Here is a 131,274-nt window from a genome sequence, read left to right as displayed (position 1 = left end):
CCCCACCCCCTGGTCTGTGTACTCTTTCCTCTGAACCCCACCCCCTGGGTCTGTGTACTCTTTCCTCTGAACCCCACCCCCTGGGTCTGTGTACTCTTTCCTCTGAACCCCACCCCCTGGGTCTGTGTACTCTTTCCTCTGAACCCCACCCCCTGGGTCTGTGTACTCTTTCCTCTGAACCCCACCCCCTGGGTCTGTGTACTCTTTCCTCTGAACCCCACCCCCTGGGTCTGTGTACTCTTTCCTCTGAACCCCACCCCCTGGGTCTGTGTACTCTTTCCTCTGAACCCCACCCCCTGGGTCTGTGTACTCTTTCCTCTGAACCCCACCCCCTGGGTCTGTGTACTCTTTCCTCTGAACCCCACCCCCTGGGTCTGTGTACTCTTTCCTCTGAACCCCACCCCCTGGGTCTGTGTACTCTTTCCTCTGAACCCCACCCCCTGGGTCTGTGTACTCTTTCCTCTGAACCCCACCCCCTGGGTCTGTGTACTCTTTCCTCTGAACCCCACCCCCTGGGTCTGTGTACTCTTTCCTCTGAACCCCCACCCCCTGGGTCTGTGTACTCTTTCCTCTGAACCCCACCCCCTGGGTCTGTGTACTCTTTCCTCTGAACCCCACCCCCTGGGTCTGTGTACTCTTTCCTCTGAACCCCCACCCCCTGGGTCTGTGTACTCTTTCCTCTGAACCCCACCCCCTGGGTCTGTGTACTCTTTCCTCTGAACCCCACCCCCTGGGTCTGTGTACTCTTTCCTCTGAACCCCACCCCCTGGGTCTGTGTACTCTTTCCTCTGAACCCCACCCCCTGGGTCTGTGTACTCTTTCCTCTGAACCCCACCCCCTGGGTCTGTGTACTCTTTCCTCTGAACCCCACCCCCTGGGTCTGTGTACTCTTTCCTCTGAACCCCACCCCCTGGGTCTGTGTACTCTTTCCTCTGAACCCCACCCCCTGGGTCTGTGTACTCTTTCCTCTGAACCCCACCCCCTGGGTCTGTGTACTCTTTCCTCTGAACCCCACCCCCTGGGTCTGTGTACTCTTTCCTCTGAACCCCACCCCCTGGGTCTGTGTACTCTTTCCTCTGAACCCCACCCCCTGGGTCTGTGTACTCTTTCCTCTGAACCCCACCCCCTGGGTCTGTGTACTCTTTCCTCTGAACCCCACCCCCTGGGTCTGTGTACTCTTTCCTCTGAACCCCACCCCCTGGGTCTGTGTACTCTTTCCTCTGAACCCCACCCCCTGGGTCTGTGTACTCTTTCCTCTGAACCCCACCCCCTGGGTCTGTGTACTCTTTCCTCTGAACCCCACCCCCTGGGTCTGTGTACTCTTTCCTCTGAACCCCACCCCCTGGGTCTGTGTACTCTTTCCTCTGAACCCCACCCCCTGGGTCTGTGTACTCTTTCCTCTGAACCCCACCCCCTGGGTCTGTGTACTCTTTCCTCTGAACCCCACCCCCTGGGTCTGTGTACTCTTTCCTCTGAACCCCACCCCCTGGGTCTGTGTACTCTTTCCTCTGAACCCCACCCCCTGGGTCTGTGTACTCTTTCCTCTGAACCCCACCCCCTGGGTCTGTGTACTCTTTCCTCTGAACCCCACCCCCTGGGTCTGTGTACTCTTTCCTCTGAACCCCACCCCCTGGGTCTGTGTACTCTTTCCTCTGAACCCCACCCCCTGGGTCTGTGTACTCTTTCCTCTGAACCCCACCCCCTGGGTCTGTGTACTCTTTCCTCTGAACCCCACCCCCTGGGTCTGTGTACTCTTTCCTCTGAACCCCACCCCCTGGGTCTGTGTACTCTTTCCTCTGAACCCCACCCCCTGGGTCTGTGTACTCTTTCCTCTGAACCCCACCCCCTGGGTCTGTGTACTCTTTCCTCTGAACCCCACCCCCTGGGTCTGTGTACTCTTTCCTCTGAACCCCACCCCCTGGGTCTGTGTACTCTTCCTCTGAACCCCACCCCCTGGGTCTGTGTACTCTTTCCTCTGAACCCCACCCCCTGGGTCTGTGTACTCTTTCCTCTGAACCCCCACCCCCTGGGTCTGTGTACTCTTTCCTCTGAACCCCACCCCCTGGGTCTGTGTACTCTTTCCTCTGAACCCCACCCCCTGGGTCTGTGTACTCTTTCCTCTGAACCCCACCCCCTGGGTCTGTGTACTCTTTCCTCTGAACCCCACCCCCTGGGTCTGTGTACTCTTTCCTCTGAACCCCACCCCCTGGGTCTGTGTACTCTTTCCTCTGAACCCCACCCCCTGGGTCTGTGTACTCTTTCCTCTGAACCCCACCCCCTGGGTCTGTGTACTCTTTCCTCTGAACCCCACCCCCTGGGTCTGTGTACTCTTTCCTCTGAACCCCACCCCCTGGGTCTGTGTACTCTTTCCTCTGAACCCCACCCCCTGGGTCTGTGTACTCTTTCCTCTGAACCCCACCCCCTGGGTCTGTGTACTCTTTCCTCTGAACCCCACCCCCTGGGTCTGTGTACTCTTTCCTCTGAACCCCACCCCCTGGGTCTGTGTACTCTTTCCTCTGAACCCCACCCCCTGGGTCTGTGTACTCTTTCCTCTGAACCCCCCCTGGTCTGTACCCCCTGGGTCTGTGTACTCTTTCCTCTGAACCCCACCCCCTGGGTCTGTGTACTCTTTCCTCTGAACCCCACCCCCTGGGTCTGTGTACTCTTTCCTCTGAACCCCACCCCCTGGGTCTGTGTACTCTTTCCTCTGAACCCCACCCCCTGGGTCTGTGTACTCTTTCCTCTGAACCCCACCCCCTGGGTCTGTGTACTCTTTCCTCTGAACCCCACCCCCTGGGTCTGTGTACTCTTTCCTCTGAACCCCACCCCCTGGGTCTGTGTACTCTTTCCTCTGAACCCCACCCCCTGGGTCTGTGTACTCTTTCCTCTGAACCCCACCCCCTGGGTCTGTGTACTCTTTCCTCTGAACCCCACCCCCTGGGTCTGTGTACTCTTTCCTCTGAACCCCACCCCCTGGGTCTGTGTACTCTTTCCTCTGAACCCCACCCCCTGGGTCTGTGTACTCTTTCCTCTGAACCCCACCCCCTGGGTCTGTGTACTCTTTCCTCTGAACCCCACCCCCTGGGTCTGTGTACTCTTTCCTCTGAACCCCACCCCCTGGGTCTGTGTACTCTTTCCTCTGAACCCCACCCCCTGGGTCTGTGTACTCTTTCCTCTGAACCCCACCCCCTGGGTCTGTGTACTCTTTCCTCTGAACCCCACCCCCTGGGTCTGTGTACTCTTTCCTCTGAACCCCACCCCCTGGGTCTGTGTACTCTTTCCTCTGAACCCCACCCCCTGGGTCTGTGTACTCTTTCCTCTGAACCCCACCCCCTGGGTCTGTGTACTCTTTCCTCTGAACCCCACCCCCTGGGTCTGTGTACTCTTTCCTCTGAACCCCACCCCCTGGGTCTGTGTACTCTTTCCTCTGAACCCCACCCCCTGGGTCTGTGTACTCTTTCCTCTGAACCCCACCCCCTGGGTCTGTGTACTCTTTCCTCTGAACCCCACCCCCTGGGTCTGTGTACTCTTTCCTCTGAACCCCACCCCCTGGGTCTGTGTACTCTTTCCTCTGAACCCCACCCCCTGGGTCTGTGTACTCTTTCCTCTGAACCCCACCCCCTGGGTCTGTGTACTCTTTCCTCTGAACCCCACCCCCTGGGTCTGTGTACTCTTTCCTCTGAACCCCACCCCCTGGGTCTGTGTACTCTTTCCTCTGAACCCCACCCCCTGGGTCTGTGTACTCTTTCCTCTGAACCCCACCCCCTGGGTCTGTGTACTCTTTCCTCTGAACCCCACCCCCTGGGTCTGTGTACTCTTTCCTCTGAACCCCACCCCCTGGGTCTGTGTACTCTTTCCTCTGAACCCCACCCCCTGGGTCTGTGTACTCTTTCCTCTGAACCCCACCCCCTGGGTCTGTGTACTCTTTCCTCTGAACCCCACCCCCTGGGTCTGTGTACTCTTTCCTCTGAACCCCACCCCCTGGGTCTGTGTACTCTTTCCTCTGAACCCCACCCCCTGGGTCTGTGTACTCTTTCCTCTGAACCCCACCCCCTGGGTCTGTGTACTCTTTCCTCTGAACCCCACCCCCTGGGTCTGTGTACTCTTTCCTCTGAACCCCACCCCCTGGGTCTGTGTACTCTTTCCTCTGAACCCCACCCCCTGGGTCTGTGTACTCTTTCCTCTGAACCCCACCCCCTGGGTCTGTGTACTCTTTCCTCTGAACCCCACCCCCTGGGTCTGTGTACTCTTTCCTCTGAACCCCACCCCCTGGGTCTGTGTACTCTTTCCTCTGAACCCCACCCCCTGGGTCTGTGTACTCTTTCCTCTGAACCCCACCCCCTGGGTCTGTGTACTCTTTCCTCTGAACCCCACCCCCTGGGTCTGTGTACTCTTTCCTCTGAACCCCACCCCCTGGGTCTGTGTACTCTTTCCTCTGAACCCCACCCCCTGGGTCTGTGTACTCTTTCCTCTGAACCCCACCCCCTGGGTCTGTGTACTCTTTCCTCTGAACCCCACCCCCTGGGTCTGTGTACTCTTTCCTCTGAACCCCACCCCCTGGGTCTGTGTACTCTTTCCTCTGAACCCCACCCCCTGGGTCTGTGTACTCTTTCCTCTGAACCCCACCCCCTGGGTCTGTGTACTCTTTCCTCTGAACCCCACCCCCTGGGTCTGTGTACTCTTTCCTCTGAACCCCACCCCCTGGGTCTGTGTACTCTTTCCTCTGAACCCCACCCCCTGGGTCTGTGTACTCTTTCCTCTGAACCCCACCCCCTGGGTCTGTGTACTCTTTCCTCTGAACCCCACCCCCTGGGTCTGTGTACTCTTTCCTCTGAACCCCACCCCCTGGGTCTGTGTACTCTTTCCTCTGAACCCCACCCCCTGGGTCTGTGTACTCTTTCCTCTGAACCCCACCCCCTGGGTCTGTGTACTCTTTCCTCTGAACCCCACCCCCTGGGTCTGTGTACTCTTTCCTCTGAACCCCACCCCCTGGGTCTGTGTACTCTTTCCTCTGAACCCCACCCCCTGGGTCTGTGTACTCTTTCCTCTGAACCCCACCCCCTGGGTCTGTGTACTCTTTCCTCTGAACCCCACCCCCTGGGTCTGTGTACTCTTTCCTCTGAACCCCACCCCCTGGGTCTGTGTACTCTTTCCTCTGAACCCCACCCCCTGGGTCTGTGTACTCTTTCCTCTGAACCCCACCCCCTGGGTCTGTGTACTCTTTCCTCTGTCGTACAAAATGATATAGAAAATATTAATTTCTTAAAAGACACAAACACTCGACCTGACATGACCCAGTATCAAAGAATGTGCGACAGTTAGTGGATGGGTTGTAAACAAGAGTATCTCTTGTTTAAACTCCACCCCCTGGATGTGGCACATGGCACATGGTCTTGTCCGGTCGAGTCTTTGTGTCTTTTAAGAAATTAATATTTTTCTATATCTTTTTGTATAGTCTTGTTTACTACGTGATATGGGACACGCCACGGAGTCACACCAACACACACTTTATTTTGAAATCACTTTGTATACTGTTATGTATACAATGTGAAGTGGATGTCACATTTCACACCTTTCACAACACTTCCGAAATTACAAGCCTGAATAAATGAATTTTATTTTCCATTTCATTTTGCATGCCAGAGTATGTAAGATAAATATGTCAAAAGTGCAGAGTGTACAGACCCCAGGGGGTGTGCTGTCACAGTGCCGACTGGATAGGCGCTGTGACAACACACCCCCTGGGGTCTGTACACTCTGTACTTTTGACATATTTCATCTTATATACTCTGCATACAAAATGAGATGGATGTCACATTTCAATCTGGGCACTCTGAAAATAAAGACAAACAAGTTCTGAATATATTTGTTAAAATTTTCATTCCGTAAATTTATTTCATCTTTATTGCAATCAACTGTACAAGATATCTACAAGAAGTCCACGAAGCAATCTGCATTTCCACTAAAGATTTGATGCTTGAGCAGGTCTTTGAGATTGAGCGATTTTCAAGTCTTGAGATGAAGCTGTCGTTATTAGAGGGTAAGTCATGTTATTCAGCTAACTGTCTCGAGGCAATGGTGAATACCGTTATAGGACATGCATCACAAAGCACGTCGCCAGCTATTTTGTTGGTTTCTTAGGAAGAGAATTAAAACCAAAAGAATATAGGGTCTAAATTCATTTATTGGAGAGCCTCCATTCAGTCATATGGTTTAAGATATTAGTAGATTTATATCGTCTGTCAGGAAATACCAAAATGGATTGTGGATCTGTCTAGATATTATCTAACCTTACTTGATTTACAAATGGTTTTTAACAGCAGTTCCACCAGAAAGTATATACAATTAAAAGCGAAACTTGTTCGTAGTCATTTGCCCTCTATAAGATCATTCAGATTCTATCATAAAGGAATAAAGTTATCTGGGATGAAGCAAAGAAACAGCCAGTCCCCAAAAAGACAGCCAAGTCATAGATGCATTACCCGGGATCGTAAAAGTCGTCCCCACCGTGCTGACCAATGTGAAGTGCGGGAGGGGAGGCCCCGGCCGTCGAAGATGGCTCTATAGTCAGCTCTAGTAATGGGTTGTTTGAGCGTGGATTAGTCTCGTTGGTTGTATGCCCCACTAAGGCAATGGGATGCTCGGCATTCTGGGTCGTGGACAAGTAACCTGTAGTAGAAGTATTATTAACTAGAGACATAAAAACATGATATCAATCATAAAATTTTCCGCAATCTACATCTCACTACACTGATCAGAATCGGTATTACTTTTCACTTGTTTTTTTAGTTTTACTTTTTCAAATAAAAAGAAAACCAAACGGAAGTCGAGGATATAGATGATACGGTGGCACATGGCATGAAGTAGCATAGCAATTTTCTGTAATTTCTGTCCCAAATATGGAATTCAAAAACCAAAGGCAATGAGAGCTTACAACCAATACATTATCACCGCTTAAAACCGTACTCTGCTAAATAAAATGATGTCCACTTGAGCTAACTGCTAGATTCTATAAATGGTTACGGAACCTGTACAAGAGATAAATAGAGATAAAAAGGCATACTGGACACGCCCTACACCGTAACACAAGCGACACAATATCGTGTATTGCAAGCATAGATTTAAAAGACACAGACTAAACTACTATGGCCCATTCGTGGCGGGTACAGGTGGACTGGTGTCTGCTGCCGGGGATGGCTCCGTGGTCCGTCCTGCAGGTCTCCGAGCTTGGATTGGTCTCACTGGCTGCACGTCCCCCATAAAGGCTGTTGGGACACTCGGCATGGTGGGCTTGTCCGACTAGCATTCACCTTTGATACGACAGGTATAAAAAGTATAAAGTAACCAGTTAATACAGTTTCCACACAAACAATGTTACATAACATAACATGTAAACATAAAAAAGCATTGGATGCACACAGTGTGTAGTTTTTTCCTCACTAAGACCATAGATCTATATGGTCTACAGATATTTCGTGAAGCAAATAAATAGATAGATAAAAGAAATAGAGTGCTAAATGTGTTTTACTTATATTTGCTTTGCATGCCGGTACAAAGGAGCCAAAGTAGACAGCTGCCCAACTCCTGGGAGAGCCTAATGTCCACGAAACGGCCGTGTGGTCCTCCCCGCTCCTCACCGGTATGATTTCGGATGCCTTGCTGCAGGGAAAAATGACTCGTTCCTCAGCATGCACGACTCCTCCATGTCGCATAGACTCTCCTCCAGCGATGATACAGGCTGGTCTCTATCCACGCTGCCCCCTTTAATACTTTTCACTGACTCTACCCCCTAGCCAATGACAGGAGTAAAAACTCTCTTTAACGCCCAAATGAGAAAATCCCTCGTTTTCATTGGTGCTCACAAAATCAGCAGTTTCTCAATATATCCTGTCACGCGACCCAAAGTGGGTGCGGTTAACATTCCTAGTCAAGGGATTCCAATCATAAGTCTAATTTTATTCAAATGCATGCGAATTCCCGCCAACTGATGTTATGTGGGGCAGACTATACTAGAAACAATACAAAAGGGGCAAAATGTCCATTGGCAAAATACTGTGTCTTCAATAGGCGTTTTCCCATCGAGATAGTTTTCGCGATTGCGAATTAGCGCGCTACTTCATTTCTTATTCACATCAGCCCGAAGAGAATTAGCCCGAATTTTTTTCGAGCTAATTCGACAGCTGAGTATGCGCAAACAGCATGTGTGTGCCCTCTCAAAAAGTCCTCATGATTTGTGTGCAGTTTGCCTCGATCGATCGGGTCACACACGCTAGGCATGATGGGATGCATCGCGCTAATTTCTCGAGTCGTTTTCACATTATCAAATAGCGCGCTATCCCGCTATTTCAGAAATTTCCCGAGTTGGACTCGAGAAATTTTCTCGATCAGAGCGATACAATTAGCGCGTTGATTTGTGTTCACATTAGGCGTTTTCACATCAGCCCGATAAAAATCCAAGCTCGAGATATTTTTTAACTTCCCAAGTCAGAAAATAGCGCGCTATTTCGAAACATCGGGCTGATGTGAAAACGCCTTCTATCAGATAGCGCGCTATTTCGCTATCGGGATAATTTCTCAAGTCAGAAAATAGTGCGCTATTTCGAAACATCGGGCTGATGTGAAAACGCCTATTGGTGCTACGAACAAAATCAGCTGTTTCTTAGGGTAGGCCTGGCCTATCACACGAACCAAACTGGGTGCGGTTAACATTCTTAGTCAAATGATTCCTTTCAAAAGCTGAAATATATTCGAATGCATGCGAATTCTCGCTAACTGATGCTGTGTGAGGCAAACTACTACGAACATCACAAAATAGGCAACATGACCACTCGATCGATGCCTTATCGAGAAAATGCCGTGCTTTCATTGGTGCCAACAAAGTCAGCAGTTTCTCAAAGTAGGCGTAGCCTATCACACGACCCAAACTTGGTACGGTTAACATTCTTAGTCAGTTGATTCCTTTCAAAACCTGAATCGTATTCAAATGCATGCAAACTCCCACCACCTGGTGCTATGTGAGGCAAGCTACTGCTAACATTACAAAAGGGGCAACGTGACCACTCCCTGCCACATTAACAATTGATACCGTGTCTTCATTGGTGCTATCGAAATCACGCAGTTTCTGAAAAAAAAAAAGTGGCACAAGGATCCAAACTGGAGGAGGTTAACATTAAAGGACAAGTTCACCTTCATAGACATGTGGGTTGAGTGAATGCAGCAATATAAGCCAGTTCGGAGTTTTATAGCTCATGGGCACATTGGTCCGAATGACCTTTCTTTTTTCTCAGTCGGTTAAGGGGCTCTTCACTCGTTTTCAGAGCGACATATAGCATAAGCTTTATGCAACGATTTATGGTATTCATCAATCCTGCTTAAACAAAGAATGAACTCACATAGACCAGATGGCCAGAATGATCCGTCAATTAACACTTGGGAAAGCATCCATTTCATTATCTTACATTGAATGAATAAGAACAACCTCTTCCTATCGATATTGCCAAATACCACTTTTGCTGTCAGGTGGATGTGCTGGCAAGCAGCATTTATAAGGATTATATGAATAATCATTATACATAATAATACATCATAGACGCTTATCCCAGTGACTTTAAAAACCAACGTGCCTGTTGGTCCGAATGACCTTTTTTCTGCTCATGTGCAGAGTGGAACTCCGAACTGGCTTATTAGTAGAACACATCAGTGAGAGTTTGGGCAAAATCGGACAATCCGTTACAAAGTTATGAATTTTTGAAGTTTCTGCTCAGTCACGGCTGGATGAAAAGACTACTATAGCTTGTGATGTCACATGAGTACAACGATATAAAGAAAGAAAAAAGAAAATTCAACATATTTCCATATTTCTCGCGTAACAAAAGAACACTCGACTTCTCTCTTTCAGAAGGCAGGGGGAATAATATTACCCTTAACATGCGTCAGTAGCAAGTCGAAGAAATGTGCACTTTATTCAAAAAGTAAAGTTTTGTGAAATTCTCTTTTTATTTTCCTTATATAGTTGTACGCATGTGACATCATACACTGTAGTAGTCTTCTCTTCCAGCAGTGACTGCGCAGATACTTATTTATATTCGTAACTTTTGAACGGATTGTCCAATTTTCCTCAAACTTTTACTGATGTGTTCTACTAATACTGCTGCATTCTCTCAATCCTTATGTATATGAAGGTGGACTTGTCCTTTAATGTGCTTGCTTTCAAAACATGAATCGTATTCAAATACATGCAAACTCCCGCCACCTGATGCTATGTGAGGCAGGCTCCTATCTCCGGACGGTACGAAGGGGCAACCTGATCACTCGCTACCCTAATGACAAAAAAATACCGTGTCTTCATTAGTGCTATCGAAATCAGCACTTTCTCAAAGTCACCCAAGTATCCAAACTGGGCGAGGTTATCATTTTTAGTCAAGTGTTTCCTTTCAAAATCTGAATCGTATTTAAATGCATGTAAACTCCCGCCACCTGATGCTATGTGAGGCAAGGCACTATGAACAATACAGAATGAACAAGATGTCCTCTGGGTGCCCTATATGGACAATTCCCCGTGTCTTCATTGGTGCGATCGAAATCGGCCGTTCCTGAAAGATGCCTATCACGACGTCCGTCTGAGAGATATTATTTAAACAATCTATCCTTTCTTTTTTATACCCCCAGATTGCTCCGTATCGCTCAGATGTTACACGCTCTATCGCAGGTTTTATACTGAATTGCTTTGACCATGAACATTCATCACCCGTTAATTACAGTTTCTGTCAAAAGCGTTACAATAATATTTTAAACATGCTTTCCTACTTGGATCCTATCATAACCGCCGACAGCCTACCTGAAGGAAAACAGGGAGGCGTTATAGAGTGGCTTGGAACATGAAACACCGAAGCCAGAAATAATGCTACTTTTTCAATTGTCATCCTACACAGGGCCTACGCATAAATTTGCAAAATCGCGAAGAGATGTTACTTCTTTTCTAGTAACCACCTGCCTGCGCCACCAAACTGAGTGCAGATAACATTTTCTAGTTAAGTGAATGCTTTCAAAAGCTGAATTTTATTCAAATGCATGCAAACTCTGACTGCCTGTTGCTATGTGAGGCAAGCAACGGTGAGCATTACAAAGGAGGAAAACAAGCAAACAAGTCTCTTCCTTCAAGACAAATTCCTTGTCGTCTCCAGTGCTAACAATCAGAGATTCAGCAGATTTCATACACTATATTACGCAATCAAAACAGCTTGTGCTTTACATGGGACCTGTCATATGAATCCTGCAAACTGTGAGAAATTGAATTCTATGATTACTCAAGCAGTTATTATCGGCGCCTGTTGCCTTTGAGACCAACTTCTGTAGACATAAGCAAAGGAGCAAGATGTGTAGACCTACTCCCTGCCCTCATGACGAAATCCTTTTCTTCACCAATGCAAATTGAATCAGCAGTCCCCCCCCCCCCAGCTCCTATTATTTTTTAAGTAATTAGTCGTAATACTGGTCTTAGCAGCCATATTGGAATTCAAAATGGCGGGCAAACCGTTCGTCAGACAGATCACATTATTCCATTTCCTAACCAAGCGTGTTATAATATTTATGTGCAACCAATATCAGCGACATTCGTCATTTAGAACTTAAGATAGGGATTTTCAACTTTTTGGTCGAGGCGGCATACTGAAATTCAAAATGGCGGCCATTCGATATGTTTGTCAGACATTTCAAATCCATCCGTCACATAAATTTGAATTTGGCATGTCCAAAAGCCCTTGTGTACGAAATGTTAATGCCACAAGTCATTTAGAAGCCAAGACAAGAATCTTTAAGCCCTAATTGTTTCTTCATGGCGGCCATGATATTGGAATTCAGGATGGCGGCCGACCCAGTAGTCATGTCTCTTTGATCCTGCATTTTTTGAAATCAGCGCCCCCAACATACCTCTAGAAACAAAATGTACTCATTAAGATGCACATAATCAGGTGTCGGCGACGATCTCATACATCGAAGAAAGACTGCAGTGAACAGTCCATACATATTAGGTCCATGGTATAGTTCAATTCAATTCAACTTTATTTTCACCTCCATCAAAATGAACAAAGAAATTATGTACATTGCATATGCACGGATATTTGTGATACAGAACAAAATTTGAAAAGGTACATAAGAAAATTATGAAAATGAGAAGTAGGTTAGATGCGATTACATCTTTGTTAAATACATAAAGCGTATAATACAAGTCAACTAAGGATGAGGATGGAAGTGGAGGGTCCCACTAAGAAGCAAAGCTTGTACGATATGGGACCCTCAGAAAATACACAAAACATCAATATAAAACACAATAAACGAACCGATGTCAACTGACATCAAGATGATTGGGAAGAGAAAAAGAGAGAAAAGGAAAGGAAAAAAAAAAGAGAAAAAAAAGAGAGAAAAAAAGGGAGAAAAAAGAGGGAACTACAGCATGTGCCATCCCGGACGCAAGCAATCTAGATTTCATAATGTAAAATAAGTGATAAAATACAAGCTGGATTGAATGTAATGCAAAACATTTTTTATACGTAGTTATGTTGGTAAGAATGCAGGAGAAAGAGAAAAACACATCGTTATATTTAGAACACAGACAGGGACATACTTAGGAGGACTTATGTAAAAAAAAAATGATGACTTGACTGAGATGATAAAGGGAAACTAACTCTGTTGGATGTTGTAAAATTTCAATAAAAATGATTTTAATTTATTCTTGAAGGAATTCAGACTAGTCTTGAAGGAATTCAGACTAGTAGGGCCAGCCTCCGGCAAGCTTTGCAACTTTTTTGAATCATAAGCATGCATGATATCTAATACATTACCTGTCTATTCATATCAACAAAGAAATAAAAACAGCGAACATTTATGCAGGAGAGGAATATGAGCTTTTACGGATTCATCATCTCATCTGATTTGTCTATGGTTGTTCATTATGACTTTGCTGGGAAATCATGAAAAAAAAAAGCCCTGTTTCCAGATTTTCCATAATTTAAAAAACATACAACGTGTTTGGTTGATGTCATTATTTTACTTATCAAAAGTCATGTTGAACAAAGACTCGATTTTCCTGTAAATAATGAACTATAGGGCCTATAATGCAAATGCATGTGGACTTTGCGTTGATTTATGATACCCTCGACGGCATGTGCAATGACCAAATGAATGTCTAAATACATGTCATAATTATGTTTCATAATAGTCTTCTATTATTTTTCTTATACGCCCATAAAAAAAACCCACTTCAAAACCAAGATCCTACCAGTGGCCTTAGTCAGTCAATTAGGTACTAATGATTAATGAAAGAAATTGGAATGCAGCTTTCCCTAGCCTAACTGTCATGCTTCCATGTTCAAAAGACATTGCAGTTGAACACCCAAGTTATGTCCACTATACTGTGAAGATGCATTCCAATGTCTTTTGTTAATCAAGTAGTTCCTGAATTTGGGAGCGTTGTGAATGTCAGGGGGGCTGAGAAAATAGAGGTACATTATACAACAGTTTCGTAATCAAAACGTCACTCTGTTATGGCGATCGCGTCTAAAATAACAGCTAATGCTATCCACTACTATACCCCCCCCCCAAAAAAAAAAAAAAAGTGTTGGAGAAGGAGTGGAGTCTCTTCGCAATTTGTGCGAATAGCATATGGGTTCTATAGCAAGACAAACCCTAACGCTTACCCTTAGCATTTCACTGGCTTTGATGTTCCATGCTCCACGCCGCTCTTCCATAGTGTTTGGATATGGAGACCAAAGAAGAGGTTCTTGATTTAAGGAATTTCGAACTGTATTTCAGAGGAAACTTTGAAATCTTGTATGCAACTTGGTGGTAATCGTGTATGGAATAATATTTTTTTTTCTTCTTCAAATCTCCTTGTTATTAATACCTCCGGACTGAATATTACTATCTCATAAAAAAGGTAATATTTAACAATCTTGCGCATATTTAGTGCATAATATTGTTTGCCGGGTTTAACACTCAATTATCAAATCTTTCGAATTTAGTATTTGGCAATTGCGTGTTTCTGCCTGTTTAGTCGCATTTTACAGTTAAAGAAGTACATATTTTACTACATTCCTTCGTGTGTCCTCATATTCTTTGCACATTGTACAATTGCTGCTGAAAATATTGGAGGGGCAGCGCATTGCTACTGGCTAGGATGTTGTATTTTAGGAATGATGCATACTTAAACAGAAGTGCTGTCTGAGGTGAAAGCAATTTATCAACACCTGCGGTAGAGTGCATAACTTCTCGGCGGCATGGAGCATGGGCAAAAGAAAAGATTCTCGTTTCTTCTCCTCTGACACCCCCATGCTACTGTCAATGACGGGTAATCCCGGCTCGTAAAGTAATGCGTAATTTGCCAAAGCGGGTAACGTTTCTTTATTCAAATGAAGCCTTTCGACCGTCGAATATCATGCAAATAATGCATGTAAAGCTCGGGGCTGACTTTTATTTTGAACATGTCAAAAAAAAACCCCCAAAACAACACCTGCTCCAGCTTATCTCTGCGAAACTAGCTGGAAATAAAGAATGTCAAACTTGGTTTATTGTTATGAACCATTCTTAAGCATTAGCAACGGATCTGAACGCATCTCCATTTTTTAAAATTCGTTTGGGCATTCGTTATCTCGATATGCCTTTAGAGAAGGAGCGAAATCTCTTCGCACTTTGTGCAATTTTTTCGTAGATTCATTGCATGACAATTCGTGAATGCATACAGACATTCCACTGTCTTTGACTGTGCTCTAAGCCGCTCTTTTACAGAGTTTGACTATATCATGGAGACCTCCGTTCAAAAGAAATGTGGAAATCCTGTGTGGGACTTGGGGGTAATATGGCAAGGAACAAATCCCTTCAGTTTTTCTTCATTAAAAAAAATCGATCAACTACCTTGCGCACAAAATGGCTTCGTTTGGGAAGTTCAGAACTTGAATGTGAAATCTTTCTGATTATGAAATGTAATTGGCTAAAGCATGACCCGATTTATGTGTATACTTAAGTATCATGTTACAGTTAACAATCCAAAGTATGCCTAAATTTTTTAAACTGATTTTTGTTCACGTGTCCTGTTCTCTATCCACATTGCTGCCGAAGGTATTGAAAGGGGCTTCGAACTGCTACTCGTTCGGTTTGCTGTGATTGAGGAACTATGCATATTTAAACAGGAACGCTGTGTTTCGTCGAAGCAAATCATCAACACCTGCGATAGATCTCATTAATTCTTCCCTGCACGGAGCGACATTCGTCAAATAGAACTTAAGATAGGGATTTTCAACTTTTCGTCGAGGCGGCATGCACACTGAAATTCAAAATGGCTGCCTTTCGATATGTTTGTCAGACATTTCAAATCCATCTGTCACATGAATTTGAAGTTAGCATGTCCAAAAGCCCTTGTGCATGAAATATTATTGCCACAAGTCATTTAGAAGCCAAGACAAAAAAAAATTAAGCCCTAATTGTTTCTTCATGGCGGCCATGATATTGGAATTCAGGATGGGGGCCGATCCAGTGGTCATGTCTCTTGGATCCGGCAATTTTTTTTTTCTTTAAATCAGCGCCCCTAAAATACCTCTAGAAACAAAATTTCATACTCTCCGCCGATGCAAGCATCTCGACCAATCTTTACAGCCACATATCTGCGCTACTACCAGTCTTATTATATACATACCAACAGCATGCATGAATTCCTGAATCTATAATGCCTAACAAACATGCTATGTTTGGTACTTTTCCAGACATAAAGAGTCTGCAATAAACATTTGAATCAAACACACCATTTCTAATTGTCCATTTTGCTACTCGTCCATTTATTTCCATTTGCTATTCGTCCATTTATACTATACAGTGTATAAGGGTTTGGAATGAATCGTCCCACAGTATATAAGTGACTACTTACTGTACTTGCTTCGTTCAAAAAGCTAACGAATCAGCGATTCCGTTAGATTTTCCATTTCTCAGCCTAAACAGCACGTATATGGTATAACAGGGAGGTATCACCTCCCTGTCCATATTCACAAACAACATTGTAAAGCCGAATGCCCCGTCCTACTAATTGACACAGACTAATGGAAACTGAGGCAAACTGATGCAAACTAATGCAAACTCAATGCAAACTACTAGTTAATGCAAACTAACGCAAATTACTATAATTAATGCAAACTAATACAAACCGTTAGCGGTGAAAATTAGGGAGAATTACAGCACCTGGACCTGGCTCTTTGTAGGCCACTTAGTCGTCTCGAAACAGATATCGATCAAGTAAATCCATCCTATCAACGAATGACTAACGTCACGTTTACTTCAGTTCTTCAAGCATCTCATCTCAACAGTCAACTAAAACGCGGAAAATCATTTGTATTGAAATATCAAGATATCTTTTGACCAAATAGATATCACGTAGATTCTATTTTGCTTTTAAAATGTGGAAAATGTAGAACAGAATGATTAATGATTACTTAGAAGGTCGAAATACTAATTAAAGCAAATTCAACACAAATTCCCAAGACACAACGCTATCCTATGTGAAAACCACGTAATATCGATTACAAATATCGAAAAATGACACCCCGAAATACTAATTAATGCAAACTCAACACAAACTCCAGGACACAACGCTATCCTATTGAAAACCACCTAAATCGATTCTAAATATCGGAAAATGACACCCCGAGGCCAAGAGACAACGTTATCCTATGTGAAACTGACCTAAATCGATTACAAATATCGGAAAATGACACCCGAAATCCTAATTAATGCAAACTCCAAGACACAACGTTACCCTATGTAAAAACGACCTGATTCGATTACAAATATCGGAAAATAACACCCCAAAATATTTTAAAAATCTAGATATTTGACAACCTAGGTTTCACGGAAAGTTGGTACAATCAAGCATCAAATCTCACTCTAGCTGAAGCAAAAGTTTAGTTAGCGCCAGATTAAATGAAAATTATAAGGAAGAGTGGCGCAGTGATGTATAGAAGACATTTTAATCCCCAATGTTTGCACTATCGAATTTTCAAGCAGGAGCTTCATTTCAAGAAATACATGTACCTCTAACACTGGAATAATTCGCAGGGAAATTTTCATGCAAATTTCGTTGTGCTAATCACAAATTCCCAGCAGTTTCTGGAAGATATTCAAATACTTTGAAATCAAAGATTGTGTGAATAAAAGTGGTGATGAATTCTATTACCTTTTCATTGCAGTCTCTGAATGAACAGCGAAAGAAATAGACCTGCTTAATAAGATAACACAGAAAAATACCCAAAACGAAGGGGGATCATTAAGTTAATTGTGAAAAGTATGAAAAAAGGGCAGTTCTTTCTAGTTAAACTAAGTTTTGTAGTTATAGATGACACATGTTAAGATGACTATATTTCGTCCTTTTCTTAGTTACTGCATAAGCCTTTTTTTTTTTTTTTTACAGATTGTGACTTATTTATCTGTAACGTGTCTTTTCACTCTCCCCCTCTTTCTCTTCATTTTTCTTCCTCTCTCTCTCTCTCTCTCGTCTTCATTTTTCCTTCATTCTTTGTTCACTTATCATATGCATATTGTAATCCGTACGTCTTTGGGGTTTTTTATTTTCCCTTTTCGTGACTCGCATTTCTTTCATTCTAAATTTGTACAGCTGTGCTCATGTCATCAGTTTTGGGTCCTTCTCACTCTTAGGAATTCCCCTTCCCCTCTTTTTCTCTCCCATCGCCTCTCTCTCTCTCTCCATATTTTCCTTCATTTTTTTATTTGTTCACGGGGTTGTGTATTATAATAGGCCTATATTACATAATTACTGTACATTTTCTTGGTTCTTTTCATCAATCGTGATTCACTCTGATTTATTTAATTACGCTTATTTTTTTATTTTTCAAAGTTACTTGCAACTCTGTTTGTATTATTGAATTGAAATATGACTTTACATTGGACTCCGATACCAAGAATATGGGTTATCATATTAGTGAAGGAAATAAGATTTTAACTTTCCACTAATCACAGTACTGCAAACTTGTGAAAGGAAGGTGTCTATCGATTAACAGGTTCTGAAATGCAAACTCCTTAGCGCAGTTGGTCGTAAAATGAATCTGTTGCCCCACAAATTACTGACAATTACTGTACCAAAACAATCAAAATCACATTGGCTATATTAATAGTTGCCTTTGTATGTTAGTACTTTTATCAATGTTTGTTCACAACATCAGGTTAAACAAAACCCCACATACAAAGAATATTCATATACTAACCAATTTATATTCAACTTTGACACATCGACAGTCTATCATTTATTTTAAGAGACAATTTAGGAACCAAATATCACAATGTTATGTTTGAAATGTTAAATCCTTCTGTTTGATATCAGCTCCCCTCTCCATCTCTTCTTTCCCTTCTAATCTCTTCGATCCTCAACTTCAGGTCTCTTACATATTCTGTTTTCTAGGAAATCTTGGGGGGAACGAGCTTTCGCTCACGCTGGACCAACACTGTGGAATTCACTTCCTCGTGAGCTGAAAGACTCAAGCTCTATAACATCTTTCAGGAGTAATTTAAAATCCTATCTGTTTAGCCGTGCATTTTGAAGACCAGTGTCTTTTGAAGACAGACTTTCATGTCTTTTTTTTCTGCTTCTTCATCCTTCTTCTATTACTGTGATGTACTAGTACTTGTATTTTCAATCTGTTTGCTTTGATGTACAATTGTAAAGCGCCTTGAGCATTTAATCAAAGTGGAGAACGGCGCTATAGAAATCGTATGTATCATTATTATCATTATTATTAATCTTAAGTTGTCTCATCTATTCCTTCTGTTTCGTATCCTTCCATCTCATTTTCTGTAATCATTGCGGGGCTTTAGTTTCAGTTGTTATAGTTATTGGCTTGTTTCTAAAGGTATGAATACTTTGCTGTTGTTGTTGTTGTTGTTTTGTGTAAATCACGGTTCTGTTATGATGGGATTTTTTTTTCGGGGGCCTATCTAATATACTGGCTGTGCTTTTGATTTAGACTCCTCCACTTAGGTTCTTCAACTAGTTATTTACGGTTAGTTGCAAGCGTCTATGTAATTTGAACATGTTTTGAGATTATTATGTTTTTTACATAAAAGATAGATTTTTCCTTTTTTTCATAATCATTGTCACTCATTTTTTCCTGTTTTTGTGAACACAAAGTGGAAATGAATTCAGATCAATTCAATCAAAGTAACGAAGTGATTTATTTATTTATTTTTTTTTTGGTGGGGGGGGGGGGGGGCGGTAATACAAGCTGCGTAGGCTCCTTTGACTACATAAATGCTCTTCTGTTGCAAAAGTTTCATGTGCTTTATCATTTTTTGTACGTCCAAAAAAAAAATGGACAAAAATGCTATTGTATAATCATTGTAAGTCAATTATGGTTGTTTTTGTGCTAGCGAACACAAAGTGGAAATAATTTCAAATCGAATTAATTAATCATTCATACAATCAATCAATCAATCAATCAATCAATCAATCAATCAATCAATCAATCAATCAAGCTAGCAATCTCCTAGACGGTGCATTTTGTTTTACCTATTGTTGTGAACAAGCATTCATGAAAGTATTAACATACAAATATAAGTCAATTATCAGTATTGATATTACCTATTATTCCATCGTTTCGGCACAGTAATTGGCAGCAATTTGGAGGAATCAGATACAGTATTATAAAGAAAATCGATCTAATGCGCTCGGGAGTTTGCGTTGAACGATCTGTTAATCGATCGACACCTTCCTTTCATGACGTGTTTGCGGGACTGTAGTCGAAAGTTGAAAGTTCATTTTACTCAACAACCCATATTCTGGCTATCGGAGTCCAATCTAAAATCATATTTCATGTTATTACTTCAATAATACAGAGTTGCACGTAACTTTAAGTCTATACAAACAACTATGATAAAGTAAATAAGAGTGAAATACGATTGATGAAAAGAAACAAAGAAGAATGTACAGAAACACATGCTTTATATAAACGATATAGTGAACAAAAAAGGAAGGAAAATATGACGACAGATGAGAGAGAGAGAGAGAGAGAGAGAGAGAGGATAAACAAATGAGTAAGAGGAAACAGTAAGAAGGACACAAAGCGGATGACAAATTTCTTGGACAAATTAACGAAAGAAATATGAGTAACATAATGATAAAAAACAACAACAAAAACAAAAGAAAATTAAAAAAAACGTAAAAACGTACAGAAATATAATATCATACCATGAATAAAGAATGTTAAATGTTTCTTAGGGGTAACATGTGTGGGTTCACATGTCTACGGGCAATAGTAAATAACTTCTGTGTCCCCTGACCCTCATTTTGGCTCCATTTATTTCATTTTTATTTTGTGTGACATATACAGTGTAGGCCTACAGTGCATTCCTTTGTAATGTTCATTCTGGTTTTGTTTCATGTTTGAAATGTTTATGATATGTAACCTTTACTTGGTCGAATAATTGCATGAAATATGGACACAAGAGCGAGAAGAGAAAGGAAGAGAATGAGGGGAGAGTGGGATACATGTTGCAGATAAGGCACAGGCTGTAAAAAGGGTTATGTAGGAATTAAGAAAAGGTCGAAAAATTATTAGTCATCTAAACATATTTCCTTATTAACTTTAAAACTTGGTTTAACTAGGAAGGACTGCCATCTTTCCACAATTGAATATGATCCACCTTCATTTTGGGTATTTCCTGTGATATCTGATTAAGTATTTCTTTCGCTGTTCATTTAAGAGGCTGCAATGAAAAATTAATCACCAATTTTATTCTTATTACAATGGGTACAAAATCTTTAATTTCTAGGAATGTGATTAAATATCTTCCAGAAACAATTGGCAATTTGGGATATGCCCGACGGAATTTGCTTAAAAATTTCTCTGCGAATCATTGGAGTGTTGGAAGTATTTCTTAAAATAAAGCTCCCGCTTGAAAATTCGAGAATTCTAACATTGGGAATTGAAATTTCCTCTACATCACTACCCCACTCATAATTGCTGGAAACTGTTATTCAGTCTAGGTGCTAATTAAATTTGCGCTTCTGCAAGAGTGAAAATTTGATACAGGAAAATAATAGTGTTTTGGAAGTATGGTTTTACATGTCCTATATATAATATCGTGTTTGTTTGTTTTTTAATATCGAGGTGTTATTTGCCGATATTTGTAATTGATGTAGGTAGTTTTCAGGTAGAAAACTTTTTGTTTTGGAATTTGCATTACTAAAGTGTTTCGATGTGTCATTTCCCGATATTTATGATCGATTTAGGTTATTTTAACATTGGAAAACGTTATGAGTTTGCATTTGTACATTGGGTGTCGTTTTCCGATATTTGTAATCGATATAGATGATTTTCACGTAGGATATAGCGTATTGTATCTTCGGGTTTGCATTAATATTAGTACTAGGTGTTACAAAAAAAAAAAAAAAAACATTTCCCACTCTTGATGCTTAATAGCTCGAAAACTATATATCAGATAAAACTGTCATTGATATGAGTAACAGCTGAATAGTGTACATTTTAGTTGGAGGTGATTTGAATATGAAAACCTATATCAGTTTCATGAAATCCATGATTAATTTCAAAGTTAGGTTCCAGATTTTGGTCAAATTTTAACCCTCTGTACAAAACCTGAACTTTACACAGGAACTAATGACGTGTATGTGAGTGTGTACATGCAATGACCCTGAACAATGGACCTGGATAACACCTGTTCAGAGCTCTGCTCCAAGGCACATGAATGCTTTATTAATTATTCATGATGGATTACCTGGGCACTGCTAGTTTAAATTCCTAGCAAAGGGTGAAATGCATGCACATGAAAAAAGTAAGTACATGTTTCCACGTGCTTGCATACACCACATTTCAGAATGAATAAAGACTAGCTGTGATAGTGGGATTTCTCATGAACAATGTAGCATTCAAATCCTGGTCATTGTCCAGGACCATTGATTGTCTGGGTGTCAACTACACACTTCCATCAAGGAGGTTTAATACATTGGAGTTCCAACTGGCTGTAATTATTCAAACAGTTGTCAGATTTCTATTGATGTACAAAAGAATTCCACAGGTGCACTTGTGCCTTTGATGATCGATGTTCCAAGCCGCCGTCTTGCTGAGCAATCTGAAGATTCATTTTGAACGTTATCATAATGTTGGCCATATTTTACTTATTTATTTATTAAATGAAATGAAATTTTACGTAATGATAAAGCCTGTAAAACAAAAGTCAATTCCGTCCAGAAATTTCCGCAAAAATGTAAATCAGAGCTGTATCATGTGAAAATGTTTAAAACTGTACCATCCTGGAAAGCTGCTTTTATCACTTTTCCGCTTAATTTCCACAAATGAAACTTATATGGAATAATCTTCAAGTATAATTCTTTATTGATAGATATATCAGATTAGTGCCCGGGTATGCCCAGTCGAGTAATTTTCATCTTTATTTCAGCATTTTTTGCTCAATTTCTATTCGCGCATCCTCGTGTCTGTACCACCTACCTTTTATAAGAAGGGATAGCGAAGAAATTTTACCATCACAAAATGCAATGAGACACGAGTCAAAAATTTTGTCTTCCTATCTGAGCGGCAGATCCAGTTTGCCACATGCTTCAAATATTTTTGAGCGGCGGTTTCGAACATCTAGCAAAGAAAATAAGACGGTTGTGACTCCATTTTCTAGAACCTCCTTGCTTCCATACACACCAATTGACATCTGTGCAAAGTTAAAGTTTTGTACAGAGGGTTGAAAATAGAGCAAAATCTGAAGCCTAGCTGAAAAATTAATGTTTAATTTAATGAAACTGAATTATGCTGTCATTTTGAAATTGCCTCCAACAAAATTGTAAACTATTTAGTTATTGCTCATATCATTGTCAGCGTTATCTGATATATAGTTTTTGAACTATTAAGGATCAAAAGTGGGAAATGTTTTTTGTAACACCTAATATTTAGGGTGTCATTCTCCAATATTTGTAATCGATATACGTGGTTTTTTACATAGGACAGCGTTGTGTCTTGGAGTTTGAGTTGAGTTTGCATTAATTAGTATTTCGGCCCTTAATGATCGATCATTAAAATCCGTATTTTTGTGCCTCATTCTGTTCTACATTTTCTGAATTTTGAAAGCAAAATAAAATGTAAACGACATCTGTTTGGTCAAAAAAAAATATGAATTCGATGATATTTCTATAAAATGGTTTTCCGAGTTTTTGCTGACTGTTGAGGTGAGATGCTTGAAGTAGCAAGTACTGAAGTAAACGTGACGTTAGTCATTCTTCGATAGGATGGATTTACTTGATCGATATCTGTTTCGAGACGACTAAGTGGCCCAGGAAGAGAAACAGGCCCCAGGTGCTGTAATTCACCCTAATTTTCACCGCTAACGGTTTGTATTAGTGTGCATTAGTTAGTATTTTGCGTTAGTTTGCATTAATTAGTAGTTCGCACTGAGTTTACATTGAGTTTGCAGTAGTTTGCATTAGTTTGCGTCAATTAGTAGGATCCGTTGAGGTGAGATGCTTGAAGTAGGCAAGTACACGAAACGTGAAGTTAGTCATTCTTCGATAGGACGGATTTACTTGATCGATATCTGTTTCGAGACGACTAACACTATTTGAAACAGGGTTAAGTGTCCTAGGAAGAGCCAGGTCCAGGTGCTGTAATTCACCCTAATTTTCACCGCTAACGGTTTGTATATAGTGTGCATTAATTAATATTTTGCGTTAGTTTTCATTAATTAGTAGTTAGCATAGAGTTTGCATTGCATTACTTGCATTAGGCTCGTTTGCGTCAATGTAGGATCCGAGCAAAGACGATCTTTGATCGGAGACTGTACGCATCTAGTATTAACAAGTTAGAGTTCTAACGTTAGTTATCTAAAGACGGACGACACGAGAGTTCCTTTTTCTTGAATTCTTTTTCCCCATGTGGTTCGTTCTAGACTCTGATTTGAATCTAACATTATTGAACACAATTTTTAAAGTGTTTGTTTGACTGTAGCGTAGGCCTAACCTGTGTTAGTCATAGGACCGCTCTTGTCTTGGAATGTTGTTTGTTCTTGTGTGTGGAATGAACTTACAAAGAATGATGCAAAACAGCTTGAATCGGTTAAACCGGTTCAGAGCTAACAACAGAGGAGATCGTCAAAGTTGGTATCTGAAGTGGACACTGTCATATTCTCAGAGAGTCAAGCCTCTAACATGTTAGATCTAGTTAAGTCTAACTTTTTGTTAACTGTTAGTTCGGGAATTCCTTCCCTCGAATATAATTGACGTGAACGTGCAGAAATGATTCAAATCTTCAAGATTGAGCATGAATGCATTGATATGGAAAATTTGGTAGCCTAATCATGTAGAAATGCACACCTACCGTTCGCTTCGCCGTTTGTCAATCAAATTTTGTGCAGCTCTTGGAGATGCTAAATTCAACCATATCAGAGAGTTTTCATAGAATTAGAAAGCCGAAAAGGGAAGAAAAATGAGAAATCGGAGTTGAAAAGTACGTCGGTCGCGATCATAGTTCCGACGTAGTAAGCAGTGCATCGATTTCACACAGAACGATGTCAACGATTATAATCGATTCTGGTAGTCTCTAATTAGCCGCTTACTAACAATATTAACACGACTTGTGCAATACGTGTGGGCCCTAGATCTATTTTCATTTTCGTATTTTTTCTCATTCTTTTCATTGCCACTATCATGATTATCACTACTTAAATTATTGATACAGATTATTCATACCAGGATTTAGACGTCCTTCCTTTAGAAATTGTGGCAAGTATTAATTTTATCATGACAAAAGTTAATGATTTAATTTGAATAATGTTGAAGGGAAAAGAATGAGGTGGAAGGAAAAGTGGAAGAAAAGAGTAAGGCTATTAGAAGGAGGGAGAGAGAGAAAGAGAGAGAAAAGAAGATGAGGAGGAAGTTGAATTCGAAGGGGATTTGTTGTTTGTTTCTGGTGATGGTAAATGGTATTAAATGTATGTTTTTAATTGATAAGTTCAATTTATAGTATAAATTATTGTGTTTATGATAGTAACGCTATTCATTATTCCATTTCATTTTATTAATTATGTATAATAATAATAATAATAGTGAGACTCTTGTAGAGCGCACATTTCTACCTAAAAAAGATACTCAAGGCGCTATAGAACAGAGTACATATTGTGTCACGTTACAACAGTATCACAGAAAATAATAAGACAATAAACCAACAAACAATATATACCTATACAAGAACTGCAACCCCAATATTTGCTTTTGTTTCCGTAGTAAGGTCCATTTTATTATCTTTTATTGTTTTGTACACACATTATCCTCCCATCATTCAGTCAGCAAAATAAGTTGACAGATACAATGTTTGTATACAGTCAAACGCAGCACGCAGGAGAAAATTAACTAAAACAACAAAAAACAGACGCATCGAAATCACTTTCTTTCTTAAACTTTTTACTGTTAAGCCGACGTAATTATTGTGGTTAAACACCAAACAAGCGGCTGTATCACAGACTATAACGATCGATCATCATCATTATATCGCTTTTCCCCATAATCGATCATCAATCATGCTACGCTGATACAGCCGTCGATCGGCGTACTTTTGAGTCAAAATTAGCTACTTTTCTTCTGTAATTGGCTATGAAATTTCATGAAACCATCAGATATGGTTCATCTTGACATTTCTGATTGCCACGAGAAGTTTTTATCGACAAATTAAGGAAGGAAATGGTAGGTGTGCATGGTGTGCATTTCTACATGATTACCGAAAATTTTGATCCAGTTCTCTTTCTTCAGTTAATGTTTCTAACTGTTTAAGTGTTAGTGTTAAGTTAGAGTTACAGGGAAGGTGCTGCACAAGTGAGATGTAAATCTAATTCCTATTAGCGGTTAGGCCTATGTAAAGAGGTTAAACTCTTTCAGTCAGAGAGCAGTGAATTGTTGGAATGGTCTTCGATAGTGTCGATACTGTCGAGGCAACATCACTTAACACTTTCAAGTCTAAACTAAATGACCACTGGATACAGCAGCTAGCATAATTAATTTGATCCAACACTGTGTTAGATTGCATAAATCAACCATCCTGGGCTGTGGAGCAAAGACAACATGCTGAGCTTGCCAAAATACCAGGCTTAATCTGTTGAGTGGCCTAAGTTCTGTAGCTCCACTCCAGGGTTTTTGTTTGTAGCGTTAGAATCTACAAATTGTAGCTCCATGGTTCTAACGGGTTAGCATACATTTAATTTGCTAGGCGTCCAGGCCGGCGTCTTCATAGGTAAATTCATGTAAATCATACTCAGTCAGACTGTCTTTTATCACTGGTCGGTTAAAACTTGGCAAGGATTTGGGGGTAGAATGTGGTTTAGGGTTGTCCCATTGAAGGATTTAATAACTGAACATTTAGAACTATAGTACGGTAGGCCCTAAATCTAGTTCATGATTGTTGGGTTTTATTTCCATAGCCAAGCAAAGGTTAGTTGAGAATAGAGGAATGGAACTAACTTTAGGGCCTACTGACTGTAAAGAACTCTTTCCCAGCACAGGATCTTGCCATTGGACTACCTCTTTCAAACCTATTGAGGGCGGGAACATGCTATTTCCCACTTGTATACTCGGGACTCATCCTCAACAGGTTGGAAGTTTGCTCTCTGAGTCTGATTTCAAACCTTTATACAGTGTATTTTCATTGTCAGTTGGCTGTCAATAGAAGAATTTAAATTTATATTTTCAAATAAAATCAATTTTCCTAGATTCCTATCTTTAAGAAACTTAAAACTCAAACTTGAATTAAACTTAACATTAGGCCTATAACCATTAGATCTAACGTTACTAGAAATAGTTGCAGAGTAGATAGAACACACTACACAGACTAGCTAGTTTATGTAGCAATTGTAGGAAAAGTCCTTTCATTTATTGACACTTTGTCAGCATTGTTTACTTGATCTCAATCTGTCTGAAAACGAGACTTTTTGAGTGCAGGGGAATGTCTGAATTCAAACACTGATGAATGACCACCTGACACAAGATATATTGGACCCCTTTTTTGTTAGAATCTTTCTGAGGACAATATGTCTCCTACTGCCAGCACAATTATCAATCAATCAATTTTTCTTTCTTTGATGTGTTTTTTCTTATTTTTTTTGTTACAAATATAGATCAAATAATTGCACACAAAATTATTTTGTATTTGTGATTTACCTTGTATATAACAAATAATAACTACAGTCCCTGCATGGTGCTAACTGTTAGTGGCAAGATTCTTGCCTTTGCATCTATCCATGGGTACGGTACTACTAGGCAATATCTAGTGCAGTGGCAGTAGCATCACAGTGAAGAGTCGCACCTGACTTTATGGCCACATTTTCACTCCATCCCACTAGAAAAAGATGTATTCAGTGATGGCAATGTCTTCATCTTTGATGCTTATGTTAACATCACAGGTAATATCCATACAACAGTCAGTGTATGTCTCAAATCATTTAATTTACATGTACTCTCTCCCTCCAGAACTTGGAAAGAGTCATCTGACAGGCCTATCGTCAAGCCCCTTTCATAGCATGATTGACAATGACTTTTGGGCCCGCATTGACAGTCTCACGGCAACTTTACGCAACGAGGACCGGGCCAGGAAGCTCCGGAACCAGGTCTATCAAACCGCGTGTGGGCTAGCCAGCAAAAAACAACCTGTGCGCAGTCAAGACATCAGCCAGTAAGCATCCTTTGAGTAAAGCCAAGATTTAGCTATCAAAATTGTAGAGGACAACAATGGGTACATTTTTACTGTTCTTTGTAGTTGTCAATTTTTTTGTTACAAACTTCTAGTACTGTTTGTATGTGTTTGTACCTGTGTCAGTAAGTGAGAAAGTGAATTTTAGTATTTGATATTCTTCCTTGTTTTGATCTTTATTGTTGTGAATATGTACTATTACACTCATAAGTAGATTTCATCACATGGGATTCAAGGAAAGTATTATAAATTGTAAATCACATAGTCATGCACAAAACAATTTGAAATAAATGATTACTTTTTGTGAACCAGCTACATAGATAACCAATAAAAGGAGTTTAATATTCGTGTTTTTCCAATTGAACAAAAGCATAATGTCAGAAGTGAAATGTTGAACTAATACAGCATGCACCATGCATAACATACATTTCATTACTAACTAGTATATGAATGTGAGGGAAAAGCAAAGTTTTGCAATATATCAGTATATCTATATTTTGCTAAGAGTAACAATGGATTTGAATATCAATGTAGCAGCATATTGCCTTGAACCATACAAATTTTATTTGCATTTTACTTTCTACTTATTCATTTTCATTCATACCAATCATTGGACATAATCCTTTGCAGAAGTGAGGTCTTGTCTCGCATTGAGAATGTAGTCGAGAGCGTTGTCACATCCATATCAAGTGGAAGAGCGCCATCACTCAGATACAGTCGCACAAACAGCTGGGAGTGTATTGAGTATGTTCCATTCTATTTTACTTTTGCCTGAGTGTTCTGGTATGTTAGGTCATTTTCTTATTGTAGTGAATTGTATGTATAGCATTATCCCAAATATTTCATGTAACCTGTATCACTCAAAAAGTTTCAGAAATAAGAAGCAAAATGTATGAAGCCCCTATATGTGCCCCAGTAATGTGAAGATGCAGTGCAGAAATAAAGAAATTTTTTGCAGTGTACAGCTTGTTGTGCAGAATAGTACCAAGGAGGTTTAAGAGTTGGAGTTCCAACTGGCTGTAATTATTCAAACAGTTGTCAGATTTCTATTGATGTACAAAAGAATTTCACAGGTGCATTTGTGACTTTGATGATCGATGTTCGAAGCCGCCGTCTTGCTGAGCAATCTGAAGATTCATTTTGAACATTAACATAATATTGGCCATATTTTGCTTATTTATTTATTAAATGAAATGAAATTTCACTTATTTATTTATCAAATGAAATGAAATTTCACTTAATGATAAAGCATGTAAAACAAAAATTAATCCCGTGCAGAAATTTGTGCAAAAGTGTGAATCAGAGCTGTATCATGTGAAAATGTTTAAAACTGTACCATCATGGAAAGCCGGTTTTATCACTTTTCCGCTTAATTCCGACAAATAAAACTGACCTGGAATAATCTTCAATTATAATTCTTTATTAATAGATATATCAGATTAGTGCCCGGGTATGCCCAGTCGGGTAATTTTGATCTTTATTTCAGCATTTTTTGCGCAATTTCTATTCGCACATCCTCGTGTCTGTACCACCTACCCTGTATAAGAAGGGATAGCGAAAAGTAATTGCCATCACAAAGACATATCTTCCTTTACGTGGCTGGTGATTATGCAATGAGATACGAGTCAATTGTCTTCATATCTGCGTGGCAGATCCTGTTTGGCACATGCTTCAAATATTTCTGAGCGGCGGCATCGAACATCTAGCAAAGGAAATAAGACAGTCGTGACTCCATTCTCTTGAACCTCCTTGATAGTACCTTACTTTGCAGGTGCTACAATGTATATGGGGGTTACCTCACAATGGCCCACTTTCCATTCATATTCCTAATTCTATTTTATTTTATAGACTTGGTTAGGCTTTGGTACTTGTGGCTTTTGACCAAACTACTTCAACTTAACATGCTGTTTGTTACATGAGCTGAGCATGCAGACTTTTGGTTTTAAAATTTGATGATATTGATGCCTGTAGTACACAAAAAAACCAACACAAGCATACATACATAAAATTTATTTTGTTCTTAAACAATCTTGGAAGCTAATTCAAGATGTAAACATGACATGACCAATTTACAAAGAAGATGTAAAATGACATGAAAGTGCTTCACTTTCCAAGATAGTTGCAATAAGAGTTAAAATTGTTGACGTAAATGCAAATAGAATATATTTAAAATTCAAATTATTTGTAAAGCATACGTGCAAATTTTTTCTCCTCATATGCATTCTTTTTTTCTCTCTTTCAAACTTTAAGTTTCAGTGAAGATGTTGGCCTTGAGATGAAGGATAATGGAAAGACTACTGAGGTTCGGTTTGATGTCTTTGCCTCTACCAACAAGTTTGGTACGTCTGCCTGGTTTCGGGTATTCCAGATTGTATTGAGAACAATTCATGTCAGTCCCTGCCATCAGTAGATAGATTAAATGCCAATGACACACAAACACTTGTACATAAAACAATATGTATTTCACATTAACAGAGACTCCAACCCAAAGCACCTTCTGATCTGGAGATTCTCCCGCCTGAAACCCCTAGCAAACGGGAGACTCCAAGTTGATGTGTGCGAAGCGCTAAGTTCCTAGGGTTCTAGATGCTCACTGGTGCTATCTAAGGCTTATTTTTTCAACTTACAATAGCAATAAGTAAGAAATCCTTTCCAACGGGAGACACAGAGCCAAGGCAGGAGAAATTAAATCTCAAGCAGGAGAACGGGAAATTTTGCAAAAATGGGTTTTTGGCGGGAGATCTCCCGTCGAAAACGGGAGAGTTGGAGTCTCTGCATTAACATTTTTTTTTTTTAAGATTTACAGTGCTTAACTGAAAATTGTGAAGTGTGGTATTGTACATTTACATCATTGGCATTATAAGTGCATGTGTTAGTAATCATTTGTTTAGTAATTGTACATTGTCCCTTCTCTTGATTCCTTTGTGGTCTCTCCATAGCCCTGATGTTGAAGGTTCTGGCAATGTGCTACAGACTGGTGCAAACCAACACATACTCCACAAAGAGGTAAGTGTATTCTTTACATGCTGTCTGTGAAAGAAGAATACATATAAATTCATAGCCACTTCCATTCAACATGACTTGATTTTCACATTCAAAGGTTATGTATGTATAGGAAAAAAAAGACAAGTGTAATGCTGCAAGAAAGCTTGTCAAGAAGTGAAAGATCTACAGTTGGAAAGTTTGTTGGGTAGCAGTTTGATACATGAACACCATAATGATAATAGTAATAATAATAGTGAGACTCTTATAAAGCGCTCATTTCTACCAAAAAAAAAAAGATACTCAAGGTGCTATTGAACAGAGTACATATTGTGTCACGTTACAACAGTATCACACCATATGCACTTCCTACTGGTTCGATCGGATGTCAGTAATGTTACATCTAAATGAAATCTTCTCCACCAGGTTAATACATGTAATAGACCTCTACTGCTGATTGTGACTGAGGGAAACGTGGCTCCCTAAAACTCAATTTGGCTCCCTAAAAAGGTCCCTGAGGAGCCCGGCTGGCTTCCTAGAAAAAAAAAGTTAAGGTCGAGCCCTGCAGTTTAAAAGGTTAATGCCACTATATATAGGAAACATTCAATATTTAACATGCACATCATTTTGTCAATTTAGTATCGGGGCATAAATCTTAACCACAAAGAGTTCATGCGGTAAAGGCAATTTGGCCATATATCTTACAATACAGGAATGTGTAACTATCTCATCTCTATATCTGTTTCCACATTTCTTTAATGTGCACATATCATTTTCACAAAGCAGAAAATTTATTGCATAGGTTTACTGTCATGCCATCCTTCAGTTCCAGCAGGCGAGTATAATCACCATTTGTCACAATAAGTTTAGTGAGCAGTTATTGATGTACTGTTGGTGTGAATGGACTTGTTTTCAATAATTCCACCACATTGAATTGAAAATGTCATAAAGCTGAAGCTCATTCAAAAAATATAACTCAAGATTGTTATTTTCCATATTGTAATGAATTGGAAATTGAAAACGGTACTTTTACAGCCTAATGTGTGCATGTAAAATTAACAAACAAAGAAATCCTATTGGGTATAATGTGTGCGTATCTTGGCAGGAAAACACATCTATATTCACTTCCAAAGTGTGCAAGAAGAATAAAGAAAAAAGTCTTATAGTGGCTAATTTCTATGGAAGATTGTACTAATTATCTTGTTACTGGCCATTTTATTAACATTTATTTATTATTTTCTCAGAGATTTGTACTACAGTGATGTAGGATCTTTCAGGAGCCAGTCCACAGTTGATGTCATATTGGATAACTTGAGCTGCATGCTGCAGGTACCGAGGAGATGCTTGCATGTGGTAAGAATATTTTTCCCCCACTTTCTAGCCCAGTTACCCAGAATGAACTCCTGTAATGGATCAGGATGGCCTGATAACACTATTTTTAGTTTCATGTTTGTCATTGTCTTGTTTACTAGGGGATGTAATGTTGCATCAGGGAGGTGGTTCTCTCTTCCACCTCACCGGTTGCATTAAGGAAATATTTGAAAGCTTATGGCGATTTGCATGCACTGGCAACATTAATCCGTTGAAGACGAGTCCAGAGTATGCTCGGGCAGGTGTCTATGGGAAACGTGTGTTGTAGCAAAATCAGCCCATCCTCAACAGGTTAAAATGCTTTCAAGAGATGTAAAAAAAGGACCAAAAAAAAAAACAATTGAAGTTTTTAAGCAAAACATAAAGTTCATCTACCAAGTCTCCGTTTAGTTCGTATGCTGATGAAAGTTGTTGTTTTTTTTTTTTGCTTTTAATTGTTTTTTTTTTTTGTAAACACATCTCTCAGCTTATGAATATTAACTAGGTAATAGAAAAGAATGACAATGCCCAAAATCTTATGTTTTTTAGGCTCTGATAGTGTTGAATAGCACACAAAAGGAGTGGCAAACTGTAATGCGGTTGAATACATGTGATAACATGCGCAGGTAAGATTGATAGGCAAATGCATATCACACAACCAGAATTCTGACAGATAAATCTGATCGTCGGGAGATGGATCTTCATCTGGTGATTTAACACTTATAAAATGTATGAATGGGTAAAGGCAAACAAATCTCATGCACCACACACAAAATGTCATTATTTTTTTCATTCACAGCTTGCAACACAGAAGGGCAGTCTGTTTGGTGATCTCAGATTTACAGATGGTGATGGGAATTTCATCGAATGTGGCTCAGCTACAACAGTGAGTTGAATCTGAGTGGCTTAATCATTTTTGTCAATTAAGTAAAGGCACAATAATAGATTATTATTCATTGTATCTTGGCACATGTCATTATAGATGGAGAAGACTTAAAGGACAAGTTCACCTTCATAAACATAAGGATTGAGAGAATGTAGCAATATTAGTAGAACACATCAGTGAAAGTTTGAGGAAAATCAGACAATCCGTTCCAAAGTTATGAATTTTTGAAGTTTTTGTGCAGTAACCGCTGGATGAGTAAGACTACTGCAGTGTATGTATAACTTAGATGTCACATGCGTACAACAATATAAGGAAAATATAAAGAGAATTTCACAAAATCCCATCTTTTGAAAGAAGTACACATTCCCCTGTCTCGTTACCGACAAATGTTATGGGTAATATTATTCCCCCCGCCTTTAGAAAGAGGCAAGTCAAGTGCTTTTTTTATTATGCGAAAAAAGTGAAAATATGTGGAATTTTCTTTTACATTTTCTTTATACTGTTGTACGCGTATGACTCACAAGCTGTAGTAGTCTCCTCATCCAGCGGTTCCAACACAAAAATTTTAAAAATTCATAACTTTTGCATCGATTGTCCAATTTTCCTCAAACTTTCACTGATGTGTTCTACTATTATTGTTGCATTCTCTCAATCCTTATGTTTATGAAGGTGAACTTGTCCTTTAACAAATTCTTTACAGTTAGTCCTCATTTATGAAATCAATTGCAACTGACATCTTTTCTTCGATTACATTCAATCAATGTCCCCTAAACATTACTAAAAATGTTTATGTCTTTTCCAGCTGTACATAGACATGAAGTCATTCTGTCATGATTTATTTTTACAATGTCATTTGCTCCACAGGGAACACCAGTGCCCAATCATGTGGACTGCATATCAAGTATCCTTTTCTTGTTTAGAATAATATACAGCATAATATTTTGCATAATAGATTTTGGTCATTTTCCATTGTGTTTTGCATGCTAAACACTGTTATTGCATTCTTTATCATTTGTCTACTTGCTTGTATTGTGGCTGCTTAAATGTGGAGTTGTTTTGTTCTTTTCTGGTCATATCATGCTTTCATTAACCCTATTTACATTCTGAATAAAAGTGTTCAACTGATCTCAAATGCTTTCATTAACCCTATTTACATTCTGAATAAAAGTGTTCAACTGATCTCAAATGCAGAGAGATTTGTACATCTTTAATTCTGCCGCAACTGACACAGAATTGCTAATCATGAATAAGTTCATATCTACTGAAGCTTTAAAGATACTGTGATTTATCAGGTAGCCTATGCATTTGCTTGGCGAATACGGGTTTTGCGCCAAGTTTCAACCGAACAATAACACTGTATTTTGGAACCAGTAACAGTTGTGCATTGAACGGGTGTGTGTGTGTGTGTGTGTGTGTGTGCGTGCATGCATGTGTGTATTGTGTATCCGTGAATGTATGTATGAGTGTATATTGCAAGTAACATTATAGGGGAACTGACAACCATGAGAATCACATAATTATGTAGTTTGGAAAAGTGTTTGTTTGTTTGTTTGTTTGTTACCCACGCCGATGAAAATCGGCAGGGGGTTATGTAAAGGGTTCCGTATGTTTGTTTGTTTGTTTGTTTGTTTTTTTGTTTTTTTGTTTGTTTGTTTGTTTGTTTGTTTGTTTGTTTGTGTACAAGATAACAAGAGAACGGGTAAACGGATTTGCACGAAATGTTCAGGGAATGTTTGGATAACGACAGGAAAGAATCGATTAGATTTTGGTGATAATCGGTTGACCCTTGCAAATTCTGTGTTACCTTGAAGTTTTGACCCCATGGTATAGACCGATTCAATTTCGAGGTCCTATTCACCTACTGCCGCTAGCGGCGCTATAGCGGTCGCCATAACTGGGGGCCAACAGCGAGCTAGCTACCCAGCGAGTTGCACTTGCAGCTCAGCGGCCTAGAGCGTATCCATCGCGCATAGTTAGCCGGGCGGCCCCCGTATAGCCGCTGCGCCGGCGGCCGCCGCTCTTATATTGTGATTGTTTACCTACTGTGCGAAAGTCTTTCAGCGGCTTTCCCTGCATTTCTTTTGAACAAATTAAATGATTCAGACATATTGATACACAATGAAAACTTCAAAGGGTCAGGAAAATATATTATACAGTTGTTGGGTGCACACACACACACAAAAAAAAAAAACAGAAAAAACGCAAATTTAAGGTGCATGGCAGTGTGTGAAATTCATTCACCACTGACGCCTGATAAATTAGACCTAGCTACATTAGAGACAAGTGAAATACAACAGTTACGGTATAAAAATGCACAGATTTCGAAACAGAGTTATAGGCCTATGCCTACTAGATGTTTTTATTATTTCATCAATGCTATCAATGCATATTCGTAAAATATGTTGTTCATTTTAGAAGACAAGTTAAGATTAATGCTTGGTGCACTACTTTCCAAAGTTTATTAGTGTCTATCATTAATATGACAAGCACTTTACAGTTAGCGACAACCGAAAATGATAAAGGATGTAGGCCCGGGGTTCTAGAAGTGAATAGGTCTATGTTGTTAGTCTGGACTCTTGCCTGGAATTCTAGACAAGATCTAACGTTAGACAGATTTTACCCGGCCCGCTGAGCAAGAGCCTAGAATTAGTAGAAATGTTTAGTTAACTGAAAAGTTGTAATCTATAGCGGCATATCTAGCTCAAAATTCTGATTCATCATAGAGTGTCTATGTATGTAATTATATCATTTAACTTCTCAACAGTCTAGGCTTAATACTCGCAAGACGTCTGCCTACGCCTAGCCATAGTTCTCCCCAGTGGTTTTCCTTCTCTCACACAAATGTGAATAAGCCTAGGCCTATGTATAAGAGGTTTTATAATACACGCGAGTAGGCCCTACCCATGTCATCGCCAAGAAGAGTCTGTATGCAGGATCGTACCGGATCGTACCGATATTTACCTTGAAATTCAAGTTTTGGCTACAGCTGTATGTCACCTACCCATACGCTCATGCTCGGTATAAGTTGTCTAATTTTCACGAATTTCGCTTATCACTGTTGGACCGCGGATTTTTAAATGAGCGAGGGGAAAAACTGCAGTTGTAACAAAGCCAGACGCGTCGACCGCTGCCAGAGATACAGTAGCTGGCCGGCTGGCGCCGGGTGGTAAAAGCACTGGCTGCCGCTGGCACCCTTGCAACGCACCCAGGGCGCTTGCCGACCCGGCCTGGTTGGCCCCCAGTTATGGCGTCGCCTTAAGAGGGCGCACTTCCATGAACAGTCGCTTGAATCGGTCTATAGTGACCATTCCGAAAATTTCCCGTTTCTCACTTTGCGATTTTCCGCTACCATACGAAGACATAAACTCCCCAACGATCCGACTTCGCTGCTCAAATGTTCGTAAGAATTCCGAAATTTACGTTTAGGCCTATTTGAGGGACTATGTCCTTCTAGATTTATGAAAGTTCGTTCTCCGTCATCACAAACTGGCCCGTATTTTGATGATTTTTCAAATTAACATTGATTGTTTTTTTCGTTGGAGGAGCATTTTGCTCGGTCGCAGTCACACTGCACGATATGCGTGCTCAATGTCAATGCGTGTGCAAGGCCGCTGAAAATGCATCGCGCTCTACACTGTTGGTGCAAAATTGCACCGGGGACGTTGCGGCGCTCGTTGGTGGCCGAATACTGGTGCAGTAGACATTTGCATTCAACCCTTGCATTGAATAATTCCCGTAGACACTAATCATAGGGGTAATTGCCTAGGGGGTACGTAAATTTTGTTTTTATTTTTTGCTTTTGTGGATACCATCAAAGATCGTACACTCATACGACCTTTGATATTTGATGATTTTTCAAATTAACATTGATTGTTTTTTTCGTTGGAGGAGCATTTTGCTCGGTCGCAGTCACACTGCACGATATGCGTGCTCAATGTCAATGCGTGTGCAAGGCCGCTGAAAATGCATCGCGCTCTACACTGTTGGTGCAAAATTGCACCGGGGACGTTGCGGCGCTCGTTGGTGGCCGAATACTGGTGCAGTAGACATTTGCATTCAACCCTTGCATTGAATAATTCCCGTAGACACTAATCATAGGGGTAATTGCCTAGGGGGTACGTAAATTTTGTTTTTCTTTTTTGCTTTTGTGGATACCATCAAAGATCGTACACTCATACGACCTTTGATATCATCACACTCTCGGCTTGCTATAATCAAAATATCCCGCAAGAAAACGGCGTATTTCTCGATTTTTAGCGCTTTTTCCGCGACCCGTCGCGTAGACAATACTCTTAAAACTGGACTCAATTCGCGCGCGCTTGGAAAAGTTCCGATTCTGCACTTTTGACGGTGGAATTTGGGATTTTCGATGGATTTTTGGAGGAGACTTAAGGACTTTCCTGTACGTGAATGAGTGTTAATACCGTATGTGTAATTATGTGATTTGCGTGTGATGTGACTGTAGAACCAAAGATCGTACACTTCAGTGTACGATCTTTGGTAGAACTCACTGGCTGGTGATAAAGCACACTGGCAATTAAGTGGCCGAATTCTGGTAGATGACCGAATGCACATTATGTTTACCCCGACTTTGTACTTAGGCGTGGGTCTGCCGCCTTTGACGGCCCCTCTCTAGTTTGTTAGTTTGTTTTGTATAGATGATTATGCAGTGTATATTATATTTTTAGAGGACATAAATCTTCAAGGCAATGAAAAACTTTTTCATCATTGTTTTCATTATATTCATGAAAGCTTATTCTTCCTATCATGCAACATTGAATTAGATGTTCAAAGCTCTGCAAGATTTGTGCTTGTAGTGGAGAAAGATGCAACATTTCAAAAGCTCATTGATGACAGGTTGATTGACAAGATTCCTCATTGCATCATAGTGACTGTAAGTAGACTTTGCTTCATTTTCATACAGTGTTGCATTTCCACTAATTGTAAATTGTCTGTATCCTGTAATGTGATGTGCCTCTTAAACTGTGACAATATTGGTACCACATCCTTTGGCAGTTGCTTGCATTTGTAAATTCTACCTATATAGATATAATATCAACCTTCTTTTGGATAACCTTTACTGGTTTGGAAAGAATGATTTTATTTTTACCAGGAGATATATTTTTACAATTTGCTTATAGGCAGAAAGTATATTTTTAAAGGATACTAGTGTAGTGAAGGTAGAAACACCATGGTTATGGGATTTACAAGATGATTTTTCAGCTATGAATGATTACTACAAGTAATTGATCTGTTTGTTTAGATTCCTTTCTCATCATCAAGCTTTTAAAATCATCATACATTGTGGTTGTGAGAAATTGTCAGGATTCCTGTCCATATAAGTTTATATGTGTGTATTCAGGGGAAGGGCTTTCCTGATGTCAACACTCGTCTGATGGTGCGTAAACTGTGGGATACTCTGTGCATTCCAGTCCTGGCTCTAGTAGATGCTGACCCTCATGGTAAGATGAACATTTTTGAGCCTTAAATCAAGTGTTGATTCTACTGCTTGACATCAAAGTGGAGTTTGAAAATACGTGTGTCCTACCTCATATTCATTGAAAATAGTTCATGACATCATAATCTTTACCAAAAATGTTCCTGTTTTTTGATTATATGAGTCTGTGTGGGAAAGGAATAATAACTCTACATTATCATTACAGGCTGGTTATCACAAAGCAAGACATACTATAAAATAAATAAGAGAGAACTGTCCAGATACACATCTATAGATTTGTCTCTAATTCTAAGAGAAAAATCTCATCTTTAAAATCTATAACATAAAAATTGTATGTTCCGACTCAAGTGAAGCAGGTAAAATAAAGTCCTCTTTGAATAGTAAATGGAAAATAATAACATCACATTAAAGAGCTCCAATTTATAGAAATATAAAGATTCTACATTCAACTTGATTCTATGCTTCTAGACTTCATAGTAACATGGAGGGATTGAATGATTGCCATTTCAAAAAAAAAAATGCTATGAAGACTATTGTCGCAAGAGGCGAACCTAAAAACCTAATAGATTTTGTGATGTAAAATCATAATTGTTCTTATTTCATATTGTATTCTGATTATTTTGTTCTTGTCTTGCAGGTCTTGAAATTCTCTTTGTCTACAAGTTTGGGTCACGGGTAGGTGAAATGACTCCATTGTATCTCTGAAAATTTATGAGAGGGTAAAGTCAATCTTAATGTTGCATTTAAAGATAACAGACATAGAACAGTGGTTTTGGTAAAAGTAAACTACAACAAAATGTGTTATCTATTTATATATTGGCGGGAATCAATGATTTAATGGTGACAGGAGACAAAGCTTCAAATTTAGAAAAAAAAATTAAACTTAAATGTTTTCAGGACATTAGTATCTCACAAGAAAAGCTTTGATATAACGAACAATAGTATAAAGCATCAAACATGTTAATAAATCTTCAGGGCCCCATTTCATAAGAGACATTAGGATAGCAAGTCTTGTAAGAATAGCAACTACCCATAGCAACAGCCAATCAAGAAGCTAGATTCTTGTCATTACCATGACATTTGCCACTCCAGCAAGAGTTGCTATTACATTGCAGTATTTTATGAAATGGGGCCCAGGTGCACCTATTTATCTTGGGAATACATTCATGCCCCTGCTTCTATACAAGCATGACACAAACACTGTATGCCCTCTCTGTCTCTGTAGTCCCTGAGCTGTGAGTCTCACAGCATGACGGTGCCATCCATGCTCTGGCTGGGGGTGCTGCCCTCAGACGTGAAGCGACTGCGCCTCCCAGAGGGCGCCCTTGTTCCACTCTCTCCGGCCGACCTGAAGAAAGCCGCAGAGCTGATGAGAAGGCCTTTTTACAAGGAGCTGCCACGCTGGATGTCAGAGGTAAGGTCCACTGTTATTCACTTGCATCTGTAAGTTCCCTAATGGTTGAAAAATCAGACTTATATGCTTGCATGCTTGTGTGTTTGTTTTATTTATTTCAATATGGTTTAAAAGAAAACACTATCAGCCTCAGTGCTTTTGTACAGTGAGTCCATTTATCGGTATGAAGCATAAAACAACATAATGTGATACGATACAAAAAATAACATTCACAACAAGACAAAGAACATATTGGCAAAAGAAGGAACAACAGGTTGACTAAAGTAAAAGAAGGTCGTATTGACAGAGAAAAAAAAAATGTGTGTGTGTGTGTTTTTGGAGAGAGGGTCTCAATGGTTCAACTTACTCCTGTGTTGACACCCAAGTGAGGCAAAAATTGTATGGAGAAGGGAGAGGATACTCATATATCTGAGCACAAAGTCTTTGGAGCTATGACCTTTCTGGATTAATGCCAAAACTCAGTATCCAATATCAAAACCTTATCCCGATGCATTTACATTGAGGCATGTTGTAGTTTTGCCTGCATTCAAATGTTATAAGCATCGTGTAGTTGATTGTGTGCCTTCATTTTCAAAGCAGTGAGCATGTTTACAGTACAATATGTAATACAAGCATTCTTCAATGCATACAATGACCCCGTACAAGGATTGTTCCATGATAACTGTGTGATGAATTTGTAGTGGGATCAGTTCCAATGTTTTGATACCTTGGTGAAGTAGAACAGACATTAAAAAAAAAAAAATCACACTTTACTCCTTTACATTACAATGAGTTGTTAAGTCTGACTTCTAAAAGAGTAAATTTGTAGTAAGAGTCATTTTCTCTACACTATATAAGTACTGTATACGCTGTTATTTTTGCGTACAGATATTTTTGCGAATGACAAGGTCATAGACATTTTCGCGAGATGTTGTTTTCGTGAATCGACGCCGACGCTTATGTTAATGCTCTTGGAACAAAGCGCGTGAGGACAATTTGCGTGTTGTTAAATTCGCGTTCCAATTGTGATTCGCGAAATTCGCAAAAATTAAACCCTCAAGAAAATAACAGCTTATACAATATAAAGTTGATTTTCTGTAGATGTATGTTTCATCTGAAAAAAAAAAGCTGTGTGTTTAAAGTACCTGAGGACTTGAATCATGATGATAAGTTTGTCATCAGCTGACCCATTGATTCCCTCTCTTACCAGTGTTTCATTGAGGATCAGTCAAATTGTGTTGTTACTGATTTTTGTTTATATTTTTTTTTCTCAGCTTCAAGAAATGATGCAAATGGGGCAGAAAGCAGAGATTCAAAGCCTTACTTCTGTCTCAGATAACTTCCTGACTGATGTCTACATCCCCAGCAAAATCAGATGCGGTGGCTGGATATGAGACTCTGAGAGAGATGATCTGCAACAACATGAGCAACGATTCCCAAATAATTAGTGACTGCGCCATCAAAACATTTACAGCTGTTGATAAAGGGGTGGCTATACAACAGCACTGGGTAACTGCAGGGGCGTAGATTTGCAGTTGGATATCACCATTCTACATGTTCATATTCTAGGGATGAGTGAGAGATGGGAACAATAACCATGACAGCAAATGGAATTTTGTTTTGAATCTTTGGTTTAAACATTCTTACAGGAATGTGAGGTGCAGTGAATGGTAAAGTATGGTTCATTTATTCACTCACTATTTAGTAAGCCTGGTGTGTGAAATGTTGACGACACAGCTACACATTTCAGGGCCACATTTGTTCAGGGGTAGAGTTAAAGTTAGAATGATTGAAATAGCATTCCACACATCCTTTGGACAGTGTACTGTATACCTCTATGTGGGTAGCTAGCAAGATACCTGTGTGAGGGGCTATCTTCTACCATACTACTTTACTTTATGTTTGTCTTTGGCATTCATCTTAACAGCTCCTTTTTAGGTTACCCTTTAGGTTTTGTGAGCAGAAGTAGATTCACATTTGAAAATATTTTCTATTCATTGGCCTATGTTATGCCTATGGCCTATGTTATATGGCAGCTCATTTCAAATTCTGATTACTTCACACATCAAATATGCATTCCAATGTGACTGTTCTATAAATAAATTTACCTGTTTTTAATGTTGTTTTCTTTTATGCTTCATGTTGCTTGTTTGCTAGCCATATGGACTGCCTCATGTTTAATTGGTCTGCCAATGGTTTCTGTCATTCTGTAGACCTATGTCTGCATGCTGATTCTATTGAGAGATGAGAAATCTATTTTGAGGACATATTTATTGAAACTTGAATTGCTCCAAAAGGGGAATGTATGGTATATCGAATACGAAGTACTCAGATATTTTTATGACATACTGCCATGTCTTGTATATTTCATATATCTATCTACATAGATTATATTCATTATGCTATTTAAAGTAGAATTCATCCAAGAGAGAAAGTTATTTTTAAATAAAAGTAGCAAAAGCGACAAGTGAATGAAAATATATGGCATAAGAAACGAAAACCAATGATTCTGATGTACATTAAAGCTTGTGTGGCATTTCACATTATTTTGCCTGATGAAAAGCTAAAGTGTTCATTTTTTTTTCAAAAGCAAGATTGTTTCAGTTCAATTAATCAGCTCATATATAGTAAAAGTGGTGAAGTTTACCTCTTTGCTTCTTCTCTTTTTGGGGGGATGTTTTCACAGTGGACAATTGCAAAAGTACACAGAGAAAAAAAAAGTGTTTTCATAACAATTGTCAATTTTCTCAAGGTGTCATTCAGTGGCCTAGAGATTGTGTTCTCAAAGATATAAATGAAGTCAATAAATCAAGTCAATCTCGCCTAAGTTGGCATCTCACCAGTCAAAAAATCGGGTAAGTCAAAAAAAAATTCGACCTGATATGGATAGATTTGTCAGAATTCATAGAAGTCCAAGGACATCCTCTGGTTTCTTTGATTCAACAGAGGCAAAGTTCACTGTATGTCATCAACAAGTTTGATAGGATGCTTTTACCACCTGAGCTGTTGCATGGTACTGAATTGAAGGGGCTTTGACTTGAAAACACAAAAAACTTGGGGGAAAAGTTTATCAATGTCTTAATGTACACATACTTTCTATCAATTATTAATTCTATGTGTATTTGAATCTTTATCCATTGTTTTAGACTTTTGTTCAGAGTGAAAAAGAATGTAATAACAGCTTGAAACCTAAAAGAAATTGTTGCAGAATTGCTTGATTTCATATACTCTTATATAGTGGTGTGAATATCTGCATTCATAGATGATTGATTCAGTTGTTTCTTGTGATTTTCAGTTTTTCTCCCAGTGTGTGTGTGTGTGTGTGTGTGTGTGACTTGTTTTGAGACTACATTTCTTAAATTATGGGACAAGGACTTTTGCTTCACGCTTTAAATCATCTAATATTACCATCCACCATCCAGATACATTATATACACACATACAGTGTACTCCCGTTATAACGAACACGGTTATAACGAAGTGAAAATTCAGGTCAATAAATTATCATCTGTATACATTTATGTACTGTACTGTTCGGTTATTTCTAAAATTTGATATAACGAAAGAACATCTCCGATCCAGGGGACTTCGTTATAACGGGAGTGCTCTGTATATGTAACTTGAAAAGATATGTGTTTGTTGTGAATTTTGCTACTGCTACACTTTGTATTCACACAGCTCAATACAGTGCATTGGCAACATGATGTTCTTACCTCTTTCGTATGTCAACTTTTAGACTGAAATGAAGTGCATAGAAACACACACACACACACACACACACACACACACACACACACACACAAAGGCATCAGTAACTTTACTCATGAAGATAATCAGTATGCCTCCTACCACCCCTGTTCTCTGTCGTCTCCTGTACCATTGACAGCATTTAATAATTTGCCTTACACGGAGAGTGAAGCTGGATTTTTTGTTTTTCAGTGTGTCGAGGATCCATCCTGCAACGTCCCCCCCCCCCCCCCCCCACACACACACACAGTACCACACACATGCACACACAGTTAACGTAGCAGACTTTTCCATCCCCGGTCTCCACCTAGAACATCCTGCATGAGCTATTATTAATAATTAACCACAGCTGCAGTACATGTACGTACATTAATTTATTTTCGTGCTAATGCTGTAAGCAAGACATGTACACTTGTAATTTCTCTCTTTTTTTCGGGGATCCGGCTTCTGTCTCTAAAAACCTCAAGGAATTTCATTTGTCTTAATGCCTACTGAGGTGATTGAATTCTACTGAACAGAATATATTATATTCTTTGCATGCATGATATTAATTCATGTCCGTGCATCATCAAGGAAATATCAGTCTGCTTTCTGTGTATGTATGGTTATCCATCAGGCGTGTTTAATGAGCAAACAAACAGTGGTTCTGTATGCATACACAGGCAGGTTTTATGAATCGCATACTTAATAATCTTAAACAAAGCACTGTGGGAGCAGGATTTTGGCGACAGGTGGTGGGTCGGCCGACGTCACATTATCTGAAATTTGCAGGCATATTCCTGAAACCAGATTGGAAATGGTTTGTAGTCGTTTCTCTGTGGCAAGATTACACTAATGTCATTCACTCCATACCAGACGATTGGAAAAAAAATTAAACTGTTCAATTAACGTTGGCAGTTAAAATCATGATTATGTGAAAGCCTCATGTCTTTCCATTTTACTTTTGATACAAAGACAAAGTAACAACGGAGAGGACAGCCACGCCATATATTACATGGTGTATACCAATTCATAATCGGAAACTCAATCAGATAATTACATTGCCAAACTCCATTGGAAATGTATTTGAATAATACTTTAAATGAATGGAGCGTGTCTGCTTACCTTGCAATCAAATGGCTCGGATTCAAGCAAGTCTCATTGAGTATACATGTATATCAAACGGTATCAACCAGACACATGTACCATATACCAAGAAGAAGAACAACAACTTATATGAATACATAAGTGACTTGAATGAGCGACAACAATGAATAGATTGATTAATCGAATAGAGCAATAACATAATAAAAAGATAAGAAAATGGAATACATTCTTCCTTCACTTATCATTCTTCTTGGTTATCAACGTTAGTGAATAAACAACCACACAGCTGTCACAAATGTATACAAGAAATATAAATATGTGCAGTTTAATACTCACTTAACATCTTCTTCAAAAGTTTGCTTATGATGATGGTCTCTTGCATTTCTGTTATTTTTAGAGTTGCTAATACATGAATGTCTTTTGGACGATATAGGTACATGTAATTCAATGTGAACATGACCAAAATAACACCTCGTCTTGATTTTTGTATATAGCAAGGAATAATGTACACAATAATCATTAAGTAACCTCTTAAATATTTTAACTGATAGATGAAAACAATACTCAAAAACTTTGTTCAGTTGACTTTGTGTTACATTAAATATACATGTACCATGCAGCTATGAACAAGAAATGCAGAATTAATGAAACCAATCAATCGATTAAAAACACTGACATGTCATTGCACGATCGCATAATGTGAACTCTCTTCCCGGCCCCTACACCCCACCCTAAAGTACCCATAACAATGTACTTTGGCAAAAGTTCTCAGTGTGCCTGTCAGAGCTGGGTCTTGATGATAGATTACCTATCACTCTCCACCATACCGATAGACGGTAAGAGCAGAGCAAACAGCAAATCGACGTGGTTCAAGTTTGCATGCAGACTGCAGTACACCTGTGTATAGATAGACCCGATGTTATAGTCGTACCAGATTATAACAACTATACTCTACTCTCCTGCTTTGCTTCAACTTGTTATGCTTGTTGGCATGTCAAAGCGTATCATGCAGTAAGGTGTATGTGTCGCGATGGGTGAGTATGTGAATATTATTGTTTTGCCCCATTTTCTCTGCTATTCAAATGCCTGTTCTGAGATCTTTGCTATTTTAGCACAAGAAGATATTGGAATTGTTAGATTGGGATCCATAGAGTTTACTGTGTAAAAGAAAGGGATGAATCATTTCTCGTAGTGTGCAGTATTGGTCCTCAAAATGTACGGAGCTAAACAATGTTTTAACGAAATACGGCCACTATTTATCTCTGCCATAATAAAGTTACCTGTATAATGCCCTGCATATTATTAATAATTTCAGGTCGCATTTGTCTGATGTGTATTCTTTTTGCCGATGTTGTTTCAGGTCGATTATAATGATCTCTTCGTATAGGGTTCGTAACGATATACACGTAACAGGTCAATCTTTTGTGGTTAGTTGTGGAAGTTATCAGTTCTCGATTTAAAAAGATTTTGGAGCATTGCAACACACCATTCGAGCATATAGATTTACACTAATATCGCCTGCAAGTTGACAGATTATCCGATGTTTTAATAAAGCACTATATCCCCTCTCTCCCCTATTATATCATGAAGGATCAGGATATCATAACTGTTGATATTGAGCATGAATAGATAAAGTAGATTTCTTGTATCATATTAGATAATTATTGACATTACAAAATAGACAAGCATTACAAAACGGTTTCTTATATGCGACATCGCATGGTATAGGCCCATCGGTCCTATACGATACGCGATGCGATATGAATGTAGTATACACCCGTCCTATAATGAGTCATAAGATATGGAGTTATCATTAGTCTGGTATCATTATTGAGTAGCGTGGTCTCTAATATTTTACATAACTACGTGTATATGACAATTTCTGAAATCATTTATCTAAAAGTTTTAATTATGTTACCATTGACTTTCACGACTTTAAACTGTGCTCTTCTCTCATACGACAATCTTGCATTTATTACGAAGCCTAATATATAGGCCTTGTTGAATGAATCACTGACAAAAAGAAGGATTTTACGATATTTTATATGAACAAACGAATAGAAGAATTTTGAGGCGGTAAAGTCATCCCCTTGTTTGAGTATATTTATAGGGAATTGATTTTAACTTCATTTTAATTTTCATTTTGCCGAATTGCGTCGGATCTAAATTTCATTGAATACGTGGAGTTATATCGTATTGTGGAGCTGTAAGTACCGTATCAAGAGGATCTTGATGTTTCCTTTAAAATAGGAATATACATGTCCCTCGTGATTGTTGTGGGAATGCAGCCATGTGTTTCGTCTATACCAGGTTGACCCAGTCGCTGCCGAGCAGATAAATACGAACCTAGTCTTGATAACATACATGATATATCAACATTTTATCTTGAACATGTAGCACACGTGCACTCGTATAAAGCGGAGTTCAGATTAACTGGGCTATACACTGCAAAAAGTCCGGTGTTAAATAGTGAACACCGAGATGGTGTTATTTTTTTTTTGAAGAGTTTCTTGGTAACTGCACTTCTTGTTGATTTTTAATGTAAACAAGACAATCAAGAATTTTACATTAAAATACTAGATTTTTGAAAAAATGTGAAAATAAATTTACACCACAGTAACACCAGCTGGTGTGGTCTCTTATTGAAGCTGGACGGGTGTTAAACCATTGATATTAACACCAACAAATATCAAATCAACACCATGTGGTGTCATTTTTGAATTAACACCAGTACAGTGTCAAAATAACACCAGGTACAGTGTCAAATTAACACCACGAAGTGTCAGGTGAACACTTTTCAACACCTGTGGGTGTGGTCCTCAATTGAAGTTTGATCGGTGTTAGATTTAACACCCATGGTGTTAAATCTAACACCGATGTTTTTACAGTGTATACAGTAACACGTTCTCATGTATAGTACACGTGAAATTATGTTATTCACTTTGCCTCATCGGCAGAATGGATCTTTGCTTGTAAAGGAAATAATCATACTTTTGATACTACATTTTCCCTTTAATCTAAATTACAGCCAGAATGATCATAAGGATTCGATACTGCTAAGAAGTACTGCGAAGCGTTAACGAGTCAAGTAAATTATATTAGGCCTAAATATCATATGCGTAGAGGTATATACAATTAAGAGATATTGGATAAAGATGATCACGTGACAATAACAAAATTGATTTTGTTTCGTAGAGTATTATGTTAAATAAAACATTTAAAGGAATCGATAAAACTAGACCGACATTTACAGTACAATCGACAACAAACTTTTTTTTTTAAATTTCTTTGCAATGCCACGTAAACACAAACGGATAACTTTGATATATTGCGACGCAAGTGGAATTGTGACGCGATAATAACGTGTTCAGATTCCCAGAGTGCTTGAAAACAACCCCTCTCAATACCTCAGGTTCGGTTGTCGAAGGTTTGTATTCTCTGAGTGTAAATAATTTCATTAACTTCAAAAGATAACTTGTGTTGTGAAACACATGAATGTTCAAACTTTGATTTTGAAACAAACCATTAAGCATTCCAAACCCTTTTGGATGAAACATTTTGTATACGGTCCCTAATATCATACTCCATCAGTCATTAATTTTGAATAATGAATGACAACCGTGTCTGTAATTATTATGTCCTTAGAATGTCCTTTTCCTGTGTGGCTCTTTAGCTCTTCTAAGTAATATTCTAAACGAGTTCATTCTTTCTTTGTCAAACAATATGTGATTTCTCATTGACAATATTTAGAAAGAAATGTCTAAAAAGTGTCATTATTTTTATTTTCTCGTGTCTCAGCAGGTTCTGAACTGTTTCGATGACCAACGAATATGTATCGGTTCACATTATACAGAAGATGAAACAGTAGCGAGTATAATGCGTGCTCACTGCTAGGGGTGACGGGACTCGTAACTCTGTTGTGAAAACTTCGACAGAAATTGCCGCCTCTCTGTGAAACACCCACAAGAAACTGAAAAGTCACCGAAATCACAAAGAACCATGGCACTTCATCATCTCCATCAGACAACGACTTATTGACAAGCTTCATCTTTTTCTCAAACTTATCAGAAGGGGAGGCATCAGCTCCGATCGAAGGCATGATACCTTTGATTAAATCGTAATTTAACTTCGGTACCTATAATGGTCATCAAAGATTACATCAAGTCAAGTTAGCACAAAGCAGGCGGGCGAGAGAAATACAGTGTTGAATATACAATATACCAAACAACTGTCGCTTTCGAGTATTTTCCATGTTCTGAGTTTAGCTTTGATCGTGCCTTAATTTCGTCAACATTATTATCTAAAAGATACAACCAGTGTCAGTATTCGAAATGGCAAACGACGGCCGAACTTTGTTGTCCCGTCATAACTATTCGATCAACTCTGACGATGGCGAGGAGGACGTACCCTGCAGAACCCCTCTGACCAACCGATGGTGTCTGCGCCTCTCATTCCTGCTCGCACTCTGCGCCATGATCATCCTCGTGGTCGGCTGTCTCGTTCCTCGCACTGTCGAGCTCGACGCACACCGTTTGACCGCCCGAGAGTACGAAGCGGCGGAGACGTATTATGCACGACGCGCAATCGCAATGGACGTTCTCCTCGTAGTCGGTCTCGCAGTGCTGTGCAGTGCGTGCCTGATACTGTCCGTGTCCCACATAGCGGCATACTTTCGAGAAGTCTACCTGGACCGAGATCGATCGGATCGGGAGACCCAGGTCCTGGCCTCCATGGTGCCAGTTTCTGGCTACGGCGGATTGATGTCTCCTTAAAAGTGTGGTCTCATATCAGCTTGACTGTTTGTGCCTTTAATGCTTGTTTGTTTGTTTGTTTGTTTGTTTGTTTGTTTTGTTCCGGTATGTCTCCGGATAGAAGAATGATTCTTTTAATTCGTTTATTATTTTCCTCCTTTTTTTTTTGTTTTACTCACCATCTTCAGTATACACTTGATATATTGAAGGGACCCATGATAACGAAACGGCTTTATTAGAAACAAAAACAAAAAACAAAACAAAGCAAAACAAAACAAAATCCAACATTATCATATTTACATTTGGCATATTCAAATGTCTCGTCACCACGCATGGAATGCTGTGACAGTGAAAAGCTGTTACTAAGGAAATGCCAGAATGGTATAAAATTCAAGGTAACGAATGTTATCCTTTGATTATTCAATACATTGTGTTGTGCTTTTTACATGATTCGCGATGATTTTGTTTGTTTGTTGTTTGATGTAAGGGCATAACTCTCCGTGAATACTCTTAATATTTTTCGATGACATTGGTGAAAATAAGGGATTGTAAATAGTGATGCTATGCCATACGGAGAATAAATAAGTATTTAAATCAAATCAAATAAAGAAATGAAGTGTAGAAATTTACACTTCAATCGTTATCGTTGTCGATATTCTATGCATGAGATTTGTAACTTTATGTATTTCATATAATTCAAGGGCAGTTGTATGAAGAAAATGATTTTCTTTGAAATACCGTGATATTCCAATGCTATTGAGTTTCTAAAAACGAGAAGTTGTCTGTAACTGATGATTGATATTTGTATGCAACACTTCTTTCTTTCAGTCATTAGCGAGTTTGTAACGTATTGTATTTTACATCATTTTGCATAAGTTTAATAATTTCATCGAACAGCTCTACATTCCTTTCTTCTCTTTTCGTTATGAAATTCGTGCATCATTATGAATTATTTTCATGTCTATTACATGCATTTCCGGGTATAAACGTTATGTTAGATCTGTCTTAAGTTTTAAAGTGCGTGCTGATCACACGAACACCATGCAGGACTAAAGTGTCTAAAGTATCTTCGGCCTGATTTGGGTGACCAGCCTGCCTTATGTGTATGTTTGATCTCTCAATGACGTATATGCCTCGATACATTCAATGTAAGATTTCGTGCTGACAGTACTGCCAGCTATTAACTTTTGATAGAACTGAGGTGGGGGAGGGGGGAGAGAGAGATTCATGCACCTTCATGATGTGAACACATTAATAATTTTACAATATAGTGTTATTGCTTGGGCGGGAATTGTGGCAGATGAAGGTCTTCTCCTGTAAGGATGGAGGTTTACTGAGAAGCATATCTGCTTTGCACCTTAGTACCTTAGTGCACGTCCATCACACCATCCTTACGGAATATGGCCTTAATAAATGGCCTTAATAAACAGATCGGTTACCAGTTCAGCTGATGGGGTTAGATCCACACAACCACACAAAGAAAAATTATGTATACATTAATGTAGAAAATTAAACTATTAAAAGAAAAAGGAGGGCCCCGTTTTCTACATGTACAATCAATCATTTTAAATTTCCCTTACCATACAGGCTGCCATAGACTTATGACAGAAATCAACCATATAATCGATTATAACTCTTCATAAAACAGGGCCAAGGTTGAGACTGTCAATGAGAAGAAATACATATATTCATTTTGAATGCAATCCTTAATCACATGATTATTGTCCGTCCATTTGCAACATTTATTGTTTCGAATTTCTTGTCGTCTCTGAATTTCTCGTCTTCGTGAAACTATATCGACGATGAACGTCTGTACAGAAATAAATTATGATGTCATGTACAAAAAATGAGCTGCATCAAAATAGGTTATGAAAAAGAGTATTTATACCCATATAGAATGACCTTATGTATACAAGTGCCCGCACGCACCATCGTAAATGCAGCAGGTATGTAATACTCCATGCCAAAACTGTTTTATTTTCTTATCTGAGGGCCGAAAGTGTGGGGCTGCGTGCAGCAACGCCCCCTCCTCTGTAAAGCCCCCATTCCATTATGCCGTTCTCGCTACGATTTGACAATTTTCTCAGGTCGGGAAGGATCGGGTAAAACCTGAGCCGATCTGGACACAGTACGATGTTAGAACGCTCTAAGTACGCTGCAGTTACGATTACCAAGTGCTTGCTACGCTCTTACTACGATGATCGGGAATGAGATATTACGATCTCTGCCGCTGCCGGTACGCTTTAGAACGATGTAGCGACGCTGCCAGTGCGATGTTGCCGATGTTATCCGATCGATGCACGCTGCATCTACGCTCCGAACGATCTATACGATCTTATCACGCTCTTACCCCGTTCAGAGAGCTGAAAAGTGCCCGATGTGCCCCGATATACCCCGATTCGACTGTCGGTCTGCAGTCAGTCAACTTTTATTAGCATGCAGAACCGAAGAAATATACTGTGGACCTCGAAGAGGCTCCTCAACTCACGGTTCTTTTGCAGCAATGCATTGTATAAACAAAGACGTGCTGATTTTTCCAAGGCTTTTTCTTGATGTCCTTGCTTTTATAGTCCGTCTTCCTCCAGTTGTAGATGATTTCATATTCTACAAAATTCCGCTATGTCCTCTTCCTCCTCTTTCAGCATCACGTGCAGTTTCTCTTTCTTCGCCTTTTGGGTAGCTGCTTCGCTGCTTTCTTCTCTTCTTTTTTTCATCTCTTCTTCTTCTTCGAAAATTACAGCTAAAAATTTTAATTACTTCCCGTTCTTGTGCCGATGTTACTACGCTCAGAAAGACCTTGTTACGCCCATCCCGCTGCATTTACGCCGTCACTACGCTCTCCCCGCTGCGTTTACGCTGTCACTACGCTCTCCCCGCCTGCCGTACGATTAAAAATATGTCAATTTTGATCGGGGAGATCGGGAAGAAATTTTGAACCGGTTCAAAATTTCTTCCCGATCTGAAAAAATGCCCGCTTCAACCCCGACCTCCACACGCTGCTGCTACGATGCTTCCGATCTCCGCACGCTCTTGCCGCTCTCTCCCGATCTGCTAGATCGGGACAGATCGGGGTCCAAATCGTGATAGTGGAACGGGGGCTTAATCGGTCTGCAACCCCCGAGGGGGGGGGGGGGTGTTTCATAAAGATGTTCTCAAAGTTGCGAACGACTTAAAGATAAAATGGAGTTCCTGTTAAGGTGCATTTCACCGAGTGAAACCATGATTCAAAGTATCAGGATATAACTGCTAGTCAGTATGATGCTTAGGGAGCATTATAACTCATGTTTGATTACTATAACGTCAATTTAGATGAGAACTGCAGTAGTGACTCTCGCAAAATAACGGCTCGTTTAAAACGGAAGGATTTGGTCTCGAGCGCATGATTCACAACGCCCCCTTGCGGTCCCGAGAAGAAAGTCGGTTTTCGGATACTACTGATACTATACTACTTACAGAAGTCTTGAGAGAGCTCTGTGATATACTACTGAAGTGTACTGTACACAAGCGCGACCGCATCCCAGAGGCTACGATCCGCGATCCGTTTATAGCAGAGCAAGCTGTCGACAACTGCGTACATTGTGTGTATAGCCACTGTGTGCGTTTTATGTCCGACGTCCAGTAGTGTACGATCGAACGATACCCCTGTGCGGTGTATGTTGTGTGTACGTATCATGGGGGCATGGATGGGCCAACCGTATACTGTGCACGTGGGTGGCCATGAGCATGCTATCTAGTACCCATATTGTACACATGCCCCACGCGCTTTCCCCACTCTTTGCCTTCCACCAGGGAGGTGAGACCTCCCTGCTTCCACCAAAAAGTCGATACTCTTTGCTAGTCATGCTTCCACCAAAGAGTGGATTCAGTCCACTGAACAATGTAGTCCGTGGCGATATCGTACTGGCTTCCGTTCGCTATGACAATGCCAATCACTGTACTAGTGGATGGTACATGCGTGGCCATGGCAAGCGAGCTGGCTTCGTTCGTTCGCCCCGTTGCAAGCTACTAACGTATTACACGTATTATGTACTTGGGTACTGTTAGTATTCATACGACCAGCTGCGAGCTGCGTGTTAGTGGACTGTTCTGCAGATCTATATAGAGGCGGTCCGAAATGCATGTTCAATTGCCATGTTTTCATGCTATAATAAACAATAAGATTCTCTCGCCATACTATGTGTTGACAAGAACAGATAAAATAACTGAAACAAACAATCAAAGGTAGCCCTCCCATTTTTCTTGTTTTTGTTATTCTGTCGATAAATGAGCTTCCAAGTAAAAAAAAAAAAAGAGTAAACAATAGTGGGCCTGTACGTTTTGTGAAGGACATGTTTGTTGTTCGTCGGGTGATTTGTTGACAGGCCATGGACCTAATATAGGCCTACTAGTACAAGGACATTCATCGTACACATTTTTGCACACGCATAATACCTTCCCTACAGGATATACCTGTCCTCTACGAATACCGATCCCTTTTTTTTTTCCTTCTTTTTTTTTGTGCTCTGGAATATGCTACGGAAAAGTGAAATATTGAGATCACAAGTGACAATCATTCTTCCATCATTTCTTTTAAAAACTGCCTGCTTTTCCCTAGCGAAAGTGTTTACTTTGAGGTATGATTTCCTAACATACACCTCGAGACTGCACATTCACTTCATTTGATTTTTCTGCGTTATTTTCTTCTGCGCATATAGTTTTAGATTTATCGAATCTCCATCTTGTTCTTCTCCCGGCTTGCTTGCGGTGACAATCATGGGATCAAAGCAGTACCCTAAAGCATGCTAAAACTGTCTTTGAGACGCTTTTGAGATGTAGGCCTACAGGTGGCCGTGCATGATTGACACAAAATTTCTCATGATCTCAGGTATTGCATGCTGCTCCTCATCATCTGTATCTATTCAAAGACATTTCTGTCTGAAAAAGGCACATCTGCAAAACAAGACTGAAATGAGGGAAACGATCCTTTTGTTAGTGACGATACATGATCACACAATCAAGTAAAGAAAAAATGCCAAGTAAACCTAAGAAAGAACAACAGCTCTCATGTATTTATTACTGATGATCATCTACACAGCCAAAGTTGCCATGCAGTCGGTAGATGTTGACGCTTCCGCACGTACCACTGTTCATTTCTAATCTTAATTTTTTTATTTAATTTTTTAGTTGCATAGGCCTGATTGTCAGAGAAAGACATAATCCGAAATCGAAAGGATTTTTGTTTTGCCTTTTTTCTGTTTGTTTTTTTTTTACTGATTGTTTGTAATTTTCAAATTAGTGGGGCCTATTGAGATACGTTTTGCGATTGTAGGACATGTTTGTTGTTGGTCAGGTGATTTGTCGAGAGAACTGACAACCAAATTTGCTAATCCTGTTTGTGTTATTGTCGTTTTAGGGTTTTCTTGTTTTGTTTTTTTTTTTATTTGTTTGTCCAGCATGGTAGGGCCTACCTGTGTTCAGTGCGTAGTTACTGCGGCCGGCGTGTAATGGCGACAGGGTCTTGTTCAATTTGCCATGGTTTTTACACTATATCATTTATGATGAAAGAAAAGCAATTCTCTCGCCGTAAGTGCTGACAAGCCAAATCAAAAAATCAATAACAATCTTTGCATCGTTTTTGCCAACTCTGTCCATAGCCTAAATGAGCAGTCCAATAAAAAAAATGCACTAAATATCGTCAACTAAACCTGCAGAAGTAAAAACAGCTTGATGATCTACACACGGTCAACGTTGCCATAGTTGACGCTTCAGCCTGTATATGCTGAGCATTTCTTTCTTAATTTCATTCCTTTTCTTCTTTTTTTCTCAGCGTACTTTTACTGATTGTTTTTCAAATTAGTTGGGCCTATATGCGTTTTATGGAAGACGTGTTTAATTGTGTTTTCGTTTTGTTTTGTTTTGTTTTGTCAGGCGATCTGTTGACAGAATAATATTGATGACCACTAATCCTGTTTTGATTACTATTAATATTATTTTGGGTTTTGTTGTTTGAAATCAAAAATTGTCTGCACTTTTTTTTTCCTTTTTTTGGCCGATTATGTCGATAAATCAGCTGTCAAGTAAAAAAAGAAAACAATCGCCGACTAAACCTAACTAAAACATCAACAACAATCCAACAACAACAAAAACAAACCCAGCTCGGTTGTTACTGATGATCGTCTATACACTATACGTTGCCAGAGTTGGTGCAGTACATGACGCTTGGCACGAAGCATTAATTTTATTCAAATTCATGAAATTCTTCCGTCGAGATGTTTTCATTGCAGCTGATTGACAAATTGCCCTACATCGACGTATATCAGTTGCAACGTAGCATTTATGCTTGACATTTTTCCATTTGTCCATTTTTTCTTAGCGTAAATAGCATAGGTCTGAGTGTCAAAGAATTATATGGATTCCGAAAGGTTCGGGTTATTTATTTTGTTGTTGTTGTTTTACAGATTTAGTAGGGCCTATATGCGTTTTGTGCAGAACGCGACAATGTTTTTTGTTTGAGCAGATGATTTGTCGACAGATTGTACAGAAATGCTAATCCTGTTTAGATCATTATTGTTTTCGGGTTTTTGTTTTCGTTTTTGTTTGTTTTTGCTTCATTGCTCCATTCACGTGGTACCTGTGTACTGTGTGCAGTCAAAGAGTGTGTAAGGGAACTGTGCTGCAAGATGGTATACATGTAGCGTTCTTCTAGAATAATGTTCAATTGCCATGTTTATATGCTTATCGAAGAAAAACACTTCTCTCGACATATGTGCTGTCAGGTCAAGATTTAAACAAAAAAATGAAAGAAATTATTTTTTTAAAAAGTCTTCACAGCCTTTTTTTTTTTTTTTTTTTTTGCTCATTCTGACAATGAATGGGCTGTCTAGTCAAAAAGAAAAAAAAAATCGCTAACTAACATAATATAGAAAATCCGATTGTTAATAACGATTATCTACATGGTCAACGTTGCCATCAGAGTAGGCATAGGCCTATCATGGATATTGACGCTTGGCATGTAGCATTTTATGCCGGACATTTTTTTCTTATTTTTTTTTTTCGTAGCGTAGTATGCGCAGGCCTGATTGACCAAGAAAGACGTATTCCGAAATGTTATGTTTTCTAGTTGTTTTACTGACTGTTTGTTTTTACAATTAGTAGGGCCTAATATGCGTTTTATGTATAACATGTTTGCTTGTTGTTTGGGCAGGTGATTTGATGGAATTGATTACCACAGTCATGTGCTGGTTCTGTTTGTATAATTTTTTGTTGTTGTTTTTGCTTAGCGGCCAATTTTGTGGAGAGAATTGACAGAAAAAAATTAATGTGAAGAGGACTGGTTTGTTTGCTTATCAGGTGATTCTGTGAGACAATTTTGTCAACAACAACAACAACAAAGCAAATCAAAGACCTCTTCCATCTGTGATTGTGCGACCGTCTTTTCCCTTTTTTCATGATGACAAATGTCATGACAAGAGCATAATCTTATGCAATCTCTTTCACATAACACAATCCCAATGGAGATCGAGGGGGCTTCGTGTTATAGTAAGCTATAATCAGTAGTGATCGAGGTGGCTTCGTGTTCGACCGGTATAACAAGCAACGGTGGACAGCTCTACACGTATGCCATCAGGTATGTATCACACGTATATATATATATATATATATATATATATATATATATATATAAGATATATATATTGCATCCTTTCTTTTTTATTTCTTTCTGGTGCCCCACTCGGGATTAATCGGCTGAATAGGAAAAAAAGGCTCCCCCATGCATTTTTTCCCCTTCAGTTTCTCGTGCCACCAATGCCCCCTCGTTACGGGGTTGTTTCCTTCCTAAAAACAAATATCAAAAAATAATATACCCGTGGTCACTGCAGAACCTTGATGATATACATTTTAAAAGAAAAGAGAACTAACTATACCCTATAGGGGGCATGGGGGCAGTTTTCTTTCGTTATAACGAAGTTTCGTTATAACCGAACAAATACAATATTACACGAAAACAAGGAAACCACGCATATAAATTATGATGTTCTGTTTGCTGAATACACTGGAAAGCTATGTAAAATGGAATGGGACCTTTTAAATTTCGTTTGAATATTACAATTAAAAGAGAGCATAAAGTTGTTTGTAATGTCCGAAGGTTCGTCGATCGGAAATTAAAATGATCAGGTTCGTCATTCCAAAGGTTTGTAATTTACTAACTGAGAAAGGATCACTATTCCGAAGGTTCGTTGTTGCGAAGGTTTTTTAATCCGAAAATGTAATAAAGTTTGTCATTCCGTGGAAGGTTTGTTAATTAAAAAAAAAAAAATGACACAGGTTACGTATTTCGAAGGTTCAGTTTTCTTATAAGACGATTATAAGGTTTGCAATTCCTAAGATTTGTTAGTGGACTTACCTTTTCTTTTCTGGATTAACGAAACGTTTTTTGTTTGTTTGTTTGTTTTGGGGGTTTTTTTTTTGTTTTGTTGTTGTTTTAGGTTGTTTTTTTTAATGTTCCAATTAATGAATGTTTGGAATTCCTATCATTTTCGGACAAACGCACCGTCGTAATAAGAACCATATTTTTATTTTTTTTTCGGAATAACGAATCTTTGGAATAACGCCAAAATGTTCGTGAACAAACACTGTTTCATTTCCGAACTAACGGACATTTAGGTGTATCAGAATCTTTGTGTTTTGTAATAAGGAACCTTACTCAATTTCAGATTATTGTCAGATTGTTTAACAATAATGCAAGTTCTCCTCGAAAACTTGTGCGTGACACACGGATCGAAAACGCAGTATTGTGAAGCATTCGCCCACGCAGAGACGCTATAAATGCTTGTTCCGCTACGTATTTTCGGAAGCGATCCGCATTTCGTTATAACAGAGCACATTTCTTTTGTTTTTCTTTGTCGGTGGCGCTCGGAAAAGACTTCGTTATAACGAAAATTTCGCTATAAACGTGTTCGTTATAAGCGAATCTTTTTAAACACAGACTTTAATGGCGAACATTTTGGGAACAGAAGTTTTGCTTCGTTATTACCGTGTTCGTTGTAACGGGAGTGCAATGTATTGCAAATAAGCCATAAACATCACATCTCATTATTATTGTCATAAATTATCAGAGGATTGTAATTTCCTGTGCACATATCGTTATGTATGTTTTTTATATTGTTTTTAACAGATTGAACAACGCTCCGTAAAAACATGACATGCTGTCCCTATATAGCACCAGTAAATGAACGTCACTGGAAACACGTCCTGATGAACTTCAAGATGATGTCAAGTCAAGTCGCATCAATGATCATTGATGTACCGCAAAAAATATGAATAACACATTATCCCTTCCCACACATTGTCATAATAGGAAATTAATCATGGTGACGTTATTTTGTTTTTCTTTAATCCGGAACAACAGAGAAAACGTAAACTTTTCACCTTTGTCACGCTGAGTGAAATAGGTCAGCTTCTAATTATTTTCAGCATCGAGAAATGTACGGTATGACATTAATTTTGGTGAATGTATGTTACTAAAATTTGTAGATTCTTTGCAAAATGGTAACATCAAGGCGATGGAAATGTCCGACCACTATACCCTTTATACCATTGGCTAATGTTTCTTTTGTGTCCATGAGTATACGTATGTATCAAAGAGAGGTCAGTCTTTATGCTCCACTGACATTAATTCGCTCCGCGAGAATGTGCTCCACAACATCACCCCAACGACATCTGCTCCGTCGACAATGATTGCTCCGCCGACGACTGAACCACCAACACTTGCTCCGGTGATGTTTCCTTCGAAGACATCACAATGAATTGTCCCGCGCCCCGGCGACATTTTACTCCAAGGATACGGCAATAACATTGATCTACCATTAGTTCCAGTGGAAATGGCTGCATTTCATTTACCCAAATTCTGCTGGCATGTCCTCATGAACGAGATCCGAAGATATTTTATGACATCTGCTGAACTCAGCTCAATATTGAAATTGTTCTTATAACTCACAATCTCATGTTCGCATTATATCTTGCCACATTCAAAAAATATGCAGGAATTGTTTTGCACAAGACATATAGTTGTTTCTTGAAATACTTGAGGGGTGCTGCCGATTATTTATAGGCAATTATTAATTCGTTTAAATGTTTTATTGGTTATTTAGAAGGCCTAGCTAGTATACATATGCTACGATTGTTTTGGTTTATAGGTAATGTTTAGGCACTAATCTTCAACATATATCCGAAGAGTGTTCTTCGTAAAATAGCATTGCGTAAGCTTGTGATTCTAATTCATCGGAGTATCAAGCCTTTGTACTTCATTGTCGGATATCACCTTCGGAATAAACATTCTACATCCGGCACTGGTGGATGTTTCAGAAAATTATTGTCAGACGGGAGGGGAAATCTTAAAAGCAAAAATGAATGTCATTCTTAGTTTGATATGTTTCCCCTTGGGCAGTGGGAGATATTTGATTGTCTGTTAATAAATGATTCACCGTAAAGTCCCAAGGTAACAATGATACATTTCAACTATAATAACATGGTATTATAACCAAAGGTAAACGTATGGATTGCCCTGCTCGCAACTCGGCATTCATGGTCGTGATGGTCTTCCGAGGAATCCAATTTGACATGAATAATAAAATTGATTGAAACTCCATTTAAAATGAAACTCTTATTATACGCACATAATCTACACATAACGAAATCATAATTATACAAAACAGTATTCGAATACCACCCACGAACAGCCCTCTTCATGTAACATAATCATTTACATTACGTCGGGATACCAGATCACATACATTTTCATAACATCCAGTGCAAAACATAATTATTAATTGCTTTCTTATATAGGAATTACACGATGGTGAGGGTGAGGATATCATCCAAGGTAACAGTATTGCATAGATGCCCCACGATAGGCGAACATGCGTTTATTCTGTTCTTGTTTATTTTGACGTTGTTCATTTCTTTTTCTTTTTCTTTATCGAGCAACGAGAGACAGACCTATACTTCCGAAGTAGGAGCCTTAGTATTGACGGAAGGGGGAATTGGCGGGAAACTAATCTCCCTTTTTGACATCGTTAATTTCTTTGCACGGTATCCATTACTTTGGGGGATAAGTACACGTCATGTATAAGGTTCGTCAATCCGGGTCCCCAAATTCCTGTTCCAGATCCATTTGTTGCTCCGAATATGAAGGCGTTAGTTATAATCCGAACATTTTTATTCTGAAAACGAATTAGGTCCTATACGTGGTACGAAATTTATTTCGTTTCAGGATGAACGAACACCCGTGTTCGAATCAAGGAACCATAAAAATAACGAAAGTGTTTCTCTCTCAGAACAACGAACTTGCAGAGTGACGAACAGTAACATGATTTTCCCTTTTTATAATCAAGCACCTCTGAGTCACCGTCAGAAAAGAAAGAATAATGATAGAGAATCTTCCCCCTTTGGAGGGCAGTGGGATATATTTCAGGAAAGATATAAAGAAAATAGAAAAAATGACATTATTTTACGTCAATTGATTGAAAGAAATGTAGAATCAGGTAACGATTGCAATCCTGCCAGTGGTCTTCCCCGGAGTCTTCGACTTGAGCTCGCTTCGAAACATCCTTTTCATTCCCGCAGGCCCCAGACTGTTTATGACCTCAGCAGGAATGCGCCACCGCGCGGATTTGTGGTTTACCCCCGCCCTCCCCCTCCCCCTCCCCCTCCCCCCCCCCCCCCCCCCCCCCCTCTTTGCCAAGTCTGTGGCACCTCGCTATCGTGGGATTTTGCTCTTTTCTCTTTTCTCCGCCAACGAAGTGGCCGGAGGCATTGTTTTCGGGGCGTCCGTCCGTCCGTACGTCCGTCCGTACGTCCGTCCCGTTTTGTTTTTGTCAATATCTCAAGAACCGTGAGGTGGTTTTGCATCAAACTTGGTATGAGGGTATATCCTGGGGGATAATACTTTGTTTGGATTTTAGGGTCACGGGGTCAAAGGTCAAAGGTCACAGGTTATTTTGTGAAAAAAGGTTGAAATTTCATGTTTTTCTCCATATCTCGCAAATGGTTCAAGGTATCTTCATGGAACTTAGTATATATATGAACCGATGGGCAGTGATTATCTAGGGAAGTTGGGGATCATGGGTCAAAGGTCAGGGGTCAAAGTTCAAGGTCAACTCCTCAAAATATCACTACTTTTCTATATTTATGCAATGCCTGGAGGATTTTTTTAACTTGATGTATGCATGTATAACCCAATATATATTCTGCGGGAAGTTTCGTGCCAAAAGGTCAAAGGTCAAGTGAAAGTGCTAAATTGCACTTCTTCCTCCATATCTCAAAAGTAACTCAAGGTATTATCATGAAACTTACATATTTATGCATGTTCTACCTAACAGTGATTCTCTTTGGAACTGTGAGGTCAAAGGTCAAAGGCCAGGTTTAGAAAATAATATTTTACCATTTGATACTGAATTTATATTTTTTCTCAATACCTTGAAAATTACTCAATGCATAAACTTATAAAAGGGTCAAAAGTCCAGTAAAAATCATCAGTTCCCCCAAATACCTGCACTCTGACGTTTTAATCATTCATCGAATTGATAGTTCTAGGAAAGTGAACATTCAGCACATTTGTGGCAAACCTGTCATTTTAATATCTTGCCAATTGTGTGAAACTGTCATCACACATGGTCAAGACATTGTACTATAGACCTGCATTATTGCGGAGGCATACACCTGTCGCCGTAGCGACATTTTTTATTTTTATTTTTTTTTATTTTTTTTTTAATGAAGATGTTCGCACGCAGTGTCTTTTCCCCGTACCACTGCGCGTTCTGTTTCAATTCGTTTGGGTTGTAGGTTTTTTTTTTCCTTGAATTTTCACTATGCCCTATAAACACGTGGAACACGCACCAGCCATACACCACAGGTAGCTCACCGCAATTTTTGCAGCCAAATACTCGACTTTGTCAACACGAAACCCCCTAAAACAATAAAGAGATGATGGAGTACCTTGTATCGATGCATAAACGAAATACCATTGATGGAGAATAAAATATTCTTTAAAAAAAAATGAAATAGAGTTCAGCCAACATATGAGTTTGTCGTCCCACAAGTTTTACACGTGTTTTTCACAAATTTGATAACACTTATATAGTTAGAACATGCATGTCGCCAATTCTCGAGGATGTCGCACACAATGTTGCAGGCTTCTGTTGTGTCGCACAATATTATTACAGCGACATGCTCATACCCGTGGCTACACTGGCGTCGTAAATAGGTAGTTCATAACTACAATCAAACTGAAGCTTACTAAAGTACTAGTATACCACCCACAAGATCTTGCGATATTCCTCTGAAACTCACAGAACTTGGATTTACTTATGTTACCTCAACCTCGGTATGCGCAGCTTGATTTTCCTCCCTTTGGAGTTGAATGTGGAGGTTTTGTGTTTCTCTGAAGGAAGAAGAGCGTGTTCGAAAGAAAAAAATAATCCGGTAAGTCCATTTTCCTTGAAAATCAATCGATTAATGATTTACACTGTCAATCTGAATATAATCTGTATGTAAAAATAAAAAATAAAAAAACAAACACGTAACTCGGATTATTTTCAGTCTAAAATCATGTTTTGGGGCCAATAGGCCACTTATCATAGGCCTACTATAATGCACCATCTGCATAATGAAAACACCAACGTAACTTTGAAATACAAAAAAAATAAAATAAAATAAATAAATGAATAAATTAGTGCAGGCCGAACTAAAGGCCAAAGAGTGACCTACATATCCTAAGCCCGCCGCACACTATTGGAATACGACTCACGACTATGACTGACCGACTTTGGATTTGAAAAAACAAAACAAAACAAAAAACAACTCGTTTATGCTGAAGCTGCTGTGACTTGTTCAGGATCCAAACTCTGTCAGTCCTATAGTCGTGAGTATGGGATGGGCTTTATTCCATCAAGGAGCTTCAAGCTCTGATTCCATCCTCGACTGTATCATGGAGCTACTGGCACTGTTCTCCACGATTGCGTCATAACGAGGCAGGTTTGTGAAAATGTGTCTTTCCCTCTTCCTCTCTCTCTCTCTCTCTCTCTCCCTGCAATCTGATCACTCCATCTCTGGCGTGGTTTCTTCTTCCTCTTTTTTTGTGAGTCTGACCCGACTCAAGGTCAATAAACGTTCGATCTATTTCTGTACCCGTGTCAAGACAGGTGGACTGGAACACTCCCTGGTGTCAGTGTGCTTGTGAGTATGTGTGTGTGTGTGTGTGTACTGTGTGTGTATGTGAGTGTGTGTATGTGAGTGTGTGTGTGTGTGTGTGTGTGTGTGTGTTGCTGTTCCAAACGTAAACCAGCGCGAGCGGGTATTGCATTCATGCATGCATCTGGTCGGGCTGGGAGCTGGTTGAGGTAATGTCTTCCTTCATGTACAGTACTGAATGAATAGAGAGTTCCCGTCTCCCCGGTAAACCACCTCCCTGGTAAAACGATCGACTGCTGAACAGGGCATGCTAAGGCTGCTTACAAGGTAGATGTCATCTATCTCATAGCAAGTCCGCGTGATAGTCTAGCACTGTGGTGGAGCCTCTAAAATCACGAGAGTTTACCAACATATGAATTCAGACAATATTAAAAATATCTAACTACATTAAGATATCATGTAGGAACTACTGTCTTATTTGGCAGCACAGCAAGTCACTTCTCACCACCGCAGTGTTGTCAAGTTGTGTGCGCGTACAATCTGTATGTATAATCCGTGCTTCGCTGCATAACGAGCCTCGATCTAACCAGGGTGGCCGGTGGTGAGTAAAACGCAGCGCCTAGTAGTATACAAAGTATACTGATGCATATCTGATCGCCTCAAAGTTGCCGCAGCTATACTCGTCTTTTTTTCCCCTCCGGCAGGATTGACCACTGTTTATGGTCTTCGTATTTGTTTTTGTTTCCCCTCCTGCAATGGCTGTTCTATGTCAAACCCGTCTTCGTGTACCATACTACTAGTCCTAGTCGTACATCCTCGCCTCATGTACCATAATCTGTGATCACGCATTGTCGGCACTGTACATACCGCTCGCATGCATGCACGCATTACCGCATCGCACAAACAGCTTCAGAGGAGTGTTAGCGCTGCGGCACTGCCCGGATAACTGACGGTCACAGAACTCTACACAAGTTCTGTGCTGGCGATCCGGTTCTCACGAGTTACACGCAGAATGATCGTTGAGGGAGCTATATAAAGATTCGAACGATTCGAACGAGCCGTTAGTATTTATTGACGTTGTACAGCGTCGATAATATCCGAAACCATTATTGCATGATTACTAAGATATGAGAGCACTTTGGGGCGAGTAAGTCTCACTGTGCTGGTTATATGAAAGGTACTTTAACCTGAAACACAAACTAAGACAAGGCAATCTCAGGGAAACTTTGTAAAGGTACCAAAACTTCATATTATCTTTAAGAACGACTGGAACACGATGTGCTATACGTACCAGAATTTCAATTAAATTGATTCAGCACAAGAACTGATCACCAGTCGTTCTTACGTCAGTCGTAACTTTAAGAACAGCTTTATGAAACACCCCCTGGAGAAGTTACTTATTGCATGCTGCGGGTTGTGAGTCGGAATGTTGGCGATTTGTAGATAGTGAATTTGATGTAGTTATCAGTTTTGCGCTTCATTAATGTGAATTTCTAAGTTATATTCTCCTATTAGGCATTTATGTGCATTCTTCATGGATAATGATACATTTTCTTCGAAATCATTTACCAATATATACATGTTTAAAATGTCATTATACATGTTTAAAATACCATGTTGTTTTAAATTAATTGTGTTTAAAATAAGATTGTAATCATGTCAAATAAATATAACTTCATATTTCACTTATCTGTCTGACCGTTCCTTGTCTGTTTGAATATATATACGTCCATCTATTGGGAGAAACGATCAAAGATGTATATGTTGAGTTTCTAATATTCACATGCGGTTAGCAACGTTTAGCCTTCGCTGGACTTTCGACTGCCTCAAAACTAAAACACGCGAACATAAACTACCCACCGCCACAAAAGCGTCACAATAACCGGCATTGAGAATGACATGCTTACATTACACAACATTCATTTTTATTGTTACACCCGAAAGCAAACATGCAATATAACGTTTAGACATATCACAGTGACCCTAAAAACGTACAATTTGAAAAAAAACAAAAAACAAAAACTATAGGCCCTACAAGGAAACACAAAGCATATCGTGATCTCTATTCTGTTGACATGATGATGAGGGTAAGAAAACACGATGCTATATATGAATAGAATAATAATGGTGCACTACATGTACTAAAATATGTAGGGCCTAGGCCTATTATAGTATACCGGAGTTATGATCGACCGTCAAAGTAAATGCACGTATACGTATACAAAATAGCAATCTATACGCATATTGGAAACTTGTTGTTGGGCTTTTTTTTTTTTATGCACTCTGTTTGCATGTACATTTATTGATGATAGATTACCATAGGTTCTCTTAGGGTGCAATGATACAATATGGACCTAGGAGCTCGGAGGCAGACTACAAAGCATAGGCCTAATATAATGTATGAGTAGGCCCAATCAAAGATATTTTTCACCACTTGCTGGGGATATTCAAAGCTCTGTACACATACTAGATAATCGTGCATTCATCTTGGACCTTCCGCAACTAAAGAGGGCGTTGTGTTTGAAAAGGAAAAATTACCGGCGCCCGGCCGGCGTGTTTTTTTTAGACGGCACAGATTGGGGAAACTAAAAATTTATCGGGGACCCTATCCCTAAACCTAACCCTAATCCTAATCCTAACCATAACCATCAAACCCTAACCCTAACCCTAACCCTAACCCTAACCCCAACCCTAACCCTAACCCTAACCCTAACCATAACCAAAAACCCTAACCCAACGTTTTTCCCATAGGTTTAACACGCGCCATGCCCCAATCTGTGCCGTCTTTAAAAAAAACGCCGCCCGGCCATATTGTAAGATCAAGCCAGCACGTTCGCTGGGCACTACGAAAAGTTCTCATTTCCAAGGTAAGATTCACACATTCTTCATGATGTACGTAATTTTCTGCATGAAAGTACAAGGTAGATAGATAGTGGTTCCGATATCTAGAGCTCTTTTATCGAATTTGCTGTTGGATTTGATGAAATCGGTGCCAGTACTTGCACATTCCATGGTCACGTTACAAACTGTGTAGATTTCTATTCTATATAGAAAAACCTACGGTAACTTTACACGTAAATTTAGTGATGTAAATTACAACGTATGGAGGTGTATCCTATTACCGAACGATTTTTACTTAATTTCTCCAGACGGGCAACATTATGCTTCAAGTTAGCTAAAGATCTCCCAGAAGATAATTAAAATTCTGATAAATTTAGCTGTATCAATATTATTTGAAAACTAAGCCACGCACTTTACAAAATCTGTATTTCAAATAACCCTTCCACAAAAACCGTGTCTTTTTACCGACGCAAATCGTATTGTATTTACCGAACATGCCCCCTCTGTATGGGGAAATTTAGGCATTGCATTTTCGGTCAATGTTATTAACGCAGAATAACAAACATCAACATTTCAGCGATTTCTACTAAAATTTTCTGTTTTTTTGCTGCAGTTTAGCAATTTTCTGCACCGGCCTCCCTTGGTAGATAATAGCGCGTGCGTAGTGCAATGGTGCGCGCGTATACGAGTTGTTTTAACGGGCTTCCATTGAAAATGTACGCGTTCGGTAATAGGATACTGTTCGGTAATAGGATACCTGCCTATACAAACCAATCAATGCAAGTAGACAGTGCCAAGTTAGTGATCATTTTGTATTGGTGATGGACGACTCTGGACTGATTTTATCGTGTGAGTAGGGTCTGCAATCAAAGAACCCTAGAACACCAGTTAAAAGTCTAGCTATTTTATTCGAGGCTGTTGTAACTCTGACACTGTCTGACTCTGAGTCTCTGATCAATCTCTCAACTTTGTCATGTTTTCTCGAGATGCTACGAAGCTTGAAATTGAAGTTGAAGGGAACTTGATCGAAAGATCGGTCTGTAGGCCTATCTGGTTGTTGGGGGATATGTTCCGTGGAGATCCTGCCCTGTCTTCTGTGGGTGTCGCAATTAATTTGATCAAAACCAATGACAATGTAGATCTAATAATGTAATGGTGCATGGTGATCTCACCTGTATGATTGTGCTTCTTTTCTTACAGAATTTGCCACCGGCACCAGGAGCCACCATGTCTGCTTTGCCCAGGCCAAAGATGAGGGGACTGCTCAGCAGCTTTCTCACCAGGCATTTCTTGATTGGAGCCTCGTTAGCAGTCATTGGAGCTGCTTCTGTCAAGATCTTCTGTAAGTTTAAGCCATCCATCTTACTGCATTCAAAAGTACCTTTTTGAATGCAGTCAACCTTGCCTAAGTTGAATCTATTTGGACTAAAGAAATAGTGTCAACTTAAAAAAAAAATGAAAATTTGGCTTATGAGGGATTAAAATCGATAGAATACAGTATAGTTAAACTCGCCTAAGTCGACATCGCATATGTCGAATAATCGCGCAAGTCGATGATTTTAAAAAGTCCCGATTTTTCCCCATTGACTTACGTGTATTAATTCACTCATAAGTCGAAATTTGTAAGTCGAATACTCGCCTAAGTCGATGAAATTCCAAGAACACTTTCACGGAAAAACCATTAAATTCGCTGTGCCTAAGTCGAATAAGATTTTATTGTGCAATAAATCATTGTCAAAATCACGAGACGCCAGTTTTTGTTTACTAGCCCGACCAGACAGGTGAAAAAAAAATGATCTAAAGTATCAAAATTCAAAGCGATCGCATGCGATTGTTGAACTCTCTTCGTGTTTGGAGGTCCGCTGCTGGACAGCCCTGTCGCGCTACGTACAAGTGTACGTACAGCGACTGGGCTGTGTATAGTCTGTGTATGTTTGCAGTCTGCGCTGTGCAGTGGGTGGATGAAGCTGCCGAGTTTTCAAAGCGGAAAGTAGGGGGAAAGTTACGGGCACAGGTAAATCAGGATTACACCTCTACACGCATTTCAAGCCACGGTATGGTAAACTGGAATCAATCACTGCTCAAATATCGTTCATATTCACTTCCCCAAGGTTTAACAAGGGTGTAAAGTAAGCGGACCTGTGCCAATACTAATGCACTGTCCATGCAAAGTTAGCCGCGGCCCTGCCGGGCGACCCGTGCTGCGGCACACCTCTCCAGCTCTCGGCTCCAGAGTCACTGGCGTAGCCAGGGGGGGGCGATGGGGGCGGTCGCCCCCCCTAAGATTTGGACCGGGGATTTGGGAGGCGGAAAAAAAAATGCGTGTATACTGTATGCATGCACATACATTTCATTCAAAGTGTGCACCAGATCGTTGAATTTCAATTCAAAATATGCAAAATCTCTCGTGCTTGGGAGGGGGTATCCCCCTCCCAAACCCTCCCCCTCTGTGCCTCTTTCCCTAGCTAAGTACACTTTTTAGATTTACAAAAAATTCTGAATAATTCTGAGTGCACAAGACTTATCACTTATATTCCGAAAACTGAAGGTTCCCTCATGTATAAGGGGAATTTCCCCTTTTAATCGACCCTTTCCTCCCTCAGCCCCCCCCCCCCCAATCAGGTGTTTTCTTTTTTTTTTTGTGGTGATTTCCCAAATGTTGATTCCATCAAATATGCGTATACGAGATATCTCAATTTCAACCTTAAAAAGATAAAAGCTCCATGGGAAGGGAAGGGTGGAGTTAACACTCGCCCACGCCTTCTCCTGTGGCTATACCCAGATCGCTTTATTTCAATTCTAAAAACGCAAAAGCTCCGCGAGCGGGAAGAGGAATCCCCCTTCCCCTAAGCTCTACCTCACTAGACTTTATACATACGCACAGATGGTGCACATTCGGAATAAGAGCTAAATTCCGTGATTTTAACACTTCGATGAAAAAGTATCGCACCAAAAATTTGCACCAGATCGCTGAATTTCAGGTCTGAAAACGCAAAATCACCTTCGTGTGGGAGGGGATATGCCCCTATCTACACCCTCGTGTGCATGCTTTTTCTGTTTGATTGCTGAACAGACAGCATTCATGATACTCAGTGTAAGAATTAGTACAAGAAGACTAGTGTATTCATATTATACCATTTTATAGGCAAATTGTTCAATAATAATCTACACTAAAATATACTGCAACCTTAAACAAGTAGGACTGTTTCAACTCGTTAAAACACGCAAAAACATGCATCAAATTGCACCATTTGCAACATCAAAATGCAAAAAGTTCTCACCGTGGGAGGGGGGACACCCCCCTCCCATACCCTCCCCTACCCCCTCGCTCGCTCCGCTCGCTCGGGTTTAGTCGCGTTCATGATATTCAGTGAAAAGAATTGATACAAGAAGTGTATCTAAATTATACCATTTTATAGGCAAATTGTTCAATAATAATCTACACTAAAATATACTGCAACCTTAAACAAGTGGGACTGTTTCAACTCGTTAAAACACGCAAAAACATGCATCAAATTGCACCATTTGCAACATCAAAATGCAAAAAGTTCTCACCGTGGGAGGGGGGACACCCCCCTCCCACACCCTCCCCTACCCCCTCGCTCGGGTTCAGTCGTGTTCATGATATTCAATGAAAAGAATTGATACAAGAAGTGTATTTGAATTATACCATTTTATAGGCAAATTGTTCAATAATAATCTACACTAAAATATACTGCTACCTTAAACAAGTGGGACTGTTTCACGTCGATAAAACGCGCAAAAACATGCATCAAATTGCACCATTTGCAACATCAAAATGCAAAAAGTTCTCACCGTGGGAGGGGGGACACCCCCCTCCCACACCCTCCCCTACCCCCTCGCTCGCTCCGCTCGCTTGGGTTTAGTCGCGTTCATGATATTCAGTGAAAAGAATTGATACAAGAAGTGTATCTAAAATTATACCATTTTATAGGCAAATTGTTCAATAATAATCTACACTAAAATATACTGCAACCTTAAACAAGTGGGACTGTTTCAACTCGTTAAAACACGCAAAAACATGCATCAAATTGCACCATTTGCAACATCAAAATGCAAAAAGTTCTCACCGTGGGAGGGGGGACACCCCCCTCCACACCCTCCCCTACCCCCTCGCTCGGGTTCAGTCGTGTTCATGATATTCAATGAAAAGAATTGATACAAGAAGTGTATTTGAATTATACCATTTTATAGGCAAATTGTTCAATAATAATCTACACTAAAATATACTGCTACCTTAAACAAGTGGGACTGTTTCACGTCGATAAAACGTGCAAAAACATGCATCAAATTGCACCATTTGCAACATCAAAATGCAAAAAGTTCCTACCGTGGGAGGGGGGACACCCCCCTCCCACACCCTCCCCTCCCCCCTCGCTCGCTCCGCTCGCTCGGGTTCAGTCGTGTTCATGATATTCAATGAAAAGAATTGATACAAGAAGTGTATTTGAATTATACCATTTTATAGGCAAATTGTTCAATAATAATCTACACTAAAATATACTGCTACCTTAAACAAGTGGGACTGTTTCACGTCGATAAAACGCGCAAAAACATGCATCAAATTGCACCATTTGCAACATCAAAATGCAAAAAGTTCCTACCGTGGGAGGGGGGACACCCCCCTCCCACACCCTCCCCTCCCCCCTCACTCGCTCCGCTCGCTCGGGTTCAGTCGTGTTCATGATATTCAATGAAAAGAATTGATACAAGAAGTGTATTTGAATTATACCATTTTATAGGCAAATTGTTCAATAATAATCTACATCAAAATAAACTGCTACCATAAACAAGTGGGACTGTTTCACGTCGATAAAACGCGCAAAATCATGCATCAAACTGCACCATTTGCAACATCAAAATGCAAAAAGTTCTTACTGTGGGAGGGGGGACACCCCCCTCCCACACCCTCCCCTACCCCCTCGCTCGCTCCGCTCGCTCGGGTTCAGTCGCGTTCATGATATTCAGTAAAAAGAATTAATATAAGAAGTGAATCTAAAATATATACCATTTTATAGGCAAATTGTTCAATAATAATCTACATCAAAATGAACTGCCACCATAAACAAGTGGGACTGTTTCACGTCGATAAAACGCGCAAAAACATACATCAAATTGCACCATTTACAACATCCAAATGCAAAAAGTTCTTACCCTGGGAGGGGGGACACCCCCCTCCCACACCCTCCCCCCCTCGCTCGCTCCGCTCGCTCGGGCTCGGTCGCTTCGCTCCCTCGCAGACTAACCGCCCCCCCTAAGATGAAATCCTGGCTACGCCGTTGTCCAGAGTAGACAACATACATGTACGTACATTTATACATAATGTACGTGTGGTGTAACTGTTGTTAAGTCAATTTTTTTCGACTTACGCACAAGTCGAAAATCGCCTAAGTCGATGTGTTTTGCTCAGTCCCGAGAAGATCGACTTATGCGAGTTTAACTGTATAAAGAGAAGAGGGCTTGAAAAGACATTTGACTTTGGCAGTTTTTTGACATAAGTGAGGTCAACTTAAGCAAAGTTGAACTGTAATCAATTATCTACACATTTCTTTTCCTTTTCATGGACTCTTCAAACCAAAATGTTTCCATTGCATGTGATCTCTTTGCTAGTCTTACTGGTCTTATTGTTGTAATAGCATATGTTATAATGTTCGGTCGACATTGAGCATAGCAATAGCTCCATAAATTTGTGTGCAGTCTAGATACATATGAATTTTGCTGTTGAATAGTGTGCCACAACTTAAAAAAAAAAACAATATTGCACATAATTATGATCTGTTGCTGATTAAGAATGAAAATAAGGATGCTGATTGTAGAAATGACCTTAGCTCAGGCTCCTCTCTGAGCAAATACTTTTAAATTCCCTTTGTGAAATTTTATATCAAATGCTCTTTAAATATTGAATTTGACCAGTGTTACTTTTCAGTTCACTCTATTTTATGTGATTTCATGGTTCTTTATTTTTGTTTTGATCTCCTTTCTCACCCCCTTCAGTAGCTGACTTGCTAAGTCCCCCTCACTGTGCAGGTAGCTCCCTTGAAAAAATAAAAAAAATTGCCTATTTCATTTCCAACAAGAGACGGAAAGTCTCCCCGATTTGAGAATAGTTATCATCTCTCGAGATGCATGTACATGTAACACACTAGAATATGTGTATCTCCCCAATTCCTCATGGACTCTCCATCATTTTGATGAGTTCATTTTGGCAGCCTTGCAGTGGGAGTTGCTATTGCTTAAATCAGACAAGCAAAAAGTTTTGAAGCCCCCCTTTTTTTTTCCATTTTTCCCATGCAAACCGATGAAGTCAACAATACAGAGGCCCAAAGATAATGACTGTTTTGATAGTGATGGGCAAGTCAAATTCATGTTTGCACAAGTATTCTACAACAATTTGAAAATCTGCTTGCCTGACCGTGCAAGTGGTAAAAAACAAAAAAGAAGTTATCTAGCACCCTGAGAGTAGTGCATATTGATTTGTCACTATCAATTTGTTACTGTTGTTGGTTTGTTTTGTTAGATTGTTGATGAAGATAAAGTTACTTGAATGCAAGCATAAATGTTCTATGATATTCTTTTCCCCATAATGTACTATTCATTATTATGCATGTATTTGGTATATGAAGCAGCATGTGAATTGGGAAAATAAAGTTGAAAAAAAAAGAAGCATAAATGACATCTCTATGCTCTGTTTCAGTGTGTGATGCCAGGAAAGCTCGATATGCAAATTTCTACAAGACATACGATGCCCAAGCTGACTTTGAGAGGATGAGAGAGCTGGGAGTATTCCAGTCTGCGAGACCTCTAAGTGAAGAGTAGTGTTGTCATCGCTTTCTGTAGTTAGAATGTCCCATCTTCAATTCAGGTTAGTATCTACATGCTCTTAGCTGTCGGACAATATAACATTTGCAGAATACATGTACTCCTTTTTCATGCGGTTGCCTTGCATGAAATGATTAGAAGTGTTGAATCATAATTTGGGGACTTTGTGCTGAATATATAAGAATTGCCTCTCATTTTTTCACACTGATGAAATAGATGAAAAGGACTTGATAAAAGAGACTTGCAAGAAGTTAGTTATTAATGTAAACGCAGAAATTTTCGCGGTACATTAATTTTCGCATATTTCTCGCTACTTTTGGCCAGCGTGAATTAAAGAACCCACAAAAATATAATCACAATCTTATCTAAACGTTTTGAATGGTATGACAATTGCATAGCGTGACTTCAAGAACCTGTGAATATGTTTTTGAGCCGCCCAGTGGGAGAAGGTAATTGCGCGAAAATATTGACATTTACAGTAGCCATTACTATTTCAACAAAGTTTTGTTTCACAGCATACTCCATTGACCCAAAACTGTTCTGTCTACACATTGACCCCCCCCCCCCAAAAAAAAAAAAAAAGAAGAAGAAGAAGAAGAAGAAGAAGAAAAACAAAAAAAAAGTTTCTAAATGGAAACATTTCTGGTGTACCATGAATATGAGCTATCTCGCAAAACTGATTGTTCCTGAAGTACAGTATTACATTCCTTCTCCCTCACTAAAACAAATGGTGGACTTTAGTGCTTTTGAAGGATAATGTTGCATCAGGATGACTTTGTTCATGTGAAGTACTTTTCACAAGTGAGAGATTTTGCCAGATCTTGACAGATCTGTGTAGCATTGTTTTGACTTTAACTTTCAAAGAAGATGCACATACGGTGTATTTGATCTGTTAGCAGCCAACTGTATGATCTCTGAAAATCTGCCCCTTACATAGTATAAAACATTTTACTGTAAGGGAAGTCTTTATTTGTTTCCCAGTCTTTTTTCTTGAGTTCTGTCCACCATTCAACCTCACCATTCAATCTTCAGTCAGAGTAGTTCAAATGTAGTTCATGGATTACCCAAAGTGTTGATTTCATATTTGTGCACAACACATTGTGTACGGTCACAGACATTCAATGACTAATGCATGCTGACACATTCGTGTTCAGGGTACATCGGTTTTGTGTTTGGTTTAGTCCATGGACTAAATTCAAATTATAGAGTTGACTTAAACAGACAACTCCTTCATTATGTTGAAACTCCGTCATAGCTGAACAAAGGAGTATACAGTCAAACTCGGATACCTCGAATTCGTCGGGACTGAAGAAAATGGTTCGACGTACGCGAATTTCGAGGTACGCGTACGTCGAATTTTCTTCGACTTATCCAATGTTTATCGATGTTCGACGTTTATCGATGTTCAACATGGTGTCATAGTTCCTACTGATTGTTTGCATGCTTGTCAAGTGGAATTGAATCAACCTTTATATGAATGAATTGAGTGAAAATCGGAAATGATATCAAAATTTCAGAAATAAAGACTTTGGTGGCCCTATCGCGCCACCAAAAAAAAAAAGTAGGATGTTTGCCTTTACTTTTGAAAATGAACAGCGGAAACAATCGGCTCCGTAAGATGCTAAAATGAATGTCAGAGGTTTGCGTTCAATAACTTTGTGGAAATGAATGAACGGTAATATTCTACTCGGTATGATACTAAAATAAATGTGGGAAGTTTGCTAATACTTTTGGAAATGAATAACGATAAGACTCAGCTCCGTATGGTACTAAAACTAATGTCAGATATTTGATTTTGCGTTCGGAAATGAATAAGGATAACATTCGGCTCCGGAAGACGCTGGATTAAATGTCGAATTTTTGCTATGACGTTCGGAAATGAAAAACAATAACATTCAACTCCGTACGATGGTTAAATAAATGTCGGATGTTTCCTTATACTTTCGAAAGGAAATAGCAATAGCTTTCGACTCCGGAAGATGCTAAAATAGATGTCAGATGATCGTTTTTATGTTCGGAAGTGAATAGCAGTAATATTCTGCTCCATCATGTCCATACGATGCTAAAACAACTGTCTGATGTTTGCTTTTATATTTCGAAATGAATAACAGTAACATTCAGCTGCGTTTAATGGTAAAATTAATGTTTGATGTTTGCTTTGACGTTCGGAAAAGAGTAACAATAATATTCAACTCCTTGCAATGATAAAACAAATGCTGGATGTTTGCTTTTACGTTCGAAAGTAAATTGCAATAACATTTAGCTCCTGAAGATGCTAAAATAAATGTCAAATATGTTTGCTTTGATGTTCTGAAATGAATAACAATAATATTCAACTCCGTACGCTGACAGAATAAATGCCGGATGTGTGTTCACTTGACGTTCGAAAGTAAATATCTATAACATTTAGCTCCGGAAGATGCTGAAATACATGTCGAATGATTGCTTTTACGTTTGGCATGTTTGCAAGTGAATAGCAGTAACATTCTGCCCCATACGATGATAAAAAAAAATATTGGATATTTGCTATGGTACATTTCGAAATAAATATCAGTAACATTCAGCTATACATTTGAAGGTCCAAAAATGTCTGATGTCTGCCTTGACGTTCAAAAATGAAAAACAGTAACATTCGGCTCCGTGCGATGATAAAATAATAATAGTCAGATGATTCATTTCACTTTCGGAAGTGGACAGCAGTAACATTCGGCTCCGTTCGATAATAGAATAAATGTCGGATGTTTGAAATGAATAACGGTAATATTCTGCTCCGTACGATGCAAAAATAAATAACAGATTGTTGCTTTAACATTTGGAAATGATTAATGGTATTAATCCGCTCAGTTAGATGCTAAAACAAATAGCGGATGTTTGCTTTCACGTTTGGAAATGGATTAGGATAGCATTCAGCTCCGTAAGATTCTAAAATGAATGTCGCTTGTTTGCTTTTACATTTAAAAATGAATAACGGTAACTTTCGGCTTTTTACAATGCTAAAACAAACGTCGGATGCTAACAAATGTCAGCAAATGCTCCCATTTTCTCATTTCAAACGTAAGTTTTGACCTCCTAAATATATAGGCATCAACTTTTATAATAATCTCTACGCCTATTTGCCAAATCTTAAAACACAGAGTAAGATGATTGAATTTTCTATTCATTTGTTTTAGACATGGGCATCTGTATCACTTCAATAATGCTTAATATTAATTAATCTATGTTTAGTAGGACCGATTTAGTTTTTCTAATGTTTTTCCTGATTTTTTTTTTTGTGTCACCAGATTTTACTTTCGACCAACAGAAAATAAAAATCAATGACATTGGTGGCCCGATAAAAGTTGGTGCGGAGCCCTGTCTATTCTATTCTTCATTGTGATCGGCCTAAACTTCCAGATTTTCATTATCGCATTGATGGAAAAAAAAGTTTCAGTGCTTGCGTTCTCGGGGAAGAATAAATGAAACAAACTTCGTGAAAAGGCCAAAAAAAAGTTTAAAAAAAAAGGCACTACGCAGGAGATTGATGTTTTGGCAGTGGAGCGTGATTAATGGCAAAGATAGGGTACCTATAGCTGTCAACGTAAGCAGGTGCGCAACGACGTTTGAGAAATCTACACGCACGGTATGACTATCTCGATCAAAAATCAGAACACAGTGGTTAAAGAAAAGCAGATGATGGGCAGCGCGTAGTGCTATCGTAAGTACAACTCCATTGGCACGGGTGCTATGTGCATACCATGTACGTGTGTTAGTAGGTGTTGGGGATTTTTCTTGTCAGCTTTGTATCGGGTATTTCTTAATTGGGCGCGCGATTGTTCTGGTCTCAGCATATTTACAATCGAGTGTGAAAACATTTGTGACATGTCTTCGCTGTCCACGCGCGCTTAATCGGAGATGCTGAGTGATGTTTGCAATTTCGATTCGAGCAACATGCTGGGAAAAACAATAAGTTAATTAAGATCGGGACATTAGATTTCCCTTCGAGGTAACCGAAATTCGAGTTATCTTCTTCGAGCTACGCGAATTTTAATACACGGAAACTCCATAGGAACAATCGGGACTTTCATTTTGCCCCCGAGGTTAGTGATATTCGGCTTATCCGACGTCGAGGTATCCGAGTTTGACTGTATAAAGAAGTACATGTATTGCTAATGATTTTGGGACCTGAATTTTTATTTCGCTGTCACTAGGTTCTGTTGTTACTGTTTGTTTTAACAGGATCACACTGTACTGTCATTGTGAATTTGGCTTCTTGTCTTTTCTCACCCTCATACTGTCTTCCTTCTGTTTGTTTTTGGCAACCTTTCCTCACAGGTATATGAGACAACCAATGGAGGACTTCATCAACAACCACTGTACAGAAAACCTGTGTGTGCAACATGTGCTGTCAGCCTCAGTCCTTAGGTGTGCTGTGTGGTGTCACCTGTGTGTTTCTCAGCTGATCCAAAGTCCCCATTTCGCACTTCACTAATACACACTGCTCTCATTCATTCTTTGCGGTCAATATTGGCCTAGCCCACATTTATCAACGATGGATTGATTAAATCAACCACAGCTACTGTCCTCTTGGGCAGATGCCACTCTTATTGAAACATTGAGAAACATGAGGGGACAGGTGGTTTCATATTACAGAATGGTTTGGACTATGAAGTTTGTCCTTTCACTGCTGGTCCTGCTTACACAGCATTCTCATGGTCTTTGGTCATAAGCATTCACACTTGCTTCAACAAGGGAGCCTGCTGGAAACCTGAAATCAATTGAGTGACGTCCTCTTGCTTTCTCATTTTGACATGTCTTGTTATAATTATTATAATAAATGATTTATTGAACTTGAGAGGTATGATTTTGTCATGACATTTCATCCGTGTTGCAGTTTTCCAGTTACAGTTGCATCATAGAAGAGAGTGCTAGAGAAGAATGTGTGTGCTGTGATGTCAAATTTACAGTTTGTATGAACATTTCTTACATAAGGTGGGGATAAGATGGTCTCAAAATTGACTCGTCCCATCACTGCCACAAATCTGTTTAGATGCCACATATCAAATCACACATCATATCAAGCATGAGCAGTCATACAAAACTTTGTACATGCAGATAATGAATGTGAAACATATCCAGTCTTATAAATATCAAGGAAGTTTATTGAGCAGTTTTGTGTAATTATTGAAATACATCTTCAAAGAAGTAACATGAATTCATCAAAATATTTAAAACAGCTGAGAGCTGTTGGTACAATATATTTCAATGAGCCAATGTCATGTTCAGATTATACATGTACAGTACATTTGAAGAGAGAATCTTGTTGTAGATTTGAACAATTTGACATTAATCAGCCCAATATGTACATCTTCATCAAGCTTTAAGAACAAATCACTTTGGTAACCATGCTGGGAAATCGTCAATATAGAAGTGTGCTGATTTTTGCAATAACTGAAGATGTGATGGGTGAATGTGTTTACATAGTTACGGGATTCATAACTGTGTACGGCAGTGTTCACAAGGCTACCCTGTTTTAAACTACAAAACCAATGCCGATCCATTCTCTCTTTCTTTTTCAATTTTCCAAGGACATGAGAAGACGTTTTTGTCTGTCGATGTCTAAATGGTTTGTTACTTTAAAAAAAAATGATAACAATAATTACAAAAACAGTCACAGAATTATGTATATAACGGGTAAATGTACACTGTAGTTCATTGCATCTTGATTTTGATTTGGGATCAGAGTACTCCGACAGAAACAACATCCTTGAACACGTTTCGGTCAGCATTTCAATGGGAAATCCAGAAAAGAAATAACATTCCAATTGAAAGTCGCAGATTTGTACAATTTTACACGAGTTTGAAAGACTGGTAAAACAGTTTGAAATACAATTAAGTGTGCAACATGCCATTGTGCTCCACACACTGTCCACAATCAAAGAATTCTTTTTTTTTACTGCCTCCTCCCTTTACATTTTTCCAATTTCATATAAATCGTGGAATGATAATATTACAACCGTATTCAAATCTGCGAGTGGTTACAGTACTGTAGAGTCGCGTGTAATCAAAGCACTCATGTCACACATTCATACCTTCAATTTCCTGAGAACAAGCACATTGCAAAGTTTGAATATCTTTGGAAGTGGAATTGAGAATACATGTAGTACGATAATCTGTGGAATCTGTAAGCTCTATTATTTCGTTTTTTTCCCCATGCGAGGTGAGTGTGAGGAGGTTTCGTAGAATTTCTTGATTTTTGTAGGAGTTGACTTCAAATCTTTCATGGATCCATGAGCGGCCAGTCTCTCCAGATGTCAGTCTTGGACGGGGCGTAGAGTTTCAGGGCGATGGCATCGTAGATATCCATGTTCGGGAAGAATCTTAGCCCAGTCAGCTTCTCGATGTCGTTGATAGTGGCCACGTGGTGCTCAACGTAGTCTGCCTGAGTCTGGTGGGAGACAAAAGGCGGTGAAAACAGCTGATTAAGTACTAGTACATGAATGAGTGAATAATTGAGTGACTGACTATGACTGAGAGAAGAAGTGGATTCAAGAGGAACGACTGCTGATTCAGCACATGAGTTATTGAATGAGTGAATGAATGAATGAATGAATTTACGAGTGAAAGCATGGATGAATAATGACTGACTGACTATGGCTGAGAGAACAAGTGGATTCTTCAATTCGAGAGATTAAAAAAAAAAAAAAAAACACTGATGAAGTACATGAATGCCAGAGTGAGTAAATGAATGGACAGATGAATGAACGAGTGAATGGCTATTACAGCTAAGAGAACAAGTGAACTCTTTAGTTCATCAAGATGAAAAAAAAAAAAAAAGCTGGATAAGTACATGAATGCCAGAGTGAGTTATGACAAATGAATGAACAAGTGAATGACTATTACAACTGAGAGAATGAGTGGATTCTTCCGTTTATAGTTTCCGCATTTTATCAAGATGTAAATTGCTGATTGCTGGAACCATCCCAGTATAAGAGTGACCAGTGAGAGTTGATAAGGGATTATAAGGAATAGGCTGTAACCTAAAGCACTGATATACATTAGTGTGCACGCTGGGTTGCTAAAGATTGAATTGAGGAGGTGCTTGACTTCGACTTGCCTGACAAGTTTTGATTCCATCGGAATTCCTCAGAACGAAAGCAGCCGACTGCACTTCTGCGCACGCGTCGTTGAGTACCTCGCCTCCTTTGCATCTCGTCACCACCATGAAGAAGTGTGTTGGCAGTAAGGTCATAGTATCACCAAAAGTAATCCTGTCCGAAGAAAGAATAGTGAATCAAATTTCTTAGGACAACCAACGACCTCATCAAAAGTACCAAGAAAACAGAACACACAAAAACAAAACAAAAATCCAGAAATGATCTCCTGTCAACTTATATATATATATATATATATATATATTTATTTATATATATATATATATATATAAACAGTGTGTACCGATTATACAACATTGGAGGTAAACGATATGCTATGATTTACTGACCCGTAACTGAAGGGGGTGAGTGAGGGGATTTCACGGAACCCTACCCTCCCCCGTTTACTCCGTGGTATTGCTCGGTATGTGTAGAATAACGGACCTGAACATAAACTTGAACTACAAAGGTCCACTTTTTATAATTCTGAATCCCCCATAAAAACCTAAATTACGGGCCTGAATCGTCCTAGAAACTTACCCATCTACTGTGTTGTTGTTGTCCCCGAATCCGTCGCTGTTGTAGTCGAACACCGGGCCGACAACGACATTGATCTCCAAGCTGATGTTAGCCCAGTGGGAAAGATGGGGGATGAGGAAACCATCCCAAACGTCTTCGGGTATTACGGGGTGAAAAGAAATGATAAGTATATTATACTTACATCCATATGGACCTTTGTACTTATAGACAAGCTATAGAACACAAAGAATCGAATATCGTTAAGTAGGTTCGTTGCAGACACGAGTGGGCTTGGCTAGTATCAGTAATACTGAGTGGATATTAAGCAAATTTGTCCAACAGTACTAAAAGTACTGAAACACCGTGAAAATTATTTGTAGGGCCTACCAGGTATAAAAGAATAAGGATATAATTGTTACTACGTACTTTATTATTTTCATCATGATTACAATCATGACGATGATAATGGATCTTATGATCAGTGTCATTTCTATCACATTATTATAAGATAGTGTAGATAAAGTGATAAGTTACCTTGTACGAAGCCACTGAACTGAGGAACGATATTCGATGAGATCATCGCGTCCGTTTTTGAGTCGTCACTGGAAAAGGCTGCAATTCGTATTGTTCAAGAAAAAAAAAGTTGGCACAATATCAGATTTAAGACTCAAAAGGACCAAAAAAAAAAAAAAATCTTTCAGAGACATACGTGAAGTCTAATTTTGATGTGACAGAGTTCTAGAATAAGATGAATTACAGACAAAGTCTGTGTTCATTACAAAATTTGCTATTATGAATCATTAAAGTATTTGATGTATTGTCAAAACAATACTACATCATGCTCGCTCCATTACTGTTTGTTTTACGTTGGAAAACACGTAGAGAATGACATGGACATGATGGAAGAGAGATTAAAGAACTGTACACAAATAACCTTAAATAGATATTGTCGATAGATTATTAAAAAGCCAAATAAAGAAATTAAATGGAAACAAAGTCAAAATGAAATGAAAAGATAGAGAGAGAACAAACAAAATATCGAAAAATAATACAAGTTTAAAGTATTACAAGGAGAATATAGGTAGTTGAAGCCCAGGTTGGCCAGACTGCCGGATAAACCATCGTAGTCGGAACAGCTCGGCGAGTAGTCGTTGTCGACTCGAACGTCGGGTCTCACTTCGCAATCGGCCAACGGGATAGCCGAGTCGAATGACTGGAAGGATGACAAGTGTGGACAAGTTTTAGAGGAAAGGGTAGCTAAAGACAAATTTCTTTTCATACTTTTTGAAGTAGATTGGTTGTGAGTTACATCACTTAATAAAAATGAAAGTTCTATGGACGATGACATCCTCAATTATCCACGAAGTGAGAATAAAACCACTGGACTAACTAGAGTTACCATGTAACAAATGATCAATATATTAATATTTCTTATTGTAAGATAGGGACAGAGGCATGATACAAGATCAACGAGGTCTTCAAGTCCGACAGGAATAATGTTTCCTCTTTCTTTGTATATCCATATATCATTGTTGTATGTATTATGGATAACACTTGTTATCTTTTAATGGTACCGAAACGTTCCTTTACAAATAACAAGGAAAATGATCGTCTCCAAGATAGCAAGAAGTCTGGATCATTATTATGATCATAACGATACTGCTGATAATGGTAACATGTCAATGGAATGATTATAACAGTAATAATAAAGTAAATGTCCTTGTTACTGGTAATCTAATCAAATGATGATGATGATGATAAATATTAGATAATCAAGATAATGATGACATGGAAGAGATCATAACACTGATAATGTTGGTCAAGAAAGAAAGAGAGAGAGAAAAAGCATTGTACCTCCCAGAAGTTACATAATTGCAATACATTGTAATACGAAATGTGATATAGATCACTGGAGGCGGTTAAAGTGAATCAACATAGCAATACACTTGTGCCACCATGTACAAAATAACTACATCCAAACAATATTTACAATAAAAAAAAAAAAACGTATTTAATGTTTTTTGTCGAAAGATCACCTGTGGTTGACGGAGCGTGTAAGATGACCACAGAGGAGTCCGCATGTCATGGCTATATCCCGTGATGTAATTTGTCTGGGTCAAGTGACAGTACATCGTTTCGACTGTCACTTCCGGGACGCCGAACGGCGCATGCGCAGCCATGGCTTGTTGAACTATAGGAGAAATATGATTATGTTGATATAAACACGAATATAATATGATACTTGTATTTACAAATACATTGTCTCATATATATATACATGTATATGTATATATAAATAAAAAAAAAAATATATATATATATATATATATATATATATATATGAATGAATAAATATATGTGTATATACATGAACATATAATGCATATATGTATATAAGTATATATATATATATATATATATATATATATATATTTACCATCACGGATCAACATGTATAATCATAATGCAAAAGATATCGATAGACTCTTAGTTATCGAAACGATTTGAAGTTTTACAGCATGTGATATCATGTAATCTGATAAGGTGCAAGGTGATGTCACCAAACAAAAAATAAAATGCATTGCTTTCAATGAAATCTTGTTTAGTATTTTTCTCTTTCGATGCATCGTAATTATGTTTGTTATCATCATTACCATTACCATGGATTAATCATTCTTATCATTAACATGGTTATTTCATTATTCTTATTGTTATCATTGAATTACTGTGAATAATTATGATTCAATAATAATGATAATGATACTAATACTGACAAAACTAACAATGATGAAATTATGATAAATCTATAAAGTTTGTATGTGACGTAAACAGATGAAATCTATTGCTTTCAACGAAATCGTATTGCTCAATATTCCTTCTAATTCAGTACTGTACATTGTCATCATTATCATCACTGGACTAATCATTTGCCCTTGTTATTATTTCAATACTATGGGTATTTAAAATGATGATGGTGATGATTATCATTATTTGATTTTTTGGTCCTACATATTAATGGTGAATTGAAACAATTCAAACACAAACTTACCGTCTGCATCGGAAAGATCGAGCTGTTTGTCATATGTTTTTACATCTACTGCATTCTGCGGAATTAAATACCACAAACAAAACAAGCATAATGAAATTTTCTTTGTCATTACAATAAATATACCGGTTTGCACTGAATTTCAGACTATGTGCCTCAAATGAGTTCCAAGCAAAACGATCCATATTGTATACTCATTAAAAATTGTACATTGAAAACATTAAAAAAAATTGTACATTGATATAATAATTATTACAATGTGTATGGTGTGCCATATTCCCGGGGCATATTTCGGATATCGGATAATAATGTAGTGTGATAATGACCGTCTTTGTTCTTAGAATTTGTGCCCTCATTAATGTGCGAGATGTGCTTCTTTTTTTGTGTGTGTGTATTTTGAAAGTTTTTGATAAGCATTGATTTTGTGATGAGAAATGTTGTTAAAGTTGTAGTTTATTTCTAGATATGGTTGATACACTGAGTACCAATGTAGCTGTTCTGTAAAGATTTCTGTTTGGTGTGATAATTTCTGTTTACTTACGCAAATACAGCCAGATGTATCATTTTGAACTCGATTGTCGTAATCGGGATTTGTTGCAGGAAAGGGACATTCCATTTCTGGAACAGGGTTGGGTTGAACATCGGAGAGGGGCTTCGGCGAACGCATAATGTGATGGAGACTTCCCATTGTGCCATTGTTGGGGGCGGGCTCCAAATCCAAGAGTTCTACCCACAAAAAAAAAAAACAACAAACAAACGAACAAAGAAAACAAAGCAAAGAGGTAAATGGAGTATACTATGTAAACCTCATCGATATGCTAAGTTCTAAGTGCTTGCAAATGGCACTTCAACTTACTGACTGGCCCCTTGATGGATAACAGAAATATCTGTTCTGAAGCTCGTCAGAACGGTCGGAGCGCTGGCCAGCAAGTTGCATGTTCACTTTGAAGATGTGAAGCTAAATGCACCGTCTTTCATGAAGCTCTGTTCTTAAAACATACATGTAGTTGAGATTTAAGAGGAACACTAGCTTTCAATGTTCGTCAACATTTTTATGAATTGAAGGTACGGTCCCTTAAATGATTTAATCAACTTGGATTAATCTTGATTCCCCATTAAAGCTCCAAAGAGTTAATATTTATCACAAGATACATCTCCTCTGGTTTTATAGGAAACTCCATGACGAAGTCTCATGCATCATTTGACGCTCACAGTCCGATGTTCCGCAGGTTCGTTAATCCAAAGGTTCATCGTTCCGAATGTTCTTATCCCTAATTAAGGTTCGAAATTCCGCAAATGAAATGAGGTTCGTTATTTCGAAGGTTTGTTAATTCGAAAATGAAATAAGGATTGTGTTTCGAAAGTTCGCTATCCGAATATGAAAATATAAAGCATTTGAAATATACTGCTGCCAGATACAGATGGTGAACATCCATGGATTGAAACAATCAGCACTTGAAACTATATCGCACACGTTTAAGCAATAATGAATTCTTATAAAGACAACGTAGGACCTATGTTGTAAAGTAGAAAAATACTAGTAGGCTACACAGATTAACATCAGATGTAGCGCTGGGTATAGATTGGTGCAAGAATGCAGAATGAAAGAAAAAGAGATTAGGGTAGTCATAGTAACCAACTCTATATTACCAGGGAGGTGCAATCATGAAGGGTTCTTTTGAAGAGTTAAAGAAAACGGATTCGTATAGGGAGGTGTGACCTTGATTAAATGGGGCTTATCCATGGCAGGATTATTGAAGTTGTAAACTATGTTACGGTTTCTTACCGCACATGACGTTGTAGAGCTCTATATTTTGGAATGGCTTGGTTTCGACTTGACTTTTAAAACCTGGACCAATGGCGACGAACAGTGCCTGAAAAGAGAAAGTTAATAACACACGTGGCAGGGTATATTGACTTAGAAAGAATTTATATTTCAAGCTTGGCAGTACTTGAATGAAGATGGTTCGTAAGCATATCATTTTGTATGTATCTGTTGTGTCTATACAATGTGCATTTTATATCTAGATCAACACTTTGCTCGAGTGCGTGTGTATGTGTGTGCCTGTTGTTGGTTTTTTTTGTGTGTATGTGTGTTTTATTATCAACTTTTAATTTCTACGTCAATACTGTGTAAAAAAATAGTAGGCCTGCACAGGAAGGAAATATTTTGTCAATTGTGTCCATATTACTAGTATGCACATATTTTGTTACTTTGTATCATACAATAACAGCAGTTCAGATTACTGCCCTTGTAAAATGGAATAGATACACACCATTCAGAAAAAGTGTGTGTGTGTGAAAGATATGAAAGCAGCTGTTGCACAGATGTGTGAACTTGATTTAATAACTCTCTGGACTGAACACGTCTCTCATTTGATTTAATTGATTTGATTTGATTTTATTTGATTTGATTTGATTTGATTTGATTTGATTTGATTTGATTTGAATTATAAAAAAGAATGCATATCATCACATATAGGATCTACATCATACACATTATTGAATAACGTGTACATGGAATAAATATGTCATATACATTTTATGTGGATCGTCATAAGCTATCAAAAGCTTTTTATGGTACGTCCAGTCGATATTACTTACATAATGTATACGGACAAATCATTCCCCATTATCATAGGTGTGTCCATATATTACGACGAAAGCCGGTTCGTTTACAAGGACAGCATAACATTTTGGAATCATTAAACTTAGTGCTGCATTTATATTCAGTTGGTGGGTTTTTTTTCATCTCACGTAATAAGTTTAATTTCACCACGTTTGTTCCATCTTATTTTCATTTTAAGCATTCATTTTCATTTCACAAGACATATCACGCTATAAAATGAAATATAAAACAATGATAAATGTACATATTCTATAAATATGTCAAAATGGAGTATAATTACAATATCACATGTTGTAAAGCAAATATGCATGGGATTTGATACATGTAATAATGTTGAAAAATGTTTTAGATGAAGAATTACAGTTCCTCACCTTCATGAGATTGCCCAAGTTGTCGTAACCGTGGGTGCCCCCGTCACACCACGTTGTGTCCCCTCTAAAAGTAGCAAGTAAATGAAAGAGTAAAAGACAGTCATTCAACGTTTGTCTGAGTTTGTCAAAATAGAAAGAGTACACTTTTATGAGCAAACAGTGAAAATTTCATCAAAATCGTTAAAAAACTAGTAAATCTATGAAATTGTTAAGCTTCCCTTTTTTTTATTGTTCAAAAGGTTCTCGAACAATTGATATGAGTATGCAAATGACTGTAAGGATATTAATGTCATCACCTCACAATTTTAAATTGATAATATACTGTACAATAAAACTGAAGAATATTCACCTTTTTTCTGATGTAAAAGTGTAAAACATATAATGTGATTCCTGACTGATTAACTTCAAAATGATGTTCGTTCATACAATATTAGGATTCGGTACTTGGGCTTAATGCATTTGAACAAAAAATGAAAATGTAAAGATTTTGTGTACACACTATATTGATAAGTTGTGAGGCGATGACATCATCAACTCACTCATTTGTATATTCATCCTGACAGAACCGTTCTACCAGACTTTGATCAAATTTCAATTGTTGTGCTGAAAAAACACACTCTTTCGTTCAGACTAACTTTTCACTGATCCAGAGTTCCCCTTTACCAGAATAAAATTTTGGTTGCCAGGCATGCCAGGAGAAGGTGTCTCCTTCGTCTTCTCATGGGATTGAAGATTCTTGAAGTACTTTGCTTGTTCAGTCTGTCATATTGTTCCCGTTGATTTTTGTCATTGAAAGTAAGGAGTTGGTCGTAAATTTACACTAATATGTACTTAGATTTCTATACCATTAAAAAATGTTCAGGAATTTCGAAAGATTCTTAGTCTAAAAATGACTCAGAATGGAGGTTCACAACTCATTTCTATCACAGAATATGATTAAAACATTGTTTCGTTCAGTGAAATGTGTTGTGTAGACAAGGTGTAACTGGAATGTCGACTAATCTTCATTTCGTTTCAGAAAGATATGATACTCTGATTCCAGGCAGCAACTGAGTCCCTAGTTACAAAGAGAAAGTCATACAGACGATTGCGACCTACCCGGAAGCAGTCCATTGTTCCGGTACTGTGACCTCCACTGGTTCTATCCTATCATTGAAGCTGTAGTGCCATCGCTTAGGAAGATCTTCCTTCAGGTATGGAATGGCGACCTCGTGTTTGCACTAAACAACAAGCATATACGAAAGTTACTATCAAACTTTAATAAGGAAATCTGCTTATATCTAATTATACCCTGCTGGAAGGAACGCAGTGTCCCACAGTGTGAAGCACAATGTGAAACACAGTGTGAAATCTCTTCACATCATTAAATTCGAGCATTTTAACATTGTGAACGTAATTGTGAACCGTAAATCCACAGTGTGAAACAGAACATGACTATGTGAACACTCTGTGAAAACCACAACACAGTGTGAAATCATCTTCACACTATTAATTTCGAGCGTTTTCACATAGTCAATTATGCGAACACATTGTGAACACAATGTGGGACACTGTGTTCTTTCCAACATGTAGGTATTGTGCCATGATGTCATGTACGTAGGCCTAAGGCATTTTCAAATTTTTCTATTTCAATTTCATTTCATAAATATGATGATAAGAACAATCATAAAGATGCGTAATAATATATATTTTGTAGCAAATGAAACAAACAATAGGGTTATAACACCATGATGAAGGAAACCCCGTGAGGAGTGTGTAGAGATAGGGGTCCCAGAGAGAGAGAGAGAGGGAGAGAGAGAGAGAGAGAGGGAGAGGGAGAGAGAAGATCTTGTGATGACCCCTTACCAGCAATTCTTCGACAATCTCTTCCGGATCAGAGACAGTTGCTGTGTTGGAGAAACGAAGAAGTGGACAAACGAAGAATGTTCAGAGAATAACGTTAGCACTTTCATCCATTATACGTTTTTGTAGTTGTTGTTGTTGTTATTATTATTATTGCTATTGTTACTTTAAGGCGCATCAATCAAGGTTGAATACTGACGAAGTACGTCACAAACATTAGAAATGGAAGAAAAATGAAAAAGGGAAGGAGGAAGATGAGAAAATGGAAGAAGGGGTGGGGGAGGAGGGAGAGAGGAATAAGGGATGGTAATTGATACACTTAGGCAAAAAAGAACAAGGAGAAACTGGAATGTTTTTTTTTTTTTTCTTAGCGTTACTATACTTCATTGATAACATGAGGACGATGTGTAAATGAGAAGATTGGGCTAATGGGAAGTATAATAATATAAACGGAACGGAGCACACACACACAAAAAAAGATATCACATCAATGTGTGAGTACACTTTGTAGAGAACATAAAGTGAAAATAAAGTGAAATCGGGAAATCAAACGCAATTGTTGTTAACTCATAATGAACTGATAGATTTTTATGATATCAGGTATATAAGCTACAGTCTAGAAAGAGATATCTTGGAAACTATCAGTGGTATACCAGTGTCATATATTACGTCAATTTGTCTTGAAAACAACAGTTGTGAGAAACTTCTCCTCTCCAGATGTCAAACTATACAGGCATGAGATTTTTTTTTATTTATCTTTTTTTTTTAACAGAGTTAAACTCACCTCCATCCTCGGCCAACATTCTCAACATGGTTCCTCCGGTCGTGACGATGCGATAATCACTTGAGGTGAGGTACTGCATGGTGAGATTTAAAGGCAATACAAATGTGCATATATTAAGATGATATCATAAAGATGACATTAGTCATCATTATCATCGATCATCGCCGTTTGTCCTAATCGCCATTTTAAAACAACAACAACAACAACAACAACAACAACAACAACAACAACAACAACTTTTGAAAGCCCTGTCCAGATTTCCACATTACGTTCCCCTGATATTTTTGCATTCGGTGAATTCACATAATAATGTTGGGGTGGACAACCCCCCCCCCCTCCTTTTTTTTTTTAAATCATACGGACGTACTTATCGGTTACGAGGAGTGATGGAATGCACAAAATGCATTTGTGAGGCCTAATAAGCTTTCTCAGAGTATTTTCACTATCGATAGTCTTCAACACCTGATCTGACGTCTTAATAATTATAATGAAACATGGGAGCAAGTGAGTTCAAGAAAGGATGATATACATGTAGGTGAGAAATGTCAGTGCTTGAGTGCGAGGTGTACAAGATCAGTGTCACGTGTCACAAATTCATGTGATACGCTTTGTTTCTATGAAAGCAGTATTTTAACAAAGCTAGCAACGGTTTAGTACACGTATAAAAAAAATATTGAGAGAGGCGAACCTTACCATTATACGAAGACTACATGCTTCACATTATAGATTCTTATCCACAATTCCCCTACTCTCATTATAGATAATGAATACGGAAATTCACCCCAAAACTCGTGTCATTCTGATCTCGTTATATAACGCATAAATGACTGAAACAATGCATAAAATTATCTAATTAGAAATTAATAGGGCCTATATATGTAAGGAATGGAACGCCTATATACATCGTTCAGGATGAATGTTTCACTACAGGCACGGTGCGACATCCCGTGGTCGGCGACCAGGATAATGTTGACGCAATCGAGCATGTCCATGGCGGCCAGTCCATCCATCATCCGCCTCATCATTCCGTCCATTCGCTGGAGGACCTCGTTCTCCTGGTGGGTGATAACACAAACGGGAAACAGCAATTAGGATTGTAGGCCTATAACGAGCGTGCATAAGAAAACACCAATTGCCCTGTGGAGATAGATGGAGAAAATGCATAACGTAATATAGCTGTACGCTATAAATCTACGTACCTATATGTGAAAAAAACTCCATCTATTAAATTATACTTCAGCAGGAAACTTTCCAAAGGTTCGCTGGTAGGCACTTTCTTTTTTCATTTTTGGACTTTCGAACCTTCGGAATAACGAACCTTCGGAAAAACGAACATCATCCGATTGAATATATTCATAAAAGACAATCTGAATTTAAATGTATTATCATTCAATCCTTCAAGTCTTGTTGAAATTTGTTGAACAAATCCTCATCTTGTTCTCATTTTATTGGCACCGCTCAATTTCACCACGTATCTTATGCTTTCACTTCAATTCAAATCAAATACATCGGGTAAAAATTAAGTGGAACGGCTGAATATATTGAATCTCCATGATATTCAGAAAGACATTTGCAGGACGGAATCTTTTTTTTTCTCTAATGTGATGCCATGAGAATCAATAATAAAGTTGACAATAAAATGGCTTTTAACAATTCTGCAACTGACGCAAAGAAATGATATACTATTTTTAACGATAAAAGGCTTAAAGGCATAATTTACCATTTGCAGATGAAAAAACAACCCCGCATTAGTGTTTTAAAATAGTTCTAAAATGTGAGTTAGGGATAGAAACAACCACTGTAAAAATTTGAATCCGTTTTATCGATGCTAAGTATTGTTAAATACACAGAATGTAAACAATAGTTATAATAAAAATGTTTCCAGACTAAACCGCCTACAGTTATGGCTTATTGAGAAAAATATTGATATTTCGTTATAATTTAGACTTTATTGTGAAAATCTTATCTGGTAGGATGTTTTGTGATACATCAGACCTACACATACGTGTATGTATCAAATGTGATATCTTGAAATTTGTTTAAATCACTGCTCCCAAAGGTAAACAGGACCTTTAAATGAAGATCTTTATATTCTACTAAAAATTGTACCATAAACTAACAATAAATAATAACAAAAGCACAGCAACACACCACAAAAATGTGGTTTCTAACATGCACCCAATGGGTTAAGAGTCCACATCACCCCCCACCCCCCATGCACCATCACCACCACCACCACACCATGCCCACATTGCACCACACCCCAGGCTTGCTCACCTCATCTGAATCTGGACCGGGGTCATGTCCGAGATGGTCCGGTTCGTCGAAATACAGGGTCACCATGTCTGGTCTGAATTCAATTTCATTTTCAAAGTTGATTTCATTTTTCGACAAAACATATACATTTCACTTCCTTTGATAACAGAGAATAAGGTAAACAGAACATAGTTGAATGAGAGAGACTATACAATAATTTAAGAAACTGTGATAAAAACAAAAGTGGTCAAAGTAAAGTATAACATTGCACAAAGTGCGAAAAATGGAGATACCCACTAAAAAGGCAGAGCTCGTAGATTGTGGGCCCCTCTGAATAGCCCAAAAGGACAGAATTGTGGACGTTATTACCGTGTGCGTTTAACAACTACTCATTACAAGCATATATACATTTCGCAAATGCAAGCTAACCATCTGAGGACTACTACTACAATGACACTCGCCTTTACAGTAAGATTTGGGTTGCCAACGGTAATGTCACAGTTAAATGGGAATAAAACCCAAACTAGATTTTGTAAAGTGAATATAGCAGTATCAAGGACACACATCGGTGAAGTTTGAAAAAAAATGGGAAAGTCCTTTAGATATTAGACATTTTTAGAATTGTCATCATCGGATGAAAAAACATCTGGATTAAAAGACTACTGAAACGGATTATGACTGTAATCCGAAAAAATCGAGATTTAGCATCATTATTCTGTTTCTGCAGTGCTCATTTCACTCTCTTTGTTCCATCAACATCAGAATCAGCGTTTTCTGTTGCGCATCTGTCATGTCATGTCTGTTGTGGCTATCCCCTTCTCTCTGTCCCTTTTTTCTTTCTTTCTTTCTTTCTTCTCTCTCCTTTCCTTTTTTTCTCTCTCCCTCTTTCTTTATACGTCTCTTTTTCTTCGAGTTGGAGGCAAAGAGCTAATTTGAGGAATATCATGGGAAGCCAAATGGTGTTTGATTCTTATATTATATAGATAGTCAATGTGCTGCTTTTCCAGAGACGATCGCATATGTATACGACTTTGGGTCCCACGACTGACAGACTTTGGATCCGAAATAAACCACAATAGCCTAAAAGAACAAACACGTTCGATTATTTCAGATCCAAAGTCGCTTAGTCGTGTGACCGAAAGTCGTATTAGTGTGCGGCGGGCTTAAAACGAGCGACTTGCTGGGGCCTTGACGCTCGTCAAGACCATCAATCGAAATAGAATCGCATCGTCGTATCATGGTAATTCAGAAAATGCATGCCTGTTAGGGAGACATTCACCTGTAACCGTCGGGCAGTCGCAACCAACCAAGAACCGTGTCGACTCGCTGTATGTAGTTGACGTCACTAAGAGAGTGCCAATAACAAGATCCAGGATCAACCGAAACTGGTCAAAGTTTAAACTTACAAAACCATGTCCACGTGAAATACAATATACATAATTAAAGTGTTGTATCAAGACCTATTTCTGACAGGAGGGTTTGATACAGAATATATTATGATGGATGATATGGTATATCTGAATATAATTACGGCATTATGATATGGCGAGATAAAACAATATATTAGCATTAAAACATATTGGTGTTTAAGTCCAGCACGTCGAATCTAATGCACAATATTGTATGTATACCTATACGTATACCTAATATCTAAAAATAGCTCATGCGTATAACACAAATTAATGTTCTCATTATTTTTTAAATGTGTTTCTCTCTTTAAGGGAGGGGGATAAATGAATACATGGGAGTTAGGTCTTCAAAGACTACTAAAAATAATAACTCAAAAGCCTCATCAAAGTCCATGTTTGTCCAAGATCCACCCTGAGTCAATTTTCGTATTATGCCATTTGTTTGAATTCACAGATGAGACTTGAACTCCCTATTCTCGGATCAATGCAATCTCTGACCCTCTTCTGCATAGTGCAAACACAAGAATTGGTTGTGTTTTAAAGGCTGTAGGTTAACCAGGCCCAACTGGTTTGCCAAAGTAATAAGTATCTCATAAGTTTACTTACCCATCGTACTTGTTCCAGTAGTTTGGCCGAATTCCTGTGGAAGAACATATACAGTGTTGAAAGGGGACTGAAACCCAAATGTATACATGTGGATTGAGTGAATGCAGCATTATTGGTAGAAACATAATCACATGTTTGAGGAAACGGACAATTCACTGAAAAGCTTTGAATTTTTAAAGTTTCGGGACAGCGAAAAAAAGGGATAATTTAAAAAGAATTCCACAAAATAGAATTTCCTATAAAAAGAACCAATTTACTCCACTTGCTACTAGCATATAATAATAATGATTATAATAATGAAAATAATGATGATAAAAGTGATTCTAAATGCATGCTCACTAAAGGACAGACCTTCGCCAAGCAGTTCATTTCCGCTCATGCTGAAAATCGTCCAATTTGTATTTCTCAGCCAATGATCAATGCCTAGTGTTTATATTACCTCATCAGCTTCCTGTTGCGCGGCGACTCAAGCAGAGCACGCGCTTTAGTGCTTGATGCAAACCTCAAATACGCGCAGCTTGTACTCCCAAGTTCATCGACCCTATCTGCCAAAAGATTAAAACAAATCCTCCAAAAATTCATACAAATTTTGAATTACTACCAAAATTCAATCATATGTTCTTTGTGTCTTTATCAACTCTTCCTGTGAGTTTCATCTATCTTATCCGTTCACAACTTTTTGAATTCTTTTTTCAAACAGACAGACAGACAGACAGACAGACAAATACATTCAAACAAACTCCGGTAAAACCATAAACTCCATGGTAACATATCATAAAATAGCCACATTTTGTATCATATATATCCTCTCGTGATTGGTTGAAATAGCTTCATGTCAGGTATGACAGGTATTTTCAGCTGCCAGAATGTTGGCGTGTGGGACATTCCATGAAGTACTATGTGCAAAATGACGTCACTTCTTTGGTGACTTTCTGCAAATAGTATTCTAAAATGTGACAAAACAATTTTGAAATTGTGCGCAGCTTTGTACCGTCACTTTGTGAAATTTAGCAATTTATGAAAAAAAAACACCAATTGTGACATCACAAAGAAATTCTGACATCGCGCACTGCGTCGTACCGTCACTCTGTGAAAATATAACATTTTCGAATAAAGCGATAGTAATATCAAAAAGTGTAGTTCTGACATCGTGCTCTGCATCTTAGGGTCAGTGTAGGGTCCCTTCACAACATCGCATCCACCACGCGACTTCTCACCTCGCATTTTTCCACTTTCCTCTTCTTCTGTTTAAATGTTTGGACCAAGGGCCCGTTGCATAAAACTTACCATTGAATTTCAATGGTAACTACCGTCAAAATTAGGCATCACAGCCAATCAGCATCAAGGATTATAAAATTTACCGCTGATTTGAAGACTTACCGCTAGAAAGGAGCGGTAAGTCCAGCGGTAAGGGTTTTATGCAACAGGGCCCAAGATATAAAACAAATATACTTTGCCTATAAATTTCGAGTTTCTGGTTAAAGCTATAGGCCTTGGTGCCTCGAAAACAAACAAACTATCAACTGATGGGCTGCGTCCCTCAGTGAATTGTTCTTTTGGAGTCACCTCTTCCCATAGATTTAACCAGAAACTCTCAAGGCAAAGAGGCACTATTTGTATACAATTCACAGTGGTTTTGCAGGAATTGACGGTTTATTTTTTGTAAACACTACAAGACCTAACGAGACCTACGAGACCTTATAGACCTCATACCTTGAATATCTGCTTCGGAACCAGTCCAGAAGAAAGATGCCGATCTTTTTCCCTGCCAGCGAGCTGTGTTCCAAATCTATCAAAATTAAAAACCGAAGCCTTTAGAAACAAAATAGCTCTACTCTAATCGATGTCTCCGACTCCGAACGCCTCCAATTTCTAAACTGTTAGAAGAAGTTGCTTAGTCAAGACTTCTCTCGATTCTTATAATTATTATTTCCGAATCACAATCCGGATTTCTTATATTAAACAATTCCATTATTGAAAAGGTCGCTAAAGCTGCAGACACGTCTCATCAGTGGGTGTCTTCCTGGACCTTTCCAAGGCCTTCGATACCACTCCCGATCATAGAATATCACTGTTCAAATTCAGTTCAAATTTATTTCATATTTCCATTTTCTCAATGATGAGATTACAAAATGATTGAAAACAAAACAAGAATACAAAATATATACAGTCATGTCTTTTGATTGTAGAAGAAAAAGAAAAAGAAAATATACTTGACACAAAATTAATGTACAAGGTCATATCGTGTGAAAATGTCACTAGTAAGTATAAGAAATATGATGGGGCCTACATAAAAGCTTTAAAGCTTGTAAAACTATAGGTTCCCGAGTTCATAGGCATATAATTTTACACGGAGAACGGATATGTTTGTCTTGACCAACTAAAATTACACCAGTACAAAAAATCGATGAGTAATAAACTAATGAACCACATAGATATCGCACAAACCAGACTGCATACAAATCTCGCAGTGTTTGAATAACAAAAATGCTATATCATTAAAAGATGTATCGGTACCATGAAATAACTTGAATAACTTGGTGCTGCGGACAAGGACAAAAGACTGGGAGCATAAAAAGGTTGCTAAAAGCTCGGTGGTGTGTATCCACTAAGTAATAATTGTTTTAATTTGCGTTTGAAGGTGAATAAAGATAAGGAAGAAGTGATATTTAGAGGGAGATCATTCCAATATCTGGGTCCAGTAAATATATTTGTTTTCTTTGCAAAAATAGTGCGAGTACGGGGATGTATAAGTTTATTCGTAGTATAAGGCCTTGGATTGGTTCAGGAGCTTTTCGTACCTTGACGATCGCAAACAAGACGTTTCGTTATCTGGTCAACACTCTTGCAACAAATCTGTCAACTGTGGTATTCCTCAGGGCAGTTTACTGGGACCTCTTTGTTCATTACGTACATTAATGGTATAAAAATGGTTTTAGTATTTTACCTTCCATGAATACCAAACTCATCATTCTTATGAATTTTAATTGCCGTTGGTACTATTTCTACACAATCTATATTTACATTTGGTGGACCTAAATATTGGAATAGCCTCAGTGAAAGCTTAAAAGCGTAGCCAAGTTGAAGATCCTTCGAGATTAATTTAAATATTTTTTGATAATGATTTAGGCAAATTTTCCTGAGTCTTATCACCAAACTAATATTTTACGAACATTATGAAATCGTAAAATTGTGATAATCATTTAATGGTTGCAAAAGAACAAGAATATCCAACTTTATTTTCTTGCAAAAATCGAGCATTTTGCTATTATTGCTGAGCGGCTCCAACCATCCATTAAATCTCGTCACGATGGTCATCTATATACCTTTTTATCTTCACACCACGAAATTAGCTTCTTTCACTCTCTCTCTCTCTCTCTCTCTCTCTTTCTCTCTTCCTTCTCTATACTGCATGTGACAGCGACTTAGGACTTTGTCCAGGGTGTTTGTTTCAGGTTAGTTAGGATTCCATGTCTCTGTGAGGTTGGTTTGTAATTCCGCTTCATAATCAAAATCATGCACAATAGTATGCCTATACCAATAATGTGATTTCTTGTATTACTACTTGTGGGGGAGTTCATCCTACAAGCATTGCTTTTAGTATTCCTCCCCATTTCCAGCATTTCCGAATACTCTCAATGTTCTGCAAACTTATACACGTCTATGTTATGCATTGTGATGTAATTTGTGCATTCAGTATCTGTAAAACATTTTACATATAAGAATGATAAATAGAAAAAAAGTGACACGTGACCACTCTGTGCAGCTCTTCTTTTTAAGACAATCCTGTCTTAAAATTGTGACAAAACGCAAATTGGGCCTTTATCATTCAACTATATCATACACACGTACACTGTACTAATAATAATTTGCAATCAAAAGCAATTTTTTTTTTTTATAGTTTTGATTGTTTACAACAATCATGACAGGGAAATAATACAGCGCGCTATTACATATAGTTTAAACATGGAGTGACTCACTGGTTCTCCACCCCACCATCTTCCTTCCACGGATTCGCTCGAACCGATGCTGAACGTCGTGCCGAAGTCGTGGATGGTGTTTCCAACAATACCATGAGCTTCCGGATACATTCCCTATAATAACGTGAAGATTTATCATGAGAAGAAAGTTAACATGAGAGTACGAGTATACTGTCTACCCTCTTGACGGTATGGTGGTTTTTTTTTTCACATAATTCAGAGGGAGAAGAGTAGGCCTAATGTTTGTTCCCTTTTCATATTGAATTTCATGACCGCGCATGATCGATAACTTCAATTGCATTAGTCCATAATAGTAAAACTAAGCTCGTTTGTATAGCCTGTTAATTTCATCTTGATTATTTCGCTCGATCCTACGTGGATTCTTTCAGCGCTTGCATTCATTCATGTCCTTTCTATAAAAAAAAGAAGCAAGGTGTGGTGAAAAAAAAAAACAAAGACATGAATGCTAAAGATTATGAAAGCAATCAGGCAATGGTCTCATATCATTTGATTGACAAAAAAAAAAACCACCACAACCAACAACAAAACAATACAAAACCTTCATCTTGACAAGGCCAAGACGAAAATGAACAGGTCGTTATTATCGAAGTTCCTTACTCTGCATATTCATCATTCGGGAGTTTCGTTTTTCCAAAGGGTCGTCATTCTGAAAATTCCTTATTCCGAAGGTTTACTGAGTAATTCGTTATTTCTGACATTTGTTATTCCTAAGGTTTGTTATTCCTTACACTCGTTATTCCAAAGGTTCGTTGTACCTGAGATCCGTTATTCCGAAGGTTCGTTAGTCCGACAATTAGATTAGGTTCGGTAATCCGAAAGTGAAGTAATGTTCGTTATTCCGAAAATTGGGTTTGGTTCTTTGATCCAAAAATGAAACAAGAATTCGTTAGTCCGAATTTTAATTAATTTTCTGACTATGGAGCATTCGTAATAACGGACATTACCCTTCGAGCAGGTGGTATTGGGTCTAACAGAGCCCTAGAAGGGCACTAGGTCTACAACTGAGACAACGTCCTCCCTTTGACTTCCAGAAATCTATCACATTTTGTAAGGATATTTCCTTAGCCGGTTATTGTGACAAGGCCGTCTAAACATTGACAGCACTACTAGACTAAACACTAACTTACCGTGACTATGGAGTAGTGGTTTGGGAAGGTGAGTGTTGGGAAGGACGGTATCATGTAAGGCGTGCTGACACCGCACTCGGCTGTAATGTAAGAAGAATTTAGAGCAGCGATAGCATCAACTTCAATATTTGGGTCAGTCATTCTTTAAAAGTTTCTCAATGTTAAAACCAACTCTTTCAATTAAAAAAAAAAGAAGTCACTTTTAAATTCCGGGTGGAATTAACTTTGCCCTCGACCAGTCAAAGCCCACAAGTAGGGCGTTTCGAAGCATTCCTTTCTTTTCTTGGAACTTATTTCAGGTGAATTCATCATAAAGTGTTATGTTATTCTTTGATGAGTTATTGGAATAGCAGTATTTGGTGGGGTAGTTGTCTGGGAGTAGTATAGTCCTATATGGTGATAGTGGGTGGAGTCTTGAGGGAGTAGTTGTCGGGGGCTAGTCCGGGATAGTTGTCTTTGGGTAGTTGTCCATCAGTAAGGGATTGTTCTCCTGATATGCATTTTCCCCAAACTGCCATTGAGTATCATTATCACAGAGCAGCATTGGCGGTGATAATGGGCTGAGCATGAAGAGTAAACTAAAGCGGATTGTGTAAGTGTACAAAGTATACAGACAGGAACAAAGTTAAACAGTCCAAGTTGCGGGCTGTGTATGCGACAGATACGTGATTTTCACGGGATGGCATTTATATAAACCAATGACGTGACAAGAACACAACTCTAAGCCTCAGACGAGTAAAATATGGTTAGAGAGCTTATTGTTCCTTACCTATCCTGTTGATGACTGGCGTTAATCCTCGAGAAAGGAAATCAGCCCGAAATCCGTCCATCGAGATAAGCAGAAGGGGTGGTGAAGATATGCTGGAAGGAGTAGGTAGTTTGAACATATAAAGTGGAATCCCGACTTCGACGTCATTATATATCGTCATCGTCATCATCGTCAAATCCATTTTCCTTGTCAACTTCACCTATCGCCCATCACCACAATCATGATCATAATCTTGATCATCATCATCATCGTATAGTCATCATCTTCACCATTCTCAATAACATCCCAATCATAATGGTCGCGTCTCTGCAATATCGTCGTCCTTCTCATCATCGATTTCGTCCATTACCACCTACATTTTAGTATCATCTCCATCGTCATCATCGCTATCATGGCAATCTCTCCACCAGCAGCAATAGTGGTCAACATTGCCATCACCTTAATCATACCTAAATTACCCGAATTACCATGACAACGCACATGCAGTAAGTCAAAAGACTTTTAGAAGCCGATCAACAGGTCTAATCCCGAGTCTGAAAAATTTAATCCGACGTATCCACAAGGTGGTCAGTTTACGCAGTCTGGATTAAAATCATTCTACTTTTGTTTCCAGTGGTCATTGACTTTAGACTTGAAGGCATTTTGAGAGTTCAACGTCCACACCTTTTTGTATGGTATTCGCCCCATTTCTCGTTTCCCCTCCCCTCTTCCGTTTTTTTGTTCTCTCTCCCTCCCTCTCATTCTATTCCTTCCTATTCTCTCTCTCTTTCTGTTTTTGGTTTGTTTGTTTGTTTGTTTTGTATTCATGACTCTAGAAATCATCACTGGTCATACCCTGCCGGACATCTCGGCCCTTGATCGGTGCAGGGCCTGTCTATCCAGTCCACGAATGGTGGAGGCGGGGCTGTCGGATTTTCTGGTCCATCTGTCGTAGGTCTTTGATCGGTGGACTGCGGCTCGGTGGGCTTCGGTTCCGTCGGCCTGTGTCTCGTCGAGTGGCTTTCCTCCGTTCCTGTCCATAAGATTTCAGATAAATAATTATATTGAGGTTACTTCTTGCCGAATTTGACAATTTTATGACTGTCTATATATATTAGCTGAAAAAAGTCTACTTAGTTTCTTCTTCATATTTAAGGCCCTCCTTTATCATTTTTTGTTTGGTTTTTAAATAAGAATTATATTCAAGAAAAATGAATTTACAGGAAAACATGTTTCATGGAGCAGTAGCACTGACGTCGGGAATTCTACTTGCTTTTGTTTGTTTTGCTATATTATGTGCGTGTTTGTCTTTTTTCAAGGGTTTCCTTTGTAGTCGGATGAAAATGACCTCGTAAGTTCGGTCCTATTCATCAGACTTTGATCACTCTTTTAAAAGGAGTTAAATCGCCATTATCTCGAGACGACATTATCTAGCCTGCACCTGGCTTGAGATATTGTATGTTTGTCCTTAGATTTGCATATCTCGACGTGAATGTCGAGATCTTATTGTAAATGGGACTGCCATGTGCACATGCAGTGCACATATGGTTCAATTGCCCAACTTGGAATCAAAAGCTACTAGTGGACAGGACGCCAGTGAATTTCACTCATGTGCAGTTATCTATCAGTGGCCTGACAAGGGAAGCCAAAATGGCGCCTATTGCAAAGTTGGTCTTATGACGCGAATAAAAAATGTAATATCGCACTTGCCATAGATAGGCTCGGCAGATCCACCATTGTCATCACTCGAGCTTGCACCGATGGCATAACCGATGCCTATACCCGCTCCGATCGACACTAGTAGTATGATTACCTGGAGAGCAAGTTGGACATTATAAAGGACGGATTAGATATTATGGCTGGCTGGTTTTGGAAAGTTTTCTTTATCTTCTCATGGCACGGTATTATGTACTCAGATATTATTCACATGATGACAAACAACCGATGAAAAATACACTGAAGCTCATAAAAAACACTTCCTTTTATCAATTATCATACCTGTAGTTTACATTGTACACATATTGTAAGGGAGTCTGATGATGGTCCTTTTAGAATTAGTGGCAAAACTGTTCGGTGATACTTACCTAATCAAATAGGTCATGTAAAATGCAAACTGTCCTTTACGAACATTTTAATCTATACACTTTGTATGTCTCAACTTTATGAGACTTCATGTCTCGGGAATATGGGCCAAAGAAATTTATTTTAATGAAATTTGATGACAAGCAATACCTTTTCAATTTGTCTCCCTCTGTCCAAATCAAATTTGTAAGATCGCAACTGCTGATCTGAAGTAGACAAAAGATTCGATTCCCACTGGTTCCTGTTTTCCGACATGTTTGTTAAAAAGTGTAGATCAACAGTCGCGATCTTACAAATTCCATGTACAGAGGGAGACAAATTAAAGAAAACTTTTAGTGGGGGCTACCCCATATCTTTACTCATTTGCTTAATAACATATTGCTTTCATTTAAAAACATGTCATTGTTAGGTTTGATTAGATGGGTTTTGAGTTTATCGACGATGAAGTCAGCATTTCTTTTCCTTCTGCTTAAGATTCGCAACTCTTACGATACTTGAAGAACTTGCGTGCTGATGTTGCCTTTTCACCTTTTACCATATTACCATTTTTGAAGAATATCCTCGACAAAAAATAAAGAAAAAAAGAAGAAAAAAAAGGACAAAAAATAAAGCATATCATGTCGGAATAGTGATTATGTGATATAGAAAAATAGAAAATATAAGAAATTTGTAAGAAATAGGCAATCATATTTTTTTCGACAGAGAAGAGGCTTACCAGACCGATTATAATCGTCCATTTTCTTCTCTCCGCATTTTTGTCCTGCAAGAGATGAATGACATAATGAGAGACTATAAAGGGCTTTTTACACTTGTAAAATTTTGCTTAGCCCCGTACCAACGGTGGGGCTAAGGGGGGGGGGGGCCTTAGCCCCACCGTTGGTACGGGACTACCCTTAGCCCACTTTCTGTTTACACTCGTTTTTGCCAAAGTGGGCTAGCCCCACCGATAGTCCGGTACTATCTGGCCCTGCAAAATAGCAGGGTTAGCACCGCAATTGCGGTGCCAAGCAAGTGAGTGTAAACAGAACGAAAAAATAATCCTGGGCTAAGCGACGGAGACGAAGTCCGACCCTCACTGACCAATCAGAAACGAGGTAATCGAGTGCTGCCGGTGCGTGCGTGTACGTGTACAGTACATAGCGTAATCATGAATATTCATGTGGTTTGGAAAATCCGGGGCTAAGAAATACGAGTGTAAAAAGTCAGTTTTCTCCTTAGCCCCGGACAAGAGATAGTACGGGACTAATTGGCGAGTGTAAAAAGCTGAAAAAATTGGTACGGGACTAACGATAGTCCTGGGTCAGAGAAAGTCCGGGGTTAAGAAACACAAGTGTAAAAAGGGCTTGGAGAAATAATAGCATATGATCTTGCATGCACTATGATACACAACAGATGCATAGCTCAAGTGCAATTGTATTCCACCAAGGGGGAACGCCTTACCATCAGATTTACTCCTTATTCTTAAGATATATAATACTCCTTATTCTTAAGATATACTTATTATATAGCTAGAGGCAGTATCTGAGTGTTCAGTCACAAAATGTCCATATCTCTTTAGCACTATCACAAAAAAGATAAATACAGATACGTCTATGGTTCCTACAGACAAAAGGAGCATAAGTTTTGTGCTAAACCTAATTCCAAGCTGTTCCTTGGTATAACAAACCGTGTAATTATTGAAACTCCCAGCATTTTGAAATCGGTGAACTTCTCAGTCTGGCAAATAATTCTTTCGATTCCACATCGGAGATATTAACAGTATATTTATAATCATCCTTTGATTATGTACGCTGTATATAGGTGTCTCGCAATGTTTTGACAAGATGGTCATAACTCTAATCATCATGGAAAAACTAACACATACAGTTTTTGTCTAATCTCATTATTCCCAAACTTCACTTGTCTTTTCTCATTACTCGATCCAGTGTTTCTATTTTGGCTAACAAAAAGAGATATTATAGGTAGATAATGGATCACCCTGCATGTCCAACTCCCGTTTGATATCTAAGTTCCCTCCCGAAATCCCCAGTTCATTTCACAACTGCTTACATCCGTATAAAGAATACTTTAATCCAAAACAGCAAAGAATCACCCAACCAAATCATCAAATTCAAACAAATTTGGAATTTTGGACAGAAAAGCCTGAGATACAGAATCGAAAGCTTTTTCAAAATCCGTTGTGACATAAAAAAGAAATCTATTGATTGAAAAAAAAAATGATTATCATTTATCAACCTTAAAGCTTCTATCTTCAATATGTTTTACATAATGAATTATTTTAACAAATACTTTTTTATTCTTTTTGCTAATACGTTTATATAGACAAAATCTTGTATCCATACAATCAACAGTTTAATTGGCCAAACTTTGGACATGCATTGCGTCTTTACCTTGCTTCTCTATCAATAACACGTTGCTTTTTTAACTCCCCCTATCATTGACTTCACACACACGTGCACCTTTAAAAAAATCGTATTCATTCCTTTTCATTCAAATTATACCAAAACAATTTTTCAATTTATTCAATACCACAAATACACACATTATTTTATCTCGTCAAGCCTTTCCACTAAAAACAAGGACTTACCACAAATTTGATATCGTGGGCTCCCACCTCATACGCAGCATTTGAGAAAGAATTGCCGTATTCCAAGTTCTGTAAAATAAGGAAAATAAAATTAGAATATAAGTAATCATTGTCGAGCGGTTACAAAAACATTTTAGACATATTGTAACACATGATACTGAGCTGTTTGTATGAAGAAAAATGCAATGATTTTTATCTAAGAAACATTTTCATGTATAGGTTTGCTGTAATTATTTTGTTTTCCACAAAGCTTTGTCACCGTCTCTATAGCAAAAGTTTTAGATCGAATTGTTATTCAACGTACTGGTAGTATTAAACATGTAATCTTACTTTCCACCACATTTCCATCACTGCAAACTTTATACGCTTTTACCATTTCATACTTTTGTTTTACTCAAATCAAGGAGTAGCCTTTTGCCAAGGTCCTCTCGCTGTTAGATGGCTATAACGGGCGAGCGAAGCGAGCCCAGCCTCGCGCAACCCCACTCGCCCGGGCTCTCTGTATACCGTACAGCGAGAGGACCTTGACAAAAGGCTAGTCAGGGAGGTACATGATTATGTATACTTTATAGGCGTCTGATGATACCATGTGCGCGGACAAAATCAAAGGATACATAGATTGTTTGTCATTTTAATCTATTTCTTATTTTTCTATGTCTTTCAGCCCTTATCCTTGTTTATTTTTGTCCTGCTGTCTGTTTTTTTTCTAATCTCTCTCCCTCGTCGTCCTTGTCGGGTCGTTTTGTCCGTTATGTCACTGAACCCAGTCCCATTACTATCTAAGTCCAATTTATCAAGAGATGATAAGACTCTTGCTAGAAGTCTTTGTGTTCCTCTTGAATTGTTTAAGTGATGTCCGATAGCATCAAATTAGATATACTCAAAGCTAACCAACCGACAGTGATATTGAAGCACCCAGACAAGACTGATAACACACACCTCAGATTCTTACCGCGTGTAAAGCTCGTGCAATATATAGTTTCTGTATAATGTATCATGGTTATTTATATGTCATTATGATCATCAAATACGTGATGGTCATTTCGAGAATAATTTTGTTTTGTTTATTGTTTTTATTGTCGTTGTCGGTGTTGTTGTTGTTGTTGTACACCTATTTGATAATGAGGTGATAGACCAATCAGAATTAATGTTAGCTTTAATCAGAAATGATGTCTGCAATAAAGCATCGTCTTCACATCTCTTGAAACCAGGGCACAATACGTAGGTTAAAACAAAATTAAAAAAGAAAGAAGAAAAAGGAAGAAAGAAAGCAAGTTTTCTCATTTTTTTCTCTCTTTTTTTTTCTCCTTCCCAATTTGATTTCATGTCCGTTGACATTCGTTCGTTTGATTTTGCTTTATATCGGTTTGTAGCTTCGTTAATTCATTTTCGCTGTTCTATGTATTTTCTGAGGGTCCCATATCATACAAGCTTTGCTTTTTAGTGAGACCCTCCATTCCCATTCCCATCCTTAATTTGCCTGTATCATATGCATAATTATGTACATAGTAAAAAAAATGATACTATTGTGTTTTCTTCATTGTTATTCATTTTCGTATGTATTTTGTCAATTTACGTTTTTTGCAGTTATTACAAATATGTTCTGCTTATACATGGTATATAATTTCTCTGTTTATTTTATATGGAAATGAAAATAAATTTGAATCTTGAATCTTGAAAGTAAGTAAGAAAGAGAAGCAGTATGTATAGATTCCTAATAGGCCTACGTGTGGTCAGTGGTACTGTATATACTTTTGTTTGCTACCCTCCAATGTATACACGGACATTTTTCATAAGGAAACTTTGGTATTTAGATACACGTTTATGACGTACAGCAATGACAGGCGAAATGGTTATAATCTATTTATACGCACTGAGTTTTGTAAATTTATATACATTTGAGTGCATGATTACCTGAATACCGTCTTCATGAGTTGAAGCACCAGCGCGCAGTAAACTCAAAGGAATCGTGAGCAAATTCATCTTTGTTTAAATACAGATTCCTTCGTTTATCTTGCTTATGTCCTGTTTGAAGTAGCTCATTTGCTTAGTTTCGTTTTGTAAGCGCTACCAAGGTGAGAAATACCACTGAAGGTCTGTTCCGGTTTCCTAGCAATAATGATGTCCAAATAGGCAAACTGTCCTCTTGTTTGCCGGTGAAGACGATTGTGAATGGAGAGAATTTCTGAAAAGAGACGCAATTCCCATAATCTTTCCTTCACGAAATTCGGCAGTGATCATAGCTGATGATCATGAGCATGGGTGTTGGGTCAATATGGAAGACGTCTGTTTCTTGCACTTTCTATTGTTATGTGTAATCACATGATCGAAATAAATAACAATATGGCATTTTCCCGGTTCGCACACTCCTTTTGCTTTTGATAGTTATATTTGTAGATAGTTTGCAGTGCAGTGTGGATAGGTAGTTAAAGGGATGGTACAGTTTCGGTTGAGATAGGGCTTTAGGTTTCCAACTTTTTTTGATGATGGGTTTTTTGAGATAATGCGAAACCTATTATGAAATATGAAAAAGCATGTAATTCTAAGCCGAATTCAAAGTTTATTTGATGAAAATTAGATTTGAAATGGCTGAGATATCCAAAGCGAAGCAATTGTAATAATAGGTGGGACCCATCTTTTAATTAAGAGCGCTTTGTTTTATTCTTTTTTTTATCTCAGCCATTTCAATGCAGATTTTCATCAAATAAACTTTGAATTCCTCTTTCTTGTATGACTTTATGCAATTCATAAAGCAGTTTCATAGTGTCTTGCAAAAAGTTAAAAGCTTAATTTTCACCTCAACCAATACTACACCATCCCTTTGATATCACTCTCAATGATAGCAACTCTGCTGTCTATATTGCTGCCGACATGTATATGTCGGTATTAGCCAGCGCGTGACAGGTTCACGTTTGAACATCATTTGAAACGGACTTTGGGGCAACTGAGATAAAGGTTTGTGTGTTTTTTTAATACAACTCTTGTCTAATACAGCTCTGTCATTCGCCCTAAAATAATGTGTGTGGTGCGCATTGTCAAGAGCTGTTTGTTAGGGTGGCGTCAGACTGTCCCGAAGTTGACATAAGATGGTCATAGGATATAGAAATCTCAATTTCGCACCAAGATGGCCTCGAACTTGGTTAAAAACAATCAAGAGCCTAAGCAACCATGCATACCGAAGGTCACACGATGACTCCCGAACCACACTACAAGAATCTTAATAAAATGAACATTTGTAAGATCTTTGGGATGTTTTTTGGCTTGCCAAAGATTTTGCCGCCGCTCATGGAGTTGCTGCCAGAGCCCAAGAAACTCCATCGACGTTCATACGATGGAATGACATGAAGTTCATAGATCAGAGCTGAATTTGAAAATGTCTTTTATCATGTGTCCATCTTTGTTCAATATCGGGACAGTGTGACTCCCGCATTATATAAGGAAGTTTATAAGTGCATGCCATCAAAGACAAGAAGAGGTTTTGATCTTGCCATCAGGGCCCCATTTCATAAAAAGTTGATACGATAGCAACTCTTGCTAGAGTGGCAATTGTCATGGTAATGACAAGAATCCAGCTTCCTGATTGGAAGTTGCCATTCTAGCAAAAGTTGCTATCATAACATCTTTTATGAAATAGGGCCCTGGACGTCTCGGTTCCGAGTAGGTGAAAAGGCAAGCTATGAAATCTCGTCTTCTCGTCGTTTCGCCAAGAAGTCGAGAAGACAAAGCTGAAATGACGAAATTTACAAAATGACACTGAATAAATTTTGTAGGAACACACAAACAAACTTCAGGACCTAACTGCCCATCATGCATAAGAGGATTTGAGTCTTGATTTCATTCGATATGATATTGGGGTGGAGCTAAGACTGTAAGATAAGAATTATCTTTTCGTTAAACTCATAGTTCTTCTTGTTCCAAGAAAGTTCTTGGTCTTGCAGGAGTCCATTCAGTTGCGTATCTGTGTCAGAATATCATCAAATGCATAATCATCCGAAAATGTTTTCTGATACATTTGGTGTTCTCCATGTGAGAGCATGCACAGTCATCAGTCGTTTTGCTTTCTGGAACCGGAAAACTGACGTCCGTGAAGAAGTGTTCAGAGGTTCAGCCTTTTGCAAAGCGTCTTAATGTTACGAATGTGGTGGCATTGGCGGCTTTCTTGAACGTTCGCGTGTTCCCATGATGCTATTGGTTGGTTCCTCTCATGTCGCCACAAACTCACGCAATTTAGGATCATTTGGGTTTGGGGCAGTGCACCCATGTGGGAGTCATCCCAAGAGACCAACACCCACGAGTCATATCAGTTCGACACTGGGTAAATGAGTCCTATGAGTTCGGTACTAGGCAAACAATAATAATAAGTACAATTTGTACAGCATTTGTAATGCGCCATCTATAGTGGCCTATTCTGAGGCGCAGTGGGACACAGAATAACATACATTGTATAAAGTAGTTGTAGGCCTACATATTAAGAAGGTTTAAGAAGAAGAAAGAGATAGAGATATCCGATGATCAATTCAATGAATATTCAACCAAAACAAGATGGGAACATATATGACTTCAAAAGCTTTTTAAATGTTTCAATGGTTTCTGCTGATCGGATCCTCAGTGGAAGAGCGTTCCAGAGAGATGGGGCTGCAGAAACAAAGGCTTTTTCTCCGAGAGTCGAGATTGTTCTTTTAACTGTTAATTGTTTACTATCACATGAACGGAGATTTCTGCCAGGGACGTATTCTGAAACAAGGTTTTGCAATTTTGGAGCTGAAGAGTGTACTGCTTTCCATGTATGGAGAAAAATTTCTAACTCTATCCTCGTGTATACTGGTAGCCAGTGAAGATTTTTAAGAACTGGGGTAATGCTGGAGAAGCAAGACTTTCCACTGAGGACCCGAGCAGCAGAGTTCTGAGCACGCTGTACGTATAGTTTGGCCAGTTGGTAAGATGAAGCCTTGAACACTAATGCATTTCCATAATCAATACGAGACAAAACATACGAATGAACAACAGAGGCTGGAACTTTGTGTGATAATGATTTCCTGATACTGTGAATATTGCGTAGTTGCAAATATACAGATCGACATGTGTTTGTAATGTGTGTCGCCAATGACACATTGTTTGCATATAACACATTGTAACACAATAACACATTGTTTGCATATAGTGTCGGACCCAAGAGCTCGATACTTAACAAAAAAGGTCCACTAGCTCGACACTAAAGGTAAAAACTGTCCACGAGTTCGACATTACAGCATGGGGCTTAATGTCTCGGTCTCGTGGTACCTGTTTGCTTAGTGTGGAACTCGTGGGCCATGTTTGCCTAGCATCAGGCTCATGGGCCGTATTTGCTTAGGGTCGAACTCATGGGTTGTATATGCCTCTTGAGCTGTATAGCACGTGTGCTGTGTGACTCATGGACTGTATGACTCATGGGCTGCATGACTCATGGACTGTATGACTCATGGGCTGTATGACTCATGGGCTGTATGATTTGTGGGTGTCGAACTCGTGACGTCTACCTGCTGTGTATAGCATTACATGGGGTCTGACCAGTGAAACATGTCAGAAATGTCTGTTTCCCGCACAAGATACTCTCAACTCTTCACTTCTGCAGATGAAACCGCACATGACGAAATCCCTATACTTTCTGTAAAGCATCTCTGCCGCAGAGTAATGGTAGCAGATTCCGCTTTCTCTGTCGGAAGTCATATCCTAGATGCCCAGCAACACTTTGCCCAGCTCCCTTGTCTCTTAAAAAAAAAGAATTGTCTATCCCCTTTAGGATGGAATGATGTAAAATGTGTCAGAGCTAAACATCTGACATTCCCGCGGTTTTAAGTTCATCCCAGCAGTGCTCTAGTATCAGTATAACTTCATATAATTTTCATTTTATTTCAACACGGTGGTAAAATGAACTTGTTCAGCCATTGGCTGTTATTCTGCATGTCCATGCATAGAATATAACAGAAAAGACATAGATTCAGTATAGATTCAGTGTGTAAAAATGATTTAAAAAAAAGACAAAATCACATAGAGAGAAAGAGAGAGAGCGTATATATATATATAAATTTATATATATATATATATACATGATTATAGATAGTATAAAATATATGATATATACATACAGCACATGAAGAAAATAAGGACATTGACAAGAGATTGACATAAAACAAAACAACAATGGTACTTACTTCTATCAAAGAGTATATTCTGCTGTAAGAAGACCTGCGTCTTCTTATAGCAGATTTGCCATAACCAAAAGCTGCTGAATAGTTATGACTTATCTTGTATCAATGACAACAAGAGAAGCATATTGTCTAATTGTCACCACTTCCTCATTACAAAAATTATATGATCAGATAATCAGCTCCGATGAACCCAAATATTGAATGAAGTTGAGCAGTTACCTCAAAGTCTCGGGCTGTTTACATGTACTCAAGATTAAAATCAAGAAGACAAAATAAGACTGAATAATGACTGAATTCGCGACTTGGTTTCGCAATCGTTTGGTTAGATAAAATACCACATGGAATGGGTGTCCTTTTTTATTGTGTACGCGTTTCCTCTTCCTTTTTTCTTTCTTATACCACAAAACATCTCCCTTTCTTAATTCCCCCCTCAGTCTTCTGCTTCTCCTTCTATCGTTATCGCTACGAACACTTATACTAATAACTAATATTCTTCTCCTTAAATGCTTTATTCTCTCTTTTTTCCAGCTTCGTTCAGCTTTATCAATCATCATCACTTACGATTATTTTGATGTCTTAGACATCCCACTTTTTCATCTGCGTAATATCGTCGTTATCACAGACCAAATTGAAAAGAAAAATATTATATATTTCATACGTATATATGCATTTAGTTATTATTACATTTCCTTATTCATTCATTCATACATTCATTCAATCTCTTTCATTCATTTATTCATTTATCTGTTTATCATTTCATGTGTTTTGCTTATCATCATCATCATCATCATCATCATCATTTTTTTCTCTTTTTTTTTTTGGCTTAAGCTTTTGTTTATAAAGTGAAACCTTGTTTTCCAAGCCATACTATCATGAAATCCCTGCGTCACAGACAAGACACATCGAACCGTTGTATTTCATCATTCAATGCTTAATCTAAAGCTCTGTGATCAATCAGCTTCTGATCACATCAATGAAGAACGTATTCAGTTTTTAATTTGCATTAGGGAAATGTAATTCTGTTCAATCCAAAGATAAACGGTGAAAATAAAAGAAAGGTGTCTTATGAGACCAACTATTTGACTGTAGTCATTCAAGTCCTTCATAGAGTCAATTGAATGGAAACAAACATTATTTTCAAAACCTTCTTGTTTTGTTTCTCTTCTATTTTTAATGTAATAAATGCGTCATCGTAGGAAACGTGAATTCCAAAAAGATCAAGGTTAAGTGATTTCATACTATTAGCCATTACAGAGATTTTTAACGTTTCTGACACTCTTTTCCCCCTTTAAGGGGTCTACGATAAATAGATTCCAGAAGAACCTTTCCCAGAAGGGTAGTGACCGTCACTTGTAATCATCCAATAGTTCAAACAGACTATCAGATACAGTACTCTATTTACATATTACTCGATTGTGTTTGAATCTCTGAAGGATGTCTGATATAGATGTCCATGCAAATACATCTGTTTCTGTTTTAGGGATGTGGTGTCCGGCCGTTTCCATCAACAATCAGCTGTCTTCCCTTCATGCTAGATGATATTCTTTCATAAAAAATCCGGATATCTGGAGGAAACTTGAATAGTACATCATTATGTCTCCGCCTATGTAGATAGTCCTATAAACAGAGGATTATGTTATCTGAACTTGGATATTATGTTAGTGCGTGCGAAATTTTATGTAACTTTGTATCGTTTCGTATTGGGAACAAGTAAAGTCTTCCTATTTTTCTTTTCTTCCATGCAGTGCCGGGGGGGGGGGGGGGGGGAGAAAAAGTTTTAGAGTTTTATACACGTTAGCCCTCTCGAACCCATCAACTTACAAAGATGAAATTGATTTCTGCGTTAAAACCCGTTACGCTGGCAATGATGGAGTTAGTGGTACAAAGTGAACATGAATTATGTGGTCGTGAAATGTTGGCATATTTCATTTGGTACATTTAGTTAATTTCCTATATACATTGCATATTTATAGTACACCCTATCACTCCAACCATTCACCCGCGAAGTTGTATCAAGGATGTCCATCTATTCTATAAAAGATGCTTTAAGTTAGATACATCTATTGCAGGGGACAGAATAATGGTCAATTAAACCAGGATTATACGACACAGAGATAGGGTTGGTAAGTGTTTTATCTTTCGATTGAAGCGCAGAGTCAATCGCGGGATAAGAAGACCAGATAATCAACAGACTTATCACACCTACATTGCCGTGGTACAACGTGGTCACTACGGAAGTCACTGCAAACTGTACTAAGGTTATCATCTTCATGTATAGACTGCAGATGGGCCTGGATTTGTTCCGTCACGTGCTAAACCACACAGTGTTCACGTTGACTTGAACGTCTCAGAATACGGGAAAGGTTTCATAATGTTGTCGCGAAGCAGGCATATGAATATGCAAATTATATGAGGACAGGTGATAATGTCATAGTCTCATAAGCCTTAATTGACCAAAGTATTTCTTTCCTTTTTGTTGTTGTTGTCTTTCTTCGCGCGTCAATTTTACGGTCTGAGAAATTATGACTTTTAGTGGGAGCTGGGTTGTTAGCTGCTAAATCATTGACCAAAAACACATTTTGGGGGCAGACTAATGCAAAATGGTGATCCTCACATCAGCTGATTGGCATGTGACAATGGTTGCGACCAATGGACCACTCTTCGCAGAAAATATTTGAACATTTCAATAACTTTCCTAAACAAAGCCCGATTTTTAGGAAATATACACCATTCTATATGTTTGATTCTACTCTCCAAATCAACGAGAGTGGAATATATATCTTGAACAAAGATAGACTTGTGGATTAAGGGTATTTATAGTACTCACTACTTCATATCTCATTTCCCCCCGACATTTTAAATGGCAAATGCAGTGTGAATATACGATACACATTGTATATACATACGCACATATAATACATTTATACAAGTATACACATAATTGTAAACATATAATAGTATATTATATATATATGTTATATAATGCACATTAAGTATATAATGTGTGTGTGTGTGTGTGTGTGTGTGTGTGTGTGTGACGATGGGTGTATTTTTCCTTCAGGCAGTCTATGAATGAATTTGTAAAGTTTGTAGAGTTGCTGGTTATTGTGCAATTAATGAGGAATATGATGACGAAATGATTAAAAAATATCTGATTTGATATAAGATGAGAAGATGAATAGAATATAAAATGGCGAAAAAATATGAAAGAAACGAAGAAAAAAAGAGGAAAAGTAGAGTAAAACAGTTGTATAGGAGCAATAGTATTAAAGTAGCATATTCATAGTAAGACGAAGCCCAATTTAGAATCACTTCGAATAGTTCGAACCGCGTGATTTTCAGGATGATAAAGGCCCTTTATGAATATGGTATCCTATAATGTATAATATTCAGACACAATGACAAATGGAAATGTCTCTACCTATATCATATGGTAACTATATCAGTGTGAGATACACAGAGAAAGAAAATGAAAAAGAAGGGGGCGGAGAAAAAGTAAGACTCTTGGGTTTAAAGCTACCGCAGAACATTACACAGGTAGAAAGCATTACTGAATTTGGGAGTTCTTTTCTTGTATATTTACATTCATTTTCCGCTAAAGCCATGATGTAAAGAGATAAAATAGTTCAAGATATACGCACATGTCTTTATCGACAAACATTATATTATACAAGAACAAAGTCCTGAGTAGGCCTACATTATATTCATATTTACATAATTGGAGGAGTGCCCTAAGGGCCAGTTGCGTATACGATTGAAATTGCTGGCCTTTCTCTTCAATATAGCATGTAAAAAAAAGAAAAAGAAAAGAAAACATGCTCATAATGCGCTTTATATGCCACATACCGTGGAATAGGCGTGTATAACTATACACGAGATAACCATAAATACGAGCTATATGATATAGCGTAAAAAGTATTATCTATCTCGAATGATATCTTGTTTTAGCAGGTTTCAATACAAAGAGCAGTGGCGATGTAGCCCTCGACCATTGTCAATACTTTGAGGTGAAATACACCTCTTCGGGAGCAGCTGAAACTTTAGTGAAAAATTAATTACCTTTGATTCGCTCATCGTCGGGTGTGCGTCAGTGGCGAACCCGATGAAAAACCTTGGAGGGATTCTCTTGTACGCTGACTAAAGTTTGCAAAACTTGTCAAGCCCTTGCGATCCTCCGATGAAGAAATTTTCCCGAGGAAAACAACAATAAACACCCAAAACTCAACTCGCTGTGAGAAGACCACAACACCAAAACCAGTGGGCCTGTTTCCCCTGGGGTACAACAAGACTAGTGTATCCCGCCGATCACTGAGACGGTGATAGATGACCAAATCAATATGGACCTAGTTCCAATGTTCCATTCTCGGTTCAAAGTTCAGTACTATCGCTGGTAACCAAAGTCATAACAATCAATAACGTCAAACTCCAAGTAATAAGAAGAGTCGACTTCTCTTCACCTTACTCAGCAATATGAGAGAGACCCACACTATTAATATACTCAGATATTAGTTACAACGTTAGTGACAAGTTAGTGTATAGAGCGACAGGAACGCGCATAATCCACCGGCGCGAAATCTTGCGGAGTTGACGTACAACAATCCTTAAAGATAACGGACAATACAATAGCTCTCGAATCCAAGTGCTATAATGACTGTACAGTGTTTGATTCAAGCATTGCAAGTTTAACTCTTGAGTCGTTGATATCATTGCCTCATGTCAAATTTCGTCCTAGAGCTAGTTCACAAGATAGCCTTTAATCGGTAAAAAAAGGGGTCGCATACCATGTTTATGAAAAATCCGTTGACTTCTTGTTCATGACAACTGATTCTATAAACGTGTGTGCAGTACAGTGTATATGTCATTGGATGAGGCGTTGCAGCCCCCCCCCCCCCACACACACAAACGCACACTTTTGGTTGTGACAAAGAAACAGCAAAAAAGAAAATAATGATAAAAACAAATAGACATACGCACACACATAAGAAAACCCATGTCTTTTTAAAATCTCCCCCCCCCCACGCTTTAAAAGATAATACGTTGCCCTATAACCCTTCCGAGTTGTAGTTTCGACTATCATTGTTTTCATGTCAGTCTCATTTCGAAGCAACAGACAAGAAATCCCATAATCGACTGTGCTTCGTTTCCCGAAACCCTATATATCGGTTAACATCACCAGTTACAACAGTTAACACCATCATGCATTTTGTTTTTCTTTCAAATCAAAAGTAAATACAAAAAATACAACAACAAATAAACAAACAAACAGAATGCATCTTTTCAAAATAAAATTCTCCCTCGTACAAATATGTTCATTTGATACTTATTCACCGTCTGTTTTGTTTTACTTTTTTCTTGAGGGGTGAACAAAGCTGTCGAATTGGTTATAGTATAAGAACACAAAATTAAAGAATTAAGAAAAAGAACTCGGAGAATAAACAATAACCACATTAATGTCCATACATCTGGAGATAAGAACAACGAATGAAGCAGTTCTCGGGAAAATAAGATTGATATATGCAGTGACCGAATACTGCCTCTGTCTATCTATATTTCGTGTTCCACCTGTTGGTCCAGCTTGATACAATAATCAAATGTGCATCTCTATATAGCGCACAAAATAAATCACAGGAGATAGGACCTTGCGCTTGAAATGCAGTGTAGTCAGTGGCGTATCTAGGGAAAATGGCGCCCGGGGCAAGCGCGAAAATTGCGCCCCTAATTTCTGAAAAAGTGTTCAACCCCAACCCCATCCCGGTAAGGACTTTAAAAAAAGTCTACATGATATGCTTTTTCAAGCACTTAAAAGGGGTCTTTTGAGGGTGATTTAAATGCAATAAATTCAGATAAATTTTGGCGAGCGAGCGCAGCGAGCGAGCCGAAAATATTTGTATATTTCCGCGTCATCATCACGTTTTGTTCTTATCTTTTTTTGTGTGATAAATTTTGGCGAGCGAGCGCAGCGAGCGAGCCGACAATTTTTGTATTTCAGCTTACAAAACATGGAATTCTTGTCATTTTTTGCTTATTAAATCTTACAATTCTAATCAAGAAAATTAATGTTGACGGCCTTATAGATAACGATTTATACCAACAAACTGAGGACTTGAAAAAAATACTCCAAATTAGTACGCACGAGTGAGCCAAAATTTGTATATTTCCGCGCCATCATCACGTTTTGTTCTTATCTCTTTTTTTTTGGAGAAATTTTAGCGAGCGAGCGCAGCGAGCGAGCCGAAAATTTCTGTATTTCAGCTTACAAAACATGGAATTGTTGTCATTTTTTGCTTATTAAATCTTACAATTCTAGTAAAGATATAGTGACGGCCTTATAGATGAGGGTGATTTAAATGTAATAAATTTAGATAGATTTTGGCGAGCGAGCGCAGCGAGTGAGACGAAAATTTGTGTATATTTCCGCGTCATCATCACGTTTTGTTCTTATTTTTTGTTTTTGTGATAAATTTTGGCGAGCGAGCGCAGCGAGCGAGCCGACAATTTTTGTATTTCAGCTTACAAAACATGGAATTCTTGTCATTTTTTGCTTATTAAATCTTACAATTCTAATCAAGAAAATTAATGGCGACGGCCTTATAGATAACGATTTATACCAACAAACTGAGGACTTGAAAAAAAACCTCTAAATTAGTACGCGCGAGTGAGCCGAAATTTGTATATTTCCGCGTCATCATTATACGTTTTGTTCTTATCTTGTTTGATTTGGTTTTTTGCGCCCCCCCCCCCCCCGTATGTTCGACACCTTTGGCGCCCTCGTTTGATCCAATAGGCGATCGCTTCAGAACGAAAGAAATAAAATTGCAGCCGCTGCTCCGTGTAACATTTTGCCTTCTAACGATGGCATGTGTGAACACAATATACATTGTCATTTTGTCCGCGTCATCATCACGTTTTGTTCTTATCTTCTTTTTTCTCTTTATATGAATTTCGGCGAGCGAGCGCAACGAGCGAGCCGAAATTTCAGCTTACAAAACATGGAATTCCTGTGTGAACACAATAAACATTGTCATTTTTTGTTTTCATCTTGTTTGATTTGGTTTTCTCCCCCCCCCCCCCCCCCCCCCCCCTCACCCCCATTCTCCCTCCTTCCCGGTCCGGGCGAGTTTGATTTTTTTTTCTTCTTCTTCTTCTTCTTCTTCTTCTTCTTTTCCCTTTTTTTTTCTTTTTCTTCTTCGTTTTTTTCTTTTTTTTCTTTTTTTCGTTTTCGGCGCCCCCAAAGAGTTGCGCCCGGGGCACGTGCCCCCCTTGCCCTCCCCCCCCCCCCTAGATACGCCACTGCAACAGTGTTTAGTTGTAGTATAGTATATCTCTTATATTGGAAGAAAAACTAATAGTATCGTAGCAACATTAGTGGCATTTGTATCAATATGAAGTGCAATTAATGATGATGTGTAGAGCCCTTTGTAGTGGTACGTGGTAGATCAGTAATCAAGCTGGATTGATATAATATATTATAGTAATAGCATCATCATGATGAAAGTTGCTGTAATATAAGAGAGGGAAACATCAAAGAAATACCTAGTGAAAGGGGGACAACTTTCACGTAGAGTCTACATTTTACGCTACAAATTGCCTTCTCCCAACATCTCGCCCGTGTGCATATGACAATCATTACCTGATCAGCCCTCAAAAGCATATCTAACAAAGACAGGATCAAAGGTTAGAATTTCATCACAATTGGTGTCCCTGTCCATGCATAAATTGTCAGCAACCCTCCTCATAAAAAAGATTTACCGATTAAACAGAGAATTTGACCACCGACTTCCCTGGATTTGGTACGTCGTGTGCTACGCCCAGAGGAGGAATCGAGTTTTACCACCTCCCTAGTTTTACGCAAACTTTTCGACAGCACAGCGTAATCATCACTGTAAAGACGAACACGATGAGTTTTTTTCTCCCCTATTCTGGTATTTTGGTTCATCCTTTACACACATTATACGAGGCTATCAAACTTAAAAAGAAACGTCATATAGACCCACGGGCCCTGTTTTATGAAGAGCTATAATTGATTATTTGATTTCTATGGTAAGTCTATGGCAGCCTGTATAGTAAGGAAATTTATAATCGATTTTATCTTTTGATAAAAAGGGACCCTGGTATGTACCACAGACCTCTACAGTAGAGTTCTGTGGTATGTACTCCTCCTTAGTTACGTTACCGTATCCAAAACTTCATCTCGGCTGTCATGGCATCTGGTATGGGATGGAGTACGATTGTGCCTTTCTCCATTCTTGAAAAATGCAGGGCCTCTCAGGATTAACATCTTACAATATTGTTGAAATTGAACATACCACACATGTTGCCGGCGGAACTGAAAGACCTTAATAGAGGAGTGACGTTATACCTATTAAAGTCCCCCCCCCCCCCTTTTTACAGTGCACTTCCGTTATTACGAAGTCCTCGGGACCAAGGGGTTTCTTTTCTTATATCGAATTTTCGTCATAACCGAATATTTAAATATGTAACCGTATAAAGATAATAATCTTTTGACCTGAATTTTTACTTTGTTGTAAGGAGCATTTCGTTATAAATGTATTTGTTATAACGGGAGTGCACTGTATCAGTATTGCTGTACTGTATTGCACGCCTGTCAATTTCAATGTGGCCATGCTCAACTGTGCCTGTCGGGCGTTATATTCATAATCGTTATTTTGTATGAAAGTACTTACTGGAGCACCTTGACACATGCAAACAATATGGTTAACACAAACACACACAAGCATAGACATACACACCCACACCCACACACACATTCCCTTATACTCAGACATACACAAGCATGTGGTCACTGATAGAATCAGCCACTTAAGTGACAAGCACAGCATCAGTGATACATGTTTTTAATGTTTGTATGCGGTGGCATATGATTCTTTGAAACTGTAATCCAGTATAAAATGGTGTGGCTAAAATGACTTAGAATTGGGCTGGTACAACTGAAAAGCTATCGCTAATAAATCTGTCTCTTTGTTGTTGTTGTTGTTGTTGTTGTTGTTGTTGTTGTTGTTGTTGTTGTTGTTGTTGTTGTTGTTGTTGCAGCTGCTGCTGTTCTTCTTCTACATCTTCTTCTTCTTCTTCTTCTTTGTTGAATGAAGGAGGCTTCAGACATCACAAATTCAGCATAATTTCATATTAGATTTGTTTGTTTGCTCTTTTATTCTCTACATTTTACAAATATTCAAGGTGACAATACAAAAGATAGTCTTTTTATGCTATGTACATTTGTATAATTTATAAGATTCATATATCTTATCAATTCAAAATATACAATACCAAAGATATGCTGTCTGTAATCTTGAACATGTAATATAGTTTAATTTCAAACAGATCAGACAAACTATTTTTTCTTTTTTAACTGGATGCAATTAACATCACAAACATACCACAGACAATGTACAACAGAACATGTACAGCTTATCATTTCCAAATCAGCAGATAACAATATCTAAAACATGGACCTCTTCGGACGGAATTTAAATGTGTAAAGTCCAAGGACATATCCCACATGTTTGCATCTGAATGAACAATGCACCTGATGTAGGCAACACTTATCTCTGATATCAATTTATTTAATCATGGTCTCTAATGTACCTGTAAGTGTCAATTTGACAAAGCAAATTCTCTCTCAGTAGTCGATTCACCTCTTCATCAAATCAAAGTGCATACTTGGTATTTGTTTACATATACGGCACTTAAACTTTGGAAGTAAAGGCAATAACCATTATGATCAATCATACCCTCAACATGCATTACAATGTGCAGTCAATGCAATACACTGTACACTTTGCAATGTGTGTGACAAGGTTCTGAAAGACAGCTTGATATGCACGTTTTAACAGAGAACAGCCAGAGTGGTACGGTCAGATGCTATTGACGCTGCAGTTTATTTACAAACACTATTTAAGGAGCATTGGTTTGGAGGGGGGGGGGGGGGGGGTGGGTGGGGAACAGCACAGACATGGAAGGGTGTGGGTGACTGCAAAGAATCTCAAGATAGCTAAATAGGAGCCTGTTGCAAGTACACCATAATCCAACCGTGAACTTCAAGTACATTGTAGTAAGGAATTAATTTCCTGTCACTCTATTTCCCATACTTTAGATGACACATTTTTGTTCCCTGATTGTTGTCCTGTTATTTTGGGGACCTTAGGGTACTGTTCTACTTAAGTTGTTGATAAATATATGACCATGTATAATAAGCACTTTTGAGAAGATTGAAATACAATTACAGTTTACCCTGAACAACATCGGTCACTGATACAATTGGTATTGATCTCAATGCTACCAGATGTCATAGGATAGTAAATAGGAATGCTGTTTGCATGCCCTCAAAAGAATTCAATTGGATGGAAAATAATACTGATGATAATTAAAAGACCAAAAGGCACATGCATAACAACAACACTTTATAGCCATCTTCTTAAGCTTTGGGTGGTTTGATTGTCCAACAGGCTTGACATCATTATGACACTACAAGGGTGGTTGTGTCTTGACAGGTGTGAAGCCCTCTGTCTCATGATGATGTATGCCAGCACACCGGATATTGGATCAAGCGTTCTCTGTCGTACGTAAGTGACACAGGCGCCGCATCAAACGTAGTTTGTGGTAAACGTGGTCCATGGGTCAAGGGCAATGATGCAACAAAGAACTGCTGATACCAGGCAGGACAATAAGTAGTTTGACGGCGACAAGTTTCCTGTGACTGTGACAAGCGTGGACAGCACACGTCTGATACAGACAACCCCATTGGTCCACAAGACAGCAGCTGTCCCTTGTTGTGTCACGGCGTGCCATGGGGCAACGATGCATGAGAGTTCATGAAAGGCTCTGGAGAAATCATGGCGCAACCCACTTGGACTGGGCATTGTACAGAAAAGACTGTTTCCTGTTTTGAGTTTGTGGTCTGTACGTTGCTGCAGAGAGAATGAGAAAAGAAAATAAAGTGAATATTGTGTATAATCCATATAATACATATTCTGGTTTACCAAATCTAAGTTATCATACCTTATTCCTTTAGGAACAAATGAGCAATTTTTTGTCGTACCATTGATTTCTTGTATTTCTTTACACAGTGCTGACAACCAGACATCCCCTTCTCTACATCTATTATGAAACCATTTTCTTTGTTTCTGGATAGGACATTTCAAACAGAAAAAAACCCATTTAATTTCATATGCGAATATAATAAATACAAATTTTAAGATATATCAACTTGGGAGCTATATATTCAATGTTCAGCATATGAGCTGTGTTGTTAACATACATGATTTATGGAATGACCTATCACTATAACAGCTCGCTGTGACTTATTAAAAATCCTAGACCATCCGGGTCCCATTTCATAAAAGATGTTAGGATAGCAACTCTTGCTAGCATAGCTGCTTCTCGTAGCAACAGCCAATCACGAATCTGAACTCTTATCATAACCATGACACTTGTCATTCCAGCAAGAGTTGCTATCATTGCAACTTTTTATGAAATGGGGCTCTGCTGTGCTGTTTGATCGAAGCAAGAAATGCAACATAAAAAAGTGACAGTTTAAAGAGCTCCCAGTCTGATTTCTCCATCTTTTTGCTGATGCACAAGTTAGCTTCGAAGCATTGCCAATATCTATGCTAATCATAATAAAAGAAGGAGAAGAGAAATGAGATAGAGAAATCCAAAGGTGGAGGAGGAGGAGGAGGAGGAGGAAAGAGCAGGAGAGAATGAATGAAACCAAGTCTTACCAGGGCCGGGATTATCTGTCATGTCCTTGCTGTCACCTGTCCAACGACTTGTTGAGGAGACAAAGACAGAGCCAGACATGTAATGCTTAGTGGGACCCTTGTAGTTGACCACTTCATAGCTGCCTGGACCTGGGTCTGGTAGTGGGGGAGGCAGGGGCATGGCCGGAGCTGATATGCACAGGTAATGCTTCTTCCTGAAACACAAATACATGCAAAGGAAAAGATTGGAAACACATGACAATTACACTTACATTTGTATGATGTAACACACCAAAAGTGTCTCATCCATATGGTAGGTTGCCTTCAAGAAAGGAAGTAGCCTTATTAATATGAAAAATCACTGTGGGGTCATGAAGACAAATATTCTCATAGTTATATTGACCACTCAGGAGGAAAACATACTGCTACAACTATTTATCAAAAGCAAGAATACCAGGTTACATTTACCCGATAGTTCAGAGTGATCGATCTTGTGGAAATGCAAAGATGCATTTTGCATACACAATACTGGAAGATTCTGACCATATTCACTTCTCACAGCTATTGCTGGAAATAAGTTTGGAATCAAGTTCAAAAATATTACTTTGATACCAAATATAATCTTCACACTAGGAGCAATTTTTCAATACAGGAGTACTCCCTACAAGGGTTAAGTGCGAAAAGAGAAAGACTTTGACAAACTTTACGGATGATATGGTTAGGTTATCAAACACAAAAGCAGTGGAAATTTGATCCATGGCTGTCACATATAGAGTTGCAAGATCACCTAAGATGCTGTGATACTCACGGAAATAGTGTCCTCTTTGGGTCGTCAATTGGTTCATTGGGACGATAATGACCGGGTCCAGGATTCTACATGACAGACAGATGGAGAGTCAGAAATACATAATGTGATTGTTAAAATAACCAGCTCCCATCATATGGGAGCAATGTATCCTAGCTGGGACCAATACTACACAACTAACTATTGTCAAGCTCTATAGCATCATTTGCAGTAAACAATTGGAACCACCCAATCATAGAGTGAAGTTCAATTTAAATTTACATGTAGCCCTGTAGCTAGCAAGAGTGGGCAGTCAAAATTGTGACTTTTGTTTCTCTTTACAAATAAACTAATACACTACAGGTTTTTTCCATGACATATGGCTGACCACACTAAAAGGAATAATTACAATCATAGAACAGAGGTAAGATCATAAGCTATGACAACAAAATAATTGTCTTATTTTGTCACTTAGGAACAAATTGCGTGTCTAATGTAAAAGCCTGACCAAAATAATTTGCCAACATTAGCATAGCTTTGGTGAATTAGAATAGTGGCTGCTGTCGTTGCCCTGTAAGTCGAAACACTTTGAAGTGTATTAGTGGTTTTAACCCACCATATTCCTGAAGATTATCTTTGCCACACAGGGGACTTTCCCCCTTTGAAGAATAAGTAATGATAGGCATCAGTCAAACACAGAAGCAAAACAAGAAAAAGTTTTGTGTCTATATTTATACATGAATACAATGCATGTTTAAAAAAAACAACAACCCCAAAACATAAGTTAAAAACACTGTATGGCTTATTAAAACTAAAGCTAAAAACAAGTGGCATAAAAGTTTGTTGATGCATTTAACCTACCGGATCTGGATTGAGGATCATCTGCCGGCTTGATGTTGACTTGAAGCTGCTCATTGGGATCTTGGGGGCTTCTTTGGTGAGAGTTTCATTGACTGTATAATGGCCTGGCAGAGAGAAAAACATTCAATTAAAATCTACTACAGTAGTCCTTGTTACTAAACATGCTGGAAGATACAGCTGTTTGTGTGTACTTGTTATCAATGTAGAGTGGTTGTTACCAACTGAAGAATGAATAAAGACAAGTATCTTTTTAATGAAATGTTTAAGTTTTATAAATCAGTCAGTGTCATGCTTTAAGTAAAAGAAGTCTCAATTGTTTTCTGGCCTCAATGTTATTTTAGTTAATTCAATCAATTTAGTAACCAAGCCATGACGATATTCTGATCAAAGTTAACTTATTAATTATAGGGTAATATGCTGACAATATAAAAAAATCCTGGGCACTCTGGAGGCATGATTTACAACACACTACATGGACTGGTGTGGGCTACTACCTGGCTACTAGCATTTATGGAAAAATTTTCATCAGCACTTTGTATAAATTGTTTTCACAAATACAATGTATTTTTAATGTCATTAACAGTCAGTCTTTCTCATTATTATTTCTATAACTCATGCAGACTTCTGAGAAAAAACAAAGTTAAATCATTTACATTCATACTGAAGTTCACTTACAAGGTGCTGGCGCTACACTTTGTATTCTGTGGTAGTCTACGCGACGAGATGTTGACTTAAAAGATGCTTGAAACTGGCTCCCATAGTGCCTCTTCAGTGTACTGTCAGAGACCTGAAATGACAAAATATGAAATAAAAATTGATACAGTGTTTACCAACCATACCTAAGAACAAGGGACAAACAGGTGCATTGAATGAGATAGCAATTATCACACAAGTGAATGATAACACAAAAGTACATTAACTACGTTTGAACAGTTCATGAAAGCTTAAAATTTGAAGCATTCACAAACCACTTCAAATCAAATTCGCTTCTTACAATCAGGAAATGCTGCGGATCAAATACAGTCAAGCTACCATGACTGACCAGTTCTCAAAAAATGCTCAAAGAATCCCCAATTCAAGGCACAGTTAAGAACCTGTCAATTAGGTTACTGCTTGACTAGATTTATTAAATCATATCCCAATTCCACAGCTCACATTTAACATACGGATGTGAAATTCTATGATGGCATCTGAAAAAAACTTTCTAAAACTTGTTCCAGAAAAAACATTTCATGATAGCAAAAGAAAGCACTTGTCAATAAAAAAAAGAAAAAGAAAAAGAAAACATAAACTAAAAAAATTGCAAGCACAAAATCGAATTCGGATTCTTGATTTTTACGATTATGTTTAGTATTTTGTTCATCATACATTTACAAATTTTCATTTTCACATATGTAGGTAATCATGTGATATAATGGTACTAAAAAAAACCCCACAATGTCAAGGCTTTAAATGTATAACTTCAGATGTGCTAGCACTCTTGCATGTAGGTAGCACGACATAATACCAACCACAACTACCATCTGACTTACTTTGTAATGATTGGGGGCTGGAAGCTTGGACTCTTTGTCCCTCACCACAGCTATGGGTTTGTGAAAGCTGCTTGATGCTACTGCCTGGTTGAAGTCCTTCCTGCTTGTCAACATGCTGGGAAGGGCATAGGCAGGACCGGGACCAGGGGTTCCTTTGTGATGTTTAGCCCTCCTTGTCTGAAAGAGAAACAGGGTTGGTGAATAGACTATTCAACTTGCCATCTTATTAACGAATGTCATTACTATCTATGCTTTCACAGTAATTTTTCACTTCTGAAATACAACACTACCATTTCTACTTAACCTGGACACCCTCTATAGCACAACAAAAACCCATAAGAATACTTGGGGCAGTAGTGGAAATAGTATAAAACAAGACATGTTCATACAACTCTGAAATATTTTGTTCCGAAGCCCTGCATCGTAAACTATATGGCTTCCATGCTGCAGGACAAGAAACAAGTAGAGGAAGATTGCTCTGGTGACTCAATGTACGCACACTTTAATGTTTTATTCAATCCTGAAATGGAATCATACAAGGGGCACTATACAGCCATGATGATTTGAGTACACAATTACTGAGATCTCACCTTTGATACAAAACCAACTCCCATTCCTTTCTTTGAGAAGGAAGGGCTGAACAGTTCTGGTTTGTTTTGATGCACATAGGTACCTGGACCTGGATTTTCATTCTGGAAAACAAACAAAGCATAACAAAAATAGACTTTATTCCAATGCATTTTGCACCTTATACTGTATGATCAATGGCAATGCAGAGTACAAGTGATATGAGTTTGTTTGTTCGTTTTACTTCACAGACTTCAAAGTTTGCAAAGATAAAATAATTTCCTCTTACAAAGAATATGGACAGTTTGTCTCATAAAAGGAACAGTGAAGATGAAATTCACATTACAGAAATTAAAATGTTTGATTCACCAAATTTTACTGAAACTACATTCAGGAGCATAAAATTGTGTCTGATTTTTGTTTGTTTTTTTTTTAAACGGAGTGAATGAACAAATCTTTAAACATCTAGGGGACAGAATGGGTCACAATGATGTCTAGAAATTTGATACAATAAAAATCTGTGCACATACTTAACTACAAAGCACATAGAAAAGCAATAAAATGCCCCATTTATACACTACATACTCTGTATTTAACAATACTTCGACCAACTATACACTCCATTTTTTTTTAATCTTCAAGTGCAAGATATTCTATGTACATCATATATGCACATAACATTGCTTTATACATAATGTATGCCTGTGAGTATCATATATCAATAAATAGGCAATTAGATGAGACTAATGGCCAAAAGTTACTTGTGTCTTACCACTGTAAGATCATGGTTGAAGCGTTTTGATGTAGCACCAAATCCTCGTTGATCTGCATTACTTGTGACAATTGTTTGGTATTTGCTTGGGATGGAAGATGTGGCAGCTGTAATTCCTTGTCCTGGGAGATAGATAAAAAGGAAAAAAGCAATAGTTACAATTATTCCAAATAAATGTGTTCTAAATCACAAAAACATTTGTACAGAGGGCAGTATCTAAAGGTTCATTTTATGTGTAGAGAACAGCTTCATTAACAGGGTCTAGAGTATGTAGACTGCCTACATATATATGCACACCAGTGTACATTTGTAGTTATATCCACAAAACCCTGGTTTCTGCCATAGCAGGCAGGAGCCTTCTAGGGAGCTCTGTTAGTGTTAAAAAGCCACTAATGGCTGAGAGATGTTTTATTACTTGCACAATGATACGTATGTATTTTACATAAACACCAACTGACTGCACTGTGAACAGCGGCCTTGCCGGACGTAGCGTATCCACCTTGACACAATATCCAGATGATGGATCCTGTTAAAGTATCAGCGCGACGTAGACTAGAAATGTTATCTACTGTTTACGTAGACAGAAAGATCCGTCTGTCCGGAGGACTCTTTTTATATTTTGCCATTAACGCTGTCCTCCGTAGACAGACGGAAGGTTGCAGTACCCATTGCTGTGTGGATGTTCTTAACCACTGTCTCTATGGAAAATTGGGTGAGGTACCTCACCCTTCTCGATTGCGTCTAATTCACGGCCCTAGGTCGGCAAATTTAAGCTTGTAGGGTTGGGGGTACCACGTATCGACACCCTAAGGATCTGTAGCTTGTTTATTCTAAAAATATAATACAAATCCGCCTAATTCTTACCTCAAATATGCCATAAATACTGCAGTTTTGAATGTCGTGACCGTCTCGTTGATTATGAATCTCCGTTTTAAAATAGCGCAATTTTAGTGCGTGCGTTCCGTTTTCTTCGCGCAGCTAAAAAGGGAACCTTGCGATCGACACCCCCTCTCCTCCATAGGTATACACGTGAATTTCACAGCATAGGTATACACGTGAATTTCACAGGCCATAGGTAATACACGTGAATTTCACAGCCATGCGTCGTTACTGATCGGATGTGTAATTTTTAGCTTGGTTTGTTTGAGTTTGATTTTCGTTTCTTCGTTTTTATTGTTTTTATAGCTAATGACACTTAATCCCGCGCGTACTTTTTTGTTCTATACGCAAACAGCCATGATACGCAGGGTGTCGATGGGAAGGTGCCCTGTCGATAGGTGGTGCCCCAACCATATAGTGAAATTAGCTTTTTAAGAATACATTACACTCACCAGATTAATGAATAATCCAACATTTTAGTAGAATTTTCAACCTAAAACACAGCCTGTCGCGTCGTCACGTTCAAACTGCAGAAACATACACTATGAATCTATTAGCCAATCACATGCGAGGTAGTTTCTACGTGTTTGTTTTACTAAAACACGTACCTCGCATGTGATTGGCTTACAGATTCAAAATGGCGACTTACAGCTTTCGAACGACGATGTTGCGATATCGATAAAATTTCTGCGTTATAACCGAGTTTATGTGAGTATTTCGATTGCACAATTGAGAAATTTATCCCAAATATTGCTGCATAATGTGTCATGTCATGTCGAACTTGTTTGAATGTAAAAAAGCTGTCTGAAATTTGGTTTATCGTAACGTTTGATCTGTGCGCGACTGCTCCACACAGGAGCCGCAATCATTGACTTCGGTCTGTATACGGAGGGGATCCGTGAAGCCAGACGCAGTCTCCGCGGAACATTCCCCGACGGACAGATACAGACCTTTCTTTCGGTCAACTGTTTACGTAGAGGTACGTAGAACAGAAGTAGAAGTCAAAATTACGTGTACAGTGTAGTCTTTATTCAGAGACTAGACTCTAGACATTCACACTAATTCAATACTTACTAACAACCCTAATAGCAGTGTTTTTCTACAAGGAGTTGTTGGATGGGCATGGATCTTAATAATTTAATAGGATTAGGACTAGGACTCCTAGTAGGAGTGGTCAAGAATTATGAGTTGAATATAGACTATGAAGATTTATCATATTTATATTATTATCTGACCCTGGGTGTTCCATTGTACAGTTGTAAACAGTTAAATTAGTTATTTGTCATCAAGTCTTGACAACTTAACCGCAAATCTAACGGGTTACAGATCAGAATAGATAAATTAAAATTTACAGCAGACCGAGATGCAAATTGCAAGATGAGATGATGGCATGTGCCTGTATGATGTTATTTACACGCTAATGCAGTTTCGTGCTCCATGATGGAGTCCTTCAACCTCATACTTTATGCCACAACAAACCTGACTCAGGAGTACGCGTGTGCAGGATCATAGATGATATTTGGGGAGTAGGAAACTGAATGATTTATAGCGCCCGCAATTTACATACTCAGCAGACACAAAAAGACACATGTGGGACCACATAACAACCTGAACAACCATGACCATGGATGTCTCAAATACGATACGACAATAAACACACCTGTGTAAAGAACCGGCAAGGAATTAAAAAGCCATACCTTTGTGTATACGTCCTGATTTAATAGTTCCAACTAATCTCCTGTAATTTGGGTCTAGAACCTGTACACTGTCCGCCATGCTGACCTCCCGAAAAGAGACTGCACAGCTAGATTGTTGTGTGTATCGCGTGACTGTTTGGGTTACGGTGCAATCAACGCTATCCCTATAGCGCTATTGCATATAGCGAGCGTGTGTATGTGTGTGTATGTGTGTTTACGTTCGATTCGTGTGTCGTTTCTAACGCCGCTGTTACGTCACAAAAGATCAATGACAGTATAGTCTCGACAACTCACAAACTCTTCTATTTTCTTGTTCCAAACAGCAGCAATGAAACTAGTTAGATGAGTTAATTTTTTGAAAAGATATTAAAGTTGATTCCTAATGTTTGCTGAAGTTGTTTCTATGGTGACATACTGTACACTCGGCCTCGACTGCATGATCGATGAGTGAATGCACTATCGATCAATTTCTATCTGCTGTATTATGAATCGATTTAAGTTGCTCCACATTATCATGTCAACGTCACCCAAAACTGTACATGAAGGACCTATATACCTCATTGGTGTTTTCCCCCTGAGTTTAAATAACGTTTATTAAAAAATAAAGCGAAATTGTACAAATTATTCTACAACATACCATAATCATGATTAAAAAAAACTTCACCATCCTGCACAATTTAAAAATTTCAGTGTTCATTGATAAAGTTTTATAACAAGAAAAAAAAAGACAAACAAGAAGAAACCTCTCTAACTTCTGTGAAATCTGTATTTGCTCCTTTTCTTCCACTCTAACTGGAAAATCTACATTACAAGAAATACCCTTAATCCAAAGGCGTACCCAGGATTTTTTAGAGGGGGGTGTTCAGTGGCGTACCGTGGGTCAAGACATTGGGGGGGGGGGGGGGGCGCACCTCATGGAAGCAATATCAGAATTGCATAACTGTACAATTAAATGCGAGCGAGCTTGAAAATTTTGACATTTTGCAGTCCCCCAACTGCCGTTTGTAGCTATATATGATAATATATGTATATATATATATATATATATATATATATTTGCTTTGGAAATTAAGGGGGTTGCACCGGGTGCAACTGCTGGCAGTTGCTGGCAGTAACATCAGGAGAATGGCATAACGATTAAATGCAAGCGAGCGAAGCGAGCGAGCTTGAAAATTTTGACATTTTAAGTCCCCAAACTGCCGTTGGCAGCTATATTTTTTCGCTTTAGAAATTAAGGGGAGGGGGCGCACCGGGCGCAACTGCTGGTAATTACTGACAGCAACATCAGGAGAATTGCATAACAATTAAATGCGAGCGAGCGAAGCGAGCGAGCTTGAAAATTTTGACATTTTACAGTCCCCAAACTGCCGTTTGTAGCTACATTTTTTCACCTTAGAAATTAAGGGGAGGGGGCGCACCGGGCGCAACTGCTGGTAATTACTGACAGCAACATCAGGAGAATTGCATAACGATTAAATGCGAGCGAGCGAAGCGAGCGAGCTGGAACATTTTGACATTAACAGTCCCCAAACTGCCGTTTGTAGCTATATTTTTTCGCTTTTTTTTTTAAGGGGAGGGGGCGCACCGGGCGCAACTATTGGCAATTACTGACAGCAACATCAGGAGAATTGCCTAACGATAAAATGCGAGCGAGCGAAGCGAGCGAGCTTGAAAATTTTGACATTTTACAGTCCTCAAACTGCCGTTTGTAGCTATATTTTTTTCGCTTTAGAAATTAATGGGAGGGGGCGCACCGGGCGCAACTGCTGGCAATTACTGACAGCAACATCAGGAGAATTGCATAACGATTAAATGCGAGCGAGCTAGAAAATTTTGACATTTTACAGTCCCAAAACTACCGTTTGTAGCTATATTTTTCGCTTTGGAAATTAAGGGGAGG

General features: G+C 38.6%; 4 protein-coding genes across 4 annotated transcripts; 2 read left to right on the top strand and 2 right to left on the bottom strand.

Moving 5' to 3' along the window:
- Positions 1-27,567: 27,567 nt before the first annotated feature.
- LOC139736863 (meiotic recombination protein SPO11-like) lies at positions 27,568-41,200 on the top strand. Its single transcript, XM_071647525.1, has 12 exons — positions 27,568-27,719; positions 28,368-28,481; positions 29,988-30,076; positions 30,677-30,743; positions 31,964-32,072; positions 32,869-32,955; positions 33,820-33,856; positions 37,740-37,849; positions 38,318-38,417; positions 39,051-39,088; positions 39,639-39,827; positions 41,081-41,200. Exons 1-12 carry the CDS (start codon positions 27,568-27,570, stop codon positions 41,198-41,200), a joined length of 1,212 nt encoding a protein of 403 aa, XP_071503626.1.
- A 25,168-nt stretch (positions 41,201-66,368) lies between these two features.
- On the top strand, positions 66,369-78,055 carry LOC139736867 (cytochrome c oxidase subunit 6C-like). Its single transcript, XM_071647528.1, has 4 exons — positions 66,369-66,426; positions 67,601-67,742; positions 73,116-73,283; positions 77,552-78,055. Exons 2-3 carry the CDS (start codon positions 67,628-67,630, stop codon positions 73,235-73,237), a joined length of 237 nt encoding a protein of 78 aa, XP_071503629.1. The 5' UTR covers positions 66,369-66,426; positions 67,601-67,627; the 3' UTR covers positions 73,238-73,283; positions 77,552-78,055.
- A 332-nt stretch (positions 78,056-78,387) lies between these two features.
- On the bottom strand, positions 78,388-101,319 carry LOC139736862 (venom phosphodiesterase 2-like). Its single transcript, XM_071647524.1, has 23 exons — positions 101,316-101,319; positions 100,564-100,741; positions 99,730-99,821; positions 98,961-99,040; positions 97,813-97,926; positions 95,546-95,621; positions 93,833-93,866; positions 93,097-93,162; positions 91,839-91,911; positions 90,464-90,616; positions 89,562-89,634; positions 88,781-88,821; positions 88,034-88,155; positions 86,936-86,999; positions 85,722-85,809; positions 84,477-84,661; positions 83,939-83,993; positions 82,926-83,080; positions 81,958-82,102; positions 81,424-81,501; positions 80,911-81,043; positions 80,334-80,487; positions 78,388-79,664 (listed from the first exon to the last, which is right to left on the bottom strand). Exons 1-23 carry the CDS (start codon positions 101,317-101,319, stop codon positions 79,497-79,499), a joined length of 2,331 nt encoding a protein of 776 aa, XP_071503625.1. The 3' UTR covers positions 78,388-79,496.
- Positions 101,320-121,413: 20,094 nt separating this feature from the next.
- On the bottom strand, positions 121,414-129,487 carry LOC139736866 (O(6)-methylguanine-induced apoptosis 2-like). Its single transcript, XM_071647527.1, has 9 exons — positions 129,375-129,487; positions 126,799-126,920; positions 126,050-126,151; positions 125,460-125,636; positions 124,603-124,714; positions 123,928-124,031; positions 123,091-123,155; positions 122,304-122,497; positions 121,414-121,490 (listed from the first exon to the last, which is right to left on the bottom strand). Exons 1-9 carry the CDS (start codon positions 129,451-129,453, stop codon positions 121,414-121,416), a joined length of 1,032 nt encoding a protein of 343 aa, XP_071503628.1. The 5' UTR covers positions 129,454-129,487.
- Between the last annotated feature and the right edge of the window lie 1,787 nt (positions 129,488-131,274).

This window comes from Diadema antillarum, unplaced genomic scaffold (assembly GCF_040938485.1).
Source record: "Diadema antillarum isolate AM-2024a unplaced genomic scaffold, OU_Dant_1.0 seq00000668_RagTag, whole genome shotgun sequence".
Classification (NCBI taxonomy): Eukaryota; Metazoa; Echinodermata; class Echinoidea; order Diadematoida; family Diadematidae; genus Diadema; species Diadema antillarum.
The sequence above is the reverse complement of the archived record's forward strand: the minus strand, read 5'-3'. Positions and strand labels throughout refer to the sequence as shown.

Bases quoted from the DNA above. Each gene is read 5' to 3' on its own strand.
- LOC139736862 (XM_071647524.1), bottom strand. The intron at 93,867-95,545 runs GTATGAGGTCTA...GTTCTTCCACAG, and splicing joins TTCCGAAGCAGATATTCAAG to GAATTCGGCCAAACTACTGG. The intron at 83,994-84,476 runs GTAAGTAAACAG...TTAATTCCGCAG, and splicing joins ATACATCTGGCTGTATTTGC to AATGCAGTAGATGTAAAAAC.
- LOC139736867 (XM_071647528.1), top strand. From the start codon at position 67,628: ATGTCTGCTTTGCCCAGGCCAAAGATGAGGGGACTGCTCAGCAGCTTT. The intron at 67,743-73,115 runs GTAAGTTTAAGC...GCTCTGTTTCAG, and splicing joins TGCTTCTGTCAAGATCTTCT to TGTGTGATGCCAGGAAAGCT.
- LOC139736863 (XM_071647525.1), top strand. From the start codon at position 27,568: ATGATTGACAATGACTTTTGGGCCCGCATTGACAGTCTCACGGCAACT. The intron at 32,956-33,819 runs GTGAGTTGAATC...TTTGCTCCACAG, and splicing joins AATGTGGCTCAGCTACAACA to GGAACACCAGTGCCCAATCA. The intron at 39,089-39,638 runs GTAGGTGAAATG...CTGTCTCTGTAG, and splicing joins TCTACAAGTTTGGGTCACGG to TCCCTGAGCTGTGAGTCTCA.
- LOC139736866 (XM_071647527.1), bottom strand. From the start codon at position 129,453: ATGGCGGACAGTGTACAGGTTCTAGACCCAAATTACAGGAGATTAGTT. The intron at 124,715-125,459 runs GTAAGTCAGATG...TTGTCATTTCAG, and splicing joins CAGCCCCCAATCATTACAAA to GTCTCTGACAGTACACTGAA. The intron at 123,156-123,927 runs GTAGGTTAAATG...TCTGTCATGTAG, and splicing joins TGATCCTCAATCCAGATCCG to AATCCTGGACCCGGTCATTA.